General features: G+C 40.8%; 1 protein-coding gene across 2 annotated transcripts; it reads left to right on the top strand.

The window, feature by feature from the left end:
• The first annotated feature begins 45948 nt into the window (after positions 1-45948).
• Positions 45949-120968, top strand: adamts18 (ADAM metallopeptidase with thrombospondin type 1 motif, 18). 2 transcript variants are annotated; one of them, XM_032561434.1, is made up of 24 exons: positions 45949-46415; positions 46712-46793; positions 48225-48538; positions 66942-67203; positions 67975-68189; positions 69290-69373; positions 69491-69650; positions 71508-71613; positions 72502-72639; positions 72944-73097; positions 80231-80326; positions 81686-81834; positions 86991-87163; positions 87851-87981; positions 88954-89077; positions 89234-89478; positions 93375-93495; positions 94238-94364; positions 108491-108695; positions 111592-111786; positions 114495-114565; positions 114694-114859; positions 116218-116416; positions 117292-120968. In XM_032561434.1, exons 1-24 carry the CDS (start codon positions 46308-46310, stop codon positions 117405-117407), a joined length of 3741 nt encoding a protein of 1246 aa, XP_032417325.1. In that variant the 5' UTR covers positions 45949-46307; the 3' UTR covers positions 117408-120968. The 2 variants fall into 2 exon arrangements, with proteins under 2 accessions (XP_032417325.1, XP_032417326.1); XM_032561435.1 differs by lacking the exons at positions 45949-46415; positions 46712-46793 and having other exon boundaries at positions 48430-48538; positions 66942-67207.
• Positions 120969-144179: the final 23211 nt, after the last annotated feature.

Genomic DNA, 144179 nt, shown 5'->3' with positions numbered 1-144179 from the left:
TGTGTCTGTCTTGATGCCCATAGGTCCCCCTCTGCTCCACTGTCGTGTGGTGTCCCACAGGGCTCAGTTCTAGGCCCGCTTCTTTTCTTGTTGTACCTCCTTCCTCTTGGCTCTATTTTTAGAAAATATGGGATTGCTTTTCATTGTTATGCAGATGACACACAGATATATTTACCACTAAAGAACGCAGACTCCACCTCTCTTCGGTCTCTGTTTTTATGTCTGGAAGATTTGAAGGCCTGGGTGGCTCTAAATTTCTTGAAACTTAATGAAGATAAGACAGAGGTAGTGATTTTTGGCAGATCCACTGTCTTTGCCACCAATCTTTGCTCTTTGGCCCAGTATGTCAAGCCGGTTATTATAAATTTAGGGGTCAAGATGGATGCTGGTCTTAAGCTGGAAACACACATTAGAGCCGTGGTAAAATCCAGCTTTTTCAACTTAAGGCAGCTAGCCAAAGTAAAACCTATTCTTTCCAGACAGCACCTCGAAACAGTGATCCATGCATTTGTGACCACACTGCTGGATTACTGTAATGCACTTTATACATGAGTCAATGAATTATACATTTCCCAGCTTCAGAGGGTACAAAATGCTGCTTCACATCTTTTAACAGGTACACGAAAATTTGACCATATTTCCCCTATTTTAGCTTCCTTACACTGGTTACCAGTACATTTTAGGATTCATTTTAAAATCCTTCTAGTTGTATTTAAAGCTCTTAATGGCCTTGCCCCTCCCTATCTGCCGGTCCCTCCGGTCAGCTGATCAGCTGCTTCTAAAGGTACCAAAGACAAAGTGTAAGCTCAGAGGGGACAGAGCTTTTTCTGTGGCAGCTCCCAAGCTATGGAATAATCTTCCTTTGGGCATAAGACAGGCCTCTTCACTCGCTGTTTTTAAGTCCCTTCTCAAGACCCATCTTCTTTCTTTGGCTTTTGGCACAATCTGAGAGGTTTCACTATGTTTTATTGTGTCTGTATATTAATATGTATTTTTATTCGATCTTTTCTATTTTATAATTGCATTGTATTTTATGATTGTGTATAGCACTTTGGTCCTTTCTGTCATGTTAATGCTAATTTCTTTACCCACATGCAGAACGACCACAGGAGAGACTGAAATCAGTAAAATGATTTTTATTGCAAACAGTGAGATGTGAAATGGGTTCTGGAACGGGCTCACGGCAGTGTCTGGTTCACTGCGGAGCGATAGAGGAGGTGGTGAGTTTGAGGGCAGTCGGAGAGCGGAACTGCAAAGATAATAATAAACGCTCTTACTTGTTGGAGAAGCTTTGTCCGTCCGGGAGGGGTGATTTCACAGGTTCGGGGGCTTAGGTCACTTAGCGTGGGTCCTTACAGAAATCCAGCTCCTAAAGAGATGGTAGAGGAGCGACTCGAACCCAGGCGTGGATTCAGCGGTGGAGGCAGACAGGTAAGTTCGAGCGGAGTGGGAAAACATGGAGGAGCGATCCAACTACCAGCTGGAGATATCAGGAGTCTGCTAGGGGTCAGACGGAGAGGGTGACGATGGAGCTCGGGCAACCAGTGGGTATAATCCACGGCGTCATGAGGAAGGGATATCCAAGAAACCAGAACGGAGTCTTCTCAGGAAGTCATGGGAAAGCACCTGTAAACAGGAAAACAGCGAGGGATTACTGCGAGTTTTATCTCTCAGGGAAAGCACAGAGAAATAGCTTTGGAGGGCTCTGGGTACCATTACTGGCAAAATACTCAGGCGATGAAGTGCTGGCAGTCCGCTCCTTTTGAATCCTGGAGGTGATGAGCTGATGCAACACAGGTGCGCTGCAGTGTGGACACACCTAACCAAAGGCGATGGTCTCTGGCGCACTCTGGTGGGTAAACAGTACAGCAGCAGAAAAATAACCCACAAAGAAGACCCAAAAAACCCCAGCACCCAACAGTACTCCCCCCTCAATGGTCGCCACCCGGCGGCCGAGATGAACAGGAAGGGAGCGAAGAATGATAATCGTCAATAAGGGAAGGGTCAAGAACGAAAGAGCCCGGGACCCAGTAGCGTTGTTCTGGACCGTAGTCCTCCCAGTCGACGAGGTACTGCCAACCGCGACCTCGCCGACGGGAGTCCACGATCCGGCGGACGGTAAAGTCATGATGGCCCCCCACGATTCGGGCGGGAGGAGGGGGCTCGGAAGGAGGGCATAAAGTGCTGGTCTGAACAGGTTTAATCTGGGACACATGAAAAACGGGATGGATACGAAGGGAAGCAGGGAGACAAAGGCGGACAGCGGATGGACTGATGACAGATTCAATGTTGAAAGGACCGATGAATCTGGGGTAAAGTTTCCTGGAAATTGATTTCAGGGGAACATCACGAGAAGACAACCAAACTCTCTGACTGGGTAGGTGTAGGTTGGAGCAGGGACTCTTTTCCGATCGGCCATGCGCTTATTCTTTGCGGAGGTGTTAAGAGCATTTATCGTGTCCTTCCAAATTCTTTTACAGCGGCGGATGTGATGTTGGACTGATGTGACTGAAATGCTATCTTCGTCTGAGGAAAGTAGTGGTAGCTGGTAACCTATGGAGACTTCAAATGGAGGAAAACCAGTAGCAGCAGAAATGTGACTATTATGTGCATGCTCAACCCATGGGAGGAATTGAGACCAATCGGAGGGGTTGGTGGATGTGAAACAGCGAAGTGTAGATTCCAGTTCTTGATTCATTCTTTCGGTCTGTCCATTGGATCGTGGGTGATATCCTGAGGTTAACGATACTCTGGCATTGAGTGCTGAACAGAAAGATTTCCATACCTGAGAAATAAACTGTGGTCCACGGTCAGATAATATCTCCTGGGGGATACCATGGAGACGGAAAACATGCTTGATCAGGAGCTGGGCAGTCTGGAAGGCGGTGGGGAGCTTTCTGAGGGGAATGAGGTGATATGATTTGGAAAAATGATCAACGATTGTGAATATAGTAGTCATACCTTTAGACGGAGGCAAACCAGTGACAAAATCGATGGCTATGTGGGACCAGGGGCGTTTGGGTATGGGTAGCGGTCGTAACAGGCCAGATGGAGGTTTATGCGACGACTTGGTCCGAGAGCAGACAGAGCAGGCTAGGACATATTCCTTCACATCTTTATGACACAGTTACCTACAAAGGTGATGACTTCCCTAAAACAGGAAAACTGGACACCAAAATACACTTTAAACCAACAGATTCTCCATAAAGAAAGCTTTCACCCCAAACACACATTCAAAGGCATCCTCAGGTCACAACTCATTAGATACAAAAGAATCTGTTCTAATGTTGCAGACAGGGAGGAAGCTACACGTATACTCTTCCAAGCCTTGAGGAAGCGGAAATACCTGAGATCCCTTCTATATAAAGTTAAGAAAGAAATCTTCCATGAAAACAACAAAACAAGAACATAGACACAAGCATACATATAATCCCACCCACAGGCCCATACTCTCATTTCACTATTAAAAACCACAAAGGAATCAGAGACAATTTTAAACAACTTCAACAAGTATTACCACTAGCCCAAAACTGGAAAATTCTTTCGGCATGTCAAAAAAAAACAACCTCCAGGACCTCCTGGTCCGTTCAAAATTCAGCCGAAATCATAAACCTACCCAAATACACCACAAACCATATATCCGAAGCACGACTAACAGCAAACGCTGGCCCATCTCCCCAAGGATTACCAAAAAACACGAAAACCTGGTTTACGTAATTTGGTGTAAAAAATGCAAAAAACAGTTTGTTGGAGAAACAGGCAACTCACTAAACACACGCCTCCAAGCACACAGAACGAACATTAAAAACAACAGAAAAACAGAAACTAGTCTAGTTCAACACTTCCAAACACACGGACTGGACGCCCTTAGGGCCAGACCACTGGAACATAACCCCAATTGGTCTAAACGGGGGAGAAGGCTCCATGAACAACTATGGATAAAAAGACTTGACACACCTAAACCCAAAGGCCTAAATGATAGAGGTCCAGTTACTGGTTAATTAGGTTCAATTCTATTTTATTTTTGAATTTTCGTAACTTACAATTATTATAATTCATTATCTGAACCATTCCATTCTCCCAACTCTAAGTAACCCCTCACACACACAAAAAAATCCCCCTTACTCACACACACACCTTCTTCTCATTGTAACCATCACATACATCTAAGACCAATACTAAAAAACTCCTCCCATTGCACACCCCTCACACACACACACCCACACACACACAGGTGGTTTTCACACACATAGAGCCCATGTGCACAAAGCTAAGTTTGAACGAAATGACACGCTGGGAACGCCGTCTTTTTGGCGTAGCTTAGACAGCGGCCAACAAAAAAAAAAAGAAACTACTGTTAGGTTCCTCATCAAAAACCTCTTTTGATGAGGAAAACAGTGTTGAGCAGATTTAATGGAAAACCAGGTGATTGTGTTTTGCACATTGTTAAGCCTATTTAAATTACAGCCACATTGGCTGAAGCTGGTCTAAATTGTTGGGAAAAGTTTCATTTGTCTTAATATGAATGAATTTATTTGGAAATGTTTTGATGGTTTGAAACATCTCCTTTACTAGAAGGTGTGAATCACTTCAGAGCTTTTCCTGGTTGCCATAGCAATAGCAACTAATGTTACACTTCTGACTGATGATGTCACTAGGATCACTACTGTGTCATAGATCCTATGACATCAGCTCTGAAACCTCTTGAATAGTTTACTTGTGTTCTAAAGTCAGACCTGCAGAAGCCAGCGAATTTATAGTGAGTTGTAATCTTTTCATCGTGAGACAGAAACGAAAGATGGATTCCAGACGATTACTGAAGAGGATTATTCCTGTGTTTAGGACAAAGAAGACCGGACCAAGGAAAGATTTGAACCGACTACAAAAACAGGATGAACCTTTAGATACCTTCCTTTCAAATGTACCTAAATTTACACAAGATGTGGAAGTAATTGCTCGGGATTCAGAACTTCGACATGCACAGGAGGAGGAGGAGAGATATCAAGCCATCATTCGAAAATCACAGAAGAAGAGACCGAGCACAAGAAAACGAACTGCTTACGAAAGGGAGATGGTTAGTGAAAGCAATGATTCGGAATATGTGCATCAAGAGAGGGAGAAAAAAGTTCCTGGAAAGGATCAATTTGAAGACAGACGTAAGACGATGGCCTATGTAAATCTGGAGGAGATAAAGAGAAGAGAAGCTGCCAAAGACGCCTTAGAGGAGGAAAAGTTTCATAAAGAAATGGCCAAGAGGGAGTTTGCCCAAACATTACTTGACAAACAGGAGAAGGAAAAGAAAATTGAAATGCAAAAGTCTTTGACTGCAGCATGGGATGGTCAAGTTGAATATAAACAGCAGAAGATGGGAATGGATAAGGTTAGAAAGCAAGGGTCTTATTCCTTGAGCAAATCAGAAAGGTTACATCAAATGGAGGATTGTAAGAAGAATGTTTACGATAATCTGGACAATATAAAGAAAAAAGAAGCTGCCAGCTACATTGTTTTAGAGGAAAAGCGATGCAAAGAGAGGGCTAAGCAGCAGCTAGGGCAACAGATACGAGAGGAACAGGAGAGGAAAAAGAAAGATGATTTGAAAAAGTCTCTGGCTGACACATGGGATGCTCAGATTCAAGATAAACAACAGAAGAAGAAGGAAAAGGCTGAAATTGAAAGGCAACAAATGGCTGCCATAATGGAGTCAGACCGACGGCATCAAATTGAGGAAATTGAGATGAGGAGACGGAAGAAAGAGACATACAGGAAATGTATGGAAATGGAAATGTATGGGACTGAAAGGCAAGCGGTGCTTCCTGGATATAGAGCTGAGGAAGTTGCAGCCAGGAGAGAAAAGAAGGAGGCTCAGCATATCTTGAATACACAGGACAACATTAGTGAACAAAGAAGAGCTGTTCCATATAAATCGGTCGTTCATGATCATGACATTGACTGCAACGTTCCTAAGGACAGAATTCGTGAAATCCGTAAAAAAATAGTGTACGACCAAATGTCATTAAAAAAGAAGGAAGAAGATACCAAAAGGACTTTTATGGAAGATAAGTTATTGAAAGATATTAAACATCGGGAAGCTGCAGAGATAAAGCGTGAAAAACTGGAGAAAGAGAAAAAAGCTGCAGCTACCAAGTCTATGACTGATTCATGGGATTCTCAGATACAGCGCAAACAGCTGGAGAAAAAGAAACTTTGTGACTTTGAAAGGAAAGACATGCTTTCCTTAATCGAATTGGATAGAGTGTGTGGAGGTGAAAATAATAAAAGAATCCAGCTTGATATAAAACAGCCGATTTATCATGAAGTTTGGACGACTCTGCCAGCAGCAGAACCAGGGAGAAGAAGCTCCAAGTCCTGTGTGGAAACTGCCGACAAACATGATGCAAAACCTAGCAGTGCTTACAGACCTTTACTGAGTCGACAGAAAGTTAGCAATACCAAACCTGTCAAACTTCCCTCTCTGAACTCCGACTCAGCGCACCTCCCTGAGAATTGCCAACACAAAAATGTAAAACTCCCATCCATTCCCAGGCCCAAATGAAGAATTTGTTTCTCAGTTGGCCAAGGAATGTGATGGGATTCCCCTGGAGGATCTGAACCAAGTGGCTGAGGAGAGGGAAGTCTGGGCCTCCATACTTAGGCTGCTGCCCCCACGACCTGGATGGATGGATGGATGGATGGACGGCTGGATGGATGGATGGATGGATGGACGGCTCTTCAAACCAGTCTTTTCTTTTCTCTTCTGCCTGTCTGTGAAAACAGCAGCTTTCACTTATCGTTTACATAACATCTTTGTAAGATTGTCTGTTAGCTACGTCAGACATATGAGGCCTTAGCTTTGAAGGTAGCATACAGGGTATTAGTAAGTTTAAGTCATTGTAAGTCATTTGAACAAAAGGTTTTCTCTGGGTGCTCCAGTTTCCCTACAAAAATAGATAGATAGATAGATAGATAGATAGATAGATAGATAGATAGATAGATAGATAGATAGATAGATAGATAGATAGATAGATAGATAGATAGATAGATAGATAGATAGATAGATAGATAGATAGATAGATAGATAGATAGATAGATAGATATTGTCTGTAATTTTCTTTATTAGTAAAATTAAGTAATCCTACTTAATCAAATACAAGTTTTCTCTGGGTGCTCCAGTTTCTCTATAAACACAAGTGACAGACAGACATTGTAATTTGCTCTCTTAATAAAATCAACTAATCTTGCTTTAAACTAAAGTTTTCTCCGGGTGCTCCGGTTTCTCTACAAACACAAATGACAGACAGACAGACAGACAGATAGATATTGTCTGTAATTTTGTCTATTAGTTAAATAATTCTACTTTAAACATAAATTCTTTGCAGGTCTCTACAAACAGGATGGATGGAGAGATAAATATTTTCTGCAACCTTCTCTATTATTAAAATTAAGTAAACCTATGTTTTATATAAGTTCTATCCTGGTCTCTACAAACATGATACTACATAGGTTAGCTAGGTATAAATAGATAGGTCTATCAATAGGTAAGCAGGTAGATAGATAGAGCTATCAGTAACACTTTATAACATCATGAGATGACATCTCATGATGTTATGTCGTCATGAGATGTTATGTCATATCAAAACATCTCATGTTATGTCATCTCAAGTTATGACATCTCATGACATAACATGAGATGTTGTAATCTCATGATATGTCATAACATAACATCTCATAACATCTCATGACATAACATGAGATGTCCTTCATGTTCATAAAGAACATGTCTTTATGAGTCTTTATGAATGTTTACGACTGTTGTCATGAGGCGTCATTCAGTAAATAATGACACGTTTAATGCAAAGCTGCATTAAAAGTGCCAACTTTGCATTACTTTGAAAATAATGTCACTTTAATGCAAGGTAGGCACTTTTAATGGACTTTCACTGCAACTTTTAGAGCAATTTTGCATTAAAAGTGTCATTATTATGGAGGCGTTGAAAACGAAGGCCTCCATATGTGGGTTGTGCTTTACCGCTGTGCCACTACAATAACCCTCTGTGATTTTTCTTTGACTAAAGTTATGTCCTCATATTATGTGAAAACCCTCAGTTATGTGCTCAAACATACCTTAGAGGCACAAGGTATGTTTCTTTTGTAAATAAGGATGGTTCTAATTTTGATCGATTGAAATTGTGAATTTGTTGTATATATGCACTAGGGCGGCGGTTTTCAAAGTGTGAGGCGCGCCTCTCCTAGGGGGCGCCAGAGCACTTTAGGGGAGGTGCGGTGCGAGGGAAAAAATAAACCGGAAAAGAAGCTTAACCGGATTCGCGCATCAAAAGCACAAGCACATTGTTCCCACTAAAACTAAGGTGAGCTGAACAGTAATGTTGCCAATGTGTTGCCATGTTGCCAATGTAGTTAAAATCATAAATAAAATGAGTTACACGTGATTCAGGACCGTGATAGAAAAAGAAAGGGTGCGCATAGCGTGCGTAATCGTTTTTTCCTTTGTATGCCTCCGCTCTTTCATACAGCACGCTCTTTTAGCTCGAGATAAATTGTTTAGATGAGCCACAAAAAGAGCTCCACGATTTTGCAACTGTTTAGGTTTTTGATTTATTTTTTAATTTCAAGGAAATGTGCAACATTTACAGATGTGTCCCAAAGATCTGATCAAAATGTTTTTGTTAAGATGTGAAAACATTGTTGGTATCTCAAACATTAAACTCAGAATCTCAGATGTAACGTTTGTTTGAGAAAACGGTTGAAAAATGAGTTTGGGGTTGTTCTTATCATTAGAAAAATGAAAAAAGGGCGTATTTGCCATACAAAGGCCCTGATACAATAATTAAAATGGGAGGAAATGTTTTAAAATGTTCATGTGTTAAATTTCATTCAGATAAAGTGTCATTTTAAAAGATGAGATGGTTCTAAAATAAAAGCAATTAGAAGGTGTTTTGTAGTGGCATTTGTTTGTGTGTGGGTTGATTATTGGGGGGGGGGGGGGGGGGGCAGCAGGCATTGTGCTCCTTGGAGCGGGGCTCACCCTTTCATACTTTGAAAATCCCTGCACTAGGGCATTGTTTTGAATTAGAGTTGATATTTATAGTGATGAACATTATTTTTAGTTGAAACACTCTGGTTTTAAGAGTGTTTTTGTAGCTTACACTGTCCTTTGTGGGTGTGTGTTTGTGCATACAGCAACATGCAACAGTCCGCATACAGCATGCAAGTAGGTTACTTAAATTTTTTTCTACTAGTTTTAGATTACTGAAACGTCTCTCCCCACAAGCAACAGTGAAAAGCAATGTGCAAAATACACATAAAGCAATCCAGACTTCTCAAAAATGCTATGTAGTTGCATTTTATTCAAGCTGCAGTAGATAACTTTAATAAAAAATATGTTTTCTCCATATTTGTGTTGTGACGGTTTGTTACAAGACAGATAATCTGTGAAAACAATCAATCCCCTCCACCTCCTCCCTGAACTACTATTGCTAGCTTCAGTAATGCAACGTTCAGCCAAAACAACCAATCAGAACCAGGAGGAGGGTCTTAGTGCTGTCAATCAACCTCATTCACTCACTGCTAAATGTACTAATGGTGGAAAAACAACTTATCATTACAGGAAAAATGTTTATCTGCCGTCACTGGTAGCTATGCTAACTAGACTAAGCATTCACAACAGGCTATGCTAGCTGCAGCACAGCACAGAGCGAGGGGAAGGAAGGCTGAGCAGCACCACATGATATTGTGATTGACAGCACTAAACGTCTCCTGCCACTGACTGGTTGTTTCTAGCACTTTGAGAAAGCAGAGGAAATAGATTTTTCACAGATTATCTCTCATCCTATACCATCACAACATAATGACAGTTTTAACAAATATGTGGAAAAAATATATTTTTATAAAAGTTAGATACTGCAGCTTTAATTTCGCTCAGGAGAGGACGGGTCAGGGGGACGTGGGTTAGAGCTGCTGCTGACCGACTCATCTGTTGTTAAGTAGTAAAAGGTATAGGGGCACATTAAATAGAATAGAATAGGATAGAATTCAACTTTATTGTCATTGCACTGTCACAAGTACAAGCAACGAGATGTAGTTTGCATCTATCCAGAAGTGCTCTACGAGATATAAATATTTATATCTGTGAATGTAAATATTTACATTCACAGATGTACAAGTCTATGTATGTATGGACTATAAGGGGTTATAGCAAAGAGATATACTGTAGATATTGTGTATAAATATAAATATGGGAGCTATATGCACAGATTATACAGATTATACAAGAATGTTAGGGAATGGATTATATATGTATATGATATAATACAAGATAAATAATGGCAGATAAAATTTACAGGTTGTATGTGTGTGTGAAGAAAACAGTCCGTGATGTGTGTGTGAGGATAGTCCATGTGTTACTGTTGTATGAGAGGATAGGGGAGTACAGTCCTTATAGTTTATGTTTTATGTCGTGAGGCGTTAAAAAGCGTGACAGCTGTGGGAAAGAAGCTGTTCCGGTTCCTGGTGGTTCTGGTCCGTAGGCTTCTGTAACGCCTCCCAGAGGGCAGGAGGGAAAAGAGTGTGTGTGCTGGGTGAGTGGAGTCCTTTGTGATTTTCCCGGCCCTTTTCTAACACCGCTTCCTGTAGATGTCCTTGATGGCAGGGAGCGGTGCCCCGGCGATATACTGGGCAGTTTTCACCAACCTCTGCAGCGCCTGCCGGTCGGAGACAGAGCAGTTCCCGTACCAAGCTGTAATACAGTTGGTGAGGATGCTCTCAATGGTGCAGCGGTAGAAGTTCGTGAGGATCTCTGAGGACAGGTGGTTCTTCCTCAGGGTCCTCATGAAGAAGAGGCGCTGATGCGCCTTCTTAATGAGTTTGGAGCAGCTGGTCATCCAAGTCAGGTCCTCGGAGATGTGGACTCCCAGGAACTTAAAGGTGTCCACACGCTCCACCACTGACCCTTAATGTGGATGGGTGGATGTAGGTCAGCGTTCCTCCTGAAGTCCACGATAAGCTCCTTGGTCTTCTTGGTGTTCAGCTGCAGGTTGTTTTTGTCGCACCACTCAGCCAGACGGTCTACCTCCTCCCTGTAAGCGGCCTTACAGGGAGGCTGCTTACAGGGATACCAATATATTACCAATATACAGTATATTAATATATTGGTAATTTTTTTCCTTAATTAATTAAATGCTAGTGAAATAGAGGCAAACAGTAGTTTGTAGCTAAGCTAACTATGCTGAATGGTTGATAATCTCACAGTCTACCCACCTCTCGGAGAAAAACTGGGTTACAAATTGAAACTCTTGTCTTTTTCTCCCTCTCTCTATTTTTTTGAAAACCAAACTTTATTATTTTTATTAGCAGCATAGTAACAGCCACAGTCGTTCTTGTCTTCCACTGACTGCTGCTGAACATCGTCACCGTCAAGCTCCAACCAGGAACGAACCATTTCATGCAGATCCAGGGGGCTTGAGGGCAAATATGGATGTGTGCTTTTTGCTTTTTGGTCTGGGAGGGGCAACATTTGATTTTTACTGCTAAAAACTATTTTAGAAAAAACAATAGGATTAATTTTGTAATTAACAGGGCCCCAGTTTTTTATTTTTTTATTTCTATGAACAAAAAATAAATAAATAAATTGTGGAGGGCCCCCTGTTGGTCAGGGGCCCTTAGAATTGTCATAACTTCTCCCCCCCCCCCCCCCCCCCCCCCCCCCCCCCCCCCTATACGGCGCCCCTGGTTGCAAATAAATTGTGTTTAACACTGGGGTTTTATATTTATCAATGGACTGCTTAGTTACATGATGCACCACATGACAAATCAAAATGATGATTCACCAGGTATATTTTGTTGTCTTTAGGATTGCTTGGTTTCTTGCAGACAGGACTGTACCTGGAACCCACCATGAATGCAGTTCTGCAGTCTGTAGAATCAATCTTTTAATACAGATAATAAAATAACATCTATGTGCTAGCCTAATAAAGTTCACTGAGGTGTGCAAGATATAACCGACAGAAATACGTGACTTTATTTTGAATCAGTTGCTGGTTTAGACTAATGCAAATAAACTATCACCACCGTCCAGTCTGCACTATTCCCATATAAGTGTTGCTCTTCCTTGGAAAACTCAATAATGAGGAGTGAGCCAAAAAGAGAGCTTAATGCTTTCCGTGCACTGACAAAAGAAGAGTGAAGTATGTGAGAACGAACAAGGACAAGGAGAAGGAACTGTGAGAGAAAGTGGCTCAAAAGTCATATAACAAACAGCTGATTCACCCTGATGGAAACTCTTGAATGATTAGGAGCAGGAAATGAGAACAGAGAGCACAAAGGGAAGCAAAGGACATTCATGTGGGACCACATGTGGTGCATTTATCTTTGAGGCAAAAGTGACTTCAGACTAGGGATGATGGGGAAACCTGCGAGGAGACTGGGGGAAGCACCACGTCCCCCTGACCCTGTCAGAGAGAAGCTCCTCACAGTGGGAAGCTGACAGAAAAGAAAAGGGAGATGGAGAGACTGAGAGGCTGAATCCAAGCCAAGGAGCAGCCTGCATAGAAACCTGCTCTCCCTCTCTTTGAGGCTGCAGCAGTAAAGTACATTTTAAACACTAAAAGGATCTGGAAGAGGAGAAGGAGTTCCATTCAACTTCCTGTTTGATGTAGGCTGGCTCATTGATGAATCCAAGAGAGTTAGAATATATTTTCATCCTGCCTGGTCCATTGCTTTATGTTCTGTTTTAGGGTACAGAGGAGTTTGTTAGTTCATTGGATGATGGTGCAAGCAGTAGAAGTTTGCCTTACAATCGGTGAGTTGCCAGTTCAATCCACTGTTATTGTCTCCTTCCTTGTTGGTGTTGGTCAGTAGAGCCAATGCCGGAATATGCCAGTCCTGCTTCGATCAGACTTTCCCTGGGAGACTATGGTTACCATGTACACTTGCCATCATCAGTGTGTATGTGAATGGGAATGACTTATTTCATTGTAGAGGATCTTTGAAGGTAAATTTGTTAATCAATCAACAACTGTAAGGCGCTCAGAGCAAAACAACCACAAATATCCACGTCCCTGCTTCTGTGTAATAGTTGGGAAACAGCTATCATATGTGGCTTTTTGCTACATATGGAAAACTTGACACTTTACATCCTTCAGGAGTCATTTATTTTGTGGAGCTGCATATTTGCAAACTTAAGTCAACATCTTGTTTTTACAAAGAAAGGATCTCTTCTAGTCAGACCTTTTGACTCATTTTTTAAAAAATGTATTGTCGTAGATGACAAGTTTCTCCCTACCAGGGTTCTGGTTCTACCGTGGGCCTATTTGAAATCTCTCCAAGCGTTGCACAGCCAAACTTCAGGTGAATTCTCTGGGAATTTCACTCTAAGGAATTCCCTGATGACAAACTACTCCTGAAACTCCTCCTATTAATCAAGTGCCTGTTATCACCAGTACCAAGCTGATATTTTCTCCTTAATAAGTAATTTTAAATCAGGAAAAAACACTTTGGTTTTTGTCCTTCTGGTTTTTCTTTAATAAATAATGATAATATGGAAAATCAGACTGTTTTGAATATGTGCAGATTCTATAACACTAGACTTGATTGTTAAAGAAACACCAAATTTATCTTTATTTATTGTTTCTATATCGATGAGTTCATCTAACTTCACTTTCAAGGCTTCCCTCAAATCCAAAAGGAAATATCAGTAGCAGCAGTACCAAAAAACGCCACCAGATGGTGACAGACAACTACAAATACAGCCGAAGCAAAGCGCTAGTTTTTCCTTGCAGTTTTTTCTTTCTGTAATGCCGAACTACAGTAGAATGGTGCAGGTGATACCCATATTTCGGATATAATAACTAAAAGTGTGTATACGTTATGAAAACATGGATGACACAAATTTTTTCTAAGTGGCAAGTTTAGTCATTTGGGAAACAGTATAAGGGGCAGATATGATCCGTCTCAGTATTTCTGTTGTATTGATCTCTATTGACTGTCTTCCATTCTGTATCAGACCTTATAAACAACCTTTGGAAGGTAAATGTGCCTCTTTCTCTTCTTTCCACCTGTTCTACATATTTCCAACGTTCTCAGCCTGCTTTTTCCACATAATTGTACAACAATTCCAGTAAGACCGAGCTGAATGGCATTTGATTTGATATAAAATGTTTCTGACGCATCTCTCAAAGCTTACTGAGCAAAAATCATTGCCATATTTTTGGATTTTAGATATATTTTATTTTAAAACTCTGGTGGTGGGAAAAGGAGCCTCATTTGCATATGTTGCACACTTGAAAATTTGAAGTGCTTTAAGTCCCCTGCCCCATGCACACTTGGCATTGCACACTGCTAATTGTTTCTTTAGTCTGTCGAAAGCCTTGCTTCTGGATGCGCGTTCTCATAACAGCTTCATTATACACGGAGTCTTTGCAGTGCACTCCTTCTGCTCCACAGAGCTCTGTTTGCCAACCAAGGTCGCCTTCAGGCTGTAGGGAAAGCAATGAATAACTGAATAAAGGGTCATGTTTACATTCTGTATACACTTCCTGCAACAGCTACTGACTGAAACTGGGGGAGAAAAATTAGCATATTGCCAATTTGACCTCTTGAGTTTTCATAGTGACCTAAAGCAACTGAAAGCTGTTGTCCTGATGAACATTTATTTTGTCCTGATGAACATTTATTTTGTCCTTCACAAAGGACGCCATTCAAATGTGAAATCAGTGTTTATCATTGCATAAATGATGCCCTGAGCGTTACGAAATCTCAATTTACAAGAAAGTTTATAATATTTTTATATTTTTGACATTCTTTAATGTGCATATCGTACCCATGTCTCGTTGTCTGGTGATGGAAAAAAAGCAACTGATTCTGTTTTCTTTTCAGGGTTGTTTTGTTTGCTGTGTTCATCTAGAGGCTTCTGCTTCCTGCCCACCGCATGGCGCCCTGGATGGAGAGCCAGTTTGAAAATATTAAAAAGTGTCATTGAATACACTTTTCTAAAGTTTCAGGTCAGTGTGTCTTCATAATAATATGTTTTATTGCTTTATACATTGTGAAGTAAGAAGTGAAGTTGACCAATTTTATGGGGCCATAAAATGTATCCTGAAGAAAAATGTTGAAGTTGAAAATATGTTTAAAACTGAAAAAAAGAAAACTACCTTGAAAGTAGAAAGTGGTTTTGAAATTTTCTTTTCAATTTCAAACTTGTTTTCCAGTTTAAGACCCTTTTTTTTTTTCAATGAACTTTGTGGCCTTTACTTAGCGCCATACCAAAGTATTAACCTTTACAATTTCACGTTCCAGTTGGCAGTGGGAGAAACAGCAGGATTTTCTTAAAATCAGTTCAATCCATTTCTCTGTCCTGTTCCATCCTACAAGCAGTGAAGGTGAATTGTTGGGACACAAAGTGTTTAAACAAAATTGTTTAAACTGTTATAAAACTGTGTCTTACTGCAGCTATCAGAGTTTTTTTTTTAAAAAAACAACAAAAAACAAAACATCTAGCCGTATGGGATTTTGAGGTGGTTGGTGAGAAACCTTCAGTTCTAACATATCTGAACTTTTCTGCTCTTTTTTTTTTTGCCAACTTGGAGCTCTTTCTGACTTCTGAGCAAAGCGGTACCCTTTTACTAAACATGCAGTGCCAACGTTCGGCGCTTACTCTTTTCTCTTTTTTTGGACAAAACCCCGCTCCATTTACTTCACATCCTGTTCTGTTGGCAAGTTAAAATGTCAGCGTGTATGTTGTTATCCAATTAACATTTGAGAGCAACTCAATTGGATGTTTAGTTCCACAAACAAAAGACAGAGTTGACCTACTGATGTGAAACAGAACATATCAGACGTGTTTATGGGACACAGATTTACAAGGAGCGAATCCTTAGAATAAAAGAATAAGGACGTGAACTCCATGCTGTTCATGTCGACTTTCATGACTTTGTGACCAACGGATGAACCTCTCAGCTCCTCTGCACTTCTTGTGGTGAAGCAGTTAAACAAAAGCATCTGCTTGTAAAAATGTTAAAAAAAAACAAAACAAAACAAAACCAAAAAAAATCCGTTCTCAATCCGTTGTATCTTAATCAGCCAACAAAGTGCTGTAAACCGGGACTGAACTGCTTGATTGCTGTTTCGACACATGAATAATTTAGCGCTGATTAATGAGCTGGGACGTGCATTTTTCATTCACGCAGCAAACAAAACCGCCCGTACAGTTAACGTCTCTCAGCAACGTCGCTAATGCAACGTCTTATTGGATCCGTAGGCTGTCTATGCCACATCCAGCCAGATGAAAGCTATTTGTGGGATGGCGGAGGGGGGGGGGGGATAAAAACCAACCAAAACACCTCTATAAATCAAAATGTGGCACCATCATTAATAATTGTTGCTTCAAATCTAAATGTTTGTTCACATACACATGCTGACCTTTTGCGGCGTCGCAGACTAAATACTGAAAAGCGTACAAAAGCCCGTGTTTGTGTGCGTGTCCGTATGTGTTACAAGATCAAAATTACAAGCCAGAAAAGTTTGGTGGCTGTGAGCCCACGCGCTCCGTCTATCCACCTAACCTCTCACCGTGGCCCCCGCCTCCACCTTTGGCAGGGGGCTAACATGGCAGATCTGCTCCCATCCTTCTGAGGCCAACGGCTTCACACAGGCTCATTATCGCGTTCACTCGCTGCTGAAGGAAATTATAGAAAGAAGGCGCCCCGAGGCGAAGGATGGGAGTCTGGGCGTTAACACTCCCACTGAAGAGGCCGATCGCTAAAAAGTAGGGGTGGGGAAAAAAAAGAAAAGAAAAAATAAACGTGCCTGTAAATCAAAGTGTAAACAGTCATTACCTGGAGCGGTGATGGAGTCACCATTTTCACAGGGATTTTGAAGAGATATTAAGTGGAAGTCGGACACATTTAAAGTCGATCCCTGGTAACCGTGAAAACAAATCTGATTTAGAAAGTTCATGCAGCTTAAACACCCATCCACACCGCAGCATGTTCAGCGTCAAGACCCAGCATGCCGTGATGTATACAGTAATTTAATAAGCTAGCTGCAGGCAGCATCTTTAGTTGAAAGGAAAGATTTGATCTGAGGAGAGGGGGGGGAACTCCCAGTTCTGTTGGATGTTCTGTTGTTTCATCGGCTTTGTGGGAAAAAATTCAAAAACATAATATTTGCCTCATGCTGCAATTAAAGGTGCGTCTTGCACTTAATATTACAAGATTAAAGGTTTGGTTTACTATGTGTAGGCTGTAAACATTTGACTGATTAAACCCGACTCTTTATGGTCCAAAGGCATTTGTTTTGTTGTTTTTCACCAATGTGCTTTATTATTGGATCTATTCGCACTAATTCTAGCATTTTAACAGAAAACGACTTTTGTATTTTATTTTTGTTTTCTCATGTCAGCCAAAAACAAACAAAAAAGCAGGAAAAAAAGCAGTGAATTACCAACAACCATTCCCAACGTTTCATAAACGTTTCTTCATCAGGAGTTTGCAAAAGCAAAGAAAATAAATAAATAAACAAAAGAAAACATTGCAAGACAAAAAATACACACACACACACACATATATATATCCATATACAGTATATATATATATATAAATATATATATATATATATATATATATTGTATATATATATATACCTGTATGTAGGTTGGTTAATCTGTTCTGGTACCAAAAACAGTCGCTGTTGCTGTTGTTTGGTTTTAAGCTGCTGATGCAGTAAATATTCATAATTTATCTTGGAAGTTTTGAGTAATTTCTGTTTGTGACTCTTATTGCTAAAAAGTCCTGCTCAACTAAATTCTGTTGATGCTGATAATCACGAGAGGAAGTTGATTTAACCTACATCGACATTTAACCCCACAACTACTATCCAAGAGACTGCAGACTTATTGACTTCATGATTTGTTAAAGTCAAACAAAACAAGTTCAGAGAGAGGTTTTTTTTTTTCTGTGATTAATGCAACAGGAAGTCTAACGTTTGCTACGCAGAAGGTCCAGTGGCAACAAGTAAGCAAAAACCTCCAATCGTTTCTAAATGTTCTTGCAGTCTTTTGTTCCGACGCAGCGCCGAGCTCCTGGTGTACAAAAGAGGGCTAATTGTCTGCATTGTTGTGCATCCTTTTCATGCTCAGACATCAAGGCTGGGATGATGTCACGTCTCGAGCTGTGAGTGTGTCATTTTGCCTCCGCGACGTGCTCTCGGATACAAACGTGGAGAGGCAGGGAGGTGGAGGAACAGAGTAGCCGCTCATTCACTCCAATCAGGGCGGAAAATCGAGAGACAAGAGAGCCCCTCCCTGCTGGAGCCCCATCAAACACACACTTGCGCTCTGATCATGACTGGCTTCCTGCGGCCCTGGCGGCGGTAGAAGGTTGTCGGCGGGATCTGACGAACCGAGTTGAGCTGCTATTGTGGCCGATGTCTAGAGGAGCGTTGTCGTGGCTTTGGTGATCCCGGCCCGCCCCCTCCGCTGCAGCTTGGGCCGGGATAGTCAAAGTATGAGCTCATGTACACGATGGTCCGTTTGGTAGCATTGACGAAGCCACCAATGTCTCTGAAAGGATTGATATTAAATACGGCTGATTCAAATCACCTCTAAAACAGTTCATGTCTGTGGGACATATTCCTTTATTAGTCATTATTGAACTCCAACACTCCGTCTGCGTTGCCACATAAAGTTGCAGTACATTGCTGGAAGCTGGATCAGTCCGTTCAGGGCCAGTCCAAGGTCATACGTTGCCTTTAGCAGAACTTGATCTTCTGTTCGGAGCACTAATGTAAAATCTTTCCTACAAATGTGGTGGAAAGTGGGATGGGGGCGGAGCTTAACTCAATCAGTGTCAATGATTTGGTGAGATGTGTTTACGGATAAAACTAAACTCCATAACATAAAGAAAAGATTGAACTCGTGGCATCAGATTGTAACCACGGTAACATCAACACTTGTAAGACTTTTGTTTCATTTAAAAAAATTTTTTTTTACATTTTTACAAAGTAAACTTTGCAATTCCTGCAAATGTTAAATGTTTCAACTTATCGATGCAAAACAAACATTGAATTTGTGTTCAAATAAGAGTAACTCTGGGATTTACAGCCCACCTGATGCTCTGGGTTCCCCTCAGCACTGGCTTAGTTCGCTTATGCTTTGGGCCGGATCTGAGTCCATAGATCTGGAGATAACGACTTCGTCAGGATACTTTAAAAACAAACCAAGAAAAGCACATAGAATTACAAAGGCGTATTTTCTTATGTCAAAAAGAAAAATAATAAAAGAGTAAATTTCCTCCAAAAAACTCAGAAATTTTGAGAGTAATCTAGAAAAAAATTTCAGAAAAAAAAAAGAAGAAATTTCTACGCTTGAAAACATTTTCTGAGTCTAATCTCAAAATTTCTGAGTTTTTTGGCGGAAAGCTAATCGTTCTTTTTTTTCTGTCTACAACGGCCCTCAGACGCCGTCGCATAAAAAAAAAAAATCAACTTTGATGTTTTTGCACAAACTGCAGCCTCTGATGCAAGATGGATTAGTAAAGGATCTCAGTGATGACAACCTTTCAGAACCTCATTTAAAAATAAATTAATAATGAAATAATTAAAGCAGTCCGCTGGACTTATTCAAATTCAAAAGTATTTGATATGATCACCAAACACAAGGCAAGTAGAGTTTGAATGCATGGAATGTGAAATATTCCAGATAGAACGCATTGCTAGCAACGTCAATATTTCACATATTGACATTGCAATGATGATAACCGGTCAATATATTATGCAGTTCTGACCTTAAGGTATAAACAGTGTTGCACGTATTGATGATTTTGTGCTACTGCTGGAATTAAGAGACTTTAATGAAACAAATACCCAAAGAGCATAATCAGAATTCATGCAACCACACACTGGACTAAATAACAGTCCCAACGCACTAATAACGTCGACACTGTGAACTCTGGTTTTGGACCAAATGCAGTTTGTGCAAGCTGAAACGTTTCTGGTCCAAAACACGTTTACAAGCAGTTTTATAGACACTAGGTGCAAAACCTGCCAGTCCGACCTGCAGAATCCAAACTCTTCTCTCTTCTGACTCTTTAGTGTGTTTCTTTGTCCTCTTGTCTGTGTTTTACTGGAAGTGTGTCGACGTGTTTACTCAGGTGGCGTCATTGGTCACGTGGAGACGGTAATGGTTAATAAGTTATATTAGGACAAACCAAAAGGCACTGCAGGGGGGATTTAAAGAGCGAAAAAAAAGGACCTTAATGAAAGACGGAGAAAACCCTAACTGAGCAATCATGACATAATAAGCTAATAGAAAACGTCTTGCAGTTGGTCTGAAACCCTGATGTGAGACAAAGCAGCTGGAACTCATGGCTGAGTTTGGAACGTGAAACACAAACATTCTTAGAATATTGATTTTGAAGGTGTTGATCGTCTGGACAATAACTGAGGTCACAATTCAGGAGATGATCTTAAGAAACTGAGTCCAGATCAAATGAATATATTTGTAATTGTGTTGAAGCTGAAAAAGTACTCTGAGAAACTTGTTGGCACTTGTAGTAAGGATGAAGAGGACTGAAATAAATGATTCTCTAATTCCAGTAGCATAATCCCCTGCTGAAAACCACCACAGATAGAAAGCAGTAGAGTTTAGCTAAACTCTGGAACATTAACTGGAGCTGAAACGTATCAAGCCCACTGGCACTGAAAAACAAAAAGATTCTGTTTGTTGCTAAAAGTTATTTTGTGAAAATGGAAAAAAGTGTGAAAAGATATTACTACTCTCCCAATGTTAGCTTTGGTATTATTTTCATAAATATGTTAGTCCAAGCCTTTTTTTTTTTTGTTTTATAAAATTATTTTTTTCCTTTTGACTGTCACTACATGCATGCAAATTATAAGTAATTGCTGCTGTGAAGGTTCTCATGGTTCTATGGGGTGAAGTGTGTTGGTGTTGGACTTGGGCTGAACCGTTTGATAAGGAGATTGTACAAAGATCCCTGCAAGCACCAGCCAACAGCATGTCAGACAGCATTGCGCCAAAGTATTTTACCTTCCAAGCTGCTTTGTCTTTTCAAATTTTAGTCAACATGTACTTTTAGTCAACATGTACTTTTAGAATTTGCAGTCCGATTACATGGAAAAATCTATGAAAACTGAACGGCTAACAGGTTGGGGTTCCCTGCACTGTCCTACTGGAGACAGTGAGTTCTACAAAGTAATAATCAGTATATTGAGGCACTGCTGATTTTATTACAAACACGTTTGTTTTTTTACACGTCTTTATCAGAATACATCTGATAAAAACATGATCTGATGCAGATAAAAACAAAAAAACTTATATAGTTGTTCTGGCTGCGTAACATCTTCAAACCTTTTAATTATCGTAATTTTGAATCATTTATTTTTGTTTACAATTCCTGGAATTTGCTTAATATCACCATCAGACAGAAAAAAACAAACTACGGCACATTTTAAAGGGATTATGTCATGTTAGAGCAGCAGGTACATCCTCAGTAGGATTGGTCCTGCACATAAGAAGAGGGGTTGGATGTTTTCTGTTTTTTTTTTTTAAATCAAAAGGAAATCCTCTGAGCTCCAGAGATGACAACACAATACTGGATTACTGTTAGTTTTTAGGCAACCACGCAGCGTTTCCCTGTAGAGAAGCTCATGTGTCAGATTATAGCATCCTTTCTATAATTGCAAATGGAATAATGTGCCAGCGTCTAATTGATGATTTTATTCTGTTCATTAGCCGACCTTATAAAGCGATAGGAGAAAAACCTCTCTGCTGGATGGCAGCCCGTATGAATGAGACCCGGTTCTGTTTGATGCAGACATTAAATCACTCTCTGCAGATGTGAAACCTCCCACTTGTATTAAAACCGTAAATCCTCAACATTACAGTTCAGCAACGACTCAGTGGATATCCTCAGACTTTCCTTTAAATCTGAGTTGGATTCATGTTTTGGGACTTTAGGGACTAAGGCAGCAGGTTGGCAGCACTTTGGACAAGGGTCAGGATTTATCTGAGAACTTTGTTTTATATTCAGAATATCAGAGTTAACATGTAAGAGAATTTTAAGACCTTTTTTTTCCACACAAGGAGACAATGTAACTTAAAGGGATGAACAAATCCAAATACCGTCCTCTGCAAATTTTGCAGATTATTATACTTTTTTTTTTTACTGACTTTTCTTAGATTTTGTACAGAGTCACCATGGCCGTTTATATTCACTGTAAAGCACTTATTTAGCTGGTTTAAACAGTGTTGTTTTTTTTAAAATAATGGAAACATTTTTTGGTTTATTTTTACACGGGCACCACATAATCAATTAAGTTCATTTCAAGATGCCCCTATCATCTACACAAATGCATCGTTTGAAGAGTCTGTTTGACGTTATTCTCATCTTAGCGATAGTTAAGAGAAGGATGCTAAATGTAAAGCACCATGGCTATGCAACACAATTTACATGTAACAAACTTGCTGCAAAGAATTTTGCACCAAAATAAAAGATTTAGTTCAGCATCTTAGGGCTGTTGTAGATGGAAAGGAGTAAATTTCCCCCCAGAATCTCTGAGTGTTCCTGAGTGTGAGAAGTAAAATATTTTCAAATTGTGACAATTTTCTGTTTCAAAAGTTGAAAATCTTTTACTTTTGAAACTCAGAATTATTTTTTTTAGAGAAAACCTGGAAATGTCTGAGTTTCAAATGTCAAAAAACAATTTGACCCACCAGAAATGTTTGGCGGAATTTATTTATTTTTTCCTATCTACAATGGCCGTAGTTTGTAGTGAAGAGTTGTGACCAATAAAGATATCTAGTATCTCCCAGAAAGATGCATGGCAACCAGTGCATCTGTTCAAACAATGCGCCGCCTTGGTAGAAAAAGGGGTAACACACAGAGCGCTGCTGTGCATCAAAACTGAAAACGGCTGCAGAGTTATTTTCTCTCTCCACTCCTCGTCTCTTAATTGTTGGAGAAATCTGGAGAGTGATTTGTCTGGAGAGGACCAGGTGAGAGCTTCCATAAGTCCTGCGTCTGATCAACAGTGCAGCACGTAGCGCCGATTATTAGCTCTACTGTGCTGCTTTTGTAGCATTTTTCTTGAATATTTTATGGACATTGTGCTTGATGGCATTTTAAGTTATTTGTAGCCGCAGTAAATTTAAAGGCTTTTATTTTGAAGAATCACTGCGGTGTCAGCAACAAACTTCCTGTTGGGTAATTTCCTGGTTTTCCTTAAGCTGCCGCAAGCTTGGCTGAATGTTATTCTGTCTTCAGTATTTAATCCTTTGCCATCCACAAAGAAACGAAACCCGAGTCTTTAGGAACATCAAGCTTCTTCTGTTGCAGCACTTAACACCACATCCTTGTCTGGTTGGACTGTGTGTGAGCTGAAATATAAACGCTGACCCTGTGACCAGGAAAGTCCCCAAAACCTGTGAACGGCAATTAAAACCTGTGGTCATCTGCTCAAAAACTGGTCGACAAGCAGAGGCTAACGAGCTCTGGTCCACTCCGAGCAGTCGTAACCACAAATTGGGACAAATTAGAGTTCGGTCCAAACACCGATACCCAGCACATGAGCGGTGTAAATATCGCCCCTGGAACTGATGATGCTTTTTATTCTTCTGCAGCATTAGAAAGTTGAAAATAATTTGAAAATGTTCTGCCTTTTTATAAATTTTGGTACTGAAACAAAAATCAATCCAACCCCAACTGATTGGCAGCATCACTTGGGATGAGTTAGGTTTCCAAGTTGGGGAAGGGAACATTTTCTGCTTCCTGCTGGAAAAACATGAGATCGTTTGACTCTCTAGTCTAAGGCTCACGTTTTGAACAAGACCTTTGTGGCACAACCAGATGGTAAGTTAAAATTAGTTTCTTTTTACAAAAATACTCCCAATTCTCCCTGCTCATTTTACTGGAGTTTAGCAAGACTTAAAAAGTGTGCAACGTTTGAAAAGTCCTCATTTTCCTCTCTCCTGACTTTCCTGTCACCTGTTCTTTGAACATTAAGTATTATGAGAAGCGTAGTCCACCATCTTACCTTTCAATCTTATCTTAGAATTAATGCATTTTTTCACACCCTGTCTGCTTATTTTAAATCTTAGCATTACCATTTAGAAACCACCTCCATTGATCGAATCCATTGATAAACAAGGACCAGTTATCTGGACAATAAACACAGACTCATTAGGTTCTTCTCTTTTTTTTTTTTTTTTATAGTGCTATAAAGCTCTGCTTAGTGATTCCCCTGGCAGCGTTCCCTTATGCTCTCACCAGCAGATTGTGTTTCAACAGGCTGGGAAAACGCACAAGGATGACCTCATTAGTCGGTTATCAAAGAGTTGCCGAGAATAAAATGTTAGCCTTTGAGAACAAGCCGTTGAAGATGAAGTGTGCGACTAACAGTCGGTGACGTTGCCGACTTTAAAGCTTGTTCGAGTTTATTTAGAAATGACAGAAATTGTTTTTCCTTTGTAATAAGTTGCATTTCTCTCTTTCTCAATGATACAGCCATTCTCCCATTTGGATTCAGGGCATACAAAGCCCCGTAGAAAATATGAGTATTCATTGTTTGCTGTGGATTGTTTTCAACAAACGCCGCTTTCTTTTCCTGCCAATCCAGCCTTTGATTCTGGCCAATGGTTTGTAATTCTCACGTGCATCCGGCACAAGTCAGTGTTTTACGGCTGGGGTTTTGTTTGCAGTTGTGCCAACTTTCATCAGCAGACAAGCACCCACAGAAGCTTCATCATCAGCCAGCTTTTTGATGCCGTTCATTTCACTTAATTACTTCATTTTGTTTTTTCTTGGAAAGTGTACTACAAGCATCATGTAAAAGGATAATGTGATAAGAAATGTACAAGATCATCTAAGCATGTGTAACTATTGTGGTCGATCTTTTTTTTTTTTTTTCCATTCACAAAGACTTACCTCAAACCTCATTGGACAAAAATGTACAGAATGCTAATTTAATGTAAAAAAATTGTTATCTTCTAGCATGTTGCTAAAGCAAAGATGGACCCCGTCGGAACATGAACTTCCTCCAGCGAATGGTCAGTTTCAAAACCACGTGCGTTCACAGGCCGTTCGCAAAAATGTTTTCATCCTCCTCGTCATATGAGGAAGGACACAGCATATTGTCGCCAGGGAAACCTCTCTATTTAGCCACCAAACAGGGTAATAACATCAGCTGCTTCTTCTTGAACCAGTCTAATGTTTTAGCTCTCTGGTGCCACCCAGTGGTCATAAAAACAAACTTCAGTGGCTCTGGATACACAATAGAAACTAATCTCACAACCAGTGATATGAGTAACGAGTAATCTAATCAGATTAAAGTTACTTATCCCAAATCACTGTGCGGTCACTCATTTTCTCTACTAATTTAATTTTATGTCCTCTATGAGTCTCTGGGAGTGAGGTCCGGTCTATGCCACAATTCAGTCACCTTATCAGCAGCCGTGATGGTACGCCGTGACAGAAACGTAAACGATGGAGGGAGGAGACAGATATGCACTTAGTAGCTGGAAATACAGGAGCTATTTTGAGTTTCTGTCAGCGAAGGACGACAACATAAAGGTTCGCTGTACTCTGTGCTGGTCAGAAAGTCCAATTCACCTTCAAAAACACGAGCTTGAATGTGAAGAAACATTTGGAGTCGCAGCACAGGACAGTTAAGCTTATGAAAGTCCAGCCAGGTGGCTCGACACAGAGAGCTGCCACAGGAGGGCCCCCACCACTCAAACAACAGAAGCTCAACTTTGGTGCGAAACCAGTAAGTGAGCAAGAGCTAGAATGTAGTAGAAGAAATGATGCCACTGAGGACAGTTGACTCGCCTGCATTTTGCGGCATTATAAATCGAATCCCGACCACCGTAAATTCCAAACTGCCTCACAAGGAGCTTTTTCATCACATCCGGAGAAAGAATATGCAGAGGTGGAGAGAAATCTGAAGGCCGCGCTGAACGAGGTTGATTTTGTGTCAACCACTGCGGATATTTGGACCGCTAATGCAAATAACAGAAGCTATATGGGAATAATGCTCCACTGGATCCATAGATCTACATTAGAGTGCAACAAGGCTGCTTTAGTATGTAGGCAGACACACATACGATGTTATTGGTGCAGAAGTATTGGCAAACCTCAATGTCATTTTTATATCGAGGTGGCGGAGGGCTGTTGTCAGCAGCTGCTGAAAGTAACTAATAAAGTTACTTTTGATGTAACTTAGTTACTTTCCAAATCAAGTAATCAGTAATCTAACTGTTACTTTTTCAAGGAGTAATCAATAATCCGATTAAAGTTATTTTTCCAAAGTAACTATGCCATCACTGCTCGCAACACACTGGAAAACACAAAAAATTGTATATATATATATATATATATATATATATATATATATATATATATAATTTTTTTTTTACTTCCACACAAGCACGTAAAGCCTCCGCATAAGGCAGATGCAAGAAAACAAGAATGATGAAAAACAAAGTGTGTGTGGAGAGTTTTGTGTGAGGTGATGACGAAGTCAACCTTCTTCAGGTCATATTAGACTACAAATGAATTATGAGACAGCGAACATTACATCCGCCAATGTTTTTATGTATGACACACTTGAGATGATTGGTCAGTTTAATGGCTGGGCTAATACGTCAGCATGTTTAGAAAATAGGTATTTCCGCTGACTAGTCAAATATTGTGGTCCCCTAAAAAAATGATGAAGGTAATTCTTTAGAGGCAAAAAGCTACTACCCGGAGTGGTTTTTTGTTTTTGTTTTGGTTTTGTTTGGGTATTTTTGTTTCCCTTCTAAATTATCCTAAGTTTTGCGAATTCAAAGTTGATGCAAGCCAACTCTAAATTATCAGTTGGGTTTTTTTCTACAGAATTATTGTTTGTTCTTTTTACTTCACGGATCTGCTTTTGACCGCTGTTAGTTTGGGCTATCCTTCAGAAATCCTGCCAACATCTGTAAAACAGGAGCAGAACGACTGCAGAGCACACCCAGCAGGGTAAGACTCTGTCTGCTCATGAGTACGTAGCCTGTTACGATCCTTTTAGAACTGTCAGTGTTCATCGACCCTGCAAAAAGTTAACCCTAACAAGCCCGAGACCACATACTGAAAAGACTGCATGGTGTAGCAACACCCTGCCCTATATTATAGACTCCTAGGACAATGGATCTGGGGTGTGTGGATGTGTGGGGGGAGTAATCCTCTCTGAAATGATCTCACCTCTCTTCAGGTCACTTCATCACTGAGACTCCCCCCCAACTCTTTTGTCCTCTTCTTAGTCGTTGTACTTCCTTGTGTGTTTTTCTCCTGATTGAAAAAGTTAATCGCTTTACCCACCAACAAACACACACATCCACACACCGCTGCGAGTCATTAGTGTAGCCCCCTCTGGAGGATGGCGTATCTGGGGTTTCTCATTTCCTGTCGCCTAGACTTGGTGGTCGAATGTCCAACAGCATACAAGAAAAGTCATAAGTTTTTTTTATTATTCCAATTTCAAAACTCTCCCCCCCCCTTTTTGCAAAATACAGTACTGCAAGCTGCAGGGCTCAAATTCTTGCATTGGCAATGAGACATTACTTAACATAAAGTAAATGACCTCCCTGTGGTCCAAAGTTCTATGTACTTTGCTTCCCTACCCTACCGTTTCCCTTTTATTTTGTGGCCGGCTTTACAAACAAGAGATACATATTTATAACTATATCAAAGAGCGGCCCTTGGACCCTTGGTTTGTCCGAGAGGCCACTAATTGAGATTCATGTGCAATAGTCGAGGCTTGAGACCATCGAGAGCTTCTAAATACAGCAGACCGGCTTGCCTTCTCCCTGTCACACCCTGGTCGGTGAACCTGCTGGATTCTTATTTTTTTTCTACTGGCCACTTGGTGTATTTTTGCAAGGGATCTTTCCTAGGCTGAGCTGTAATTTTGGGACCAACATTCGTCTCGGTGTCTGTCTGTTGATCTCTGTGGGAGGAGGGAGGTCATGGCTGCTGGCGCGGGCGGCGCTCGGCGGCCCTTAGAGTTCCTCCTCTGTTTGATACTGTAACGCTGGTGTAACTAAAACCACCTCTGACGTAATGTGGCCACAGATTTTTTGCAGGAAGCCCTCAGATGAAAAGATCTGTTACTCCATGACTTTGTTTAAAATAGGACTTTGAAGGCATGGTTTCTTAAGTAAAATCTACAATACTTAAGGCATGGACCATTTGCTGTGTCCATGGTCCATGAGTAATTTGTAGAGAAGACCACCTGATATATAACGACTCAGATAACATATTGTCACTGTCCTAGAATAATGGCTTAAATAGTTTTTTGCCAGAAGTGATTTCCATCTCTCGGCAAAAAATGACTTTGGCCATTATTTTAGGAAGGTGTTTTGTTTTTGAGGGCATAAACTGGTCAGGACTTACAGCCAAGTCAGTGGGTTGTTTACAAGTGGTGCATCAGGTTTCGTCTACTCAGTTGCTCTGCTGAAGCACAACAGCCGGGTTTGAGGGATAAACCAGCACAAGACACAAATATCTATGAAGTGCAAAGACAATCCTGTATTATCTGAAATCAAATATCTGAAAAGTGTGTTATGTGTAATAAGCTCTCTTTTCATTCTTAAGAGGGGCGAAGTTAAAAATTTACAATGGAAAGTGTCAGGTAGAACCAGTGCAAACGTTTCTACAAAGCTCCTTCTCGGAGCTGCAGTCTCCAGTTCCGGTTTTGCCTCAGAGCGTTCCCCTACACCGCACATTCCCGTCAGACTAGTGGCATTAGCAATTAGCAAATACCTGGTGGAACTGCAAATCTGCTGAGCTCAACACATAAAAGCTCATCTCTTCTCAGTTCAGCGTTCCTACGAACGGCTGTACACAGCCTAATGGAGTACAGCTGACTGGTTGCCAGGGGAGATTAAGGGATTAAGGGTTTTGGTTTTGATGAAGGCAGAACATTATAACATGATGTAAAGGTCAAAAAAGTAAATTCCATGTAATACTGCGTCTTTAAAAAACCCTCTTGAAATACAGTGTCTAGACGTATTAATTAGTGGTATATTAAACAACCACTTCAGTTAAAATAGGCTCCTTTTAGGCAGTTATACTGTCATTGTGCAGAGGACTCACTGTCCAATAAAAGCTGAGCAACAGACCTGAGGTCTGTCACATCCCTTTTAGTACTTGAGTGGGCTTTATATGACCCCCCCACACAAACAAGGGGCCAAAGGAGGACAGCAGGACTAACCCAGAACCAGGCTAACGGACCTGTAGTGACTCTGAGCCAGCAGACAGTGGACCATGTGGTCAGAGAGATGTGCTTAGGATGGAGGAAGACGAGGAGTTGGCAGGTGGTGCTCCCCAGATGGAGAGATGAGGACTGTTAAATTGTCACGTTGTGTTTGTAGAGTCGTGAAAATCCAGAACTGTGAGGCCACCGCTCTCCGCCAGAACTCATTATCCCATCAGCTCTGAAGTGACTCACTGAGGCAGAGTTTTTCCCTCTGGTGGCTCGTTCACTCCTCACTCCTCCACTGCTCCAGATCAGAGTCCAGCTTGGACCGTAGCAGTGTACTACCTTTCACGTAAAATTATTGAGGGAAATAAAATGCAGTTGATCACCATGTTAGATCTACAGTCTGACTTTTTAAGTCCAAAAAAGGGAGATGTAAAGAAAGAAGATGAAAAGGAAAATGAACGCAAGAACACATTTTCTCATAAAATCCAATCCCCCCCAAAAAATTGTTCTGACACTTACCACATATTTCTGATTTGAAACGCTGCACACACAAAAAAAGTCCTAGTCCAAACCCAAAAAAATAATTTTAGGGTCAGGAAGTTGTAAGATTTTTGTGTTAACCTCTAATTTTGTTAATAAAAAATATTTTGCAGAGTGAAACCTGATCATTGTAAAGTGGAATATTAGTCCCCAAAGTTCCCTCATAGCACAGCTAAGAGGAACATTGTAACTTAAGATCTACAGTTCAGGTGGGAGAAACCATCGGCAGGACAAGTCGCAATTAGTGGAGTAAAATTAAAAACAGAGCAATCCTGGAAGAAAGAGACTGGCTTGCTCTAGTGTTTAAATGCTTAAAAAGACGATGCAGGAGGCTTATTCTCCTAAACCATCATAACCGTCTAACTAGCGTTATGTCATTTGTCAACTTCAGATCGTTAAAGTCTTGGTTTTGTTTAAGTCTTGACTATATTTTCTCTATCACAAGTCAAGACCACAGCCGCAAAATGTGATTTTCAGTATGAAACTCCTGGCTACATTCGGATGCAAGCAATCTTTTGACTTTGAAACCTCAGCAGCAACTACATTATAATGATTAAACCAATGGCGTGGAAACTGGTCTCGCATTGGTTTGAGCTTGGTCTCAGGTTGCTTTTTCTTCACTAAGCACCACTTTCACAGCCCCTTGTTCTATGCTTTGATTTGTACAGAAGATCTGTACGCTCAACTGTTGAGAAACGATTACTTCCTGGAGGGGTGGACTATGTCAAAGCTTTAATTGATTGGATCTGATTTTATCCAATTGATAATGGTTGGCCATGATACCATCCCCCACTGCGAAGAGACAAGTTCTGAGTCGAACAACAATCTTTGCCTACATTTGAACGTCTTAAACATTCCTCTTGGTTTGACTTTAATCACTCAATATTTGGATGTGTGGCCAACACGGACTTTCCTCTGCTGTCATTGATAAAACTACAACCTGATATAAGGAGTTTGCGATTCTAAAACGGGTCAGAAACTCAAGGCCATCATTCAGAGCTCCTTCTGTTTGCCGATTGGCCAAGATGAAAATCGTTCTGAGAAATCAAGCTCAATGGGAGAAATTCCACATGTAGCACTGAAAAGAGATAGAAATCAAGTGAGATACACAGTAGTGTGACGGAGATATTGTGACGGCCTAGTCAAAGTCCCGATCAAAATCCATTTGAAAATCAGTGACTAACTTAAAAATGAATCTTTAAAGATGGTCTTCCTCCAGTCTGACTGACTGTGTTACAAAGAATGCACCAATAATTCAGTTTCTAGAAGTGCAAACCTGGTAGATAAAGACTATACACCTGCTACGCTATACATTCTTTTCATATTTAAATAATAATAATAATTAAAAAAAAGAAAACGTATCTTTTTCCATCTACCTCAGGCCTGGGCCTTAGTTTGTTTAAACACAACTGAAAACAAGCATTTGAAACGAGCCTCCGGGTCCACTCTGTCAGCGGAAATTTGGATTCTTGTTTAAACACCGTTGGTCTGACGTGGCGCTCAGCAGGTGGAAAACTAAGTCGCTGTCGACAAGCAGTCATTTTGCATATCTCCCTCCTTCAAAGCGAGCTGAACAGCAAGGTCCCGGCAGAATGCTGTAATCCCTCTCCCCGCTGTCAGCCTCCCCGCTCGTCAAGGCGAGTGACGGCCGCTAAGAGTGAAAACTTTGCTCACTGAAAGACTAATAACAGCTCCAAGGCCAGACGGCTTTTTTAATTCCCCTTTGTTTGTTGTCGGCAGCTGTTTGATCGGTGTTGACTTTCCGCAGGCATAGCTCAGCCAGATCTTGTGTCTCACATTAACCTGAAGCTTTGTCAACCCTCCCCTTCACCTCTCCCATCAAACGATGTAGAAAAAAAAGAGAGAGAGAGAGAGGAAGCAACTGCTCCAGTGCTTCTCAAAAGACCTCGATGTGAATGAAATAGTGCTGACTGGAAGGTTTTGCCAAACATTAGCTCCTTTTATCGCCCGCCACCTGACGCCTGCTTCTTTTTGTCTGTCCAAGGCTATTAAGTAGGTATCTTAGGCCTTTCGGGCGAAAACAATTGCCTTTCTGTTCCCTGTACCTGCGGCTCTTTTGGGGAAATAAAATGAGGTAATGCCGCTCCGTTTACATGATACGTTAGCATGCAGATGCTATCATAACCCTTCACCGTCTGGTGGATAAAAAAAAAGCTGGGGGTCCTGCTACCTTCCCAGGGCTAAACCCGCGAAGGTTTTTTACAGCAGCTGCTTTTCCTGCAGCGCTACCGTCTTCCCCCGAGTTCAGGCTTGCCTTTGTCTTTGGCAGCATTAAGATATCAAAGGATTATCCCCATTGACAACATTGTAAATGTTTTAGTCCGGTGAGGGTTTATGGAGGACTTCCTTTAAGAGAGCAGATGAAGGGAGACCTGAGAGCCGCCTGGCGCAGTTTATACCTGTAGTTCAGCGCGTCATCCGTCTCACTGACCCAAATGCAGACCGAATGTGCTGTTGAGTCATCAATTGACGCGGCTTCCATGTGTGCCAGAGTTCCTATTTATGTGTGTCATTGCACAATCTGGTGCAGGCAACAGTAAACATGAGCTGCAAAAATGTTCTGATCTATTGGAAACACATTGGCAACGGCAAACACGTTTCATGTTTTTTTTTCTCTCACCCCAAAATGTAAAAAAAAAAAACAACAACATGGGATCAACGTTAACTCTTTCCATAAATATCAAGTAATAAATCAGACCCCCAAGACGCAATTTTATGCAGCGCATATTGTTTTAAAGTCAACAGTGGTGTAACTGAAGAGGATTAAAATGTTCTGCAAAAGCAGATGGGTTTCAGTCCCGATTGGGTGGGTCTCAGAGACTGATGCTGAAGTTTTTAAAGAAACCAAAACTGCCAAATAGTTGAAATTATGCTCTGTTAAAATTACGCTTGCACATTCTTCTCCTGCACTGCTCTGTCTTACTTAACGAGATTACACTGAGCTAGAGGAGAAGTTAAGCGAGAGAGTAAGTCTTCGGGTAAATGTGAACTTTAGAGCTTAAAGCCTGAGAAATCCAATGCAATGATAATCAAACACACCAACAAGTAAATGTGCAAACAGAAGACAGAGCTGCATGTGCGTAGGCCTTCCCCTGTTTCGTGGTGAATAATGGTTGTGACTAAGACAAAGCAGTAGCTGAGGATAACACTTTGCTGTAAAAGAGGCATTGTGGTAGTATTATCTAGCAATGAAATAAGAATTTTTTTAAAAATCAGCCTATTATTATGAATGCAGACCCATGTTAAGAAATATTTTTTGCCCACATTGGTCTCCTTATTAAACTCTAAAAAGGGTAACATTCAGAAAGCTGGATTGACATACTGAACCATTTCAATTGTCATCAAACAACTTAAAGGAACAGTACCATAGCTCAATCAAGTAACTATGATAACTTAAGTTGCTATAAAATTGCTGTGTATATTAAATTTGACTTAAAATAAACTTTGTAATTTAAAGGCCTTGTAATTGGGCCTCTGTCTCTTTAAGAAACTCTTGATTCAAAAAATCATCACAACATGGCTCCTCTATTAACCCTTTAACGTTTCTACCAGTGTTACATTGAGAAGTAGCTGGGTAGCTTCATCCAACCGTTTTGCGCAGCCAAATGGTTGCCACTGGAGATTAAAGGATTTCTCAAACATGCTTGGATCAAATCAACACTCTAGGTGTGTTTTAGTTGAGGGGACGACATTATAACCCAATGTACAGTTCAATAAACTCAATTTTACTTAATATTGCCCCTTTAAGCTGATTGTCAGGCTTAGGTAGGCCAGACAACCAAAAGACACGTCTGAACTCCTGCATGTCAGACACCTGCTTAAGGCATCATATAAAACCAACACTCAGTTCCACGTCAAAGAGAAAAACGTAGCTGTATAATAGAGGGAAGACGAGATGCACAAGTTATTCAAGCTGTTAAGCCTGCAATAGCAACACTGTCCTTCAGGGATGTTTTATTGTATCATTTTATTTTAAGACAGTTTGGGAAAAAAAACAAAACTTTTTTTATTATGTCTTCTTGTATGTCTCTCAGCTGTCTTTTATTCAAAAACATAAACGTTTCGTTCAGGAAAGCGGAAAATATGGATTGAACCCCAACAGACGCAGAATGCTATCTGCTTGATTTGTTTGTCGTTCTCCCCCAGCTGCCACTCCAGAATGCCAGTTCTTTTCATTATTTTTGCACTAACACCATTTGTCGCAGTCTTGACAAAGACCTCCGAGGTATTTTCAGTTCAGTGGCCGAAATGAAATGCCTGCATCTCAATTTACAGGCTTTAAAAACCTAGACGACACGCACACGTCGGGCCAGACAAAGAATTCCCAATGACAAGGGAGCATGCAACGCGATTGTGCGTGCATGTGTGGGAGGATTGCCACGGAAACCCAAACTCCCACGAGCCTTACTAGACCAGTTCATCAAGCAGTGCCGTCGTCTCTCTCCGTCCTGGCCGGCTTCATATTGCTTGGAAGCTCCGCGCGCGCGCGCTGCCGAGCGAGCTCGAGTCGTACGTCTCATTCGGAGATAGGTAGGTGTAAAATCTGAGAGGTGCACACCGTGTAACCGAGAGGAATGTAACAATCCTGGGGTGAGTTTTAGCTAGGGACTACTTAAAAGGTTGGATTCCGCGCACTTCTCGCAGTTCAAAAATACACTAAAGGAAGTGCTCGCCTGCTGTTTATAGACGACTGGCAAGAAAAGAACCGCGGTGGAGTGGAAAAGTGTAAGAACTCCTGTTCGCAGTTAGCGCGAGCCCAACAGGAGGCACAGAAGGTCAGATGTTCTGCTTAGACAACGTCGAATTTGAACTCTTTGGCCAAAACGTAGAGCGCCGTGTGTGGTTAAAAAAAAAGAAGAAAAAAAAAAGGGCTTTCTGTTGCTCGGAGTGATGGCGTCAAGTTGTGAACGCTGTGTCCATTTCAAAAATGGACGGAGATAAATACAGGGTGACAATACGTGGAGGAAAGATAGAGGCTTCAGATTTTAAAATGGGGGCAGAGATAAACCTTCTAGCATTTCCCAACAACAGTATATACAGCTGGAGCAAAACATATTCATGCTTTAGAACGGACCAGTCAAAAGTTCCCCCAAGAAATTCGCAGTAAAATGTACAACCGAGCAGCAGATCATTTACTGTCACGCTCGCTTTAGCCGTTTCCATTTCAAATGTTCACAAAGTTTTGTGGTACTCTGCTAAAGCACAATTTCACAATTGCCTTCCACAATTGTGAATTTTAATTTCTTTAGTAAGAAATTAAAATTCACAGGTGAATATGCAATAAGTCATTAAAAAAACATGTTGCAATGTATGGATGACACGACTAAAATATGTATCACAATATAAGCGTTTACTATCAGTCTATCAATAGTTGTCTATCAATACTGCATTAGTTATTTGTTGTAAATATTTTACATATCTGAAATACAGCCAAACTAGTGGTGTGACTTTTCCTGTTTTATCCACGCCGCTGTTTTTTAAAAATTTATTTTAAAGAGTTATGAGGCCCGGAGGCGAAACTTGAAACTGCTGCTGTGCAAGTTACTCAACAGATTGTTGCTAGGTAACCAAAGAGTGAGTTAGTTGATGTCACCAACCTTGCTTAGCAACCCTAACAAGGATGAACTGCTAAATCCATTCCTCTGCCTACATCCCCCAGAATGCAGTGCGGTTCTGAGTCAGAGTACAGTGAATATTCTGTATATTGAATATCACATATTCTATCAGATGTATTGTCTTTTGATATTTATCACATGTCTATCTCAATATATATTTTTATTGATTTATTGTTCAGGTCTATATGCAGCACCATCGTCCTCCTAGCCAATACTAACGTCCGGTTGTTGATCACATGACTTGTGTGATGCAAAAAAAAAATTTTCATTGCAGATTTGAGAGCTAAACCAACTTTGATACAGCCAAAAAAAAAACACTTCTAAAATTTCTATTCCAAAAACAAGTTTTTAAAAAAAATAAAAAAATTGTTTCCTTTAAGCAGATTTATATTTGTATTACCAATTTGCCCAATTATGCCGCCAATGGAAAGTCAGCGTCAATTGGCTTTTAATTTTACACAGTAACTTATACAAAGTACTAAATCTAAAGGGTAACTTAAGGGGAAGGACTTTCATTAAAAAAAATCATGATGAAAAACAGAGTATGCCTGAATATTTTTCTTCAAAGGTAACAAAATGCAGCAGGGTCACCTCCACAGGATTGTGTGTGCAGGGCAGAAATTTCAGGTGCTGATTGGAGAGGAAACGGTCTCTGGCTCTCTGCTTACTCATGGCACCTGGCTGTCACCTGATGACGTCTCCCTTTCATAATAATCCCCCTGGACTTCAAAGTGAAAGTGGGAAATCCCACCTGAGTGGATCTGCAAAGGTTAAAGAAATGTTTGTTTTTGTTCTACAGTCTGACTATAAAAGCAGTTAATTTTCTCTAAATGTCCTCTAGATGTCAAACCCTAAAATACGGCTTTTAAAGAAACATACGCTTCTCATACACCGAACAAAGAGACACATACACATTTTTTTTTCTCAGTGTCTGAAGTTAAATCAGGCCAACCTTCTCTTAGTTTTAAGTTACAATTACCAGAATTATTTCTATTTGTTTTCTGACTTTTAGCATTTTTTTTTTTTTGAAATTTTTCTGAGACTTTTTTCAAATTCAGAAGTTGACATAAATTTGGTCAGTATCAGGGATAATTGTCTTTTAAACTGTCTGACTTTGGTCAAACTTCTTTTGGCATATGCAAACTCCTGGTTTCATCTGGACATGTTTATGTATCTCATAAGAGAATCATAATCAAAATCAGCTTCATTGGCCAAGATTGTGATTGCCACAAACGAGGTATTTGATTTTGGTTTTCAATCATTCAAACATCAAGTATAGAACATAATCTATAGAAGAATAAACTAAAGAATCACAGGAGCATTTTGTACATAGTAATTTTTTATGAAACAAAAGCGAACAGTACCCTCTTGAATCAATGAAAAACTGCAAAAGGGACTTCTAATGGTGTTGTTTCAACAATCTCTGTCTTCTTGGTACTTTTGCCATTTGTGGAAGAAAAAAAAAACAGTGGTTGTCAACCCTGCTTTAAACTTCTTCATAAGTTAAAGTGGCATGAATAGCTTTGCAAGGCAGTTTGCTTGTTGGTTAAATGAATGAAAGTAAAAGTCAAAAAGTAAAAAAGCACATCAAAAAGACGAAGATCCCATCAAAAACCCAAGTTAAAAACACAAAAAGAACAAAATACCAGAGAGAAGAATAGAAGATTAGACATGTCAAAATTAGAATTATAACTTTTTACGGGGGGTTTTAAAATTGGTGATGTGAAAAACGGGACTTGTCTGATGCGCTGTAGACAACAACAAACATTTTCTTGGTGTTAAAAGCAGACGGAGGAAACAAATGACCCCCTTTCAACACGCATTTTGTGACGTCGCTGCTTCGGCGCCCACCGATTTGAATTTTGTCTGGCATGGTACAAAGAGAAAGGAAACGTCTCATCAAGATCCAAAATGCAGAAGGAGGAAAAAAAAAAAAAAAAAAGCTCCAATATTCTTCAGCGAGGAAACAACAAACCCAAACAGAACACAAACAACTAAATCCTAGAGGGCTCGTATAAATCTACGGCACAACACGCCAAGGCTGTCACCAAAAAGCTTATGGAGATGTTGTGCATGTGTGAAACAGAACGTTGAGAGTCAAAACAAGACCGTCAGTCTCGATAAGTAAGAAAAAAAAAAGTCTGCCTTTGAAGAGTGAAGGGATTTCAGTGGTGTTTATGCATCCAGTAATTATTATTTACAGATTTAATAATGAAGTTCAACTGTGGTTTGCCCTGGTCTAATACTGTCCACATGCACTTTATTCTCATCCGCTGATCCGTCCTTCTATACCTGCTTCAGCTTATTTAGGATTACAGGCATGGAGCCTTTAAGTTCGGAAGAGCTTTGTGTGCCGTTCCGTCTTTGTGCAATTAAACCCGGCATTTGAAAGTAATTGGTCATGCTTTGACATTTAAATGCTCCCGATTGGTTGGTTTTACAAAAACACACTGGTTTGAAAAAACAAAGCAAAAAAATTGTTTTTTTTATTTGCTTGCGGATAACAATGTAATGCAGACAAAAAAATGCAAGTCTGAAATTAAATATATTATGTTATTTCACATGTTTTTTTTAATTTTTTTATTTCATTAAAGGGGAAGTATTGTGTAAAAATGGACTTTTTGGAGCTTTACATCATTGTAGAATTTTATTCCTTCACCAAAAACCCTACCTGGAGTTTTGCTCTGATTCTTTCATGTTTGTTTGAGAAATCCTTCAATCTAGGGAGGGCTGAGCTGTGATGCGCAAGTCGTCCCCTTCAAGATGACTTCCTGAAGGCGGAGTTTCAGAAAGAGCAAGAACTTTTAAAAAGACAGAGAACCAATTTCAAGGGTTTAAATTACAAAGTCAAATTTCTTTAAAGTCATATTGAAGTTGTTATAAAATTAGTAGTTACTAGATTCTGCTATAAAATAGCTTTATGTACTTAGAAAATACCATACGCTGCCCCTTTAAGATCGATTTTCATGTAAAACCACAATATTTCACATGTTCAAGAATTCCCGTTTGAGCAAATATTTTGATAAAACTGCATTAAGCTTATTAGTTACACAATTATTGTTAGGTTCTTTTTCACGACACACCAACCGTTTTGTGGAAAATACAGGAAAAAATGAGAAAGAACTGAACCATCATGATAAATAGGCTGACATATAATTTTCTCACTCCCCTTATTAAATTTGCGCAGTAAAAAAATCCTTCCCTTATGTTATTAGTCATGTGGCATGTCTGCCTTCAAACTGAAACTACCCTCTTTCATAAGTCAGAGAGTGCGAGAAACCAAGATTTCCGTCAGCCACATTAAACAGCCAATATAACCTACAATCTTAGGAGACAGCAGTGTGTTTGTGCTTGAGCTTTAGACCACACCAAAAAGAGCCAAAACTGAAAGGGAAGCATAAGATGTACCCTTTTAAACAGATCATAAATCTTGGTGGGATGAAAAAAAAAAGAGCAATTCAAACTGATCCCTTTCTGGGACTCTTAAAATGAGACTAGGGGGGTCCAGTGGGTGGGGGCATCACTCAGGATAAAAGTTAAGCTAGAGTTGACCATTCTACTAATTAATTTGGTTCAGTTTATGTAAGTGGTACCCGCTCTTACACCAGAGTTATACATGGAAAAAGCTGAAAAGGTTAATTACGGTTCAGTTCATTTCTAATCCATTTCAGTTGAGTCAAGTCAAAGTTTATCCCCCTTTTAAAGGGGAATAAACTGCAAATAAAATGCATTTGCGGGTTGAGTCTGTGGGCTGAACCCATGAAAAGCTTGCCAGATCGTCTCTGCCAATGACAAACTGCTTGTTCTGCTATTGAGTCTTGCTTGGTGGTACGCAGTGACGGATACTTGAGGCTTAAAAACCAAGACATATTATCAGTTTAAAAATTTGCTCGATATCCTGTGGTATTCATTGCAATGATGAATGTTAATGACAAAGGTATTTCAAAATCCAGTGAAGTGTGTTTTATTTTTTATTGTTTGGCAGCAGCTTTTATGGCTGTGATTATGTGAAATGTATCAACAGCAAACACAGAAAGGCTGATGTTTCTAGGGAGGAACAAAGAAATAACAAAAATCAAACTTACCGATTTATTAATTTGGCCACTTTAGTACACAGGTTATTGCTAAAAAGCATACAGTAGTCTCATGTGATCATAGTGAATCTTTTAGATTATACCCAAAATGAAGAGGTCAATTAAAACAAATTAACTATTAGAGATGCACCGATCCGATATTAATGTTGGTAACAGTCCCGACATAGAAAATAAAATCTAGATTGAGGATCAGTGACAAAGAGATAACGTGCCAGATCCATAAGAGCAGATCTATTCAGTCTAATTCTACACTTCGTACTCTAATGTTTATTATCTATTTCACAATATATTTAGAATTCCTGACCGTAGTTTCTGAACCCATTGAAAAAAGGTTTGTTGCAGTTTATTTTTATGCTTTATCAACGCAGTCAACCTATTTTTATTGTTTTATTTACTTTTATTGTATTCTTTATTATTTATTTTTACATGGGCTGTTATACTCCTAACTGCACTGACTGAACAAAGTAAGGTTGTTTTTACATGTTTGACCAAGCTTGTAAAGCCATTGCTGTGTTTAAATGTGCTGTACTGGTGCAGAGTTATTAAATATGTTTGTAATTCAGTACATTTAAGTCTGTGTTCTGAAAAAAGAAATTCTTTAATCCAATTAAGCGCTGTTTTTGGATTGGTTTCAGCTGGTGCTAAACCTCAGATGTCTGTATTACTATCAGAAGGGGAAAAAAGGTGGATATAGTTTTGTCCAAATAATGTCACAATCTTGGATTGTTTGGTTTTGTTTTGGGTTTTGTTTGCTTCTGTGTTTCTTAGTTCCTCTTTTATTTAGATCAGCCATGTTTTGTTTTACTTTGGTTCAGCCTTTTCTTAGTTATTTTAGTTTCATCACTATTCTGTGTCATTTCTTATTTTGATTAGATTAATCTTGTTACAGTTTTACTTTAGTTCAGTCCTTCTTAGTGTTTCTAGTTATGCTGATTTCTTCCAGTTATTCTGAGTTACCCTAGATTAATCATTACTTGTGTCTATTATTCTTTAGTGTTAGATTTATTTTCTAGTCCCCTGTGCCTCTCTCTTCCTCTCCTCAGTCTGCTTTTCTCCTCTCTCCCCTTATACCTGTGATCAGTTTGCCAATCAGCCCAGTTCTTTGTTTCAGCAATCAACCTCCCAGTACTTAAGCTCCTCTTTTCCAGTCACTCCTTGCTGGTTTCTTCCATTCTTTCCCATGCGGCTCCATTCCTTCTTGTGTTTCTGCTTTTGGATTTAGTTGGATTCATGGTTTGTTTTCTGCCTCATTCTTTCTTGTTCCTCATTTTTTTCATTAAGCCTCTTTTCATCATCTATTCAACATCTCCATCAATCTGCATTTGGGTCCTCCATCAACCTACCTACACAACACAACAAGTACGTACTTGCTGTTTTTTTTGTTTGTTTTGTTTTTTTTATTTTAATAAATTTGCACAACACTCAAAATCTTTTTTTCCCACATTGTCCTAACGGGGTATTTGTGTGTAGACGTTTTATGAACAGTACAATGTAGTTCTATTTGGAATAAGGCTGTCGCATAACAAAATGTGGAAAAAGTGACGCGGGGTGAATACTCTACGAATGCGATGCATATGGTAACATTATCTGATTTTTTCTTATCAACACCTATTGCCATTTCAACACTAATTTGTTGTTTGCATGGCGATCTGCCTCTTTCAGAGTAGCTGAACTGAACCAGATTCTTGGTTCTGAGAACTCATCTCGCAAGGAGCATCTCCTGCTGAGATGTGCATGTTTGCATGAACAATATCAGAAACAGCAGACGCGCTGTTGTGTGAGAAAATATGTTTTGATGTACAATAACAATAAATCCAACAGACATTTTAACTTTTTCTTTTTTGCTTGTGGTTTTGGAGCAATCTGTTGAAATAAATGAACGCACCACCTTTTTGTGCACAGCTTTATTTGCGATGTTTTCTTCTCAGATGACTGATACCACAGATGTTGGTTCAGAATCCTAGACGGGACATCTGTGATCCAAACCATACCTCTCCAATGTGTTTGATGCCGGATCGGGGTGGAGATTTCCTCCAGAAGGTCAAAACTGCGAAGGTACTCAGTGACACCGGCAAATATGGACGTATTCAAAGCACCTTCAATCCACTTTTGTTATTTCAAGACGTTGACACTCATGCAAACATGCAAATCCTGTGCGTGGTTTGCCCAAAGTCTGTTTATTTCTATCCACATGGATGAGGTTACATGGGGCAACAAACAGCAAGACATGAGTGGCAGGCAAACAGATGCCCGCCATCGTAGCCACCATGGACGCAGCTGGAAATAACCACAACCACCGACACAGTTAAAAATAATCCAGAACAGATAAATAGTCGCGTATTGACCTCAAAAACTCCACCGATTCGAGCAGAAATGAAATTACTGGGTCTGAAAATGAAGAGAGGATGCAGGCCAAGAGGACAGCATGGGAGCACCGTGTGTCGGACGGGTACTTTTCTGGAACACGTGCTGGAAACAAGACGTGGCTCGTGACAGGCTAAACAAACAGAAAAGATCACAGACAGAAAAAAAAGAGAAAGAAATCATCAGCAATTACTGTAAAACACCATGAAATCTTGGATTCTTCTCATGGCTCCTTTCACCTTGATGCCACAGAACTCATGTTATCTCAAAATGGTTTCTCGAACGGCTATTTCACTGACTTTTCTCGAGGGGATACTTTTTACATTTACTTGAGTAAATAGATGTTGAAGTTGGGCTACTCTTACTTGAGTACAATTTCTGGGTATTTTTACCTGTATCTGATCAAATTAAGTCACAAGGAGATAAAACTTTGATTTAATTTCATCATTTTGATGGGCATGTCTCTAGATATTCTTTGTCTATCCTTCCATTTTTTGAGCCACTGTAAACACCTGACATGCAGCGCTCTTTAAATAAAGTATATAGACTGATTGATTTATGTTACCCTGTTTATGTTAAATAAAATCTGTTGTCTTTAGATACTATCAGTTTGTCGCAGTGGGGACTCTACCCTGTTCCCACCCTGCATTGTCTTGTTCCTAGGACTGGAGACTTGACGGGGGGTTGGGGGCTCTAAATCCTAAAGTCTGTTTCCATCCCTGGCCAGGAAAAGCCAGGTACTTATATTTCCAGCTGCAACTGGATATGTCGCATTTCTTCTGGGTAACAAACATCAGACAGGTCTGACAGGCGCTGGTAACTCAAAAACTCAACTTGGGCAAAGACATTATGGAAAAAGAAGAGACGGCTCAGGGCTTCAGACAGTTGGTTTAGTGTCCCATAAATAAGCACGTCGTCTATCAACACCGTGGCACGCTGCAATAAGCTACAGTGTGCCAATTTGTAACACTATTCAGATTTTGGATATAAAAACATCAGTAGCCACCGCTATGTGAGATATTTCTGCAGAGAGAGGGACAGATGAACGACAGAGCCACAACAGTTAAAGTAGATTCTGGGTCAGAAACCACATCAGCTGCACTTAAAAATGCCTCTTGCCCTAAACGTCTCCCCACTTCATTATGGACATCTGCACATGGAAAGAAAAACTTTGGGCAGGACAGAATATTACGGCGCACAGTCGGTGTGTCGAACATGGCCACTGAGTATTTTTTAGAGCCCATAAATTCCAAGCAGCTACTCAGACCTTGAGTTTGGTCAAACAATCTAGGACTTAGGATTAAAAAGAACAACTGGAAGTGAAAATCTCCAAAGTTGCTATGAATTTTAATGCAGTCATCGGTAAATATGATGAATAACGTCAATACCTGTCATAATACAGAGAGCATCTTTTCTACTTTGTGCAACCTCAGGAGGAAATAAATCAGTTCAAAAAAGACTTTATTATACCTGCAGTATATAACTTTTATAAAAAAGTTTTTAACTGATTTGTTAAAACTGTCTCCATTTTGTGATGGTATAATTTGCAACAAATGATCTGTGAAAAAAATCGAGCTCCTCTGCTTTCCCCCTGTCTGGAAACAACCAGTCAGAGGAGTGAGGCGGATCTTAGTGCTGTCAATCACAATCTCATGTGGCGGTGCCCATCCACTCCGTCCCTCCCCCTCTTGTTCCCTGTTACGCAGCCTGACATAAATGCGAAGGTTAATTAGCATGGCCACCAGTGACAGCAAATGAACAGCAGGTAAAGGTTAGCTGTTTCTCTGCCATCAGCAAAGTTTAGCAGCACGTACATGAGAATGAGTGGCAGTTTTAAGACCCTCCTCCCGGCTCTGACTGGTTGTTTTTGGTTGGCTGCGGTGCATTTTTTCAGATAGTAATAGTAGCCCAAGCAGAAGGTGGAGGAGATTAATCTTTTCAGAAATTATCTGTCTCATATTGAACATTATGACACTGTGACGGTTTTAACAAGTATGTAAAAAAAAAAAACATATATGTTTTATAAAAGTTACATACTGCACCTTTAATCCAAAACATATAAAACATTAAATATCCAAATTTCTTCTTTTCTCCTTCTTTTTCAGTTCTTCTCGCCGTTCTAGACAGAGTAAGTAAGCAAAGCTTTATTTCTAGAGCGCATGTTAGAAAGAAATACAAATTAGAGCCAACATAAAGTACAACTAATGAAACAATCAACGAATGCAGACAGAATCCAAAGTAGAGTCAAACATGGTCCAGTTCAACAAGAAGACATTTGGAGAAAAGCTTGTCTTCAAGGTCTGAACCCAGAGACGGAAAGAAAGAACAGTCCCATGGCTTTTCAATCTGGATTATGATATACTGTATGTCCTTTTGTTTTATTGCAGTCAGCAGCGGCTGACATAGTTTCGTCCAAGATTTTAAACAAAACTGGCAGCTACTGGGTCAGTAGTTCAATAGCAGCTAAAGGTGCAGAGGATGTTTTTAAAGAAGCGCTTTAACTTAGAGGGGTTTTTTTTGTTTGTTTTATTCGGTGCTAAGTGATTTATTTATTATGACCTGCAGTTGATTTCATTACTGGATTTTTAGGAACTCTTGAGGCCCGACTATAAAGTGCGCTCGGTCTATAAAGGGGCCAGCTCGCTTCGTAACAATCAATAAATTCTGAGTACGCTTTTTGATGCTCTTCTTCTTTCTACAATGAGTTTTCATCAGTCTGGATCTGATGTGTCATCGGGGGGTTCATGCAGTCTTCTACCATGTGGTGACGAAACATGGAGAATATCATCTGACATTTATACACGTCACAATACAGACAAGGTTTCTGTCTGAAACAGAGTCTTTGATCTTTATGGAGAAAAAGCTGATTTTCCAGTCACGTCTGTTGTTTTCTATGCTAACATTTAATTCTATTAAGGTATGTTTCACATTGATGCTTGGTTGGTGAAGAAGCCCTCCTTCTGTTCTCCATGGTTTCATTTTGGGGAAAGCTTTTTTTTTTTTAAAACCCTCCATTTTAAGCAGTTACAAACATTACGACACTAAAGTGTTTATCCATTTTTAATACTTTAAAATGAAAATGCTTTGATCTAATCCAACCCATTGTGGCTGGTATTACATGTTTGGGTTTGTTGTCCTCCTTGAAGATGAACACTCCGGTCTGAAGTCAGTTTTTCTTTCAGGGTTTCCTACTGTATATCTTCCCATTAACTCTGACAAGCTTCAGTGTTCCTGGTGAGAAAAGGTAACCCACTGATACTGCCACCACCATGTTTTACCATGAGGATGCCGCATTAAAGTGTAAGATTTTTACGACATATATTTATGTGCAATATTTAAATAAACAATAAGTCTAGTCCCATTTTTCACATATAACCTTGTACAAAAGAATGTACTATGTACGTATCTTGTAAGTTAAAAATTTCCTGGATATTCTGGTGTCTACTTAATCTTATTTTATCTTCCTTTTCACTATTATCTGGTTTATATTGTTTTTAGATATTGTTGTTTTCGGTTGGCTGTATGTTTTTACTGTGCTGCTGTGAATTTCACCACTGTGGGATTAAAAAAGACTATTATTTTCTTGGCAGCACTTTTATTTTATATATTATAGAATTAATAATACAGTTATGTACTTTCTGACTACTAGACTAAGTACAATATTATTTATTTATTTATTTTAGTAACATCCTGAACGAAAAAGCATAGGATAAATCCTTCTTGTTTACGCGGTGGGATGTCTGGACTTCCGTCCATCGCCTTCATGGTTCTAGTTTAATGTCTACTTCATGTTCCAGAAATACAAACGTCCGAATTAGTGAATTAGTTTTCGGAAAATGTCACAGTAACTTCCGTATTATTAGACGAGGTGAAACATTTACAATAACCTTATAACGAGAACGTAAATCACACGTATTTCCTCAACTTGATTCAGCGTCTAAAAAGTAGGGAAAAAGAGCCCTCTGAAGTAATTATCCTCTCATTTAGAGTTCGAAAGAGACATTTCCGAGCTGCCTCTGAACGCAGCGTTAAGAGTTTGTCGTTGCCATGAGGAGAATCTCTTTCCTTTTCATCTTCGCGAGGCAGAAGGATACTGCGAGCTGATTGGCTGCCTGCAGCTGACTTATGGCTCATCCAGCACACCGAACTGAGCGCAGCTCTCAGTTAGCGCCTCTCCCCTTGATAACCCGCGCTACTGCGGTCCGCTCCTCATCAAAACACACACACTCTCACTACCAACACACACACACGCCCTCATGAGCGCTCCAGACCGGCCGCTGCAGCCAGCTGACTTCACCTGAAAGCTCAGAGCGGAGCGAAGCCACCAAACAATGCGAGTTTACTGCATTATGCGCTGCCGCAGGTTGTTGTTGCTTTTGCGCTTTTTTCGGAGGTAACCTCGGAGGTGTCCGCTCTGCATGCCATGATCATGGACTGCCTGTTTCTACTGATATGGACTTTACCCGTCCCGCCGGTCGGCTGCAGCAGAGTCAAGTTTCTCTCCACCTTCTTGACTTGGAGCATCGTTAAGGCATGTCGGCAAGAGTTATTTTCCTCACCTTTATTCTCAGGACGTGCGAACTTGGAACGTAGACAAACATCATTACTATTATTATTTATTTTATTTTATTTCATTTTTCTGCAGCAGCTTCACACTGACTTTCATTCATTGTGTTGAAAAGTGATGCCAAATTAAACCCAAGTGTAAAACTCACATTGCAGCAGGGGAACTTCACTCATCACCTTTTTATGGTATCCAGTTTCCAGCTCTGGTCTCAACCTGTTGCTACCTGTCCACTGATGGCTTTTTCTCTCCTCTTTTTGCAGACTCTGCACATTTATTGCACACACGCCTCCCACTCTGCTACGGCCAGCTACTCTTCCAGCCATAGCCACGGATTAAATTATGGTGAGTGCTTGTCTTTTGACATCTCTGGATGTTGTGTCCCAGCTGGCACTGTTCCACAGTTGTAGAGCGAATGGGAATGAAGCGACGGGTACAGCTGGCTTCAGTGGTGGCAAAGAGAAAGTCTGAAGTGAAAACAAGCTTATTGTCTGGGTGACATCCCAGCTGCTTGTGCAATAAAAATTCAGCAACCCCCTGTTAAGAGACGTTATGTCTCCATTGCTCCATTCAGTCTGAGAGGCAGTTAGTGCAAAACCCATGTAAGGATTCTCTTTTCTGGGAATCCTTACATCTGCTTTGTAAAAACTGTGCAGACGATTTGCACACTCTGACTTAGTCCCAAGCACGCAGTGTTGAAGGATTTACCCCAAAGAGATAGAAAACAATAAAAAATGTGCTTGCGTATCTATGTGCTGCATGGACTGTGTGGTTTACAGGAGACATTCACACACCTTGAGTTTTGTCTAGTCAGAATGTGTTTGGGATTTTATGTGAACTGGAAGGAAAAGTAAAAATCAGGAAAGTGAAGTGAAAATTTGTGTCCCTCACCTCTCAGGCTTTACACAGGTGCAAGGGTTTTGGTGTGTGTCTCTATCACCTTCGCAGTTTCCAGTAGGGTTGCATTGGCTGATAACCAATCTTTTAAAAAAAACAACTCACCTCCTGATTGTGATTTTGTCCGATACTATTTTTGGTCTCAAAAGTTGCTAAATTTAGAGACCAAATTGCAAATTTGGCAACAATGGGGTGACTGTTGTTAACTGCGCATGCAACAAGGTGGGCGGGTCTGTCAGTCAATCCTCTCTCATGGCAGAGCAAAAGGGGAGAGTGGCTGATTTTCAGACCTTTGCGGATGTAGATAGGAACGGTGGATAAGATCGGTCTCTCATGTCAGTGTCAGCTGATCGCTGACCTCACCAAATTAAGGAAATTAGTGATTTGCACCTCTAGTCTCAAGTCTTTGTTGGCCTCCAGCATTTTTTTCTTTCCTTATCAACTCCAACCAGTTTTTCTTGCCAAAGACAGGCACCCTCACAACATGATATGGCCAGCATCATGTTTTCTCATGGAGATGATCGCAAAACACCTTATTCCAAGTTCGGTGTCTGCCCCTCATGGCTTGTGACAAACTGCAAACATCACCTCTTACTGGTTCAGATTTGTGGAATGGAGACTTATAGTTCACCAGTATACAGACTCTTCCACCTGAGCTCTTGAGGATCTCTGCAGCTCCTCAAGAGTTGTGTGATCATTGGCGATGGGTGCCAGGCAGCCCACCCTGCTTCCCTTCAAGGAAAAGCTGGTGTAGACGATGGATGGATGAAAAACTGTGTATAATTTTCATGCCATTTAGCAATTATGTACTACTTTGTGTTTGTTGCATGACTGCATACTCCTGTGGATCTCTTTGACTTGTCCATCCCTTTCCTTCAGACTACGTGTTTGTAACACCAGTGGAGGTGGACTCTGATGGCACATATCTGACGCACGATGTCACCAGGAGAGGCCGTCGCAGCAGGAGGTCCCTGTCTCTTTCCTTGCACTATCGGCTGTCTGCCTTTGGGCAGGACATGTACCTGGACCTGCTTCCGTCCTCTGTGGTCGGCCCGGGGTTCACCGTGCAGACGGTCGGATCGGACGGCATCTCCACGGTGATAGGCGATGAGGGGCTCCACCACTGTTTGTATCAGGGATTTATTCGCAACGTGTCAGCCTCCTCGGCCGCCATATCAACATGTTCCGGACTGGTAAGTGGACTCCTCTGAGCTGTGGTAAAAGTTGCTGAGATGAAAAACTCCATTGTGCGGTTCCCACTCCATTGTGGGAACCGCACAACCGCCCTCTCCCAAAAAAAGATGCAGTAGTACAGTATTTTATGTTAATGTTTATTTTAAGTTTTAATATTGTCACTTATGGTATTTAGGAATTAGAGAACAGCTGTTTGGGTTTTTTAAATACTTTGTGGACACTTTTCTCTAGGTCAAGATCATTGACTTGACTTCCTAAGACATACTGTCTTCTACTACTATTTGTACACATGTCACAGTACCAATCTTAAGTAATGTAAACGTAATGTAAACTGGAACGTTCATCGATGTATTGGTGAGAGGTCATTGAGCGAGAGGTACACCTTTTTGCTGCAAGGCAACAGTGCTAACAAGCAGGTGTGCACTGATCACTTATCAGTGCCAATTTCCTTAATTCTGGGAGATCAGTGATTGGCCGATAATTGCATTGCTATCCCCTGATAAAGGTCTAAAAATCAGCCTCTGTTCTCTTCTCCTCTCCTGTGGGAGAAGTTTGAGTGACGGACCGGCCGACCAGGTCGTGTTTGCACATTTGCAGTTAATAGTCACTCCAATATTGCCAACTCTTCAACTCTCTTGTTATATTTAGCAACATTTCAGACAAAAAAAAGTTGGTATCAACCAAAATTGGCCAGATCGGCCAGAAAACTGCAATCGGCGCACTCCTACTTCCAGCTGCTCCAAAGTGCACTCCAGGAATTTAAACATCATAAATCATTTTAACATGGTTTTTTTTTTTTTTTTACATAGTATGGCATTCAGCCAGTACAATTCAGCTGAAGACCAAACAGATGGAAACAGTGCAATAATCGAAGTGTGCACACCCTTAATTTAAAACTCTGTTGAAGCCCCTCTTGTTGGTTTCCCACATCACCATTCTTACTTGACAATATGTGACCACTTTACCTCGCAAGTTCTTTTGAGATCAATCCCGATTGTGCTGACATCTCTTGTCCAGAGCCCTTCCCAGGTCACTTTACAGGCTTACTATCTAATTTAGTTCTGGACTGTGGGTTTTGTGTGCTTTGTCGCAATGATGCTGAAAAATGAAACTCCTCTATATCTTCACTTTTTTTAGCTGACACCTGAAGGTTTTTGGGGATTTTAAAGAATATTTTTGCTCAAGTGGCCTTTATTTTGATTGTGAATCAAGACTAAAGTGGGTTTGTGGGAGAGGGGAAAGACGTGGAAAAGGTCAATGGGCCGAGAATCGAATGGTTGACGGCTGCAAAGAGTACTGAGGCCTCTGTATACGGGTCGCAGGCTTCAGCCTTGTACCACCTCTACTCTCAACCTGGGTCAGAACTTAATGGTGTTTGTAAAACAAACCAAAAACAGATAATGTTTTTGAGTCAGGTTTACATTTTTTGGAAGATTCTGGGAGATTTTAGCTAGACTTGGGTGTTTTCTATGAAAAAAAGACGCGTCTCTTACAACCCTACTTTTTAGCCGAGGCATGTGAAGAAATCCAGGAGACTGAAAATTTCTTCACCTCCTTCCAAGTCTGTCGACCTGTTAGTGTTTCTGATCACAGTCTAACCTCTGTTTTTATAATGTTATTCTGATGTCTCGTTTTTTTTCTCCAACTATTGTTGATATAAATAATGCTGGGGTTTTTTGTACTCTTCTCCTGACTGATACTTTTGTACAACATTGTTTTGATCCTTTGCAATCCATAGTTTTAGTTTTCCTACCTTTTGAAGGGTGAGTGTTTTTCAGTACATCATGTAAACTGGTTGATCATATTCTGATTTTATAGACGTTACCTAAGAATTAAGAGCATTCTACATCCTAGATTTTTGCTCTAAGTTGTTGCTTTACACACCAAGAGCCTCCTCCTTCTCTCTGATTTATTCAGACTCTTCGAAATCAAGACATCTACTTCCCCTTAAACCACAGAGACTCTGTAATTACAAGATCCTCTGCTTTCATTTGTGGTTTACGAGGTGCCGGCAGAGCTTCACACATTCCTTGACACATCCCACACCAGCCTCAACCAGATGGACCAGTCAGAGCGCCATAAAAGTTCTTCCTCCATTTTTCATCCAGCCTCCACAGATCCTCTCACCCCCTGCCTCTCTTCCTCCTCCTGCTCTGTTCTTTCTGTCCTCAGTTTGCCCTCCCTCTACGTCTCCCCTCGTTCGCAGCAATTAAAGCCGGGGTGACGTTTGAGTCGCCTGGTTGGCACTGCTAATCTTTGCATTGTCCCTTTCATTTGGTTTGCTTCCACTCACAGTAAAACACCACTGACCCGTTCTATTACGGCGATGCGAGGACACATCCAGACGGGGTTGTGATTGGGTTTGAATGGGCCGGAATGATTGTTTTGATCTGGGAGCCATCTGTATTAGTGGGCTGGTACAGGATCTTCAGCATATGCCAACGTAGGATAAACACTAGGCATGAACCAATCCACTTTTTTCACTTGTTTTTTCACATATCTGAGGTTTAGCACTGGCTGATACCGATCCAATAGAATAAAACGGCACTAAATTGACTTAAAATGTTTCTTTTTTTTAAAACACAGACATAAATTAAAAATTGATTTGATAACTCTGCACCAGTACAGCCTTTAAATACACCAATATCTTCACAGGTTTGGTCAAACATGTAAAGACAACAAAGCTTTAATTTGTTCATTCAGTGCAATTAGGAGTATAACGGCCAATGTAAAAAGAATAATAAAGAAAATGAAACTGACAGAAGCGACTAACTTGGTCAAACATGTAGGAATAAGCTGCAAAAAACTTTTCGAATGGTTCACAAAGTGCATTTAGGATTTCTACATACAATGTAAAATAAATGATAAAGCACGATGTTGCCAACAGCACAAAGCATAGAATTAGACTCAATAGATCTGCCCATATGGATTGGGCGTGGTCTAGAATTATTTTCAATATCAGGGCTAATACCGATACTTATATCGGATCGGTTTATCTGTAATTAAAATATCCACAATTTCTCTGTATCACAGTAAAAATGTATCTTCAAAACATAAAAACCAATAACAGTATGGAGGCTGCTAAAATAATTTAAAATGTTGATTATTACTAGGGGTGCACTGACAGGGTGGCCCTGATTTCTTTAATTTTAGGAAATCGGCAATTGACCGATACTTACATGAGACACTGATCTTGTCCTCCTCCTTAAAGGTCTTGAAATCAGCCACCGTCCCCTTTGGCTCTGCCATGAGAAAGGGCTGATTGACAGACCCGACATCCAGGTCCCGTCCTCGGTTAACAGCAGTCAACCCACTGCTGCCAGCTTAGTGACTTCGTCTGCACATTTACTTTTCAGACACAAAATTGGTATTGGTCAAAATCTAATTCAGCAGGTCAGGCTTTTTAAAGATCAGATTAGAAAGCTGCAATCAGTTCACTTCTAAGTATTACGGTTAAACATTTATTTAGTGTTTTTTTTTCATGCATATGCTAAACAAAATACCCAAATCATTGTGCTGGCCTTAATATATATGAATAGACCAAAAGGGTTCCTTGCTAGTGAGGGAATAGTTTTGTCAAATTCTTTCAGCCAGCTGACCAGCAGCATGAAGCAACATGTAAAGGACGGTCAACACTATTTCCTACTTTGTACTTCTAGTTCCTTCACAATGTCTCTGCTCTCCAATAAAAGGACTTTGAACTATAGAAATAAGAGCATGGAAACTTTGGGCAGTTTTGAACTATTAACGTTTTCAACCCACCTTTATAGTGAGTTACCCCATTTCTGCCAGCTTGGCAACTTTGTTGCTATATCTTGAAAAATTGTTATCGGACATGTTTGGAATCAGGCTTTTTAAAGATCGGTTAAATTAAACGTCAGTTTTTGTGCACCATTACTTGAGACTGTGGCGGAGGTTCTTTAAATCTGCAATAACGATAGAGACGTACCCCAAAAGCCTTATTTTGTTTTAAAAACAATTTTAACCAAATAGAACGAAATGCTTTCTCTGAACTCTCCATCTCTGTCTCTAGTGATAGGATTTGGACAACTGCAGCCGTTTAACCCCGTTACATCCAGTCTTCTGCTTGGGGTATTTTATTAAGTACAAATGAGGGAAGGAGACATATGAGCCTGCTCCGTTCACTGATGAGTTCAAATAAAAGATTAAGTTGGGATTAAGGCAACACACTGGAAGATAGGCGGTCAGAGAAAGGAGAGATTACCAGCAGAACCCAACAGAGAGAAAAGCAAAGAGTGTGAAGGAGTGAATGAGAGGTGATCCGAGCTGGGCTGTGGTGGGTGAAAGAGAGAGTGAAAGTATTGTGCGAGAAGAGCGAAGTTATTATCTGGGGTTGAAACTCCCTGGGAGCCTGGACGGTCTCTTTACAGAGAGCGATGAGTCCATCACTTTCTTTACTGAGAGCGGTCGACTCAGTCGGCGTCAAAGGGTAGTGGAGCAGAGGGGAAGGTGTCGAGAAAAGGAGAGTCTCTCTGATCTTCATTTTTATTGTCTTCTTTCAACAACGAAGAGGAAAGAGGGGCTGGAGCCTGTAATAGGGTTCCTGAACCCAGCCCACTTTGTAACAACGGAGGTGTCAGTTCCAGCGACCGCGCCAAGCCGCAGCCAGTGGTTTCATTTAAACAGATGGAAGCTGTTGAAATAAAGACTAGGGCAAGGTGGCATTAAGAGCTCAGCTAGATGGATTGATGACAACGTGGGATTTTCTACTGTAAATCCTCAACGATAGCCGACCGTGCTCCTTGTTTTTCACACGCCCCGTCTTTAGGGAGCACCGCACTCACGCCACTCCTCTCAATAAAGTTGTCTTCCTCGGTTTTGTGCGAGAGATAAAAGGATGTCATTGCAGGCGTAATGCTCGTGTGATTTGTAAGAGAAGCTCATGGGGGGTGCTGTCGGTGGGGGTCTCCTTTTTTTCCTTGGGGTCGCCACGCTGCTTGACCCCAATCCTCCCTGCTTGGTTGTTTTGGGGGTTGGTGGGTGTCAACCACACAGGTTCTTACTATGTAGAACAAGTTCAGAGCTGCTCAGCGCTGCAGTAAATGCAGAAAACTGAAGTGATTTACAGCTCCCCTCTGTGCTCCCGGCCCCCCTTGCTGGGGTAGGATTCTTCTGGGGAGACCAGAGCTGATCTGACTCCTGCACTGCCAGGCCCTTCATAAGATCAGAATATATATCTGAGGGACCTTGGCTATTCCTACAACACGCTTCTTGAACAAATTTAAAACTTCCTATAAGACGAACATGTCACATGTCAGTCTTCCAACTAAAAACATCCCAGGCTTGGAAACACCCAGCGTCTGACTGTCTGATTGTGGAAGAGCCCACCATGATTCTTAGCTGTGACCTTTTCCCAGGCCCTGACAAGTCAGAGACAGGTTGAGCAGTCAGATCCAGAGTGAGGAAAGCGCAAATGAAAGCATTTGTTTTCCACTTCCACCTCCTGAGCCCTGACATCGATACACCGTGCAAAATATCATCTAATGACTTTTCAATGCACGGCTTCCAGTTGTGAGTCACAGCAGAAAAGGTGGAAGGAACTGTCCAAGGTTGGCCAAGGGTTCCTATTAAACCATCTGTGTTTGAGAGAAATGTTCCTCATTGAACCTGTGTGGGGTTTTTTTAGACATACCCCTATTTACTAGAACCACAGAGCTTCAATTCTTCTGCAACATTCACAAAGCATCAAATGAACTAGCTAGGTCGTATAACTAGTCGTATATTCTTAGTAAGATTATACGACTTACCAAGAGGTGAAGTCGCATATTCACCTCCCTGGCAACCAGGAGGTGGGGATGCAACTGCATCATTCACAAGCCTCACAGTGCATTACTGAAATACCCAACTGTGGATATGTTTCTCCAACTCTGCCTATCTTTCTTTCAGCCCACGTGTAGCAGATTGTATTGCTCCTTTGTTCATGTCGGTCAGTATGAATTAACTTCAGTCAAAAAAATGCATCATGAAGGAGTGCTGTGGTGGTGCAGGGGCAAATCATAATGCATATCATAATCATAATCCTTGTCGAACACTAAGGAGGCCTTAGTGTTCGACAAGGCTGTCGCAAGTTCAACTCCCGGCCTGGTGACTTTTGCCACAAATGTCCCCTCTCTCATTGCCCACTGTCCTGTCTGACCACTTTTTAATAAAGGCCATTAGAGCCAATAAAACCTTTAACAACAACAAAAAACCTGACGATAAGTCGCCGGACCATCCAAATTGAAAAAAAGTGACTTATAGTCCCAAAAATACGGTAGGTGGCTTGTGAAGGTTGGTTCTTGGTTTTGCTCAATATTAGCTATAGATATCAAAGTAAGTTACATTTATTAGAAAACGGGGCATAAATACTTTTCAAAGGTAGGTAGGTTGGTAGGTAGAGTGTTAAGTGTCATACCCTTCTTATTCAAATACAAATGGCCCCATTTAAGCCCAGCTGTTTGCACATTGCATTAAAATGGATCCTTAGTGATGCGATCTGATTAGCGTCTCCTCATGCAAGTGAAAACACAGCAAGGTCACAGCAGGAGCTGTCAGCTGAGCAACAGTCAGTGGCAGACAAACAGTCTACTGACCTTTCTAAGTTGTTTCCTGCCAAAAAGTCTCAACCAACTTTATTATGTGGCCTCAAAGTTGGAGAAGGAAAAAAATTAAAGTTCTCTGTGACTTCACGGATCATAGTGTTAGTGTAAAGGCATGATTATCTTAACACATCAAAAGTCCATCGTGGTAAAACTTCACACGCCTGTTCTGTGTATAACTTTGCTGCAAACATAAGCAGTGTGTGTGGGTTGGTGTGCATGAAACACAGCTGGAAGCCTCAAATTCTGACACAGTAAGTTAGGGTGACCGCTGTGGTTAGCCTGCAATTGGCTCCACAAACAAGAGGAAGAACAAGAACAAGAACAAGAGCATCACACTGCAGAGAAAGTTCACAGAGCGACCTGGTAGCCCACAAGTCCAGTGGTGTTTAAAACACAGACTTTCCCTTTTTATCTCTGACTTATTCCGATAACCCATGAAGCGTTTCATGAATTATTTGTGTCAGCATTCTAATATGTAAAAAAAAATGCGGAATGTGGAAATATAAATGGTGTAAATGAGCTAATATATTCCTAGTAAGGCCTTTTTTCCTTTTTTTCTCAAAGATTGGGAGAACCCCATAAAGAGACGACCTCTGATGATGTAAGCTAGCATTTCTAGCTGCATGTCAGCTTCATTATTTTGGATCGAAACTTGAGATAAAAGTGTAATTTGATCCGATGCTGACTTGGTGTTTTCTATGTTTTTTAAATCCACTGTTGTATTGTTCAGTTAATTGTTCTAAGGGGCAGTAGGCTGAGAATCTGGTCAGGGATGAAAAGACTGGGATGCCATGAACTGATTGCGGCCCCTCCCCGTACCTCAATTTACTACTTCACTGAGTGCTTGCACACTTGCATGCAAGACAAAAAAAAAAAAAAAAAAAAGGCTGCCAAAATAGCCCTCCCTCCTCCATGTCAAGCACTGGGATCAAACTTGGAGTCTGACGGCCGTCGTTGACACGGTGCCGCGTGTTGTGGCAACCAGCGGTGACTGTTGTAAGAGGAGAGTTCTGAGGGGCTCCCTGTGGTGTGAAGAGAGCCTCTGCTCTTTTCCCAGGACTTGTAATTGATGCTTGATGAGGTTAGAGGCTGCAGAACACAATGCAAAGGGAGCAATCAAGAGCTGAAATCCAGTTGGAGAACTGCTGTTTTGATCACAGCATTTCAGTTTAATTAGGCATTTCAAAACCAGCTCAGGGAAAGGCAGAGAAATGATGATGTGGGCAGAAACAGTCACTCACAAGCTTTGTTTGCACTGCTTGGAGAAAGTATTTATACCCGCACGCGTGTTGTCATCTTACAACAACAAGATTCTGTGCTTTTCACTTGGGGTTTCTGTTTAAGTTTGGCAGTAAGTAATAGTTGAGTAAATAATAATAATTTTTGTTTATTTCACGTTATCAGGAAATAAACTAACTAACGTTGACGAGGTGTTCACTCGCTGCATCGGACCAGGACCGAGCAGAGGGAGTTCAGTGTCGTCCCTTTCCCTGGAGAGAGGGACGAAAGGTTCAACAGGGGAGTTGTGACAAGAAGGCTGCAGGACAAAGTGACGCCATTTTCGCCATGCAGCTGAGGCAATGAGAACTGATTTCAGTATTTCTCCCTTCCACCAGATTTGTAGAGTGGTAGTTTTCCTGATTTTGCCAGTTTAAGGTAGGGTAATTTTATTTATAGAGCACATTTTCAGCAACAAAGCAGTTCAAAGTGCTTTACTTGAGTTAGAGGAAATACTAACAAAATAAAAGCAAGAGAAAATAAAGTATAGAACTACATATTGGTTCCCCATGTTTATTACATTGTGTCAAACCGGCAACCTTCTGATTGCAGGACAGACGTCTACCACTGTCACCATCAGGTCCCACGTTGGTCAATCCTATAAAATCCCAGTAAAAACCTTTAAAGTTTGTGGTTGTAATGTGACAAAATGTCAAAAGATGATTCTAGTGTACATATAAGAGCACTTTGTATATTGAATATGTAGATATTGTTTTCTCATTAGATTTTTCAGCAGCGTATTGTGTTTGAAACAACGAAAGGCATTGGGCGAAAATCGTTGCTACTGGGGTAAAAACCTAACACATGGGATAGCAACGGCGGTTGTGGCAACAAGTTAAATACTTTTCAACTTTACTGTGTCATGCACAAAAATTCACGTACACAAATGTTGTCGTGTAAGCATACATTCGTGTTACACGACACATTCGCGTGTCAGTTGGCCAAAGAAATACAAGCAACTGTTACCTATAGGAAATTAACGGAGCGGGAGTGACGTCGCCTCCCGCTTGTCGTGTTCCTAAGACTGTAGATCTGAATATGCGTTACATTAAAACCTTAAGCATATTTCAAGGAATAGAAGCACAACTGGTGCTTCTTGTGTTTTGGCAACCGACTTCCGATCTTGCAGGTTGTTTCCAAAGGTAAAAAAAAAACAAAAAAACCCTCAAGTGACTGATTCCCAGAAAGCTCTCAGGCTATTTGTACCTGTCCACTTTCTCCAAAGGCCAACAAATTGGAATGTCTCCCCGCCTCCATTCACGTCTCCAGGTTGGCCATAATTCCATGACGTGGAGCTCGGGGCTCGGTGATACAGCAGCGGAGTGACCCGGAGCTTTTCCCTGGTGGTCTGGATGCTGACAGTGATGTAGTGACCACCGTAAGATGCCAGCAGGAGAGGAGAGTCAGGCTCTCAGCGTGGAAGGATATGGATGGTGTGTGCATGAAAGGAAGAGAAAAAACACAGTGTTTGTGTTGTGTGTGCGCGTGTGTGTGTGCGTGTACTTCTGTGTACTTTTTTCAGCATGTGCAAAGTCTTTCTCACACAAGATTAATGGCCACCGTTGAAGTGTTCAAGTGGATGCTGTAGCTTTAACAAACAGTCCTCATACATCAAATCTGACCCACTAGTGTCACTTTAACACTCAACAGAGTGTTGCTGTTGGAAGATAGTGAAATGGCAAAACTGACCAGAAGTTTGGTATATTTTTTAAAAACTTTATTAAAATAATTTCATATATGCCTTTTTTACAATAAAACATTGGGTATTTAATCTTAACTGTGATGGTTTCTTACTGGAGGCACTCCAAAGACCAAAACTCTTAATTCAGCTGTGAAGGGAATCCTCTGAAGAAGTAGTGCAAAAAATATTAACAATATTAGGAGAGTGCACATTATGAATTTTAGACATTGTAAATAGGTCTGTTGTAAACATTGTAAGTTCTGTTGTAAACAATTATTTTAGTAATCAAGTAACGTATCAATTATTCCGATGATTAATAGAGCAGAAAATTTCATAAAATATTGGTAAATCATCCCAGAACAGCAGTATATATAGTCTCTATAGATATTGGCCCAAATTTTCATATCTGCCCATCTCTAACAATTACACTTCTGTAGCCTAGAAAATTAACCTTTAAGAAAAGTAGCTCATTTTTTTGAACGCGATCAAAAATAACACAAAAATCTGAAATTGTATTAAATTGTAAAAATAGAAATAATAAAGCAGCAGGCTCACAAAAACACATAAAAATGTGTAGACGTTTTAGTTTACGTATTCATCTTCAGTGAATTGTAATGAATTCTCACTTTGTCCTGCCATTTATAGCTTTCTTGTCCATGTGAGTGATGGGATCTTTGGCACCTTTGTCATACACAGAAACACATATACCAGCTGCACACACCACGATGTGCTTCGTCACTCATTTGTTGCAACCAGGATGGTATGAAGTCTATTTTCTGGTTCGTCCTTAAAGCTACACTTGCTCTAACCACCTGCTACAGCGACTCACAGTTTTCATTGTGTCTACATGTGTTTCCGCTCTACCTGTATAAATAAACCCGTTGTGCTCTTCGCCACTGTTCGCTCCGAAGCACCCAGTAGGCAGCATCTGCAGAGTAGGTCCAATTATAGAAAGGCTGTCGTATTCTATGCATCACACCAGTCAATTTAAGGATGCTTGTTGGTCCCCCCAAAAAATTATGAAAAGAGGACATTTGATTATTCTGTGTTGTGCTAGTCTCACTTAGCAGTTTTCAACAACTCATTGTCGAAAATGAGCGCGTAGCTCAACACATGAATTGCTACAGCGTTAAATGTGCGAGAAAAACAATTTGCTTGCCAACTTAGCAGCATTAACAATACGTTCAGTGCAGAAATAAGACAGGCCAGCCCAAAAAAGAATAATTGTCAGTCAGCAGGCACGTGATTATCTAAATGTACCGTGAAAAGAAGACTAGAAGGGGAAACAAAAGATTGACCGCAAAGAGCAAAACCATCCATAAAGCCCGGGAATAGAAAGGACAGCATGGGATTCCAAAATGACACCCCAGCTCTTGTAAAGCTGCACATCCTGATTTAAGGCGCATTTCCGCTGGAGGAACCTTTTTCACGAACCAGAATGGTTTTTACCACCCAGGGTAGAAATTCGTTCCAGAAAATTGCCCTGGTTGGATTGTAGTATTTTTGGATGGCATCAGTTGGAGGAACGGTTCTAAACATTTTCAACTGTTTGAATTGATCCAGGTTTATCATTCATTCATTCATATTCATTTAAAACAGTTCACAGCTAACATTTTATTTTTATTTTAACTGTATTATAGTTTGGCTTCATTGTGTAATCGCTGTGAAATGTACACAAATTTATGGCTAAAACACTCAGTTTAATCTCCGACAGGGGTTAAAAAATGTTCTACATGACAAAGGTCTATTTTCCAGGAACTTCAAAATCCAAATATTTCCATGTTTACATGATGACCTACTGTTAGGCAGTTATCTTCTCCAGAAAAACGTCTCTGTTTTTTTGGCTTTGCCTTTCAAAACCTGTGATTTGTGACTCAGGGATGCACCCTTGGCAGAGGAACAGCATGTTACGGTCACACACACCTCTTTTGTGAATGTGTGTGTGTATTTTATCTGTTTTCGAATTTAATTACTTTGAATTAGGGCTCCAACTACTGGTTAATTCTGCAAGAGTAAGCGTGCAGGAGAAGAGAGGTGATCTCTGCTGGCTTGGAAATAGGAGGAATAGGAAGGTTTGCTAAACGCCTCGCGCAGAACATTCATATGTTGGAACACACGGCGAACTTGGACCAGTTACTTAAAGCAACTGGATTATTTGACTTAAACCAGAATTGAAGATGAGTTATTTCTATATACATAGATCTGTTTATTACCATTCAGGGATTTGGAGGTCATAGATGTCCAACTCCAAACCTTCATCTTCTGACCCTTCCTCCACAGGGACGTTGGAGTCATTGCTGCCTCCTGATCAATAAGGCTCAATAAAAAATAGGTTTGCAGTCCTTCAGTAGAACCAGCTCCCTGTTCATCATCATCACTCCACCCTAGCTTCTTCTTCCAAAAGTGCAGACAAATCGCTCAAATCTTCCCTGAAATTGCTCTCAACTTCCTCTGCTTCTGTGCACTCAGCCTTGGTCGTTTACGTTTTGACTTACCCTGATTACCTCACAAGATGGCGCTGGCATTTGACCCAATTACTTCATATAAAAACTGCAATACTCTGCGATGCCTCGGAACTGATATTTATTATCCAAAGATTTTTGTGTGCACAGAATGAAAGCACAGCAGTTCATCTTTTTAAATCACGCAAGTGGCTTTATCGTGTGAGTGACAATTTAAGTCGTTGTGATCTTGACAGGGGTTGTCTATAAATGTCTTTCTTTAATCAGGTGATTAGAAACTGTGCCGCTGAAGCTTAGCTGCCCAGCTATTTTAGCATGAATGCCACATTGTGTGCCGCATGGGAAAGTCTGTGTCCTGCCCTGTCATTTCAGCTTTGCTCTTGTCTCGTTCTGATCCAAGATCCAAAATTAACATCTCTTCTTTACCCGATTTCTACCCTGTTTTAAAGACACGTCACTGACATAAGCAAACTGTAATTACTCCGACTATGACTCCATTGAGTATGCTAGATGCCTGAGGGGCCTCCTTTGCTCCCGTATGATTTCCCCCCCGCCCCACCTCTCCCTCTCCCTCTTCTTCTTCTTCTTCTTCTTCACCACACACTGTGCTCATGTGGTCTCCGCTGAGCTGGAGTGCAGATGTGCTTCAGAGCTCGGTAATCACCAGCTTGGGGCTTCTCACTGCTCGGCCCCAGTCTTTAACAGCATGTAAGCACTTAGTCATTTGCCTCGTAATATTTTGGTAGGAAGCCCTTAGAAGAGACTAGTTTATACAGTTATACAGACACAAGCTCGGCTGAAATGGTTGCACTGCCAAGCAAAAGCGTTTAGGAGCTTGCAACAATTTTAGCGAAAAACAGAGAAAAAGCCGTTTTAAAAAAATAAATAAATAAAATTTCCAGAGAGCTTTTCCAAACAGGAAGTTTTCCTCTCTAACCTCTTATCTCACCATGTGCGATGGTGAATATGTGACAGGAAGTAAAAAGGTGTTCAGCTAACACAGTTAGCCCTTTAATTTCGCTAAGTCGTACCCAGTGTTAATGTCAGGAGATCACCAGAGGTCTTTTCTGGTGACATTACATTATAGTCTTTTAACGAGGGCACCTGGGAGACTCTATATGCAATCTACTCTTCTTGTAATTATCAAACATATAAACTGCCACCTTAAATGTGCATATCTATGATAATTCTGCAATGCTATCGCCTCCTGGTTGCTGACATTCTTAAAAGGTGGGATACATTTCTCAAATTAAATGGAAAATGTAATTTATTTCAGTAACTCAAGTAAAATTACATAGATTAATTACATACATGGATGTTTTCAAGGTTTTATTTCTGTCTACTATGATGGTTTTCCACTTACAGCTAATAAAAATATGACATTTAAGATTTGAATATTATGTCAGACCAATGAAAAGACATGTTTAATGCAGAAATGTGGGCTTATGTGGAATTATGTTTTGCACTGAAGTTCTTTTCTAAAGATACTTTTAATCTTAAAAACAAGCCTAATTTGGGATGCATATTCAAATTCATTAAATATTTCTGTGGATGTGGAAGAAGGCACTTTGATGAGGTAAGAGTTATCTCCATTTTCTGGATGGAAAACAAGCTCAAGACCCAGCAACACTGTCCAGTAATCTAGAGTCATGGTGGAAAAGTAAAGAAAAGAGTCTGGAAAATGTGTCTTAGTCCTAGTTGACGCCACTTCAATCATCAGCAACTGAATCCCGTTTTTCTAATCAGTCCCTCCAGGATTTTGTGATAGTTTTTGTGTTTTTTTTTAAAACAAAACTCAGATTTCTTGGTGCTGCACTAGGAATATTTGCAAGGGATTTTGCATGTTTTTTGTATGACGGTAAACGTGACTTTTTGTTATTCGCCAATGGATCACAGACTACTACATGTGGCTGAGGCAGCAGTGTAGTAGAAATAAGAAACATTGCCACCTGCAGGCGGGAGTTATCATCACTGTTTATGAAGTGATGTTGTGATCTGCTGATTTTGCATTCATTTCTATCGCCAAAAACTGGAGGGACTGATAAATGAGTGTGAGTGGCTGTATTTCTGTGCCTCATACCTGATGACTTGATGTCTGCTTTGGCGTTTTGTCGACATTTTTCAAGACTGAATCAAATGTAATTGTTTTGCATGAGTCTCAAAGGAATTCCCAGAAAGTTGTCAGTTTAATGTTTAGACGGCACCGCCAAGGCACTTTAAACCCAGTGTAGTTGTCATGCCAGGCCACTATATGGCGCTGTGATTTTAACAAGTCGTTGAAATGCTCATGTGCTTTTCACCTATAGCTCGCTCCTCACTAGCTTCAAGCTAATTTGGAAAACAGTAACCCATCTCCATGTGTATTCCTTATTAGAATTTGTGTTAAACTGAACCGATTAAGTTAGCTTGATGCTAGCCGCCAGTGTTTTGGTTGTTATCTGCAATCGTGGGTTCTGGACAAGTGCAGTTTCGCACCTGTGTAGTACTTCACACCTCTGTTAAAGAAAACCTACACTCTGAAACCTGGTTTCAAAAAGTGAAACTGTAACAAAAAAAAAAAAAATTCGAGTAATTGTGTAAACGGGGCCTAGAGCTCAGGAAAAGTTATGAGAGGACTTCACTATGATGGGAAAAATGTGAAGAAAATGTTGGTCTATCATAAAATCCACCTACATATATAACAAAAAAAAACTGTTAAAGGTTTAAAAAGCTCAATGACCAATATGGCATTATTTTATTACTTTTGCTGCTGTGGGAGTTGGACCCAGTTTGAACTCGTCCATGTGGCACGGCTGGGGAACTCCCGCTGAAGCGAAGGAGACGAAGAAGAAAAACCACGGATACACAAATCTGTTTTCAGTTTTTGAGCTTTCATTCAGAGCAAATCAGATGGATATTTATTGCCACGCAGGCCTGTGACGGGGAGCGCTCGGTGTTTTGCCGGAGCTGTTATCGAGTCGACGAACTATATCGCTGCATTTCAAACACGAGCGTCCAAACAAACAGACATCCGAAGATTAGGGATAAAACATGACGGGAAGCAGACCGCCCAGGCAAAGGGCAGAGCAAACCAGGTGACGACTGACCGAACGTGAGGTCGGTCAGTCACACCAACAGGTTACAGGTGTGCAGGGAAACAGAACAGAGGAGAATCCATGCATCTGGAATCTGCTCACCTAAATACCCACGACACAAAACACTCGCTTCGGTATTCACTGCAACACAAAAACAAATGCTGACAAAAGGACTTTTAATCCAGACACACACATGCTCACACGCTTTAACAAAGCTCCGTTCTAACTGTTTGCTGCAGATGGGATTGATTTCCTGTCATTATCATCACAGAGCTTTCCATCTGCTCGCTGCTGGGAAAGGAGAGCGGGGAGACGTGGTAGACGGGCAGACACGTTAGCGATGATGCTTTTAGTGCTGGATGGTTGTGCTTCAGGTGGGTCAATAATAAAACCTTTGAGTGATGGGAAATGAGAGGCAAGCGCCAAAGGAATATGTAATTACACCGTGGCCGCAAACGGAGTAAAAAGTCTCATCAGCCATTTATGTTAGTCTCTTAATGGATTCGCTGCTAAGGAAGAAAAAGAAGGAAAAAAAAAAAAAAAGTTCATTGTTTCCTTGTGGACTTCATGGACCTTACCAGAGGGGCCGCTTTTCATTGGCTGATGCCCATTCTACGTGGTCACGTGTCTGGCAGAAGGAACTGTTGGAGTGCAGTGCTGCAAAAAAAGTATTTACACCCGTGCAGAATACTGTAGGGGCGCGACTAATGGTTATTTTAGCAATCGATTATTCTGACAATTAATCGGACAAAAAAAAAGGCACATTCTGCAGAATTTCCTTAGACGATATTAGAAATACGTTAAAAGGAATGCAAATTAATCTATTCTTTTCTCTTTTTTTTTACATCAGAAAATAAACATTTCCTTAAATAAAATACAATAACACAGCATTCCTCTGGGGAACGCTTGATCATTTGTAAAACAAAAAAGATGCATCTGCAGCTAAAAAATAACTTATGAAAAGCTCAGCACTTCCTGCTTGATTTAACAGCAATATAATGTAGGGCTGATTTATTGATTCGTTTTTGATTAACAAGTTAATAATTAGATGTCAAAAACTGCTTAAAAGGAGATTTTCTTTTTTTTTTTTTTACAGAATTTGAACGAGGTGATGATAAAACTGTGCCACTTTAGGAGTTTTGGGTAAAACATATTTGCAGACAGGTTTTTAAATTTTCATCTTAAATGCAAAATGTATAATTTCTTTTGTACAGTTTTGTCTAAAGTACTTGTCTGAGTATGTTGTTCTTTAATCAAATGGTCTGTGCACTCCACTTAACAATTAATCAATTACTTAGTTGACAACTATTTCAATATTCGATTCATCACAATTAATATGATTAATTGTTTCAATTGTTAACTCAAAAAGAAGTTTTAAAAACACTATTTAATTTATTAAGAAAGTAAATCTGTCTGAATCAACCAGGCCCTATGTAGAGATATAATTAGTCCCTGTTTTAAATCAAGAATTTAGTCTGATTAACTCCTTTCTTGGTTCAGCTGCACCAGCCACACTCAGGCTTATTTACTGTCTGGCATGAATTAGGAAACCATGTAAAAAGTAAAAAGAAACACATTCTGCCCCAGTTTATAAAAATTCAGGAGAGAAAGTCCCTAACATCCATCAGTCTTGAAAAGGTTACAGAGGTTACTCCAAAGGTTCCTGAGATAAAACCAGAAATACCAAAAGAACCCCAAAGCACTGGAAAACTAGCACTTAGCATGGAAAAAAGTCAGAATGATTAAAAAAAAAAAGGTATTCATGGAGAAGCTCTAAGTCCCAAAAGGTCAATATCAAGTTCATGGGATTTCTTCTGTTGTAGGAAGCTCTAGTCATCTTTATTTGCCAATGACATTTCCTTACTTTGAGACCACACCTAATGGCTGAAGCTCAAGATTCTTTACATAAAGAGAGTTTGAATACAGCCAATCACTGACAGGACAGAAGACTTGACAACCAATGGACCTAGCAAGTAGCATCATGGAAAATCTTCATACTGAGTCATCAAGGATTGGTGCAATCAACAGATTTCTAAGGAATTGAATGAATGGATGGATGGATGGATGGATGGATGGATGGAAGGATGGATGGAGTGATGGCAGTCTGCCATATACCCAGGCAGTGTTTTGACAACAAGAGCCTCACCATGGCTTCCCTTTTGTCCTGCCTAAGTTTATTTTGTCACCTGCTAGTCTAAGGGGAATGGGGTCAGTTCAACTGGAGCATAGAGCTCTTTCACACAAACACACACATACATATACACAGTCCAGGACATGATACTCACACACACCACTCACAAATGGGTCAGTGGGTGCATGGCCAGGAGCCTGAATGTGTGTCGACTGCAGCGCTACATTGTGTACGTTTGTTGAGGTGAATTAGGTAGACGCCTGTGATCAGGTGGAATGTTTAAGATTCAGCTGGACATTCTCTTCAGAGGACAGGTTTGGGAGACCTGACTGGTTGCGTTTCTGTTACAGATGTGCGCAAAACTGTCAATATTCTACTGATGACAAAAAAAAACACACAATTTCTCAATTGTAGTATTTCCATTAAATAAGAAATCACACCTGAATGTACACAAGATTTATTCATAATTCAGCCATAGTGCCAGCGCTCATTATGAGCCATCAGAAAAGACGTCTGCGTCTTATTGAGGCGTTGGAATGTCAAGCTCCTGACACGTAAGTTGTGGCAACTTATGTATGCAGCGTTTTGGGAAAATTGTAGTGAGTAGTGGGTTCAACACTTTCGAATGACGATGCTGTGAGACTTCTGGTGGAGCCGGCTGTGTATTGTCCAAGGAGGCCAGTGGCTACAAATAATCGCGTTGCTGCTGTCTACAATCCGACATGATGTGACAAAACTGTTTCCATTGCAGCTTTGCGAAGTACACCGATTTTGGTAAGGCCGAAGAAACACCTCATCCTAGCTCAAAAACATTTGATCAAAAAACACGAGCTTTTCTTAAATTGGCATGTTTCCAATAAACAAATGTATTTTTAATTCCAATTAGCGCAATTTTATGCTCAATGGAAACGCAACTAGTGAGTCAACTAGCGGTGGCCTCAATATGCGGTGGATGGATTTTTTTTTTTTTTTCCCGCTCTACGTTTGAGCAGTCTGTAACAAAGCTGGGTTCCTGGAAAACAAACATTTGATTACAACCAACCAAGTAATCAAACTTTGCTTTTGATTATAACATTGTGTCAGAATCAAAGTTTATGCATTTGATTACAGCCAAACGTGCAAACTTTAAGATTGAGCTAGTTGTGAAATGTGTGCGTGCGTGTGTGTTTTCCAGGCAGGCCTGATCCGGGTCGCTAACGAGGAGTACTTGATCGCTCCGCTACCTCAACATCTGGCCGACCGGCACAACTACAGCGCCCCCTATGGTCATCACCCGCATGTGGTCTACAAGCGCTCCGCAGAGCACGTTGTTCACCGAAGATCGAGCAGCGATGAGAACCCCTACCGCTCCCATCATCAGCACCAAGCGCAGACACACCACGACTACCAACACGGAAAACCGCAGCGGCAACACTTCTGCGGGCGCCGCAAGCAATGTATGTAAGGGAACTTTGTATTCCTTCTGTCGTCAACTGTCCAGCGCGTTTTAGTCGGTGTAATTGCTGTTATTGTGGACAGAGGTCCGGGGTCTGGAAGAGCCTCTCTGGATGTCCCACAATCATCTTTAAATCATTTTCGGGGGGAAAAAATAAAGAAACAACAAATGTTTTTAAATATGGATATTATAGCTAATGCATGAATTATCTAATTCAAATTCACAACAGAAAATTCAAATTTTTGTTCGAATTTTCACAACAGAATGACACAAAGTACTCATGCTTTTTAGATTTATTGTTCCTGGTTGCTAGGTAAGAAACATGCTTTTCGTTTTCCACACCTACTCTGTATATATGGAACTAAAATCAATAAATTAAACAAAGCACACACAACAGAAACCATAAAGAAATTGGGTTATGATGTCTCTACAAACAAATTACTCAAAAAAATATATATATATGTATATACAGTATATATATACAGTATATATATATATATGATTTTCAGAATGGAAATGATCTAACTCATTTCACTGTTTTTTACAATATCTAAATTTACAGATTAAGTGACATCTAATGATAACTGCTCACACTGAGTTTCTGCAGGGGTGTCATATTAAAGGAGGCTGAACAGAATTCATATTTTTATTTGTAAAATAAATCGGCACCTCTTCTAATTCCCCTCTAATTAATTGACTCTTTGTGTATGCTTCCCTCTGTGCGTGGATCCTCTCCTCTCACTTTTATTCATGTTCATTTTTTACTTCTCAGATGCTCCCCAGCCTCCCGTTGGGGACCTCTTCATCTTGCCGGATGAGTTTGCTGCGCCCGAGGTGGAAGAGCCCGGGCGGGCGAGGAGATCGCCCATCAACTCCAACAGGGTGGGAGGTCTGAATGTGGAGACCCTGGTGGTGGCAGACAGGAAGATGCTGGAAAAACACGGCAGGGAGAACGTCACCACCTACGTCCTCACCATCATGAATATGGTGAGTACTGGAGAGGTGAAAGGATGGGAGGAGATAATAATAGTTAGGTAACACACACAAAAGTTTCCCACCTGCACCTGGCCTTTAACTGGAAGGAGCATTGGTAAGGAAAATGGCCACTAAACAGACAGAGCTTAACTCTATGAGAGCTGATGTTTCCTCAGTTCAATTCAATTCAGTAATACTTTGTTTAGCCCAAAGGGAAATTAAACGTGGTAGCTCTTTGGTCACTTGTCCAACATGAAAATTGAAAATGTAAAGTGCTGAAGGAAAAAAAATGAAACACAATTGTAACATGAAGATAATTTAAAGTTTATCAGCAAAAGTTCTGTATAGTTTGGGCCGTGTGTCCATATAATTGAGCCTCTCAGGAGACCAGAAATGATCATTTTTGAAACCGGGTTAAAATTTCTAAACACTGGTTTTGTGTTCCCATGTGGCCATGCGAGCCGCGCCTTTTTTTTAAACAATAATGTAGTAGCTTTGTCTTTCTCTGTCCATCCCGCATGCACTTCGCTCTCGCAAACGACAGAAATGGCTCCGTTCTGTGTTGTTCGTGTCATTTTACAGCAGTTATACAGTGCCACCTAATGGCCTGGCATGCCTACTACAACATTTTCTGTGGCGCCGTAACCTGCCATATTTTCTTAATCGTTTACAAAAATATACAGTGCTCATCTTAGTGTGTACAGAGCTTATATGTGCTCCCCCAGGCAATCATGAAGTACCAATTTATGTTCTTATGGGACAACAAACTCAAATGTCCAAGTTAAACTGTTCTATTCCAAAAATGTTTGTCGTAATGGTGTGCCGCAGAAAGCTCCAGATTACAAAAACAATACTTGTTATAGTTAAAGTTTGAAAGCCCAATATTAGTCTGAATCACACATTTTCAATACTGGGTGTTTTCTTTGCACTTTTTCCCTATTTCCATTGTCTACGGTCTTATGCTGTAATGCTCTAAAATGTAAAGCATTTCTTCATGTTTCTACTGTAAGAAGCAAATGAACTATGAATGAAAATGAACATAAAACATGAAAATGTGATGGAGTTGTCCATGGTTTGATTTTCTGCTGCTGACTATCTCAGTGTTGTTGTAGGTTTCCAGTCTTTTTAAAGATGGCACCATTGGATCTGACATCAACATCGTGGTGGTCAGCTTGCTCCTGCTGGAACACGACGCCGTAAGTGAACCAACGTTGGTTTAAATTTAAATTCCTCCATATTTCACTAGACACCACTAAAAAAACTTAGCTACACCCGCTCCCTCTTTTTCTCAACTTCCCGCTCTTCTTTTCCAGCTGGGCTTGAATATAAATCACCATGCTGACCAGTCCCTCAACAGTTTCTGTCAGTGGCAGTCGGGTCTGGTGGGGAAAGGAGGTAAACGGCACGACCATGCTGTTCTTCTCACCGGACTTGACATTTGCTCTTGGAAGAACGAGCCCTGTGACACCCTGGGTATGAAATGTTCAGCGTGGAGTATCTAAAATATGTTGTTGGTTTTTTTATTTGCTTTTGTTTTTTGGTGGCCAATAACAGTTGGAGTGACTTAAGGACAGACGTCTATCTTTCCAGAACTCTCTCTTGATACTTTGTAAAAATTAACTCGCTGGTTTTAAGTGCAGAAAAATAACAAATTAGTATTAATAGTTTTGTTTTATTGTCAATACTGATTGTGTCAAATTTAATGTGTTTTCCTCAACAGAAGCAGAAATGTTTGTCCCACCAGGACAAATGTCATGCTAGCATTTTACTCCTGCTAGCAATGTTTTATGAAACGCGCCATAAAAACATGAGTATGTTTACTTTCTCTCTCTCGTTACGCCACTGCTGAGCTTCACTCTGCAGTCGTCTTTCTTGATGGCCAAGCACATAGGTTGTAAAAAATCCCAATATAATGTTTGTTTTTTCTTTGAACATCGTTGTAGGGGTGAAACCTTTTTAGATAAATAGTTGGTGGTAGGAAGGGCTTCTTTGTGAACCTAAGTTGCAGCAAATTGTCACTGAAGGCGCTACATTCATCAGTTGGGAAACATTATTTGACATTTGAGATGTATCTCGTATGTCTTAAATTCATTAAAGAAAATGTACGTTGGCCTGAAAAACGTCAGTTACAGGTCTTAAATTCGGTCATGGCAGGCCTAATTTAGTCTCCTATATTTGTTGTAGCTTTTTTCTTTTCTATCAGGCAAAAGTTTGAATTGCTCCAGATATCTTCACTCACTGTCCTCTGTGACTCAAGGCTGTTAAGGCTACCTGTAACAAGCTGCTAACACTTACTAACTACCTAGCTAGCTAGAGAGCCATATTCCATGGGAGAAGCACAAAGCTGCTGCCAAGAGCCATAAAAGATCCCAGAAACTTCTCAGTTTTCGTCCCCCTGCATTATTTGTACACCTCTGTCGTGATGAAGGTTTTACAATTTTTCCCATTTAGGGTCTTAAAATGTCTTAAAAAGGCTTAAATTCATTTCTGTAAAACTAAGGCCTCAACAGTTTTGATTTAATTGAAAAACAAATGTAAGTTGGCCTTAAATACCTTAATCACAGGACTTATTTTTTTTTTCATAATGGTATCTAAAAGGTCTTAAAATGCCTTAAATTTGGGTTGGTGAAACCTGCAAAAACCCTGAATAGACCAACAGATAATCGGAGTTGACTTTAGTCAGGAAACAATTTATTGTAATGATGCCCTCATCTGGACACCCTTACTTTGGATTCCACAGGACGATCCACAACCATCAAGTTGGGTTTAATGCTCTACATGTTGTTTAATATTTTGGATCTTTGGAAGAAACTGTTCCTAGAAAAAGTAATAGATGAAAACAAAAGGGACCAATACCAAGTATCTGGGCTGGCCTGTTGAAAGTTAAACCCACAACTAGGATTTTTTTTCCCCTAAAGCTGTCAGTCCTACTTCTGCTCAGATTGTTCTCATCGTGGAACAGGATACAGCGAGATTCAGAAAACGGATGGGCTGATGTCGGATCCAAAAAGCAACCGTTGTTCTTTACTGATCGACGATCGCCGTCTAAAGAACAACGCTAAATAAATTGGTTCTGACTTGTGAGGCTGCACCTGGACGCTTGTGTTAAAATTCCCCTTCCTATAGGCAGCGCCGTACATATTTGACAAACGGTTTCTGCCTGCCAAACCTGTCCCAACAGAACGTGCCGAAAAAAACAATGCAGAGAAAGTTGAGAAATTCTCATGTTTCACAATGGAGACTTGATTTAGTGAAATATTTGGTTTTCAATCACCTGATGATACCAACAGTTGACCTTTGATAATTTTTTTTCCCTCTTCGTCTTGGAAGGTTTCGCCCCTATCAGCGGCATGTGCAGTAAGTACAGGAGCTGCACCATCAACGAGGATACAGGGCTGGGCCTGGCTTTCACTATCGCTCACGAGTCTGGACACAAGTATGTTTTTAAAAAAATGTCACAATGAATTTAATTAACGGTTTTGTTTTAGATGCAAGTCATTCTGCATTTGTGAGGCTGTTAAAAATACATTTTAAAGGGGCAGTATTATGTAAAATCAACTATTTTGAGCTTTACATCATGTTAGTCATCAAAATCATACCTGGAGTGTTGCCTTGATTGTTTGATGCATGTTTGAGAAATCCTTTCATTCCCATGGCAACCATTTACCAAAGCGCCTGAATGGACCTAGCTCCTCCTTCAAGGTCGGAGCTCCTCCTCAGAGCTGCAATTTCTAAGCTTTCAGCCCCGTGATCCCACCCACTCAGCTCCTTCAGACTAGCCAGCAGGAATTAGCAAACAGCTGGTCGTACTGCACATCTGCTGAGCTCATTATACGAGCTGCTTCTCAGTCCAACACTGGCAAAAACTTTACTTAAGGGTTAATAGAGGAGCCGGGTTGTGATGACTTCCTGAAGGCGGAGTTTCAGAAAGAGTGGGAGTTTCTTAAAGAGACAGAGGCCCAATTTCAAGTTGTTAAATTACAAAGTGAAATATATTTTAAGTCATATTTGATATATTCAGCATTTTTATAACAACTAAAGGTAACATGGTTACTTGATTGTGCTGTAAAATGGCACTATGTCGCTGGAAAACACGTAACACTGCTCCTTTAAGAGAGACAAAACTGGACTTGTGCTGGTAATGAATTGAGAGAATCAGTATTAAATGGCCATATTTGCAGAAGCAAATGTCCTCTAAAGGCATAACAGTACTTGGGAACAGATATTTAATTTTACTGTGTGGAGAAAATAAAATGTCAGAACGTTTATGTATTTAACTGTATTCTCCTAGTCAGAGCTCAACTTAATTTTTTTCTGTTTGTAGTTTTGGGATGATCCATGACGGGGAAGGGAACCCTTGTCGTAAGACAGAGGGCAACATCATGTCTCCCACTTTGGCTGGGAATAACGGGGTCTTCTCCTGGTCCACCTGCAGTCGGCAGTACCTGAGCCGCTTCCTTGGGTAGGCTCTACGACAGGAGTGTCAAAGTTCAGTCCTCAAGGGCCGCTTTTCTGCAGTTTTTAGATGTGCCACAGTTACAAAACACTGGAATGAAATGGCTTAATTACCTCCTCCTTAAATAATAGTCTTGCTAATGCCCTAATAATTCTATTCAGGTGGTGCAGCAGAGGCACATCTAAAAGTTGCAGGGCAGTGGCCCTCCAGGACTGGAGTTTGACACCTGTGCTCTACGACTTCAGTTTAACCTCGCCGCTGTTGCTTTCTTCATATTTTTGACGTTGCTCGTGTGCCGTCTGCTCACCAGAACAGCCCAGGCATCTTGCCTCGGAGACGAACCCAAGCAGATCGGTCAGTACAAGTATCCCGAGCAGCTTCCCGGCCAGCTGTATGACGCAGACACACAGTGCAAGTGGCAGTTCGGATCCCAGGCCAAGCTATGCGGCCTCGATTTTGTCAAGGTAGTGTCTCAGTGCTTTATTCTTTCTTCTTTTTTTTAACACCAGGGAGGGAAAAGGTAATTAGTTACAGTCATTTTCACTGCTTGCACACTTTTTTGTGAAAGCAAAGCTAAGGTGTGGTTGTCGTTCTGCAACCACAAATTTAACAAATATCATTAGGATTTAATGTGATAGATCTGCAAAAATTGTAAAGCTGAAGGAAAGTGACATGAAGTTTCCAACATGTTTGACTAAAAATCTGAAAAATAGGGATGCACCGATATGAACAATTGTTGCCGATACTAATATGCGATGCTAACATTACCGTTATGGTCAATAACTGATATTTACCAATATTGTATATATATTTTTACCCACAAGTTTGACACAAACTGGTAGGTTTGTGTCAAACTGGTAGGTAATGACATTACTTCTTTTCTGCAGTTAAATCACTGTCACATGATTGAACAAAAACCGCATTACCAACACACACCCTTTTCCCTCAAACAGCATCAAGATGGAAGTAAACATCGGTTGTTAATATCGGCCCAGTTTTATTTAGCAGACCAACATGTTAAAAAATTATGATGTGTATGTCAATAAGTATGTTAATGTCAATATGTCGTACATCCCTACTGAAAAGTGTGGCTTGAATTTGTATTCAGCCCTTCTGATTGAATAGTTGTTTTCATGCAGGAGCTGGTGAGGCTTTGCCCCAGATGGTTTATGTACTCATAGGTTTGGAGACTTGCTCTGTATATTTAATTATAAATGGAATTTACTTTCCACTTTATGAATATGCACTACCTTCTATAGGTCTGTCACAAAACTAGCTAATAAAATAAGTCCGTCAATCTCTCCAGTTTTTCGCAATTCCTCAATCATGGAGATTCCTGGAAAATCAACAGATCCCAGCTGTTTTTTTGCACTAATGCATAATTAAGAGTACATTGTGAATTTTCAGCAAAAATGGTCAAATATATTTGGTTTAAGTGACTGCTAACTCCCACCTGCAGGTGGCGGTATTTCTTCCATCTACTGCATCAGGTTTACTTGATGTCAAGCTATAGTCCGTGATTGATTTGGCAAGTAACCAAAAGTCACGTTTACTGTCGTACATTACAGGAAAAATGACAAAATTAGCTAAATTCGCAAAATTTTATGCAAATATTTCTAAAGTTGCTGCACAAAATCACTGAATTTTATTGCAACAAAAACATTTGCAAAAATCCTGGAAAAGTATGAGCACTTTTACTAGGGACCTTAACTCTAAACTTTTGCAATAATATCCAGATCTGTGATCCATATAATAATTCAAGGCCTCCTGACGTTTCATCCGTCATGTTTACAGCCTTAAGTCTTTGGAAGCCCTGATGTCAACTCTGAGCTTTAAACCATGGCTAATTAAAGTGGGCCCTCTGTGAGCTGTAGGGAAAATAACCTATAGAGGCGGATTAGTGCTGTTTTCATTCTGATTTCCTATTCATGTGTCTCTTTGTCTGACTCCGAGGTCCACTAGACCCTGCTGTAATGAGAAACAGCAACCTGTGATCATACAGGAGCTTAAACTGTCTGCTCTGCAGCTCCAAACTGGAACCCTATTATTTATCATGATCTGGAAACCTCCCACCTTTGAGCCCATGTTACAGACATTGCCCACTCATGCAACCCCCGCCCCTTCGCCCCTTCGCCCACGATCGTCGCTTTGACATAAGCCTTTACAATCAAAGTGCATTGAACATCGTTCATTCACATGCAAATTGGAAAACAAGCATTCCTCTTGCTGCGTTGCTGGGAAGTTGACTCCACTAAACTGTCCATCGGGAGATTAGCGCACGTTCATGTCGTCCCCCCGATCTTCGCCGCGTCCCCCGCCGTCGGCCTTTCCTGGACGCGTACGAGACGGTGGGTGGCAGAACCTTATTAACGCTGGATTTGGGGCGGCCCCTTCTCCTGTCCCATGTTGGCTTTGCCGTCACCCAGCTGCTCGATGTCAGCCGAGCCGAACTGCGTGAGGACAAAGAATCAAACAAGCAGGACTATTTTGGTCTCGTCGCTCCTTCCTTGATTGTTCCTCTGTTGCAGCCTGGCGAGCCGCCAGCGACTATCGCCTGTCTTTCAACCCCGGATCTTCCCCTGCGCTCAGCCTGCCTTTGTTTTGTCGGGTCAGATGACACATGCAATTATAGTCGCTCTTCATTAAAAACGTACATTGATTTGGTTTGACACCGAGTCTTTGTGGAGATGCCATGTGTAGGTGGTGGGGGCCCGTTGACTGGGTTTGATGTGCTTGTGGCCTGGTTGGGGAACAATAAAAGTAGGTGACATTAAACAGGGAAGCACCGATCCACGTTTTTCACTTCCGATACCAGTGTCTATATCTGAGGTTTAATATCGGCTGATTCTGATCCAATACAGAAAAACTGCACTGAGTTAATTTTTTTAAACAGAGACGTAAATGTCCTGACTTACAAATGTATCTGATAATTATGCACCAGTACAGCACTATTAATTACACCAATAGCTTATGAAGCTTGGTCAAACATGTAAAGACAGTTAAGGCGGCAGAACAGTCACTGTAAAAATAAATAATAAAGCAACTAAAACTTACAAAATCAATAGGTTGTAAAAAATAGACTGCAACAAACTTTCTTTCAAATGGTTCAGAAAGTGCAAAGGAAGTCTAGATATAATATTGAATAATTAATAAAGCCTGACATCACTCAGAGCACAAAGAATAAAACTAGAAAATTTCGGAAGAAATTTAGCCGGGGCCTGCCAAGGCGCGCCCGTCGGGCATGGGCCCGGCGTCGTCACGCTACAAATCGGCGTCGACGCTAAAGAACGCCGCGACGTAATCAGTGGCACGCGGAGAACCGCAAGAACGTTAAGCGAGGCGGACGTGCACCATTCGGTACGATTTAAAATGTTGTCAAGGCTTTTATTTTGGAAGTTTTGTTAAACTTCATTTCAAAGGGCCAAACTAATCCCAAGCGTAATAGTCCTTGGGTTAAAATAGTTATATAATGCTCAAAACACAAGTAGCTGATGTAAAAATATTCAAGGCTTTTATTTTGAAATTTTCAGTATGCTTCATTTTAAAGTTCTGAACTAATACCACGTGTAAGAGTGCTTTGGATGAAAAAGTCAAATAAAGCCAAAAAGAGCAATTACGTCATGTAAAAATATTCAAGGCTTTTATTTTGAAACTTTTGTTAAGCTTCATTTCAAAGGGCCAAACTAATACCATGTGTAACAGTGCTTTGGATGAAAAAGTCAAATAAAGCCAAAAAGAGCAATTACATGATGTAAAAATATTCAAGGCTTTTATTTTGAAATTTTCAGTATGCTTCATTTTAAAGTTCTGAACTAATACCACGTGTAACAGTGCTTTGGATGAAAAAGTCAAATAAAGCCAAAAAGAGCAATTACGTCATGTAAAAATATTCGAGGCTTTTATTTTGAAATTTTCAGTATGCTTCATTTCAAAGGGCCAAACTAATACCATGTGTAACAGTGCTTTGGATGAAAAAGTCATATACGGCCAAAAAGAGCAATTACATGATGTAAAAATATTCAAGGCTTTTATTTTGAAATTATTATTATGCTCCATTTTAAAGTTCCGACCTAATCCCATGTGTAACAGTGCTTTGGATGAAAAAGTCATATACGGCCAAAAAAAGCAATTACATGATGTAAAAATATTCAAGGCTTTTATTTTGAAATTTTCAGTATGCTTCATTTCAGAGGGCCAAACTAATACCACGTGTAACAGTGCTTTGGATGAAAAAGTCACATAAAGCCAAAAACAGCAATTACGTCATGTAAAAATATTCAGGGCTTTTATTTTGAAATTTTCAGTATGCTTCATTTTAAAGTTCTGAACTAATACCACGTGTAAGAGTGCTTTGGATGAAAAAGTCAAATAAAGCCAAAAAGAGCAATTACATGATGTAAAAATATTCAAGGCTTTTATTTTGAAACTTTTGTTAAGCTTCATTTCAAAGGGCCAAACTAATACCATGTGTAACAGTGCTTTGGATGAAAAAGTCAAATAAAGCCAAAAAGAGCAATTACATGATGTAAAAATATTCAAGGCTTTTATTTTGAAATTTTCAGTATGCTTCATTTTAAAGTTCTGAACTAATACCACGTGTAACAGTGCTTTGGATGAAAAAGTCAAATAAAGCCAAAAAGAGCAATTACGTCATGTAAAAATATTCAAGGCTTTTATTTTGAAATTTTCAGTATGCTTCATTTCAAAGGGCCAAACTAATACCATGTGTAACAGTGCTTTGGATGAAAAAGTCATATACGGCCAAAAAGAGCAATTACATGATGTAAAAATATTCAAGGCTTTTATTTTGAAATTATTATTATGCTCCATTTTAAAGTTCCGACCTAATCCCATGTGTAACAGTGCTTTGGATGAAAAAGTCATATACGGCCAAAAAGAGCAATTACATGATGTAAAAATATTCAAGGCTTTTATTTTGAAATTTTCAGTATGATTCACTTCAGAGGGCCAAACTATTCCATTGTGTAACAGTGCTTTGGATAAAAAAGTCACATAAAGCCAAAAAGCGCAATTACCTGATGTAAAAATATTCAAGGCTTTTATTTTGAAATTATTATTATGCTCCATTTTAAAGTTCCAAACTAATCCCATGTGTAACAGTGCTTTGGATGAAAAAGTCATATACGGCCAAAAAAAGCAATTACATGATGTAAAAATATTCAAGGCTTTTATTTTGAAATTTTCAGTATGCTTCATTTCAGAGGGCCAAACTAATACCATGTGTAACAGTGCTTTGGATGAAAAAGTCAAATAAAGCCAAAAAGAGCAATTACATGATGTAAAAATATTCAAGGCTTTTATTTTGAAATTTTCAGTATGCTTCATTTTAAAGTTCTGAACTAATACCACGTGTAACAGTGCTTTGGATGAAAAAGTCAAATAAAGCCAAAAAGAGCAATTACGTCATGTAAAAATATTCAAGGCTTTTATTTTGAAATTTTCAGTATGCTTCATTTCAAAGGGCCAAACTAATACCATGTGTAACAGTGCTTTGGATGAAAAAGTCATATACGGCCAAAAAGAGCAATTACATGATGTAAAAATATTCAAGGCTTTTATTTTGAAATTATTATTATGCTCCATTTTAAAGTTCCGACCTAATCCCATGTGTAACAGTGCTTTGGATGAAAAAGTCATATACGGCCAAAAAGAGCAATTACATGATGTAAAAATATTCAAGGCTTTTATTTTGAAATTTTCAGTATGATTCACTTCAGAGGGCCAAACTATTCCATTGTGTAACAGTGCTTTGGATAAAAAAGTCACATAAAGCCAAAAAGCGCAATTACCTGATGTAAAAATATTCAAGGCTTTTATTTTGAAATTATTATTATGCTCCATTTTAAAGTTCCAAACTAATCCCATGTGTAACAGTGCTTTGGATGAAAAAGTCATATACGGCCAAAAAAAGCAATTACATGATGTAAAAATATTCAAGGCTTTTATTTTGAAATTTTCAGTATGCTTCATTTCAGAGGGCCAAACTAATACCACGTGTAACAGTGCTTTGGATGAAAAAGTCATATACGGCCAAAAAGAGCAATTACGTCATGTAAAATATTCAAGGCTTTTATTTTGAAATTTTCAGTATGCTTAATTTTAAAGTTCCAAACTAATCCCATGTGTAACAGTGCTTTGGATGGAAAAGTCAGATAAAGCCAAAAAGAGCAATTACATGATGTAAAAATATTCAGGGCTTTTATTTTGAAATTATTATTATGCTCCATTTTAAAGTTCCAAACTAATCCCATGTGTAACAGTGCTTTGGATGAAAAAGTCATATACGGCCAAAAACAGCAATTACCTGATGTAAAAATATTCAAGGCTTTTATTTTGAAATTATTATTATGCTCCATTTTAAAGTTCCGAACTAATCCCATGTGTAACATTGCTTTGGATGAAAAAGTCATATACGGCCAAAAAGAGCAATTACGTCATGTAAAATATTCAAGGCTTTTATTTTGAAATTTTCAGTATGCTTCATTTTAAAGTTTAAAACTAATCCCATGTGTAACAGTTACTGAGTTAAATCAGTTATATACAGCCCATAGCAGCAGGTAGTTCTAAAGGCCAGTTCTCAGTCCTGATCTGTTTCAACTGAGGGTAGATAGAACTACAGTGATGCGTATTCGTAGTCCTAACCAGCAGCCAATAGCCTCTTGAGTTCCGTTGCTATGGTAAATAATGGTCTCAGCAGGTGTGAGCTGTGAGCTCTGAGCTCTCAAACACACAAGTGTGTTTGAGCAAACACACTTTACTGAAAAAAAGCATTGGAAACAAATCCTTCTTGTTCGGGAACCGTAATACATATTGGAAAAGCGTTTTAAGCGTATGACAGGTCAATGTGTCTTCTGCGATAGTCCCGAGATTCATATCTGTACCTCACTCAGAACATTTACAGCGATGAGAGAAAGAAATGTTGTGCCCAGATCTGAACCGAGATCGGCTGTCACTGTAATTTGAGCAAAAATGAGAAAGTTTGGGTCGCTTAGAGGCAAATTGTGGACAAACCGTAACTGGTATCGACGAGCCGTCTTCACTTTCGAAGAGATCACAGACGTATCTACAAAATGAAATTTGAATGGCATTTCTAGGTGAATTTGTGACGACACAGCAAATCCTCAAAAATAGGGTATTTCTAGGATTTTTCCCATTGAGTTATAATGGGGTTTTTTTCGTAGTTTTTTGCGAATTATGTCGCCACGTTAAGCCCAAATCCCACCAGAAGTAATAGCTCCAATGGCGTGAATTTTCTGCACGTTTTGATACCTCATTTGTAGGTGTGCACCCAGCGGTACGAGCCGCATTAACGGTTACGGAAGAAAAATAAAGATTAAAGAGACGCTTCTCTCCGACAATAGTAATAGGTTCCTGCCATTGCTTTGCATGGCAGGCCCCAATTAGACTGAATAGATTCATTCTTATGGTCTGGGCAGACTGTCACCAAGACCCAATTTAGAACTTTTTTTCCAATATTGGGACCGATACAGATATTAATATCAGATCTAAGATTAAAAACTGCAGCCAGCTACAAGTCTTATTTTGGGATAAATGTCTAATTGTTTTTGTTCAACAGGACATCTGCAAGTCTCTTTGGTGTCACAGAGTGGGACATCGGTGTGAGACCAAGTTCATGCCGGCTGCAGAGGGAACCACCTGTGGTCCGGACATGGTGAGCAAAAACATCCACTTGTGAAGGGTCACTTTTAGACATTTCTGACAAGAAGCTTCTAACATTTTTGTCAGAACTTTAGAAATTCTGACAGGTTGCAAGTAAGTGACATCTAACCTGTTAGATCATTACCAGTTGCAAGTAGGGCAAAAAGAGAACAAACAAGTTGTTAAAAATGGCACCTAAACTCGGCCTGTTCATCAAACTTAAGACCATAACCTTAAAAAGAAAAGAATGTTTTATTTTTTTGTCAGATGTTCACACTCTAATGAAAGAAACATCTTGAGTCAATTCAGCTCTGTTCTTCTGTATCAGATCGGTATCGGCCGATACTAAACCTCAGATATCAGTATCGGAAGTGAAAAAAGTGGATCGGTGCATTGTTACTTCTTTTTCTGTAACTTTCGTTTTTTTTAATTCTTTCTTGATTTGACTTAATTTTAATACAGAAGATAAACAACACATTCAACAACTTGCTTGGTAACAACATTTACATGAACTATTTTTCTATTTAAATGTCCTATTTTGCCCATTTTCTGTCCATTGTTGATTCTCAAAGTTTCAACCCGTCTGTCAGTTTCTCCATCCTAGATATTTCGACCACTCTTGTAGTCCATACGCTCCTCGTTGGGGTTTCCACTTTCCTTCAGATCTTCAGTATTACTTTCTTTGCTGCCATCAGCAATGTTTTTACTAAGTGTTCATCACTATCTTGAATAATTCCCTCCGGAAATACTTCTGGTCTTACTGGAACTTCAAAACATTACTCAAAATATCACTTTCCACATCTTCCCCAACAGTTCTGTTGTGTTTTTGAGCTGATTGCTTTTTAATTTTGGTGTTCTGAGGCTCTTCCAGGCAAACCCTCTTCATGTCCGTCAGAGTTTGCACTTGCGCTGCCATTTTATATCCTCGCTGCATCCCTACCTTACCGTATCACTTCCCATCTACTTTACAAGCATGCGCCGCTCGAGCACCAGACCGTACGCTGAAGACTGCGGTTATAACGTGACAACATGTGAAAAAGCACATGTAAAAGCGTTCAGGGTATTGTAAACACTAAGCCGGACCTTATTTCAAGTGTAGAAAGTCGATATTTTGACAGGTAGAAAGGTGGTGATGTGTGAGAGCGGCTCTTGGCTTCGATCAGCTGGGGAGTCATGCACAATGGATGTGTGTTGTGCATGTTTTGGCTGTTGCTGCAAAAAAAAAAAAGGAAAAAAGAGGGGTCTGGGCGTCCAGGTGTAGTGCCGGGCGTTTGTCCAACTCCCGAAACCCAGACGAGACACCCGAGCGCCGATAAGTTTGAGCTATTTCTGACCTCTTCTCCATTCTGTTCCTCCGGTCTTTTTCTTCCAGTGGTGTCGGAGGGGTCAGTGTGTGAAATACGGCGAGCATGGCCCCAGGGCCGTCCACGGCCAGTGGTCAGCCTGGTCCCAGTGGTCGGACTGCTCCAGAACCTGCGGAGGAGGCGTCATGTTCAGGGAGCGATCCTGCACCAACCCCAGGTTTGTACGCACACGCACTCAGACGGTCCCGTTTGATTATGAAGCAGTTAATCTCATCCACTTTCACTGCTCCGAAGCCGATTAGGTTGCCAAACAGATGAGGAAATAATTCATCCTGTCACACAGCTGACAGGAAAAATCTGACTTGCAGTTGTACCAGAAAGTTGTTGCTGAAGCCCCTTTTGTCACTAAAAAGCTTTCCTTTTATGAACACCTGAAAGAACTTTCAGCCAGGTAGCTGTCAGCATGGATATGTGCACACATTTGGCACACACACACACACACCTACACACCCCTACAAATACACACATATGCTTCTGTTTCTCTGTCTTTGCAGGAACTTTCCATTGACATCCACTCATTTCTACAGCCTAACTCTTACTTTTACCTTAAACCTAACCATTACCATTACATAGCCATACCCTTCAATGTAATATGTGTTGGGAAAATGGTCCCTGCAATGTATCAAATATATGGCAGGCATACATACACACAGGTAACGGCTTTCATCTGTACTACTTGACAGTCCAGACTAAAGATCTGTCTCTCAGAAAGTCTCCTGATAGAACTCTTCTCTTTTTCTGAAGTCAGCAAACGTCCGCTGAACTTGTTCACTCGCAAGTACAAGTCCAGGTCGGATCTGAGAAAGCATATCTCCCTACTAGCCAAGAGCTCTGTGGGCGTCTTTACAAGAACAAAGGGCATTGTTAGTTTTAATGTTGTGTTGCACAACAGATGTGCAGCACCTTGCTGGTACAGAGTATGCATCCAGATTTATGCGATGTTTCAGATCTTTGTCTCGGGGTCGAACAGAGCGACAGTCACGAACAAGTACTAGATAGATTGCGTTCCTAATGAGTTCTATTAGTGGGGATTTTATAACAAGTAAGTGTGCCAGACTCACATTAGTTAAAATACTTTATGCAATAAACCCCTGATGTACAGTATTTTGTTGGAATTTTATGGGGAAAGAGCAAGATAAATTAGCATAGCTTTGCTTAGCAGACGTAAGAAAGGATACACGGTTCCGATCTTTTTACAACTTATAACCTGAAACACATGGTGTGCATTTGTCAATACTTTGTAGAACCACCTTTTTGCTGCGATTACAGCTCCAGGTTTCTTGGCGTATAAGAAAATGTTGCCCATTCTCGTTTGCCCATTTTCGTCTGCAAAACATCTCAAACTCAGTCAGACTGAATGAAGATTAAGGTGAGATGTCTTTCCTATTGCAGACTACATGAAGATGATCCTGTCTTTCCAGTGCTAATGAGCTAGTAGCAGAGCTATTTTTTCCTTTAGCGCTTTAGCATTTTTGATAACTTCAAAAACGTTTAGCGCACTCTGTATCAACTAAGCAAATTTTTCCAGAGAGATTCTAAAGTGCAGTTTCCTGACTGTTTTGTAAACTCTCGGTTTAATAAAGTTTGACGTTTTGGTTATCGACTGTTAAGCATTCGTCATGTAGCCAGACGGCTTTTTTCATGTTATTCTCTTCTCCCTGTAGCTTCATTAAGAACAAGAGACATACAGACACACACACAAAAAACACATACTGTACAAGTTATAAACATAAATCCAATATCTAATGCCACTATAAAACTTATAAACTATAAAGCTAAAATTAAATTGTTTGAGAGTGTTAATCTTTCAAAGTCCGGCGGAATTTAAATTTAAGTTAAATTTAAATTTAAGTTAGCACTTTAGAATTAGCTTCTGGTTAATACATTCCTGGTGCAGTGATTTGCAGTGATTTAGTGTTAAACAAACTAATATTTATGATTAGTGCTTTAGGGTTAACTTTTTAGCAACTAACTTTTTAGTTAACTTTGCCTACCACTGTATTCTTCTACTTATTTTTATCTTATCAAGTGAGTGGCTTTTGTCACTTTTTAATATTTTCAATTTACCAAGATGATGTGAGCTTTTTCAACTCAGGTTCCCATAAATTCCTCAATAATATAATGTATTTTATGATATTCCGATTTTGTCCATTTAAACACAGTGCCTCGTAATGTACAGGCTTTCTACTACATCTTTCTCCTTGGTTCGGTTTACCGCTGGGGCCGACAGCCTGGTGGGGCTACTCTGTCCATCTCAGCCGACTCGTCTCCTAATCCCCGTGAAGGATCAAAGACGCTCTCCGAGGCTGGCTGCTTCTCATATGATACACATTATACACCGTGACTGGCAGACCGAAAAAGGGCCACAAAGCCTTCTAAACCGGGTTAGCTGTCAAGTCCATTTATCATTCCTGTGGCGTTAAACGGAACTCCGCAGGAGAGCCTGCCGACTGCAGCTGCTAAACTGTGAGTTCTGGGATCAGCAGGACAAGCGGGTGGACGGACGATGGTGAAGGGTAAACGTAAAATCCAATGAGGCCAAGTCATGATATCATTGTAAAAGCTCTGGTGCTTTAAAACCATGATAAAACAGTCATGGAAAACAACAGGACACCCCATTTAATACTAGGTTCCCTACTAGGATTTTTTTTAATCTGTGGGAAAGCAGATAATTAGCCTGCACAAAACAAAAATGAACATTGAATTCTTCACTAAACAAAAGATGTCAGCAAAAACGGGAACATGTTGGTAAAATGCTTCCTTTAACCATCTACCAGTCTTGACTTCGCTTTGGCGAAGGTTTTGTCTCATTTCTCACTTTGACAGCTGTGAGAAGTTTTAAGCGTTTCTTCAGTACAGATCTGGGCTCAGACTCCATTCCACGATCCATTTCTTTGTTTTCAGCCAATCGTTGGTCGATTTACTGGTATGTTTTGGCTCCAGCTCCCATGTAGAATCCATGGCAAATTCTGTATTGCTATCATCTACCAGCTCGATGTTTCACTCTTGATATGTGGTCCTGAAACTATGGAGTTGATTAATGTCAAAGTTGTCCTCTGTTCTGTTGTCCAGAAAATATTTTGTCCAAAGAAGATTGTTGTATAAGTTCTGATTGTTGTCCATGCTCTCTCTGGTCAGTCAGGTTCTCATCTTTTTCATAGAGAGGTTTCCACTTGTGTCTTTCTGATTATACCGGCATGTGATGTCATACCAACATAGCAGAACCCCACTATATGTTATGGGACGGCATTTTACAAATTTTAGACACTTCTTTTGGCATCCTGTCATTTGCTCTTAAGGTGCACTTTAGCAGATGTTTTAAAGGTCCTTCACTTGTAGACAGTGGCAGTTCACCACAAGACGTGTAAGGTGCACAGCAAACATCTGAAAGAAGGTTCTCTAGACAGATGAGACCGAGATTTAAACATTTTGACCGACACAGACCTATGACGAAGATAAGTTTGCACTGAAAGTTGGAAAACCGTTTACAATGCGTTCATCTTCACAAATGCCCACATTTTTGTATTGTCTATTACAGAAAATCCATATAAAATAAATTACAGAATGGATTTTTGTGCTTGATAAACTGACACTGTCACTGTAAAATACATCACTTCCTGAATTGCTGTATTTCTCTGCCCAAAGGCCACCTTCCAGGTCAATCACTGTCAATTTATCTCTCATAAACAAGCCTGGGAGATTAGCAGGTTCATGAATTTGACCCGGTTTTGTTGGGATCACATTTTGTCAACACCTCCTTTTATCAGGGGCACATGACGACCCTTACTTGGACCCTTCTTTAGTGGATCTTCCCAGTCGTCTTCTAAAGCTCTTTGCTGCTCTGGGGCCATGGAATGTGGATGCATTAGCATGTGTAAGAGGCGTGGTGGAAAATCCTGAGAGGGACCAGGAGGGAGCAGGTGAGTCACAGAGAGTGCAAGAGCAGACACGATGACCCCTGACCTGCAGGGGTTTCCGCTTCTGTCGCCGGGCAGATTTACCAGGCTATTGGGACATCTAAGCACCCTTTTGGGGTCATGAGGTTTGCACACTTAAAAACTTGTTGAAGGCAAAGAGGATAAGGAAGAGAGATCCAAGAAGTTTGGCAAAACAAGAGTTTAGAATCAGAAAGGAGGATCTAACTCTCCTTTCGGATCAATCGAGCGCTCTAATTAGGAGGACTTGACTGATGGCGTATACGGGGGAGTCCCCCCACTAGCCCGCTATAAGCACCTTACCATATGGTTTGTGTTTGTGTGCGGCTGAGTCTTAATAGGATCAGGACTATGAAAACTAGGGCCAAATCCCCCGTCTCACTAAAGGGAGGAAGATCAGCGCAGAGCAGGTATCGCCCATGCTTCCAAACCTTTCAGGATCTCCATCACCGTTGGCAGCAAAGCCCTTCTGTGATCGAGTCCAGATCTAAACGGATGCAACAAGCAGCTGAGTCGGAGGGGAAAAAAACAATTAAAACATATGCTGTCATCCTGAATGTGTGCTTCCCGTTGCTGTAGACACAGATATTTCAGAAAATTAAAAGGGCTTCTCTAAGTATTTTTTTACAAGCAGTTCTTTTTTATTGGACACAGTGCGGTTCCCCAGGCTGTGTGGGTATTTATGTGCATGTGCAATCCACTTTAGTAAACAACCCAACTCAATTTTCTCTGTTGGTGGTTGTTTGAGAATGCCTAGCAGGACTGACGAGAGCCTGGGAAGTCAGACATGGCATCCTGGTGTTGTCAGACAAAAGACTGCTGCCATTTGTCTAACAAGTGGTGATTTCTCAGATGAAAAGAGCTGATATGTGTTGCTACGGTACTTCAGATGAAAATTAGTCATTTTTGATCAAACACTGATAAATTAAATAAACCACTTCTTCTGAATTACTGCATTCACATGCTTGAGTCAGCGAAATGTTATGATTGAAACTCCAGAGGTTTAAATAAAAAATGTTAACCATTTCCTAACGTACTATACGACTGTGTAGATGTATACTGTATGTCCACACGTCTTTCTTGTGGACATTCTTAAGTGAGAATACTCAAGCAAATACTCCCAAGCATTGATTTTCTTAAAATTCTTGAAAATCACATTTTTATTCATTGTTATAAAACATATTTTCGTCGACTCTGGAAGCAATACCGAAACCTTTTTTTTTTTTTTTTTTAGCCTAGATTCCTGAGTTGTCAATAGCCTCCTCTCTTTTCTGTAATCCAATCATTTTGATTCAAGTTGAGTTAGCTCTTCATTAGTGGCCATTGTCAGACTACCAGAAATGCATTGTTAATGAAACTTGCTGTATCCCCAACCCAGGCCCCAGAACAATGGTAAATTCTGCCCAGGCTCGACTCGTCTCAACCAGCTGTGTAACACCAGACCCTGCCCTTCCAATGCCTTGGACTTCCGGGCCCAGCAGTGCGCCGAGTACAACAGCAAACCCTTCAGGGGCTGGTACTACAAGTGGAAACCTTACACCAAAGTGGACGGTAGGGTGGTCCGTTGAGGAACGACATGTACTTGTATTGTTCTTTTACCTTGAATGTACAGAGAGTTCTACAAAGCCCAGGGCCAACTCTTGTATGTTCTGTGTTCCTCTGTTGGTCCAAATCTCTTTTCTAAAGTGTTTACTCCATGTAATGCCAAACTCTATTTACTGTCGCAATGCTCAGAGCCTCAAAGCTGCAGGAAACTATGGCTGTGGGTAATGTGCATGGGAAACATGTAGCCACCTGTACACTCAAACAAGGGGAAGGATTTAAAAAAGGAAGCCTGCAGGCCAGCTTTGTTACTCAGAGAAAGGCGAGAGAGAGAAAGAGAGAGTGTGCGGTGAGGAAGAACAGCGTGTTGGCTGTCATCCCAGGCCGGTTTTAAACTGTTGATGAATGGAGGGGACCATGTGGAGAGGAACAGATTCTGAAATGCTTAATAGGACGCTGGGCCAAGTCACCTTCACCATCATTTGTTTTAATCAGAGGCGGCTGTAGAGGCCTGTCTCTGATAACTGATCTGAATTTTAAAAAAAATAAACCAATGAGCCCACCAGAGTTCCACAAAGTGTTTCTGTCATTTCCATTTTAGCCCCCTGCAAACGCTGTTCAGATTCTGAAACTGCAAAACTCACCAGGTCTTAGAAGAACTTTGGTGCATTCACACATTCTTTCTCTTCCCTACAGAAGAGGACATCTGTAAACTGTACTGCATTGCAGAAGACTTTGACTTTTTCTTTGCCATGTCCAGCAAGGTGAAAGATGGCACCTCCTGCTCTGACCATAGAGAAGGTGTCTGCATTGACGGAGTGTGTGAGGTAACTTGGTTTCATGTTTTTTTTTCTGCATAGGGACAGATACAGAGTGAACTGACCCCATTCACAGTTTTTGATATGGGCTACATAGGTGGTTGCCCAGGGCGGCATTAGAAAGGGGTAAGATTCTCAAGGACTAGAAAATATAACATATCTTATCTGTCATGTTGTGCCCTGAACAAGTTTGCTACTACTTGTATGCACATCTCCCTTGCTTTCTGCTGGATAAGAATAGTGATAATTGCTCGCATTTTGATTGGTTGAGGGCATGGCAGAAGGAGGGGCTTGTCCTTCCTTCAGGGAATCAGTGATGGTTCTCACAATTCCCATAAGAACAATCACTTATGACTGTGGAGTCATTTCAGGTTAGATTAAAAAAAAGTGTCTTTGTCTGCATGTTTGATATTATCCAAAATCATGTTTATATATAGTAGTTCTTAAAATACAGTATACAGAGGTATAAATTTCAAAATCTCTTGCACACGTCTCTGTGACATGTCCTGTTTAATACTCTAACCTTGACCATTTTAACCCCCAGGGCACAGAATTTGAACACCATTAAAGTAGAACTTCATATGAAATTGTGACCCAATTCCACATTAACATTTTATTCAGGTGGAACTAAAAGTTGAGCCCAAAGATCTCACTTTAAGAGAGATATGAACTTGCAATCTGAGTGATTTGTCTTAAGTTTGCAAAGCAGAGTGATCAATGTTGCCAAGTCAAGACGTGGTACGTTGACAGACTCCTACAGGGAGACTGAAGGCTGGAATTGAGTTAAAAGGGGCAAGCAACCAGTTTCCTGTTTGTTTTTTTAGTTCAATTGTACATAATATCTATCACACATTTTTGTGATTTAATTTTCTCTCCTTCACAAAACCTTTGGTTTTAGCAGCTGTTTGTACATTTTTGAGAGCTGCTTTAGTGAATGTTTGACCCAGAAGTCTGTATAATGGAGCGAAATGCCCTTTTCAGGCTGTGGGTTGTGACCGTCTCCTGGGCTCCAAGGCCTCCCTGGATGCCTGTGGGGTCTGTAAGGGCGACAACTCCACTTGCAAGTTTTTTAAGGGCCAGTACACCCTGCAGCACCGGGCTAACGGTAAGCTCCACTAAACTTGTAGTTTTTCTGTTGGTGCTGGTAGTCATACACCAAGTATTACTGAATAAGAGAGAAAGACTTGCATGGACTAAAAGTCAGTCTCTGATTTTATTTTTGCTATTGAACCTTAAGCGTTTTTCTTGTCTTCGTTCCCAGAGTATTACTCTATGGTGACAGTGCCGGCTGGAGCTAGGGGCATCCACATTCAGGAGATGGAGGTGTCCACCAGCTACCTGGCTGTACGTTCCCTCAAGAAAAAGTACTACCTGACTGGGGATTGGACCGTGGACTGGCCAGGGAGGTTTTACTTTGGTGGGACTGTGTTCGACTACCAGCGCTCTTTCAACAAACCGGAGAGCCTGTACGCTTTTGGTCCCACTAACGAGACTCTGGTGTTTGAAGTAAGTCGCCGCTGCTACTGTAGCTCTGTTTTAACTCTGGGCATGATGTGGCTTTGAGGTAGGAATAAGTTTGGCTTTAGCTTTGACTGATCTACCCCCTACCCCACCACCGCACCCAGTTATATAAGATTGATTGATTTACCAAGAAGTATTTTACAATAAAGAAATAATCAAATTCAAATTTCTCCACTTTTTGTGCTCAATTTAGAGGTTTTGCCAATAGTTCAGTGATATAAAGATTAACTTCTCAGGGCAGGGATTAATGTTTTTAATGCAGGATTGCTCCATAGTCCTGCCAGCTCCAGTGTTAAAACAATCACTACTTCAAGTTCATGTTCAAGTTCACACAAAACCATAGAGTTGTCCCCTCTGGCCACTGACCTCCTGTGCTTTGTTGAAGGCATGTGGCTAATAGAGCGAGTCAAGTCCTGAAGTCAACTGCTTTGTCTAAGCAGGGATGAAAAGTGTAAAATCAGATGATTGCCTGGAGTGAGGTGTTCTGCACAGCATACCGGCTGATTTATGAGCTTTTTATTTTTATTTTTCTTCATTCACATTTGGAGTCAGCGGTTTGTTACGAACCAGAGCTTGGTGAGGAGCACTTGTCTGTACCTGTCCTGAAACAGCATATTACAACACTGGACAGGCGCATTCCCTAGACGGCAAAACCGACGTTCCACAAGTGGCAGAGTCATGCAGAGGTTTGAGCGAACGGAGCGGGGATGTGAGGGAAGTTCCTCTGCATAACTTTGTCAGCAGAAGCATCTATTTTCTCTTGACCTCTGAGCCCTGGCCATAAAAACAGAAGTGGAAACCAGCTGAAGAGCAGACTGCGAAGTGATATTCATGTAAAAACTGGTCTCCACTTTGTCCCTTGGGCTACCGACACGGTGTGGTTAGAGCTGGAATGACTGGCCGCTGTGAGTTATATTTAATTCTAACATGCCTTGGCGGTCACTTGTTTGTCTGTCTTGAAACATCCTAGTGCTAATGTTGCTATTTTGATGAAGAGACTTTGGTCTGTGGCTTAGTGTGAGCTGCTGTTTGAAAAGTGCAGCATTGTCCTTGGTGACCCTTATTGAGATTTCAAACTCTTTACCCAAAGGTGGAGTTTATTTCCACCTCAACAGTGCCAGGTTTCATAGGCAACGTCAGCCATGCGGCTAATTATCATGGCTATAGTACAATATCCAACTGGAAGCAATAGTTGTTCAAAATCAGAAAACTAGAAGTATTATTCCACTAAAAATATTTGTCCTCTCAGATGTACGATTGCTATATGTGAGCACCATGGCTCTAAGCTGCTGGATTGTTTTATTATTGCCACTAGGCCTGTCATTATAGCAAATTTTGCTGGACAATAAATTGCCCCAGCAATTATTGCGATAAGCGATAATATTGTGGTATGTATGTATATTGTATATACATACTGTATATACTGTATATACCGTGACATCAAGTGAGGCTTAGGTAGCAGTGCAGTAGAAGTATGAAACATTGCCACCTGCAGGTGGGAGTTAGCACCACTTAAACTTGATGTTTTCTGCCATTTTGCGAAAAATTTGCAATAAACTCAAAATTGGTGTGAAAAAAACATGAGGATCTCTTGATTTAGTGTCAATTTCCATGATCCTGGATGTAAAGAAAAATGTAATTTGGCAGCATACGTTAAAAAAATACTTAGATTTTATTATATTACATGTCCCTCTGGTGACTTGAGGGCCACACAAGCTGTGGCGAGCCCGATTTGACGCATGGTTTTAGATCAAAACCTATTTATGTGTTACAATGTGTATATGTAGAAACTATTCATATACATTTGAAGTAAGGCAAAAATAAAAAAAGGAAATTGTTATAAATTTATCTGCCTTTCGTTACATTATTTTTTATTTGTGAGTCTCAATCGAGTATTTATCCCAGAGATCATGTAGATGATGTAAGCATAATCTGCATTAGTACATCCAGTAATTACAAAAAGGAGACAGAGGTTGGAACAGAGATAAGAACGGACAGACGGGATGGACAGAGGGACAGAGAGCAAGATTAAAAGATTAAGAACTCTGCAATTGAACTTTTTGGATGTGATGAGTGAAGGTCAGAGAACAAGGTCTTTAGCTGGGATGTTTGAGTTCTTCCTAATGCAAATCTTCATCTGCTTCACACATTCTTCCATAGTGATGCTGTGACTTAAAAAAAAAGAAAAAGAGGACGGTGAGAGAGGATGTAAGTGTGGATCACTCGCAGTTCCTCAGTGGAAACACTGAAGGGAAAAGCACATGTTGTGGAGTGTGAGCGTAAACTGTGACAAGGTGCTGCTCAGCTGGCGGAGGAGTGGGGGGTGAGGTGGTCGTTGGGGTTATTGGGGTGATTCATGAGAAAAGGGGGAGTTGGCCGCCGCCACCGCCGCGTAACATATGGCTGCTTCTGGATGTTTCGGTGGACACTAAGCGGGATTATTCCCTCGTGAAATTGAAATTCTTGTGGTCTGACAGGGCAAGGTCATGCCAGTCCAGAACACAACTTAGTCAGCCTGATGTCTGCACCCGGCAGATTGTAATTCGTCTTCATCTCGGGTGTCTCGGCGATGTGTGAGGTTGTCGGAGCTGTGAAAATCACGCCACTGTGATCTGCTGTTGCTATGCAGTCGGATTAACACCAGCCTTACATCCTCTCTGATTTTGCACAGGCAGTGCAATTTTTAACACATTAAAGACAATTTTTTATTTTTTTATTTTTTAGTTTCTTGATTGTTTTACATGTATTGTGCTGACATCTTAGCCATATAGTCATTTTGTAGGAATTGCCCCCTATGATCTATGTACTGTGTCCCAAGACGTTTTGTGGTGTTGTTTTATGCGACGCGTAAACCTAACCTGCTAACTCAACTTTGGATTAGAGCGGAGACTTTCTCTAGTGGCCATTCCAGACAACTTTATCTGTTCAATCTTTCTGAATTGTTGTGATATGACCATTTACATTTAATACACCAAGCAATGGTGGGTACAGTTTGAACTAACTAATCTGGACGTAGCTCTTTGAGTGCTCATGTGGAGACCATGTGAGCATCTTTAATATTTTCACACATTTTGTTCTTTGTGTTTGTTCACCTTGGCCTTTTCTCTCTTATTTGCCTCACATTTAAAAACTTAAATACTCAAACATGTTTTAGATATGAACTTGGTTCGCTGACCAAATGTGTGATACCAGTGCAGCAGGTAATGTGGAAATAGAAGCGCTGGTGAAGAATACCGTAAGCTAGCAAGTGTGTGTTTTCCTTGCAGAAACATGGAGCTGATATTAGAAAGCTTCTTGTTTCACAGGAGATAAACAATTCTCATTTGACCCTCTGCCTGGCTAGCTGCCAGACAGAGGGTCAAGATGGTTGACCGGAGTGGGTGGAAGCGCCTCAGGACTAGTTTCAGTGTACAGCTCCAGTGATTGTAAGTTAATTGGTTCTGCAGATATAGCTGAAAGCTGTCCCGATATTAAAGGTCTGGTACATACTGGTAGTCTTTTATTTATCACTTGAACGTAAGAGGAAGTTGACCTTGACAGTAAAAAGTATCACAAATAAATATCTCCATGTCCTTGGTTTAATGGTGGGTATATCTGCTTTCCTTCGTCTGTTAATATGTGCTGGAGTTGGAGGTGGAGTAAAGTTCTGCAATGTTTCCTGAGTCATGTTTTCAAGACACGCAACCCTTAGCAGCCGAAGCAGGATACCACATTTTCATTGGTCGTTAGTCTCTTCTAATGGGCTATCTGCTATCAGCTAGATTGGTGGATTTTGGGGTTCAAGGACCTGGTAAAGTTGTAAAAAGATGTGGGTTTTAGTTTATGGGAGAACTGTGTTTTATTTCTCCTGAACCCTTTGTGAGTGTTTTCCTGCCTGACAGATCCTTCTTCAGGGAAAGAACCCAGGGGTGGTTTGGGAGTACACTATGCCCCGCACTGAGAGGAAACCTGAGTACAGCTGGGGTGTGGTTCGCTCGGACTGCTCTGCTCCGTGTGCTGGAGGTAAGGCCGGTTCTATGTTACCCCATAACAGAGATGCAAATCTTTCAATGTCAAGCAATTTGATTGAATTCCGATTTTTAGTGTCACGATTTAATTCAGAAACGATTCTCGATTCAGGAACCAATTTTTCTATTCAAACGGTCTGGATTGAACATTTATTGAAAACAGTTCTGTAAGGTTCCATACTGTATCAAATTCCATCTAAACAGGTTTGCGCATGAAATCCTGCAACTTTCATGACCAGTATTAGGCTAGCTTACAGTTTTTAAGGTAGGAAAACATGTCAGTGGGTTTTGGACACGGACCACCAGGGATCAGACGGGAAATTTTACATCAAAGTATATCCATATGTTGGGATGGACCAGTCAAAGTGGAGATTTAAACCCGATTGAGACTTAGAAAAGTTTTTCATTTAATCCGACTGAAAAATACTTCAGTTTTTCCCAACATTTTGGTCTATCACAGAGAATCTCAATGAAATACATTAAAGTTTGTGATTGTCACAAAATGTAAAACAAATTTCATCATGCATATCTATCACTATTCACTGCATAACAATAGAAAATGTAATCATTTTCCTGATTAAATAGAAGATTAACAACTTTCTTATGTACATCTTTTTAGAAATATCCCATCAGTGAGTCACACTTTCTCTACAATTTTGCTAAATGCTTCCACTAAGCTACTCGACCTTCCTCACCAGAGGTCTGCTGTATCAAACCTTCCTCCTCATGTTTTTCAGGTCGCATCTCCAGCAAGGCCATCTGCCTGCAGGACCACCGCACCCAGGCCAACTCCAGCATGTGCAACCCCCACACCAGGCCCGCTCTAGGTTCCCATCTCTGCAACACGCAGCCCTGTCCAGCCTAGTAAGTGTTCAGACTGCGTGTGGGTCAGAGGCGCTCGTTGCGTCTCCTTGCTTGTGGCGGCGGCTCTAATGTCGCCAAATTTTCAGGAAGCCGTGGAACCGTTTTATTATAGGTGTGCACACAGACTCACGTATGCACTGCGGCCGCGCTGCTCTCTGCGGTGTGCCGCCACTCTGCACTCTCTGTGTTCGTCTCATTCCTCGGCCCACTCTGTAATTTTTCCTTTTTCTCCTGTTTTTTTCCCCCCATTAAAAAGAAAAGGAAACATTCTTCCCACGCAAAGACACATGCATGAGCTGTCTGCATTTGCTATGCCTACTTTTCTCTGTGTTAATGTGGAAGACAGTTGTTGCTGCTTGATGACTGGGATTTACAGTTCAAACCATAAGTTTATGTACAGGAAATAAAGACACACACACCTGCGCATAAATTTGTCATTATTTTTGCAAAATGTTGAAAAAACACAATTTTCTGTTGCGTTTTTTTTAATAAGAAACAAGAAACTCAGTTAAAAATCATATATGAATAAGTTTGTTGACGCAGCAGGTCATTGTGATTCTCCAACTACTTCCTGTCTTTGCGGTTTGCGCCAGCAGCAACATTTGGTTGTTGATCACGTGACTCATGTGATGTGAAAGAAGAGTTTCTGTCGCAGTTTTGCAAAATAATCCAAAACGTTTTATTGAAGAGCAAGTTTTTTTTCCCCCAAGGTCGGTGTATTAAGCAATTTTTTTTTAAAATGTCGAATTGTGCAATTATATAATCAAAGGAAGCGAAACTAACATCTTTTTACGCGGTCTTTGCAGACTTCTGGTTTCAGCTTAAATTTCAGCCTGAGTAAACAAAAGACAACACCTTTGATTCATGAGAAGATAAGAACTACGTAAATGAGAACATTTACATTTCAGTAAAAAACTCCTCTTATGTTTATAAGAGGAGTTACGTAACATTACGAAACGTTACGTAACATTACGAAACGTTACGTAACGTAGATCAAAACCAAATTTTTAAAATTTGGTTTTGAAACAATAAAAGGAGCTAAATCTTGTCCTTTCTGTGCACCATTTTGCATATATTTCTGGTAATTTGCTCCAAGTCTTTGAGGTTGGAAGGCCTTCTTTCCATCACCCTAATTAGGCCCGAGCAGCAAAGCGCTGCGAAGGCCTATTGTATCTGTACTGTTTTATTAGGCCCGAGCAGCAAAGCGCTGCGAAGGCCTATTGTATCTGTACTGTTTTATTAGGCCCGAGCAGCAAAGCGCTGCGAAGGCCTATTGTATCTGTGCTGTTTATTATTATTATTCTTATTATTCTTCCACCCAAATGAATTGCCTTTTTGGGGGCTTTATCATATTCAAAAACTCACCAAACTTGGCGGTCGCGACTAGAAAAATTCAAAATTTTGAATTTTAAGGTTGTCGCAAAAATCGCAAAAAAAATTGCTCAACGGCGGCAACTAGCAATTTTCTGTTGACACAATGGTATGAACGTACTTCATCGTAGAGACATGAAATTTGGTACACTTGTAGAGCTCACCAAAAGACTCAGAACTTACATTTAATGTTATTAGCCAACTATCACAGGAAGTCGGCCATTTTGTCTTGAACGTCCATTTTTTACCTCGATTTTGACGTTTACAGCCTTCGTATTTGATCGAACTCCTCCTAGGGATTTCGATTGATCGACTTCAAACTTGGTCAGTCTGATCATAAGGCATGTTTGATTTAAAGTTATCAAATTGGTGAGTTTTGGAGTATGTTGAAGGGGGGTTAGCAGGGGTCAAAGTTCACCTACTCGCCATGAAACACGAAACTCTTATATTTCCTATATAAAAACACATAGAGGGACCAAACTTTCATTGATTGATTGTCATCGGGTGTCCTAAAATACCCTGTGGTGAAATTATTTTTTTAAGTAGGCCACGCCCCCTGAGAACAGGAAGTGTCATGTTTTACTGTGAACGGTCGCTATCTTAGCCCTTTGACCTAATCAACATGAAACTGTGTCCAGAGACAGAAGACATGTTGGTGTGTTGTGGATTCCAACCCCGACCGGCTTTGACATAGCAGGTGGGCGTGGCGGCGTGGCGAAGTGACCTGTAACGCCGTTGCCATACGTTTGGCTCTGAATTCCACAATTTCGGGCCCAGCTGCTCCAAACTCACTAGGATGGATCCTTATCCACCCACCGACAGGAATTCATAACAAAATTTGGTGGGCGTGGCCTAATTTCTCTATAGCGACCCCTAGAGTATTTTAAATGAACAGCCCCAAGCCATGCTTAAACCTAGAATTACGAAACTTGGTACACATGTGTATCTTGTCGGGACGTACAAAAAAGTCTCTTAGAGCCATGCTCTAAACCCAACAGGAAGTCGGCCATTTTAGATTGAATTTCATTTGACCTCGATTTTGACGTTTACAGCATTCGTATTTGATCGAACTCCTCCTAGGGATTTCGATTGATCGGCTTCAAACTCGGTCAGTCTGATCATAAGGCATGTCTGATTTAAAGTTATCAAATTGGTGACTGTCTGAGATTGCTGAAGGGGGGTTACCAGGGGTCAAAGTTCACCTACTCGCCATGAAACACGAAACTCTTATATATCCTGCACAGAAACTCACAGAGACACCAAATTTTCAGTTATTGATCAACAATAGGTGTCCTAAAATACCCTGTGGTGAAATTATGACATCGCTTAGGCCACGCCCCCTGAGAACAGGAAGTGTCATGTTTTACTGTGAACGGTCGCTATCTTAGCCCTTTGACCTAATCAACATGAAACTGTGTCCAGAGACATAAGACATGTTGGTGTGTTGTGGATTCAAGCCCTGACCGGCTGCGATGAAGCAGCTGGGTGTGGCGGCGTGGCGAAGTGACCTGTAACGCCGATGCCATACGTTTGCTTCTAGATTCCACATGTTTCGACCGAGCTGCACCAAACTTGGCCTCAGTGATGCTGTTGTGATGCCTGACAATGCTATGTCATCATATTATGACGTCATCTAAGCCCCGCCCCCTCAGAATGAATTAGAGAGATCTTCTGTGTAATTACATAATAAACAGTACATGTTCGTCGTTTGTAGGGCAATGCTGCCCTCTGCTGGCCACTGAAATAGTTTCATTATTTCAGTAATTCGACACCAGAGGGCAGCATTGCCCTGCAGATGAAATTCTTCGATTTTGTAATACACAGGAAAAAATGAAAAATTGGTATTTCTAACACAAAAAGTCACAGAGACTCCAAACGTTCAGTGATTGATCGTCATCAGGTGGCCTACAATACCATATGGTCAAATGATGACATCACGTAGGCCACGCCCCCTGAGAACAGGAAGTGTCATGTTTTACTGTGAACGGTCGCTCTCTTAGCCCTTTGACCTAATCAACATGAACCTGTGTCCAGAGACAGAAGACATGTTGGTGTGTTGAGGTTTCCAACCCTGACCGGCTTTGAGATAGCAGCTGGGCGTGGCGGCGTGGCGAAGTGACCTGTAACGCCGATGCCATACTTTTGCTTCTAGATTCCACATGTTTCGATCGAGCTGCACCAAACTTGGCTTGAGTGATGCTGGTGTGATGTCTGAAAATTCTATGTCATCAGATTATGACGTCATCTAAGCCCCGCCCCCTCAGAACAGGAAGTGCTATTTTTTTCCTTGGAAACTTTCATCTATGGCTCTCTTGACCTAATCAAGGTGATTCTGTGTTGGATGACAGATAGGAAGTTGGTCTCGCTTGCTTTAAAGTGCCAAGAGTTTTCAATGGCGGCAACGCCGTTCGTATACGTTTGCCTCTACATTCCACATATTTTGACCGAGCTGCATCAAACTTGGCCTGAGTGATCCTGGAGGCTTGCCCGTCGATCCTACGTCATCACATTGTGACGTCATCTAAGCCCCGCCCCCTCGGAACCGGAAGTGCCTTTTTTTCCTTGGAAAGCTCTGTTTATGGCTCTCTTGACCTAATCAAGGTGATTCTGTGTTGGATGACAGATAGGAAGTTGGTCTCGCTTGCTTTAAAGTGCCAAGAGTTTTCAATGGCGGCAACGCCGTTCGTATACGTTTGCCTCTACATTCCACATATTTTGACCGAGCTGCATCAAACTTGGCCTGAGTGATCCTGGAGGCTTGCCCGTCGATCCTACGTCATCATATTATGACGTCATCTAAGCCCCGCCCCCTCGGAACAGGAAGTGCCGTTTTTTTCCTTGGAAAGCTCTGTTTATGGCTCTCTTGACCTAATCAAGATGATTCGGATGATAAACTCTGTCAATGCTCACTGCTGGCTGAACCGTGTGGGCGTGGCCAAATGGCGAATATCAGTCCCTCGCCATATACATACGTTTGGCTCTAATTCACACATGGATCATCCGATTGGCGCCAAACTGGATATGTATGACCTTTGTTCTGCTCTAAAGAGCCCAACGGGTTTGAGATGTAATTTGGGGAAAATGCGCGACAGCTTCTGCAGCGGCTAGCGGGCGGCAGTGCTGGAAACTGCGGCAGAGCTTCTGCGGTGGGGAGCGGGCTGCGGCTCTGGAAAACGCGCGAGAGCTTCTGCGGTGGCCGGAACCCCCGCGGTGGCCAATAGGCCGGAGCGGCGCTTGCTGCGAGGGCCGCCCGAGGCTGCTTGCAGCTTTAATTATTATTCTGCCCCCCTCTTCGTGTGCCTTTTTGGGGGCTTTATCATATTCAAAAACTCACCAAACTTGGCGGTCGCGACTAGAAAAATTAAAAATTTTGAATTTTAAGGTTGTCGCAAAAATCGCTAAAAAAATTGCTCAACGGCGGCAACTAGCAATTTTCTGTTGACACAATGGTATGAACGTACTTCATCGTAGAGACATGAAATTTGGCACACTTGTAGAGCTCACCAAAAGACTCAGAACTTACATTTAATGTTATAAGCCAACTATCACAGGAAGTCGGCCATTTTGTATTGAAAGTCCATTTTTTACCTCGATTTTGACGTTTACAGCCTTCGTATTTGATCGAACTCCTCCTAGGGATTTTGATTGATCGGCTTCAAACTTGGTCAGTCTGATCATAAGGCATGTTTGATTTAAAGTTATCAAATTGGTGAGTTTTGGAGCATGTTGAAGGGGGGTTAGCAGGGGTCAAAGTTCACCTACTCGCCATGAAACACGAAACTCTTATATTTCCTATATAAAAACACATAGAGGGATCAAACTTTCATTGATTGATCGTCATCGGGTGCCCTACAATAACCTATGGTCAAATGATGACATCACTTAGGCCACGCCCCCTGAGAACAGGAAGTGTCATGTTTTACTGTGAACGGTCGCTATCTTAGCCCTTTGACCTAATCAACATGAAACTGTGTCCAGAGACAGAAGACATGTTGGTGTGTTGAGTAATCCAACCCCGACCGGCTGCGATGAAGCAGGTGGGCGTGGCGGCGTTGCGAACGCCATCGAATTTCGTTTGGCTCTGAATTCCACAATTTCGGGCCCAGCTGCTCCAAACTCACTAGGATGGATCCTTATCCACCCACCGACAGGAATTCATAACAAAATTTGGTGGGCGTGGCCTAATTTCTCTATAGCGACCCCTAGAGTATTTTAAATGAACAGCCCCAAGCCATGCTTTAACCTAGAATTACGAAACTTGGTACACATGTGTATCTTGTCAGGACGTACAAAAAAGTCTCTTAGAGCCATGGTCGAAACCCAACAGGAAGTCGGCCATTTTGTATTGAAGGTCCATTTTGGACCTCGACTTTGACGTTTACAGCCTTTGCATTTGATCGAACTCCTCCTAGGGATTTCGATTGATCGGCTTCAAACTCGGTCAGTCTGATCATAAGGCATGTCTGATTTAAAGTTATCAAATTGGTGACTGTCTGAGATTGCTGAAGGGGGGTCACCAGGGGTCAAAGTTCACCTACTCGCCATGAAACACGAAACTCTTATATATCCTGCACAGAAACTCACAGAGACACCAAACTTTCAATTATTGATCATCAATAGGTGTCCTAAAATACCCTGTGGTGAAATTATGACATCGCTTAGGCCACGCCCCCTGAGAACAGGAAGTGTCATGTTTTACTGTGAACGGTCGCTATCTTAGCCCTTTGACCTCATCAACATGAAACTGTGTCCAGAGACAGAAGACATGTTGGTGTGTTGTGGATCCAAGCCCTGACCGGCTGCGATGAAGCAGCTGGGTGTGGCGGCGTGGCGAAGTGAAATGTAACGCCGATGCCATACGTTTGCTTCTAGATTCCACATGTTTCGACCGAGCTGCACCAAACTTGGCCTGACTCATCCTGGTGTGATACCTGACAATGCTATGTCATCATATTATGACATCATCTAAGCCCCGCCCCCTCAGAATGAATTAGAGAGATCTTCTGTGTAATTACATAATAAACAGTCCATGTTCGTTGTTTGTAGGGCAATGCTGCCCTCTGCTGCCCACTGAAATAGTTTCATTATTTCAGTAATTCGACACCAGAGGGCAGCATTGCCCTACGGAATGACAGTTCAATGTTGAATTAAAGAGGAAAAAATTAAATAATTTGTAATTCTAACACAAAAACTGACAGAGACACCAAACCTTCAGTTATTGATCATTATCTTGTGTCCAATAATATCCAATGGTTAAATGATGACATCACATAGGCCACGCCCCCTGACAACAGGAAGTCTTGTATTTTACTGTGAACGGTCGATAGCTTCTGCACCAAACTTTGCACGAGTGACCCTGGTGGGATCCCTGACGACCCTATGTCATCATATTATGACGTCATCTAAGCCCCGCCCCCTCAGAACAGGAAGTGTCTTTTTTTTCCTTGGAAAGCTCTGTTTATGGCTCTTTTGACCTAATCAAGGTAATTCGGATGATGAGCTCTGTCAATGCTCGCTTCTGGCTGAACCGTGTGGGCGTGGCCAAATGGCGAATATCAGTCCCTCGCCATATTCATACGTTTGGCTCTAATTCACACATAGATCATCCGATTGGCGCCAATCTGGATATGTATGACCTTTGTTCACCTCTAAAGAGCCCGACGAGTTTGAAATGTAATTTGGCTCCACTGCGCCCCCTAAGTTAATACATGGGCTGTATCTCCTCGACGCATCGACCGATCTGCACCAGATTTTTTGACAGTCGTCGGGGAGCGCTGCCGAACGCATTCACGCGTGTCGCCTGGTGGATGGGTGTGGAAAATGCGCGACAGCTTCTGCGGTGGCTAGCGGGCGGCGGTGCTGGAAACTGCGGCGGAGCTTCTGCGGTGGGGAGTTGGCTGCGGCTCTGGAAATCGTGCGAGAGCTTCTGCGGTGGCCGGAACCCCCGCGGTGGTCAATAGGCCGGAGCGGCGCTTGCTGCGAGGGCCGCCCGAGGCTGCTTGCAGCTTTAATTATTATTCTTCCACCCATTTCGTGGGCCCATTTGGGGGCTTTATCATATTCAAAAACTCACCAAACTTGGCGGAAGCGACTAGGCGGTTTAAAAATTTTGAATTTTAAGGTCGCCGCAAAAATCGCAAAAAAAATTGCTCAACGGCGGCAACTAGCAATTTTCAAAAGACCCATTGCTATTCACTTACTTCATCGTAGAGACTTGAAATTCGGTACAGTTGTAGAGCTCACTAAGACGCTCAGAATTTACAAGTAATGTCATAGTGCAAGTATCGCAGGAAGTCGGCCATTTTGTATTGAAGGTCCATTTTGGACCTCGATTTTGACGTTTACAGCCTTCGTATTTGATCGAACTCCTCCTAGGGATTTCGATTGATCGGCTTCAAACTCGGTCAGTCTGATCATAAGGCATGTCTGATTTAAAGTTATCAAATTGGTGAGTTTTGGAGCATGTTGAAGGGGGGTTAGCAGGGGTCAAAGTTCACCTACACGCCATGAAACAAAAACCTCTTATATTTCCTATACAAAAACACATAGAGGGACCAAACTTTCAGTGATTGATCGACATCAGGTGTCCTAAAATACCCTGCAGTGAAATTTTTTTTTTATGTAGGCCACGCCCCCTGAGAGCAGGAAGTGTAATGTTTTACTGTGAACGGTCGCTATCTTAGCCCTTTGACCTAATCAACATGAAACTGTGTCCAGAGACAGAAGACATGTTGGTGTGTTGTGGATTCCAACCCCGACCGGCTGCGATGAAGCAGGTGGGCGTGGCGGCGTTGCGAACGCCATCGAATTTCGTTTGGCTCTGAATTCCACAGTTTCGGGGTGAGCTGCTCCAAACTCACTAGGATGGATCCTTATCCATCCCCGAACAGGAATCCATAGCGATATTTGGTGGGCGTGGCCTAATTTTTCTATAGCGACCCCTAGAGTATTTTAAATGAACAGCCCCAAGCCATGCTTAAACCTAGAATTACGAAACTTGGTACACATGTGTATCTTGTCGGGACGTACAAAAAAGTCTCTTAGAGCCATGCTCTAAACCCAACAGGAAGTCGGCCATTTTAGATTGAAGTTCATTTGACCTCGATTTTGACGTTTACAGCCTTTGCATTTGATCGAACTCCTCCTAGGGTTTTCGATTGATCGGCTTCAAACTCGGTCAGTCTGATCATAAGGCATGTCTGATTTAAAGTTATCAAATTGGTGACTGTATGAGCTTGCTGAAGGGAGGTTACCAGGGGTCAAAGTTCACCTACTCGCCATGAAACACGAAACTCTTATATTTCCTATATAAAAACACATAGAGGGACCAAACTTTCTGTTATTGATCATCAATAGGTGTCCTAAAATACCCTGTGGTGAAATTATGACATCGCTTAGGCCACGCCCCCTGAGAACAGGAAGTGTCATGTTTTACTGTGAACGGTCGCTATCTTAGCCCTTTGACCTAATCAACATGAAACTGTGTCCAGAGACAGAAGACATGTTGGTGTGTTGTGGATCCAAGCCTTGACCAGCTGCGATGAAGCAGCTGGGTGTGGCGGCGTGGCGAAGTGACCTGTAACGCCGATGCCATACGTTTGCTTCTAGATTCCACATGTTTCGACCGAGCTGCACCAAACTTGGCCTGACTCATCCTGGTGTGATGCCTGACAATGCTATGTCATCATATTATGACGTCATCTAAGCCCCGCCCCCTCAGAATGAATTAGAGAGATCTTCTGTGTAATTACATAATAAACAGTCCATGTTCGTTGTTTGTAGGGCAATGCTGCCCTCTGCTGCCCACTGAAATAGTTTCATTATTTCAGTAATTCGACACCAGAGGGCAGCATTGCCCTACGGAATGACAGTTCAATGTTGAATTAAAGAGGAAAAAATTAAATAATTTGTAATTCTAACACAAAAACTGACAGAGACACCAAACCTTCATTTATTGATCATTATCTTGTGTCCAATAATATCCAATGGTTAAATGATGACATCACGTAGGCCACGCCCCCTGACAACAGGAAGTCTTGTATTTTACTGTGAACGGTCGATAGCTTCTGCACCAAACTTTGCACGAGTGACCCTGGTGGGATCCCTGACGACCCTGTGTCATCATATTATGACGTCATCTAAGCCCCGCCCCCTCAGAACAGGAAGTGTCTTTTTTTTCCTTGGAAAGCTCCGTTTATGGCTCTCTTGACCTAATCAAGGTAATTCGGATGATGAGCTCTGTCAATGCTCGCTTCTGGCTGAACCGTGTGGGCGTGGCCAAATGGCGAATATCAGTCCCTCGCCATATTCATACGTTTGGCTCTAATTCACACATAGATCATCCGATTGGCGCCAAACTGGATATGTATGACCTTTGTTCACCTCTAAAGAGCCCAACGAGTTTGAAATGTAATTTGGCTCCACTGCGCCCCCTAAGTTAATACATCGGCTGTGTCTCCTCGACGCATCGACCGATCTGCGCCAGATTTTTCGACAGTCGTCGGGCAGCGCCGCCGAACGCATTCACGCGTATCGCCCGGTGGACGGGCGGGGAAAATGCGCGACAGCTTCTGCGGCGGCTGGCGGGCGGCGGTGCTGGAAACTGCGGCGGAGCTTCTGCGGTGGGGAGCGGGCTGCGGCTCTGGAAATCGTGCGAGAGCTTCTGCGGTGGCTGGAACCCCCGCGGTGGCCAATAGGCCGGAGCGGCGCTTGCTGCGAGGGCCGCCCGAGGCTGCTTGCAGCTTTAATTTTTTTTATTTCTCCACAGATTCTCTGTCAAAAAACAAATACATAATCTTGAGCTTAAATTTAAACAGTGGTATTTAAAAAAAAAAAAAAGGCTTTAGCAAATAACTTAAAAATAGAATGAAGAGAACAGAAAATATAACTGGAACCAGCTTTGAAGAAATCATCTAAACCTTGTCAGACTGGTTGTTGCTCTCTGAGCATGAAATCATGCATAAAATCCAAGTTGCATCTAGGTAGTCTAGACAGAGCATTTCAAGGTATGCATTTTTAAAAGTCTGCATTAGGACCAAACACAGAATTCATAGAAGCAAAACGGGTGAAAGTGCATTAGAGTAAAGAGTTGAATAAAAGGCCTCTCTCTCTCTCTCTCTCTTCCTCTCTCTCTCTCTCTCTCTCTCTCTATCTCTGCTATAGCTTGTAGGGCTTTTGGCTGGGGAACTGGAGCTAGCTTGATTTATAGCACTGCCCCAAAAGAACAGGCAGGGGTCAGAGAGAGTACACACATAGACACAACTGCACTGCGCAAAATGAAACTTCATATGCACACTTTCTCTAAATGTTTGAGGCTTAAATAATAGATTTTGAGTTCAACCACAAGGTAAGTATGTAGCCTGGCATCCTAGGTGGAACTCTGTTCCCTGCTAGCCATGCTAGCAAGGAGTCCTGCTAACAGAGAGCCATGCGAGCAGGGAGTCATGCTAACAAGGAGTAATGCTAACAGGTAGCCATGCCAGGTGGGAGCCATGATAACCGGAACCCATGCTAACATGGAGCCATGCTAACAGGGCTGTGCTTAACTTGTTTATGGGCTAAACAAGTCAAGCTATCAGTTACACCTCCACCGGTTTATTACCACCTGAGAACAAACTGCTAATCTTTAGCATACAGTTTCTCTTGTCTCAGTGGAAGCTATCAGACGGCCTGGTTGTTGGTCCTGAGCTTCCCGACATTTTTTGGTGAAGAAAATAGCCTCGGTGTCAGAAGAATGATCCATTCAGCTAAAAGCAGCAGCTTGACACCCATGAATTATCTTATATATAGGAATAGACACCGTTTCTGAAGTGTTTTATGCGTGCTTCACCAGAAGAAAGTTGAGTTGAGTGAACAGCAGGAAAGCTCTAAAGACTGCATTAAGATCTCCAGGATGTATGGGCTCGCATTCAACAGCCCCAGCAGAAAAGAGAAGCTGACAATGAGATGGGATGCACTCGAACTGTGGGCGTGTGTGTGTCTGACAGGGGGAGACTGTAAGAATGCCTGTTTATATCTAAGGAGTGTATCACGAGTGCTGACAGCCCTCTCCATGTTTCATTGTGCAGAGACGGAGGGATTCCTGCGGGGCCCAGTCGGTCTGGTCATGGAGAAGTTAACCCCCCCAAACACAAGCCCCCGATTCCCTTCACTCCATTAGCTCTGTAGCCTCAGGCACACGTTTAGCTTCTTCTTGCACCAACACAGTGCTGACCTGTGGTGCAGCAGCATTTCTAACGTAAAGCAGGGATGCAGGGAGAATTTGTTTCTTTAGAGAAAGATCTCCATCATTCTGGCTAACTGCACTTAGATAGATGTTGTTAGTGATTTTCTTTCTTTGGTTTATTTGGCCAAAATAGAGACCAAATAAACCAAGCCTACATTTACTGCATTTTATTTTTCCTAAACGGATTAACGCTTGGCAAGAATCACGTGACTTGTCTAACTATTTTAGAAAAGTTAGAATTCTTACTTTAGATTTTCAAATAGTCAAATTTTCAGGGGAGTTATTTGTTTTAGTCAGAGCCGGGACTTTAATGTGTTAATTTCGATGAATTATTCACATAGATTATAGTGTGTTAAACTTTTTAACACAATTAATTGTGTATTTTTATTCTATTTGTGCAAACAAAGGTGGAACATTTCAATCATAATTTGATTAAAATGTGATTAATTAATTACAGCCATTTAAATTAATTCAGTAAAAAAAAAAAAAAACACAAAAGAAACAATAAACATTTCCCACAGATGTTGAATAATCTATTAAATGTTTCAGACCAATCCAAACTGCTCCACCCGTTTGTGCTACCAGTTCTTCAGATGTGCAATCAGCTGCTAACAAAAGTAGGAATTTGGCTCCACAGAACCGCACTTTCTGGTCCTACCTTAAAATATACATCAGCTTCGTGAGATATTGGAGATATACAAATTATGGCTACATCTGTATTGGTTTTGCAGCAAAGCGGAGTGGCACATCCGCCACTTTTCTCCAATGATATACTGTTATTTATAAGTCAGGGAAACAGATGGGGGAAAGAGAAACAAACAGCCCTCAGGCCAAAAGTCCCGAACCGATGCTTTCGGCTCCCAGTGGTCCACAGCCTCCTAGCGTCCAAAGTGCGGTTCAGTCCTGCTGCTTCATTTTTCTCTGCCATCTGAAGAGGAATGAAAGCGTTTTTTTCTTTCCTCTTCTTCTTCTTCTTCCCCTCGGAGCAGGTCAGCAGTGCGTAGGAACGGTCTCTTTGGTAGCTTGTCGTCTCCGAAGTGGACAGATCCGTCGGCTCATCTCCTCCCTCTGCCTCTCTTTAGCATCTTATTGTTAAGGTTCTCATTTGTGGAAATTTGCCCGTGTGTCAATGAGACACACAGGCAAAAACAATGCAGTTGGTTTTTGTTGTTTTAATGACAAAGCAGGAATTATAGTTATCCAAACCAAGTAATTTATTAGTCCAGTGTCACAAACCATTTCCTCATCATTTAGATAGTACCTGTATGAATAGAATACATGTTGTCCTTTATATCCTTAAAAAGTCTCAAATTCATGTATTTAAACTTGATGCCTTAAATGTCTAAAAAATAATAATATTTTTTTACAAATGTAATTTGACCCAGAATACAATAATCACAGTTCTTTTCTGTCAGGCAAAATTTTGAGTCGCATGCAGACATCTTCATTGCGTTCTGTTACGGCTATCGCTAATTAGCTACTGATTTATCTGTACTAGCTAGCTAGCTTCTTCGCGTCTATAATGGGCATCAAAAGGAACAGTACCAATGCCTTCAACTAAAATTATTAATTTGACAACATCTGTAGTAAATTTGGCAAGTCATATTATTTATATATATGCATATACAGTATATAGTATAACAAACTCTATAAAATATATGATTTTCCTTTGTACATTTGTTGCGATACAGCTGTTAAACTTAAATTAAATTGTTAAACTTATATTTCATTCATAATTGTCTTCAAATGGTCTCCAAAACTCTTAAGTGTGAATTGGTGAAACCTGCTGAGCCCTGGAATAGAACAGAAATATCCTTTATTGTCACACTGTGGGGAAACAGCAGCACAGTGACATTCTGTTACGGCATGTTGGTTAATATGAAATAGAAATATAAAAATATACTAAAAGAAGAAAATTATGAACAATATACTGTCCAGTAATGGCAAAATTACAACATAAAAATGCTGTTCAGTTATCAAAGATAGCATAATCTGATATTTAATGATGAAACATTTAAGTGCAACAAAAAAGCAAAACCTGTTGGGTGCAAATCCCCTTTTTCACAGGCTGAGCACTGCAGTCTGCTGAGGAAATCTGGGAAAACTTTCCTGCAGAGTTGTGTACAGTATGGTTTGTTTATGTTTAGTTTCATAGGAAACGAAAGTATAATGATGCATAGAACGGCTGGGTCATGGATATATGAATTAAGGTCAGCATTTCTGCTCCATAATGAATCATAAGATGCCAACCTGTTTGAAGTGTTTAACAGATGGATAATTGGACGTTTTAATGCGATTTGGAGTTTTTTTTTTTTTTTGATGGCAATCACTGATGGTTTACGTTGTAACGGTGTTCTTTAAGGATGAAAATAAGCAAAGCAGACCGAGGTCTAAACCTGTGGTTGGACTCTCTGATTGGGAGCTCAGTGATGTGGTCGACTTCCTGATAACAGAGCCCGAGTTCAGCGTTTAGACCCAACTCCTCCGGTCGTTGTTGCTTCACACCCCTGCTCTTCCTGTCCCTCTGCAGCTGGGCCCCAGGGGACTGGGGGCCCTGCAGCCGCTCCTGTGGGGGGGGCCAGCAGACCAGGGCGCTGCGCTGCATGAGGAAGGTGACCTACCAGCGGGACGAGGCGGCGGCGCACTCCCTCTGTCCCGTCATCTCTCCGGCCCAAATCCAGCCGTGCCACACCCAGGCCTGCCCGCCGGAGTGGAGCTCAGGGTCCTGGTCCCAGGTGGGTCCAAACCAGCATCGTTTGCTACATGTTTGTGTAGCAAAATGTTTTGTTTGTGCTGCTATCATTTTTAAGACGTTAAAAGTTCCCAAAGGTCATAGAAGGTCAACCGGCCCCTCCCACTTTTAATGAAGTCAAACAGATTCGATGTGAATTAATCGTGCTACGTTTGTGCTGCTAAATATTTCCTCCACAAGCACAGAACAAACATTTAACACTAATGTAGTTTGATTTGAGTAACGTGGAACGTCCGATTGAACCTTTTGACCTTTAGACTTTCAGTAATGTCTTCAAAACAAAAGCAGCACAAATGAACGTTTTAGCAGCGAAAGCCAGCACAAATTCACTTCGGAGACAAAATGACGTGCCTGAGAGTCTATCATGAACTGTCAATACAAAAAAATGTTAAGTATTTTAATTTAATTTTAATTAAGTGGTTTAATCATCACTGTAAAAGACTTTATCACCTGCACATGGAAAAATGATACAGCGCCCACGTAATGCAATATATACATCCTCTGACTGAACACAGCAGATCCATTAAGAGGAATGACTTGACCTGTCCTGTTGCGAGACATTTTAATGAAAAACATTGTGGCTCACCTTTATGTTTTATTGGCGCTGCAGCCATTTAGCTGGAGGTGGTAATATTAATTGAACCAGGAAGTAGAGAAACGCTCTCTGGATATTCTATTTAAAGAGTTTATTTCCTCCAGACATGAACGAGGATCTATTCTGTAACTGACCCTATTTTATCTTTATGTTTTCAATTTGGTTTGAGTTTTTCATAACCATGTAATTAAGGTTTCTATAGTTTTTATAGCAATGTGTAATTTTAACATTACATTTAGTAATTAACTACTCTTAAGCATGTAAGGTGACTTTCCCTTTAAAATTTTGTTTGTTCATTTAAGAGCCTATTTCTGTCCACTAATCATCATCCCCTTGAATACTGATTGGTCAGCCGGTTTATGTCCGAATGTCTGATTGGTTCATTTGGTTTTTGACGTGATTTATGCCTTATTTTTATTTAAACACAAACATACCAGCTCGAGAACAGTAAATGTTCCTGTAGCAAATGTCTTTGGTAATTAAATGATGTTCATTCGTTTGGTAAAAAACTTAATTAAAAAAAATCTGATTCTACACACACAACGATCAGATCAGACATGAGAAAAAACGTGTTTAAAACCACATTAAACTACACCAATGTGAAATTAAGGTATTATATTATATTATATAAAGTTGCCATAAGTCATGATGCTTGAAATGGGTTGTGATTCTAAACTGCCAGTGTGACTAAATATGATAGCATGAACTTTAAATTCATCTCAAAAGGAAATGAGAAGATTTGATTCCCACTGGTTAACAATGACTTATGGAAAAATAAGTTTTTAATGAGAAAAATGTTTTTTTCTTTTTGTCTAAGCTCTTTGTTGTATATTTATTTATCAAGATGAGATGAAACTAATCACCTCGGTTTAAGCTGCCAACCCGTACTGTAAAGCTAATGTAATCCTTTGCTGCCCCCTGCTGGACGTCTGGAAGACACCGATAATCTGAGACTTTAATGATTTGCCATACTGCAAAAAAAAGCTTTTTTCTTTTTAACTAAGAATAAAATTTAAACTTTTCCATTGTTAATTATTCTCTGCACTCTTTTAATATTGTGTTCCTTGTGCTGTTGGTTTAAAATGAATTCAGCATGTTTTAGTTGAAAACACTTTGTCTCCTTTATATTTAAACTCAGCAGAAACTGCCAGTCTCTACCTACATCCACTGTATGCAGTGTGTACAGCCAGGAGGTTCATCATGATTGGCTGCCGTTACTGGTCCAATAAGAGATGCACCAATTTCATATTAATGTCTGTATTGGTCACGATATTGAAAGAAATTCCAGATTGATTATTGGTGACAATATGCCCGATTCATAAGAGCAGATCTATTCAGTATAATTCTGTGCTTTGTGTCCTGAGCATCATCATGTTTTATTGTTTACTTTACATTCATAATGACACGTTCTGAACCATTTGAAATAAGGTTTGTTGCAGTTTATTCTTATGTTTGACGAACGTAGTCAGCCTATTGTTTTTATCAGTTTCATTTTCCTTCTTACTTATTTTACACCGGCTTTTATTGTCCTACTTGCATGATGGTGCAAAGTTATGAAATAAATTTTAAATTCGGTCCATAAATGTCTGTGTTTTTTTTTTAAAAGCGCTTTAAGGAAAATCAGTACTGTTATTTTGTATCGGACCGGTATCGATACCAGTATCAGTATCGGTATCCGTATCGGTATCAGAAGTGAAAAAAGTGGATTGGTGCTTCCTTAGGTTTGCAACACTAGTTCAGTTGGCGGTCTTCCAGAGGTGAAAGCAACCTTTGCAGAAAAACTGCAATACGCGCGTTGATCTACAAGTGTGTGTGTGTTATTTGATAAATGAATAGGTCGCTGTTGGATAAAAGCCTCTCTGGCCACGTCCCTCGGTCCCCGCGGAGCAGTTTGACTCTGTCGTCCGTCTCCTTGCGGTTCATGTGGAGTTTACCTCGGCTCGGTCTCCTGTTGGTGGACACGCTGATGGGGGTCACATTCGTCTCACAGCCATCGGTTTATCGTATTTCATAATGCGACGCCATCAAAGCGGTGACCTTCTGTTTGCTTGTCTACCCACACGGGGAATAACAAACTCACCCGTAATGTCTGTGCCAAGGATTTCACCTCTTAATGTGAAGGAAACTGAAGGACAAAACAAAGACAAAATGGTTGAAGTTACAAAGCCCGAGCATGAGTCTCTGACAGAAAAATGACTTGGTCATCAGATCGTTGCCTAAAGGCTCACCAACAGCGTCAGGATCTCTAGCTTGCCTGATTTACTTCCTCCTTCTCGTCCCTCAGTGCTCCAAATCGTGCGGCCGCGGCCTGAGGAAGCGGACCGTGTTCTGCCGCAGCACGGATCCCGGCGCCCACGCGGTGGTGGTGCCCGACAGCATGTGCAGGCAGCACCACAGGCCCAAAGCCCAGGAGACGTGCGTCCTGAGGCGCTGCCCCAGGAACGACAGGCTGCAGTGGATCCCGACGCCCTGGGGAGAGGTGAGACAAAAAGCTCAACGCCTGGCAAAACGAATCCCTTTGGATGTTTTTGTTTTTTTTTCACATTTATCATGACACAAAAAACTGATGGGGTCCGTTGGGATTTTATGTGACAGAGCAACAGAAAGTAGCACGGAAGAAAACAATACAGATTTCAGGTGCATTTACTCTCCAGTGGAGAACATTTTCTTCACAAGTTACATCAGTAGTAAACCTGTCAGTCCACTCTATGTTCAGTTTAGCCTCAGGAGAATATCTTTACCTGTTTTATACACATTTTCAGTAGGGGAGTGATAAATTTCGAACTGTGGAGCTAGCTTACAACGCTATCTATCAAGCTTTGAAAACTGTTCAATTCATATTCAGAAAGATGAAAAGAGCCACAAACACAGTTCAAATGATTAGCACTGAAACTCAGTGGTGGGCACGCTAATGCTAACCCGCTAGTAGCTGAGCTAATTTTTAGTTTTTGCTAACTTTGAAAATGTGTAGCATACTTAGCTTCCCCAAAACTAAGTTTTCTGAATAAGTTATAAAGTGCTAATTGACTTTACAGTTTCTTGCTTCAGTTGAATAGAGTTTAACATCTGTGACGTTTTGGTTATGAACTGTTAAGGATTGTTCAAGTAGTTTGACATCCATATTAGCGCTCTTATTTTGAAGTCTGTTTACGGAGCAGTTTTGTTTCCTCTTCTCATGTTACTTATTTTTTGAAAGTTTTATTGACCCAGTGGCAGGTGTACAACAATTAAGTGTTAATTAAGCAAATAAATTAGCTGTAAAATCTACTGGTTTCCTGCATTCTTTCTGATAAAAGCCCCAAATTAGACAAAATCATGGACAGAGTTAGCAATAGGCTACTTAAGAACTATAAAACTGAAACCATGAGCGCTTTAGCTTTAGCTATTGCTAATTTCTAATTTCTACTTTGGTGTAGCGTGCTAGCAGAACACACCAAAGCTCTTTATCATTAGAGCTTTGGAGTTAGCGCAACATTTTAGCTTGTGGTCTCCAGCACAGGTGGAAATATTAGTTATCCAGTCTTCACTTATTTCTCTTTATAAGTGAACCAACAGAACAGTTTTTCCCCGGGAGCAGCAGCTTGCATGCTACCCTTCAAATATAGCAGACATCTTAGATGTTTCTTGTTTTCTCGTTTTTCAAACTTATCAGTCATTTAAAGAGAGATTTCTTTCAGAGAAATGTGTCTCGCAGCTCCAACAGATTAGCATGCGAGGCGGCTCACTCCATTTGGAACTATCATTACTGCTCAGCTTTACCTCCCAGTTAGAAGCTTGTTGAAAATAATACAGGCAAAAAGAAAAAAAAAAACAAAAACCTGAGCAGAGAGAAAAAAAGCATGTTGCTCAGATGAAAGCAACTCGCAATTAGTGTTTTAGCTGACTGCAGTCTGATCACTCCCCATTAATTTATTCAATTTTATCAGGCAAACAGGATTTTCCTCTTTCTACTTTTTCGTATACAGTTGTTAATTGGTTTCCAGTTGGTTGCCTTTTCTGTCCTTCCAGCAGCACTTACACAGCTGTAATCATTTCACTGACTAGATGAGTAATTGTCTGATTGTGAAAAATAATGAGCATGATGATAATGAGCAATCAGTGATGGTGCCAGTTGTTGATTTCAGATTAAAAGCAGCCATCACAGCACAGCACTAAGGCATTAATGGTAAAATAGTAGCAAGTCTGTGCATCAAATATAGCAATTATTAATATTATAAAGTATTATATAATAATATTATATTATAAATTATGTCAAAAAGTTGCACTGCTTGAATTTTGTGTAGTGGAATGAATTTTGAAACTTTTTTTCTTTGTTTTGCGAAGCCAGGAGCGACCTGTATATGGCTCATTTTTTGGACGGATGCACTGTAAATTCAATACCAAGTATTTTCGCTCTACCTTTTAGTGGAAATATCTTGGTACGCTTGAAAGACGACAAAACTAACATACAAGTAACTTTCCAGCAAGATAAAGGAGCTTGTTTCAAGTCAATAAGTCTTTAATATTGAAAAACGTTCCACTGTCAGATTATTTCACTCGTGACAATATTTTTTTTGATAAATAATCTGCCAGTAGGATTGGTACTTTTTCATCAATATTAAGCTGAAAAGCTACTTCTGAGTGAAACCTTTGTCTTAATTCTGGTGCACTACGACATTTGCACTGGAAACTAGACCAGAAATACTTGGCAAGATTTTGTGGTTTTGCAGTGAACACTGTGGGGCGACTTATAGTCTGGAGAATATAATAGTTTTCCAGACTAAGACTGTTTCATGTTCACCCTTTTAGTGTGATAATGCTAAAAAAAAGTTCTACCAGTTCCTTTTAGAAGTCATCTAATTAGTATATATTATACATATATATCATATATAATATCATATATAATAGTTTTATGTCCCATAAATTTGCTCTATGTGGAAAACGTGCAAGAAAGACGCTAATGTTGAAAGACAGCCTGGCCTGTCAGGGTGACACATTTTACTGGACTATAAATTGTCCCACATATTGCGATAAACGATAATATTGTCATTCTGAGATCATGTTCTTGGGTAGAATTCCAATTTACCAAAAAGATTTAAAAAGTGCAAATGTTCAGCTCATCACATAGAACGACTACAAAGTGTCAGAATGAAGTAGCTTGTGGTGTCCAGGAACCCTGCTGGTTCTAAGGTTCTCCCTCTGTCTCAGTGCTCCAGGTCCTGTGGCTCAGGCGTCCAGAGAAGAGAGCTTCGCTGTGGGGAGAGAGACCCACAGGGAGGGTATGTTGGCTCCGGCTACACACTGCCACTTTCATCACACTTTAGCGGAGCGCCGCAGACACCGGAGGCCCCGCCGCGTCGTCTGGGTTCAGACGTTCTGAGTGGACGGTGTGGCTCTTTCTGCCCAGGTATGTGGAGTATCCCGTGCGGCGGTGCAGAAATACGGCCAAACCTTCACTGGATCTCCAGCAGGTCTGCAGTGGAGCGCCGTGCCCAGAGCGCCCCCGGGTGGTCCCTGGCAGAACAGCGTCCGGCGCCTCCGTGTCAGGCTGGTTCCCGTCTCCCTGGCAGCAGGTGCAGCAGCTCACACTTCAACTGCAAACGGTGTACAGTAAAGACTTTCAGAATTATGAGGGAATCCCAGTAAAACATTCGAATTAGGGCAGAAACAACTAATCGGATTAATCGTGATTAATCGTTATCTACAGCACACGGACTCAAGAAAAGGCTGTTTGCTGAAAGAATAACACAAAACTGCTAAAATAAAACCAAACATTTTTAAAATGAAGATATAAAAAAAAACTTTTTCTGTAAATATGTTCTGCGTAGAACTCCTGGTTCCAGTTCTGCTGTTAAGCACCTTTTGCTATCCAGTTATTAATCAGTTAATTCAGTCAACAGTTTATCCCTACACCATACTGATGTTAAATCAAGCAGATTATTACAATTATTGCTTTAGCTCTAGATACATAATTTACTATAATCAGAAGTGCTGTTATTTTTAGGTAATAATTTATCTAAAAAAGAAATTCATTTGCTCATTTTCACCTCTTAATGTATTTCCAATTTTGTATAAAAACAGATTTAAAAGGCTAAATGAAAAATCTGCCAGTTTTGTCACCCGATTAATCGTCAGAATGATCTCTAGAATAATCAATGACCAAAATAATCTCCAGTTGCAGCCCTCGTATGAATAGTTTGATCTCAACACAAATCTGTGAGAATGAACAGAATCTGTCCTCCCCCTCAGTAAAAGCGATAATGTATTAATAAAAAAAATAAGTATAACTCCTGAAAGTGAAATTGATGAAACGTATTTTCCACCCGACTTCTCCTGTGTGATTGATTTCGGCTGATCAGGCTGCTCTTCTCTGGAAAGCTGCGGCATAAATAGGTTCGTTTTAAAATGGCGCTGCGGTTCAACACGTTGGACCCTGTGAACCGTGTCCTCCGTCTTCTCACCTCAGAGACGGACTGCGCAATGTAGGCGGTGTGTTGCTCTGCACATGTAGCCAGCAGGATAATAACGGCCACGGGGAACGGGCCTCGGATAAAATCCTCAAGCTGCGCTCTCTTACCGAGCGTTTTGGAGCAGAGGGTGTGTGTGGCCTAACTGTTGCGTCATGTCATCTATTATGCAAAACGTCTTCCGGGCGCAGAGTCTCATCCTGCTTGATCCCAGGCCTGGGGATGCTTGTACGTTTGTCTCCTGACAGCTTTGCTAGAGGGTGAGAACATGCTGCCCGGGATGTTTGTATCCCTCTGTTCTTTGTCTCTGCAAAGACCTTTCCACCGTCCAACCCCTCTGCCTCCCTCCTGCGTCTGCTTTCATCGCAAATGTTTTCACTGCAGCGCTGCAGAATGTCTCGTGTTTGCACACGTCTCCTGGCGATTTCCTCTTGGAGATGCATGTTGGTTTGTTTTTGCCGTAGTGCTCTGTGTCCTGCGGAGGAGGGGTTCAGACTCGAACCGTCCAGTGTCTCCAGCAAGGTCGCCCCCAGGCCGGCTGCCCGGCCCACCAGAGGCCTGTCGCTTCCAGGGCGTGCAACACAAACTTTTGCCCCGCGGCTCCCCCAGGACCGGCACCTCGCCTCGGTAACCGGGTCCCGGCCACTGGACCCGGTCTGAAAGGTAAGGCCCTTGAAGGGGACTAACACCGCCTGGAAGAGATTTTGTTTTTAAAGTATGGCTACATCTCAGAGCAGAAAGCAAAATGTAAGTGGACTTAGGGTGCATTCACACCAGCCCTGCTCAGTCCACTTTAATTGACGTTGATCTAGAAAGTCTGGTTCGTTTGGGGACGTGTGAACGCATAATTGATGTGGACCAAAAAAGCGAACCCTGGAAAGCCTAAACACTTGAGTCTCAGTTTGGTTGAAGTGTATTCTGGTGTGGCTTGATTGAATATACGTGAATACCAAGTGGAACAGAGACTGCTCTAAGAATGAAAAGTGCGCTGTAGCGCAAGGCATTCTGGGTAAATACAACCAAGACAAACGTGTGAGTGTGACGCCAGCGGGAGTAACGGCTCGTTGTCTTTTGCCAAAGACAAAAGACAAATCCTACAACTGCTAGAATCTGACACTGCTTCATTTTTGTTTATATGTCATGAAGTCAACTTATTGTTTTTGTCAGTTTTAATTTCTTTATTATTTATTTTACATTGGCTGTTCAACTAATAACTGCACTGACTCAATAAATTAAAGTTGGTTTTACATGTTTGACTAAACCTGTGAAGCTATTAGTGTATTTAATGTTCTGTTCTGGTGCAGTTACAAAATAAATTTGTAATTTAGTACATTTTTGTCTGTGTATTAAAAAAAAGAAACGTTTTTAGTCAATTCGGCATTGTTTTTTGGTTTTGGATCGGTATCGGGCGATATTAAACCTCAAATATCGGTATTTTCACTTCCGATATCGGTGTCGTAAATGAAAAAAGTGGGTCGATGCAGCAATCCCGTGTAGAAACCCTGCGCTCTCCTCAACCTCTTCTCTTCTGTCGACAGATGAGCGCTGCGTCGATCACTTCAACTGGTGCCACTTGGTCCCGCAGCACGGCGTCTGTAGCCACAGGTTCTACGGACAGCAGTGCTGCAAGTCCTGCTCCAGCAAGAAGCCGTAGATCCGTCTGCGCTCTCGGTTTTGTGCCGTCGCCTTCGCTCGCGACACACACAGAAACTCTGCCCCAAAGTCGTGTGTTTTCCTCCTGGAGTTCTTGACTGACGCAAAGCAGTGGAGAAGCACAAGAGACGTTGCACCGACTCAAGTCACGGTCTCCGTTACAGAGGGGAAAGCAGCTGCTGGCGCTCCTCTGCCAAAGCAATGACTTCATATGTATGTACATATATGTACCTGGTCACAAATCTTCTAGCTTTTGAGATCTCTGAAAATAGAGAGCCATCGAAGGAACAGAGCTTTCTCACATGTTGTATATTTAAAGGCAAATGGTGACATGTGTCTTTTTTTTTTTTTAAGTTATTATGTTATATCATTTTCTATTTTGTCCATCCATGCAGCGTGTCCAGCTGTACGGCAGGCCTGTGCTAGCCATCAGGTTTTAGTAATCGGAGATGATCAGTTCTCCTTCACACATCATCTGCATCTGGATCACAATAGGACTTTTTTTTTTTTTTCCACCCGTGTGTCAATGCAATGAAAACCTGACTCTTCTGCTCACCTAAACATTTCCTTCAGCTGTGCTGCAACGGTCACCTTTTTCCTTCCCCGCATATATCTGTGGTTTAAAAAAAAAAAACACCAAACAACTTGGACATCTATGCGTCGTTTCTTTTTCCTTCCCGGCGTTCTATCGATTGCCGGCAGAATGAGGTGCATAATGAGCGAGGCGATCTGCGGGCCTCAGGGAGGGGAGAGAGGAGGAGGAGGGTGAAGAGCGAGAGAAGAGGATGATTGCCTGACGAGCGTGGGTGCAGTCTAGATAGCAAGTGCTTGTTAAGAGAGGGGGAAAAAAAACAATGTAGGTGTGTTCTCCAACAGGAGTCTGGTCAAAATGTTGGGATGACGCACGTTCAGTTCGATGGCCGGAAAACATGAAAGGCGACGATCTGAATGCTTCTCTTTACTCCTGGACGGAGGCATGCCTCCCGTTAACCGCTCGCAAAAACAAACGGACACGAGGTTTAGAACAGAGTATACGCCTCATGGTGAATAATGAGCGTCTCTTCCGCCAATAACGGCGCCTGCCAGCCGTTTGCCTGAATGGATTTCAGCATGACACTGACAAAAACTGAGTCTTACTGTTGAGACGCCACTGGAGGAAGTTAACCTTTTTGTTTTAAAAACAGAGAAACCAATTAGGTTTTTTAGTATGTTTCTCATTCATTTATGCAGTCGAAGAGCCAGAATCCGAGAGTGAATTGTGTACGGTGGCCCAGAGGGGTCAGCAAAATGTGAAAGCTGCAATGGAACAACAGAAGCCACAGTGAAAGTTAAAACAGGAGTTATGCTAATATGAAATTTATGCTAAAACATAGCTATGCTAAAACAAATTTTAATACAATGTAGCTATGCTAAGACAGAAGTTGTGCTAAAACACATGTAATGCTAAAGTGGAATATATGCTAGACCAGAAGTTACGCTAAACCAAGGGTATATGCTGAAACAGAACATACGCTAAAAACAGAAGTTACGCTAAAACACAAGTGATGCTAAAATGGAATTTATATTAAACCAGAATATATGCTAACATAGAGTAGAAGCTAAAATTAGAAGTTATGCTAAGGCACAAGTAATGCTAAAATGGAATTTACCAATCCAGAGTATATGCTAAAACAGAAGTCATGCAAAATGCATGCTAAAAGCAGAAGCTATAAACTTACTAACATAACAACAATTTTAGCATATCTTTCATGCCAGCATAAATTCTGTTTTAGCGAAACCTCTGTTAAGGTATAAATACTGTTGTGGCTTTCGATGTGTTACAACGTTAACATTTTGTTGACCCTTCTGGGCCACCATACAGTGTTCAAAATGTGCACACATTCATTCATTTTGTGTCAATTTACTGTTTTTTTTACAGAGCTTGAGTGGCTACAGATGCATTTTTGAAAAGTTTGTTTTCATCAGATAATATTCAGGTGGTTTGTGACACAGAGACTAAAAACGCAGATGTCTTCACAAAAAAAAGGTTTGTTGCAGGTACAAAATAAATAAAATTAGAAATATATCAATATAAAAATAAGGATACAATATGTGTGATATTTTTTTTGGAAAGTTAATTACTGGCCTTTTATGACCTTGAAATGATTGTGTGTGGCTCGAAGCAGATAGATTTAGTTTTTTTTGCTACATTTTAAGAGGTTCGGGGGATTTTCCAGTTAACAATGTCCACTTCTTGTTACTGAGAAAAAAATATTTATTGACAAAGCAATTCAAAGTCCATAGTGCTTACATTATAAAAACAAAACACATGAAACAAGCAACAATTATTACATTTTGTCAATTGCCATCATCAAAATCACGGAGATTTTTAATCAAAGGCAGCTCTAAACAGGGCAGCTTTTAGACTTAATTTAGCCTAAAAGCCAGTGGTTCAGCAGTTTTGCAGTTTTCTGGAAGTTTGTTCCAGATTTGCGGTGCATAAAAACTGAATGCTGCCTAATGTTCATCCTTGTTGATTGATCTTTATTGAACCTGGATAGTGATATTGTCTTGTTTTTTGTGCGTATTTGACCGCTTAATACGGAAAACTGCCTGCCAACCTGACACATGAGATAAAGTTTTAATTCAAGAAGCCAGTCAAGATTTATGCTAACCAAACATTGTTTGTCCTGTGGTGATTACGGCACCCCTGCTTGCTCTATGGGCGCCGCGATTGCTCTTTAATCAGATGCGTCTGCATGAGTCAGTGAGCTCGAGAGCTTTTTCAACATTGGTGTGACTGCATATTTGAACTGCTTTCCTCAATGCTGAATTACAAGAGTCTGTTTTAAAGGCGCTGAGGGGATGTTTGTGCAGTGTGCACTGCAAAAACACCAAATCTTATCTAGTATTTTCTGTTTTATATGACTTGGAAAAAATGTTTTGTTATATGTGAAATAGCCTGCCAGTGGAACTAGTACTTCTTAAAACCAATATCAAAGAATGAATTACTTGGTAGTCAGTTTTGTCTTATTTCAAACACTAACATACTTGCACTTATACTTACTAACATATTTGCACTAAAAACTAGACCAAAAATACAAAGATTTAGTGTGTTTTTTCCAGTGTGTGTAGCATTTTTAACAGCTCACCTGATGGGAGAGTTTCTCTTACCTTACATCTTATTGCAGATGTTTGTCAATTTCTTTCATCCATATTGGTTCATAATGACATATTTTTAATTATCCTAATGTAGGAACCTACATAAAAGTTAAATGTTGATTCAGAATTTTTATTAGAACAATCACATGTTAGCAAGGAAATGTTTCTGCAGCCAAACATATTAAAAAGGCCAATCTACTGTGAAAACCCTGAGGATGAACACATGGAACACAATTAAACTAAGAGGTTTCGCAAATGATGGCGCTATTTACACATTTATTTATCTCTATTTTATTGTATGTATTTTAGACTCAAATATTTGTTCTTCTGTACCAGAACCAAACACAGAGAGAAGTGACATTCAGCTTCTATGCTGCACAAATCTGGAAGAAAAAAGAAACTTCTAGAAAACTGTAAAACTGCTGAAACACTGAATTCCTTTAAATAAAGGTCTGCCTGTTTGAACCCAACTGTTCATAGCTGAAACATTGATCAGCATATGTTTGACGTGTATTGATGATTTTGATGGTGGCATTTGGAAAAAAAAAAAAAATTATTATTGCATTGTTGATTCTATGATGTTTTTATGACATAAAGCACTTTGAACTGCCTTGAAGTTGCTGCACAAATCAATTTGACTCAACTATATGGCCATGTTTACGCTGTATAGTTTCATTTTAAATTTATAGGATATTCATATAAATCCAATTACATAACGCTAATGTTATTTCAAAATGGATGGTTAGCCTATGTTCATTTTCATGGATGTTTTCACATCCACTTCATTGAGGCAGTATTATGTTCAAATGGACTTTTTTGAGCTTTACGCCATGTTGAAATGTTTTTCCCTCATGAAATGTATGTTTGAGAAATCGCTTAGTCTCCCATGGCAACCGTCCAGTTTAGCAAAGCACCTGGTTGAACCTCGCACCGCCTTCAAGGACGAAGCTCCTCCTCCCAGCTTCTTCAGACTAACTTTTAAAGCGACAGAGGTATTAAATTGCGTTGTGAAATTTCTTTTATGTCATATTTGATACATAAAGCATTTTAATGACTTAATTCTGCTACAAAATGATGCTACGAGGCTGGAGAAGGCATAATACTACTCCATTAATATCTGTGTTTACTAGAAATTTCAGCAAAACCTAAAAAGGCTCACAGTTGCTCACATTTATTTTCGTTTAGGAGAAACTGGGACACACCACGCCAAGCCAAAGTAGATACCTTGGTCTGTCAACTCCAAAATAGGGCTGTCTCCCTTAATCCCTTCTCTAGCCAGGCTGATCGATGCAGGTATTTCTTTCCTGTTTTCAACACGCTCTCAAGCTTCGTCCTTTTTTTTTTTTTCCAGCTGGCAGGGCCCCATTCGTTGACCGTCCGGCTGTAAGTCAGGGCTGGTTGTTATTTCCCGCCCTGACATCTCTCCACTAGCGGTCTGTCAAGCTGGCTGGATAGGAACGTGGTTTGTGTGCTCTTGGCGTGCAGTGAACCTTGATAGGACCCTTTACTACTGACAGTCAGCCTAATCACATCTTAACAGAGTACCATCTTAGTGTCTCTGCTTCCATGTGCCGGCATGGGTGTGTGTGTGTGTGTGGGTGTGCAGAGACAGAAAGTGAAAGTGATCTCTTTATTCCTTGCAGGGCTTACTCCAAGGACAGACATCACAAGTGAGAGCTGTCATATCTCAGTGCCACCTCTCCCATCAGCACTTGTGTATCAGACAGAGTTCACCAGACATGTGTCCACACCCCCTAACCTTCCTTTCTTTTCACACACACACACACACATGCGGTCGCAGGCTGCACAGAGGATCACGGAGGTATTGGCGAGGCTTTAGAGGTATGCGGTGTGGGTGGGAGGCTCGTTCGTTGCTGCCAGGCGTCTCAGCCGACGTTAAGAGATCTGCACCTCACAGATCTCCCCGATTAAGAGATCAAAAGACGACTGGCAGCTCTGCGTCGAGGCAAGGCCACTCTTTTTGTGTCTCTGTCACACTGGATGATTTAGGAGTGGAGCAAAGCCTCTTGGATCGCTGTCTCCCACCTCGATAAACCTCCTCAGGGCTGCCGAACGCTCACCTGCGATCTTTCCCCATCTTCACCCGGCTTCTTGTTAGCTTTTCCTGCTATCCGTCTTAGTCTTGTTTCTGTTTCTACATCCACCGCCTCCTATCACGCATTCTTCCAGTCACCTGAGACTGTAACTCGGTTAGCACGTCTTACATCTGTTTACTTTGCTTCTTTCTGTAAACTCCAAAGAAAATATAGTACAGTTTGGGTTTATGATGCTCTTCTCCACCAGGGTTCCAGTCTGCAGTGGGTGTTAGCCACTGCTGTGGTCTAGCCTGGTTTAAGGGAAACTTCTTTTTTCTTAATATGTTTAATACTTAACTGTTGTACAACCTGAAGCTGAGCTGACCTTTCTAATTCATCTAAACATCAGACTGTAGGTTCATAAAAGACTTCCACAGGTCTGTAGAGCTAATCGGCTTTCTAGCTAGCAGTTGCCACAGCTAGCATAACGGCTCACCGGCAACTTTCAAATTTTTCGTCTCAGAATACCTTCAAATGACATTTGTACTTTTCCCTTTTCAAATGCAGGTTCACGAAAAACTATGAGGGGCCGTTTAGGACAAAATTTACGTTTTGTCTCTCACACACTACCAAAAAGTCTCGCATACTCCAAAAAAGTAGCCACGCACACTCCAAAAAATTACGTTTTGTCTCTCACACACTACCAAAAACTCTCGCATACTCCAAAAAAATAGCCTCGCACACTCCAAAAAATTACGTTTTGTCTCTCACACACTACCAAAAACTCTCGCATACTCCAAAAAAATAGCCTCGCACACTCCAAAAAATTACGTTTTGTCCCTCACACACTACCAAAAACTCACGCATACTCCAAAAAAATAGCCTCGCATACTCAAAAAAATTACGTTTTGTCTCTCACACACTACCAAAAACTCTCGCATACTCCAAAAAATTACATTTTGTCTCTCACACACTACCAAAAACTCACGCATACTCAAAAAAATAGCCACGCACACTCAAAAATTACTCACGCACATTCAAAAAATACTCAAATTGCGTATACACACACTACTAAAATGTCACACACACACACACAAACGTTAACTTTCTCGCTCACATACACTACTATCAGCTCGCTCACATACACTGTACTAACAGCTCGCACATTCACAAACGTTAACTTTCTCGCTCACATACACTACTATCAGCTCGCGCACATACACACAAACGTTAACTTTCTCGCTCACATACACTGCTAACAGCTCGCACACACACAGATGTTTATCTCTCACATACACAAGACTAAAGTTGAACACACACACAGTACTAAGACTCGTTTTATGTATGTGTGAGAGCGAGACTCTTTATGAATGTGTGAGAGCGACACTCTTTATGAATGTGTGAGAGCGACACTCTTTTTGAATGTGTGAGAGCCAGACTCTTTTTGAATGTGTGAGAGCCAGACTCTTTTTGAATGTGTGAGAGTTGTCACGGAAGAGGCGGGGCATAATTTTTGGATCAAACTGCGCATGCGTAGATCCTAAACTATAAGTTTCGATTGTTGACTCACTGTATGTTCTATTACTTAGTATATTTGTGCTTTTAAATATATATAGAACGTTTAACTTTCTTGTAGATTAAATGTGCTATAGAAATAAATGAATCTGATTGATTGATTAAAAATAGCAAAATTGCTGTAGTACAATCTGTCCACTGGGTGCCAGATTGTAGCACTGCGGGCAGTCGTTGAATCGTTTAATGCGCCTGTCAAAGTGCTGGTTGCCTCCGGAGAAGATAGAATGGTGTTTAAAATGGCAGCTGCCTGACCAATTCTCTCTCGTTTCGAATTAGAGTTAGCCATGTTCGGTATAGCAAACTCTTTCTTCTTCGGCACTAGTTGGCGCCGGTTAATAATTCCTGTAATACTGGCACCCAGTGGACAGATTGTACTACAGCAATTTTGCTATTTTTAATCAATCAATCAGATTCATTTATTTCTATAGCACATTTAATCTACAAGAAAGTTAAACGTTCTATATATATTTAAAAGCACAAATATACTAAGTAATAGAACATACAGTGAGTCAACAATCGAAACTTATAGTTTAGGATCTACGCATGCGCAGTTTGATCCAAAAATTATGCCCCGCCTCTTCCGTGACAACTCTCACACATTCAAAAAGAGTCTCGCTCTCACACATTCAAAAAGAGTCTCGCTCTCACACATTCATAAAAAGTCTCGCTCTCACACATACATAAAACGAGTCTTAGTACTGTGTGTGTGTTCAACTTTAGTCTTGTGTATGTGAGAGATAAACGTCTGTGTGTGTGCGAGCTGTTAGCAGTGTATGTGAGCAAGAAAGTTAACGTTTGTGTGTATGTGCGCGAGCTGTTAGCAGTGTATGTGAGCGAGCTGATAGTAGTGTATGTGAGCGAGCTGATAGTAGTGTATGTGAGCGAGAAAGTTAACGTTTGTGAATGTGCGAGCTGTTAGTACAGTGTATGTGAGCGAGAAAGTTAACGTTTGTGAATGTGCGAGCTGTTAGTACAGTGTATGTGAGCGAGCTGATAGTAGTGTATGTGAGCGAGAAAGTTAACGTTTGTGTGTGTGTGTGTGACATTTTAGTAGTGTGTGTATACGCAATTTGAGTATTTTTTGAATGTGCGTGAGTAATTTTTGAGTGTGCGTGGCTATTTTTTTGAGTATGCGTGAGTTTTTGGTAGTGTGTGAGAGACAAAATGTAATTTTTTGGAGTATGCGAGAGTTTTTGGTAGTGTGTGAGAGACAAAACGTAATTTTTTTGAGTATGCGAGGCTATTTTTTTGGAGTATGCGTGAGTTTTTGGTAGTGTGTGAGGGACAAAACGTAATTTTTTGGAGTGTGCGAGGCTATTTTTTTGGAGTATGCGAGAGTTTTTGGTAGTGTGTGAGAGACAAAACGTAATTTTTTGGAGTGTGCGAGGCTATTTTTTTGGAGTATGCGAGAGTTTTTGGTAGTGTGTGAGAGACAAAACGTAATTTTTTGGAGTGTGCGTGGCTACTTTTTTGGAGTATGCGAGACTTTTTGGTAGTGTGTGAGAGACAAAACGTAAATTTTGTCCTAAACGGCCCCTCATAAAAAACTCTCCTCTTACAAACTTGTCACCTTTCAAGAGTTTTGAACTTACGGTGAAACACATTGGTGGGCCATCAGGACTTGCCAGGCCTTCTCTGCAGACCTAAACACTGATCAACATCTACAACCTTATTCAAAATGTTTGCTTCGTTATTTACAAGGAGTTGAACTGTGGAACTTTTTGCCTTGGCTAGAAAAAAAACACACTGTATAGTGCTTTCAGACCTCAAATAATGCAACAATGCTAATGTTTGAACTCAGGAAGAGTTCAGAAATCAATATTTGGTGGAATAACCATCAGGGTTTCAATGGGGTTGAGTGCAGTGGGTTCTTCATTTTTTCCAGAGCTGTATGTGTGTTACATATGTCTGCACTGATGAAGATCTACTTGTCATGCTGTTTACTGGATGAACTCTGAAAAATGTACACTGAGCTAGGCTACATTTGCATTCATTTAGTTGGTAATTATACAACCTGGAGAGACTGTGTAGAGCAATGGTGTCAAACTCCAGTCCTCAAGGGCCGGTGCAACTTTTAGATGAGCCTCTGCTGCACCACCTGAATAGAATAATTAGGTCATTAAGGCTCTGAAGAACTGAGCTACACAAGGAGGAGGTAATTAAGACATTTCATTCCAGAGTTTTGTACCTGTGGCACATCTAAAATCTGCAGGACAGCGGCCCTTGAGGACTGGAGTTTGACACCTGTTGTGTAGAGCATCGACTGTTCATCTCATTATTAAAGCTCCAGTATGTAACATATATATATATATATATATATATAAAACACAACAAAAACATTTTTTGACTAAACTGTCACCATATCAGGTCAGTATAGTACAACACAAATGAAATATGAAAAAGGTTGATCTCTGACTTTTTCCAGTTCTTCCAACAACCAATCAAAGCCAGGAGGAGGGTTTTAGCGCTGTCAATCATGCCCATGTGCGTGCAAGGTGACAGTTTTAACAAATATGTAAAGTTTATATATATATATATATATATATATATATATATATATATATATATATATATATATACAGTATATATAAAGCTTTTTTTTTCTTTTTTCACAAAAGTTAAATATTATGATTTTATGTATAAACAAAAAGCAAGATGGTAAATGCAGAACATCACTGAGTTTCACACCCTTCAAAACACCCTCCAACATTTGTCTCCAGGAAAACACTGTGGACATGAAAGGACTCGACATCCATCTTTTCAGCTCCAGACCCACATCATATGTATTGTTAGACGCAGCAGTATACACACCAGTGCTCTGCCTCACCACTCCTGTGAAATATAGTCCACCTGCCATTTTTCGCCCATCTCCTCAGAGTATCCGCTTCTCTTCTTCTTCTCTCTTTCTGCTAATGAAAGTACAGACCATCTCTTTCTCCCTCTCAGGACCTTTAAAGATGCTTTTTTTCCCTTCTTCTTCTTTCTGAGCATCCCTCAGATCCTCTAAGTAAAAAGCTTTTACTTGACGCATTTTCTCCTCAGAGCTATGAATACTATTGATCTGTGTGTTTACAGTGACTCTCTCCCATCCATCTTCCTCCGAGTGTTGGATTCTCATCATCCCCTCCTCCCCCCTCTGCCTTGAAATGGAAGAATTGATCATGGATGGTGTGTGCAGGCAGCAGCTGCCGCCTCGTCGGCCTGCCTGTGAACCCCCGTGACCTTGGGGGATGAAACGGCAACGATGTGACCCCAAATGCCTTGTTTGTTTCTCCTGCTCACATTTGCTTCCATTGTGTCTGAATGTGAATTAATCAACTTCGGGCTCATCCGTTTTGTTCAGAGCCGCTGACACCTCTTGTTCTCAGTCTCTCTTTCTCTCTCTCCGATCCCAAGAGATGTATCGCTTTGCATTCCATCGACTAAAAATCGCAGCCCTCTGAGCAGCAAACATCCACACATTTATGAACACCGGCTGCCTTTGAATTGTGTTTTTTTTTTTGCTATTTTTTTTTAAAGCAGAGCATTCTTTTAAACCTGACCACTAGAGGGCAATGCTCCCTCACTTATGCCATCGCCTTCTTTCCCTCATATTGTTGTTGGATGGATGCAAATCTGCCTCCAGTAACGTCCTCCTGCTTCCCAGCATCAATCCAGGTGTCGACCTCTTTGACCTCCGTGTCGCACGGCTTCATTCGGACCAAAGTCCAGCCAACATTTCTTCTTCGAGCCGTCATATTTTATTCACAATGCAACGCAGGAAGCAATTCTACAATAGATATGTAAATTCTGCAAACCCATCAATTTTTCAGACATCTTAGTCCAGAGCACCGGTTGAATCTCCGAGGCCATCCTTCATTTATATATTTATTTTGTTTGCCCCTTACGCATAAAAAGATGATTAGGCAAATACGCGTCAGGCCTGATTGTCAGGGCCACCGGTGATTTCCTGCAGTAAATAAACTGCTCCGCGGTAATCTGAGGCAAATGTCAGTTAATGGGAGGAAACGTCACCGTCAGCCACCAAACAACAGAAACAAAGGACAGGACTCTTTACCGATTAGCAAGGACTTTTTTTTTTGTGCAAGGCAAGCAACAAAGGTAAAAAGAAGCTGAAATGTTCCCCTACAGTTTGGGGGAGGAGAAAAAGCCCCAATAGAAAACGAAAGGCGGTGGGGGGTTTTTTTGCAGGTAATTGGCCAAGGTTACAAACCTTGATAAATCAAAGCCATGTTAGCACTTCAAACAAGGACGCAGCAGTGGTATATAACGACTACACGCATTTCAGACTCGCCTTACCCTCATACATAATCATATCACTAATCACTATACTTTCCCCCCGGTCTTCGCCTGACCTCTCGCTGTACACTGTGTTGTATGAAGTGGTGCATGAAGAGACTCACCATCAGCAGGACGTTTATCTAACCAGAGCCTTCGTGACGCTGAACAGATTCAAGCCCGTCTGCTTGAACGGAACGTCTCAGTCAAGTGACAGTTTCTCTTTTTATTTGCATCTGTTTCAACCGAAGCGAGGGTAAACTTTCCCTGTAGACGCTGTGAAACAATCTGCCATGACAAATGTGGGATACAGTTGAACCTTTGGCTTTAATAGTGGCTCGGAAAAGTATTCGTACCCCTCGAACTTTTTCCATATTTTGAAAAACACAACATAGATGCATGTCATTGGGATTTTGTGTGCGCAGGTGGACTCTGTCTGGTCATTAGAAGTCATCAGAGAAAAGTTGGCTGAATACTTTTGCACGCTGCGCTCTTCAGTCATTTTATTTGTAAAAACTGTTTCGAATTTTCTTTCCACGTCACAGTTGTCCACCACTTTGTGTTAGTCTCTCACGTCAAATTCCAACGACATTCATTTACGTTTGTGGTTGTAATGTGACAAAATAAGGAAAGGTTCAAGAGGTGTGAATACTTTTGCCAGCCACTGTAGATCAGAATAACCTTACAGAATGAACACCTCAAGTACTATTCATCAAACAAACACAAGGATTCAGCTGCTTCTGTTTGAGAGCAAATCGAGAAATTGCCGTTTAAGTTATTCTAGTGTAAACTTACATGTTTAAGTCTGATAGAGATTGTTATGATTGCTAAAGAAATATGAGTGCTTCATGTAACATCTTCCATCTTCCTAAATCTAAGCTGACCCTTACATTTATGTTCAAAGTGGCAGGAATTTGAGCAAAGATTCATGGGGGAAAAGTAAAACGGCGGTATATATTGCATATATATTTGACAAAATTGCTTGCAGTTTTCAATAGTATTTACAGTTCTTGGACTTTTTTGATTTTACGTGACACACCAACGTCAAGCAGTGCATAATTGTAAAATGAAATGAAAATTCTACACCTTTTATGATTTCCATCAAATTAAAAATTAAGAGTAGCATTCAGGTTCTTTTAATTGTATACACCTCAATAAAAATCCACTGCAAACTGCTTTCAGTTAGTCACTTAATTTTTTATAAAGTGATTAATAGTAGCAAGTTAATAGTAAGTAATCAGGCTGTTTTGAAATTGATAAAGAGGGTTTTCAGATCAGCGTTTGTTCAAAGTGCAGGCCACCAGGGGGCAGTATGGAGGCCTCAGAAAGTTGGAGGGAAGACGGCAAAAAATAAAACATTAAATCCCATTTAATTTTGAATATTAAATTTTAAATTTTTTTTTTCCATTTTTTTCTTCGAAGAGTTTTTGCGGCGCTAGTGGCTCGTATTTTTTCGACAGTAGGCAGACAGGAAGGAGGGTGAGGAGAGAAGACATGCGGCAAAGGTCGTCGGGACTGGGAGTCGAACCTGCGACGTCCGCGTCGAGGACTAAGGCCTCCAAGCGTGGGGCGTGCTAACCCCCTGCACCACCGCAGCACGCCCCTTAAATATTTTTTTAAAAGTAAAATGTAATCTATTATTCAGTCATTATTCTAAAATATAACTTAAAATAACATTGAAATGTTATTTGCCATGTTCATTTTACCAGTCACATTTGTCAAACTGCTGAGATTGATGAGCCTAACAACCGCGAAATAAGAGATATAAGTTTCTATATGTGATGAAAAATATTATTATTGCATAAACATCAGATTGCTAGTCATAATATAGTACCTGATAATGAAATTTTCAATTATTTGTACGGCACATTCATTTCAGCAACCAAGCAGTTCAAAGTGCTTTACATCATATAGACATGACATAAGCAAATATCATCAAAGTCATCAATACATATTAAATAAGTTGATCAATGTTCAACATAATACTAATCAAAGGCAACTCTAAACAGCTGGGGGGGTTAGCCTTGATTTAAAGGAACTCAGTGTTTCAGCCGTTTTGCAGTTTTCTGCAGTGCATAGAAACTGAATGCTGCTTCTCCATGTTTGGTTGTTTCCACCACAGAACTCCTGGCCAACTAAAATCAGGAGGTATGAGACAGAATTTAGGTTAAACGAAGCTAAACGATGTTTGGGGGGCCATGGCATGTAAAGGTTTAAGGACCAAGGAGCTCAGCAGACAAGTCCGGGAGAAAATAAAGCAGAGTGGGGTTATAAAATGACATCCCCAAGCAAAAGAGTACAGCACAACTGTGAACTCTACCAAAACACAGCCGCCCGTCTAAATGGAAAGGTCAGACGAGAAGCTGACCTCTGGGTTATCTGCAGAGATCCATAACTCTGCAGATCCCCCAATTGTTGAAGGACGTGCCCTTAAAGACTTCCAGCTGTCATTGCGATGTTAGGGTGTTCTACAAGGTATTCACTTGGGGAGTGAATTCAAATGTGAGCCAAATCTTTCAGTTATTTTTTTCCCCCCAAAAAATGTCAAAAATCACAAATCAATGTTCTTTCACTTTCACTAAGTCTCTCACATAAAATCCCTGAAAAATATCCTGAAGTTTGCAGTCGTAGTATGAGAAAAACGTGAAGGTGTATGAAAACTTCTGCGACACACTGTTAATCTCAATCCGAATGAAGCTAATACGGGTAATCCTTTCTCTGTATGCTAATGTATACATATACATATATAAACGTTCGTCGGGATGCGCGTGTGAGTGTTGACAGTGAAACACAGTGAGTGAGACAGACTGAGACGGAGTTTGAGAGAGGAGTCTGACAGATTTCGGTGACAATGTGCCTCAGAGACACTTCCAGAGTGCTTTATACCCGTTGCCTCTGGTGAAGTACACACATAAAAGAGAAGCAGGCATCGCACGGAGCCGAAGCTGCGAACAGCCATATTACAAAAACAACTGTCATCCAAAGCCGCAGCCTGTGCTTCTGACGTCTCCCCTCACTTTACCTTCAGCTCTTTGTTTATAGTCATTTTAAATAGAGACAAAGTGGCAAGGAAGGCGAACCGACCGCAAAGGCCCTCTGACACCAGAAAGACGACCACTTGTAAATGTCACGACCACCCCACATATTTCATCGATTGTTTTTTTTGCTTCTCTTGTCACATTTATGTTTCAAACTCATTTCATTAACCGACAAAGATAACCAGAATGAATTAAAAAGAAAAAAAAACGGGCAGTTTTCAGACAGTTATTTCATCTTCTAAGGGAAAAAAGCTATCCAAACCAATCTGGCCCTGTGTGAAAGTAATAGCCACTTAAAAGTAATAGCTGTTGTTCCTCCCTTGGCGCCAACAACTGCCATCAAGCTGCTGTGATAACTGGCAATGAGTCTTTTGCACCTTTGTGGGGTAATTCTGGTTCTCTTTTTGGTGTAGAGCTGTTTGCATATAGCCAAAAGTCATCCAGGTCCTGAAGCAGCATCACACTACCTCCACCGTGTTTTAGTGTTTCACGCCAGAGACACAGTTCCACTTTCGACCCGTCATTCATCAGCACGTTTACCTCATACTCTTGGTGGTTATTAATTTTGAAATTAGCTTCTGAGTTCTTTTTGGTTGGCTGTAGTTTATGTCTTTGAACTCTGCCACGGATGCTGTTTTGCCAAGACCTGTTGAATCTTGAACGCTGACCTCTGAAGGACCATAGATGTTGTTCTTGGAGAAAGTTTTGTAGGCTGACCCCTCCTGAGAAAGTTCACCACTGTTCCATGTTTTCTCTATTTGTGGCTAACGTCTCTCCAGGTTTTTCTCTGTAGCTCCACAGCCCTAGGAATGTTTTTAACATTTCTAGACTGATAATTGTGAGTGACTGTTTTTTACCTTTATTTAGATTTTGCTATGCAGTGGACTCCCAGGATTTGTAGGGGTTATGGACAACAATCATCTGCAAGTGCCCAAAATGTGCAAATACTTCAGGGCATTCTGGGTAAATACAACCCTAACAAACACAAGGGTCTAGTACTAGTGGGAGAAATGGCTTATGGTCTTTTGCCAAAGACAAGAGAGAAATCCTACAACCGCTAAAATCTGACGCTACTCCATTTTTGTTTACATCTTGTGAAGAAAGAAGTTTCACTCATGCCTTCTTCTGGGATTTTCCTGCTATTTCCTTTGTCGGTGCAGCACCACCACAGGTGAGGTGTGTAAGCACCTGATTGTTCAGTAAACACCAAATATGCCTTAATATACATTATCAAACACAGTCGTAACTCTTACATCACTACTGCAGAAGGCAATACAGTCTGCAGGATGACGCTCCTGGATTGGCTGACTGCGCCAAGATATTTCAGCTTCCCAATCTGGGATGAAAATGGGCAAATTGTTCACATATAATTTTGAGTCACATTTCATAGGAAAATCTGTAAATAGTTGAATCCACAAATACTGAACCGCGACTCGGTGGGGCTCCGCTGTTGAGTTGCTTTCTGGAGATCTGTTAGCCTGCTTCATGCTGCCATGAAGTAGGATGAAACTTTATGGCAACATGAAGTTTTAGACGACTAAAACTTCATGTTTTAGCAGGCTGTGACTTTTTGATTCCACACGTCTGGCAATATAGGTTTCCAATTTTCACATAGAGCCAGGTTGGTTGGGTTACCCTGTTCTCCTTCATGAATCATTTGAGATCTGATTTTTGTATTTACCTGTCTTTTTTTGTCCGATATTGTAAGAGGAAAATCCTTTTCTTTGTACGAAACTGTAGCATTGTTGTCCCATTGACAGCAAGTCAAAGGCAAGTGAAGCTAATCAGTCAACCAGCCTGACTGCAACCCTGCCTCGCATTAGAGGGGAAAACTGCTCCGTAAGAGTGGATTTCCAGTTGAAAAGTTTGCTTCATTGTAGATTGGGTTTCCTTCCCGCAGCTTTGGGAGGCGAGCGAAGTAGCAGAGAGAGGTGGGCAGGTGTGTCTGGCTGTGCTGGTGAGATTCAGTTTTCTTGCAACGTTTTCTACACCTCAGCTAATCATCTAACTCAGTGGTCGGTCCACCCGGCAGGGGACTCCTATACGTCACCCCTCCCTCTGCCTTTCCCACATTGGCCTTAATTAGTGAGGAATTAAAGTCCTGTTTCATGAATAGGATTCATGGGGGACACATCTTCTTAATTACAACAGCTCTCCATGTGCTGCCGGGGACTGATTGCGAGGCAAGACATCTTCCAACTCAGCATCCTCCGCCGCCCCCACGGCCCTGTTTGGGGGGTGTCTGGAACACAGTGTTGTCGAAATCAGCAGGCAGATGCAGATTAGCTATTCAGATGATACAATGGTGCAGTGCTACAAGTGTCACTGTCATTTTTTTTTTCACTTTCTTATCACGCTGCCTACAACAAGTCCAGGGAGGGAGAGGAGTCTTTTTCTCCCTCATAAAACTGAAAACAAACGACAGCAGAGCTGTGAAAAAGTTTTGTTGACGGAGCTCGTGTTTTGTCAGAGTTTATACAATCCAAGCGGGGGGGAAATAAAGGTTGAGGAATAAGGCCAAGATTCCATTCAGCTGTACAGAAGATTCATTTAGAAATGATAGATTTTCAAACTGTTTTATCAGCAAGTTATGGTATTTAGTTTAGAAACTAAATATGCGGCTCGCTAGTAACATATTTGGCTTCAAACCTTATGTTTAGATTGCTAACTAAATATTTAGTTGGAGCAAAACATTTAGCTCCATATATACTTAGTAAGCAAGCTTACTATTACTATTACTATTACAAAGCAAGCGTATTATTTAGCTCCAAAATACATATTCACATAGTTTGACCTAGCTAAATCTGAGCTAGTTAAATATTTAGTTACTTCTGAGATAACTAACTCTATCTCAGAAGTAACTAGCTAAAACTTTAGTTAGGTCAGTGATAGCTAAATCTGAGATAGCTCCTTCTTTGTTAGCTCTGAGATAGCTAAAGCTTAATTTTCTGTTAGCTCTGAAATAGCAAAGTCTGGGCTAGCTACATTTTTAGTTTGCGCTGAGCTGAAAACGTTAGTTTACAAACTAAACACTTAGTTGAGTCAGAGCCAGAAGTTTAGCTAAACAAGCAGTGCAATGATTCTAAATATACAAGTAAAAGCTTCAAAAAGCTTTGCTTTGCTGGAGACAAAAAGTGTTACTGAGCATTTCTATCAAGAGAAAGTAACGGTCACTTCCAATGCAAAGTAGAGGAGTTGCAGCAACTTTATTGCCCAGACCAAGTAACTTCAACACCACTCTTCTGTGTGCATGCTGTTACTGAGGGAAGAAGTATCCAAGTTGGCTCTTTTCTTGATCAAGTGGGTGTTTAACTCAAGTCATAATAAGGAAACCAAAAAAAGCACAGAGATTTGGAAAGCTATTTCAAAGGAAGTAACATTTTTGTATATGCCTACAGTTCATGGGAAAGATAAAATGAGAGTCTTTGAACTTTATAGAAAGGTAGAGCTGAGAAAGTTTTGTTTTTTTCTACCCTTTTGGACATATACAAACAAATTGCTGCTTTAGAAATGGTGCTCCTGCTAGTAGCGCTAATGGCTAAAGTAAGATGTGAAAGCCAACTTAAAAAGTCTTTTCTTAGACATGTGAAGTCACCCCTGCTTTGAAAATAATTAATGACCACGCGTAGAATGAAAAGTAGAAAAACTCCAAGGACAGATAATATGAATAACCTGGCTTTCCATTTTACAGGATCAACTGACCGCTGATAAAAGTGCAATGCAAACTATAAGTGGTCAGAGAAATATTAGCTGAATAAACTAAAGTATAGCTAACAGTCAGTATGTATAGACTGAAGGAGATTTGAATCCGTAAGACTTTCACAAGAAAGAAAATTACACCTCCTGTTTCCACAGCCCACATCTCAGCATGGCATTTTGTGAAAAGACTGGAATAATTGCTTTATGTCTCCGCACCTTTATTACACTGAAAAACCAAAAACCCTTCTTGAATTTTTATGAAAAAAATTTAAAAAGCCAGTGAGAGGTGCTTGTGCCACGGGAACATAAAGTGGTTGCAATAAGCTGGAATTAGCAGTGATAGCTAAATGCTCAGGGAGGTAAGTGGGTACGCATCATTATTTTTAAATTTCATGTTTGAAAGAACAAACGGAGGAGAGTGAGGGGGAGGCAGTATTTATTTATTTTTTGTCCTGGAAGTGTTACATCAAGTAAGTGATTAACAAAAAAGAAAAATGCTGGACATAAAGATAAATCCCTTTCCACTTGTGTGAGTATTTAATAGCTGCATTGTTCTTTCAAACTTCTCTTTGAACCTTTGATAAATAAATGATTTCAAAAGAAAGGGCTTCGTCTCAGCCTCCCAAACTGCAAAGATGATCTATTTTTCTTACTGGAAAAACCCAAATGAAGGAAGGCTACATTCACTGCAAGACAAATGTCACCAGGCCACCTTCCGCATTGGATTTAGCATTTAGTATCAATAGTTAAGGAGGTTCCATAAATCAGCTGAGACAAGTTTTTTTTTTTCCAGTCTTGTCAGGAGTTAAGATTTACAGTGGTGTCACTGATGCCATGAGGGATGAGCGCTATTGTCATTTTTGCAGAAAAAGGAAGAAAAAAAAAAAATCAAAGATAGATGGATAGATGCTGGGAAAGACAGAGGGAGCCAGACAGAAGCATTTATGCCAAAAAGAGAGGAGTGTCTTTGCAATATGGCATCAATTGAAACGCTGTTTTTATTTATTTTATTTATTTTTTTAGCTTTTCTTACCTCTCTGAACTTTCCAGGTGTACAATTCAGACTGAAGTAGATTAAAAGCATCTGCATGATTTATACAAGGCCTTTGATCCTGTTCCCGAATGCATGTGTGTGTACATTCGAATATCAATTACGCCCTTTGCAGATTAAGGGCACATTTCAAAAAACCCCTTCAGCCCATGAACGATGCCAGCTGCTACATTAACACGGAACTTCACCCTCATACATTAGCACTAGCTACACTAATCCATCACTTTTTGGTTTTTCATCTTTCGTATGTTTGTCACTTGGCAGCACAAACAGAATGGTGTGGTAAGAGCGTCTGCACCACACCAAGGCGGTCTGGGTTTCTAACATTGCCTGGAGCCCAGTGTTGTAACCCAGCATATTGTAAAGGCCACATAGGTGGTTACCCAGAGCGCCATCTGCTAAGGGGGGCGCTGCTGCAAGAGATACAAAAACAAAAAAACAACAAAAAAAAATAAAAAATACAGAAATTCTGAAAAAAAATATGCAACCTTGACTGGCACCAATTAATTAACTTCTGTATTGACAGTAAAAATTCTGAATATAAGAACAACACCTGCTCCCTTTTTTTCTATCTATCTAGCAGACTTTCTGCCTTAGATGCTCTATATTAATTTCACAGGCTATGCTAATGTTTTCCTTAAAGCTGCAGTATAAAAAATTATTTTGTAGGTATTTGTTGAAACTGTCACTATGCCATGGTATGGCATATGGTATGGTATGAGGCAGATTCTGTGGAGAAAAAAAATGGAGCTCCTCTGCCTTCTCCCTGTGCTATCTAGAAATAACCAATCAGAGCCAGGAGGAGGGTCTTAGTGCTGTCAATCACTCTCTGTGTGTTTAACAGCGCTAGCAGAGAGCAAGCTGCAACCAGCACAGCCTGTTGTGAATCTAGCTTGAGGATTCACCGATGATGGCGAGTGAACAGTTTTTCCATAACAGTAAGTTGTTTCTCTCCTATTAGCAAGTTGAGCAGCGGCACCTGAGGATGACTGACAGCGCTAAGACCCTCCTCCTGGCTCTGATTGGTTGTTTTTTTGGTCGGGAGTGATGCATTTCTTCAGAGAGCAACAGTAGCTCTGGGAGGAGGTGGAGAAGATTAGTGTTTCACAAATTATCTGTCTCATAGCACACTGTCAACGTTTGGTGACCATATTTTAACATATATGTAAAAAGAATATGTTTCATAAAAGTCACATAGTGTGGTTTTATTTAGCTAGCTAGTGCTGGCAGCCGGGTTCAGCTTGTAGCTTTTTAATGAGCTGTTTCACTTATTTCCCTGCTGAACTGGAAACCATGAATTGGGAGCTAAATTCAGTGTCATGTTTTCCATCTTTTCAAATTCTGATGAACCTAGTTTAATACTTGCCAATTTTACTCTATTTCATGTGCAGAAAGAAAAATGAAACTGACTAAAAGGAAACACGGGAAATGCCCTCAGCATGTTACAGTCCCCTTAATGTTAATGTTTAATTCAGCCTTTAAGTCCCTTACCAGAGGTTATTAATCCTCTAAAAACTCATTTGCGTTCCTTCAAATTTTGTATTCTAAAAACTTACCCATGGGAGAATCTCTAATTGCCATAAAATCTCCTTTTTGCTGCTTGGTGCATGAAAACCCCACTACTGTTATGCGTAGTATGTGAAAGTTTGCAGTTATTATAATCATAGTATTAGAGGTTCAACATAAGGGCAGCAGCCAGTTTCAGTCAACCACATCCTCAGGTTTAAATTGTACACGGCTAATGGCTAACTCACAACTTGTATATGCTAAGGAGAAGAGGGAAGAGAGAAAACAAACCAAAGAATAAAAACCCGAAAGAATGCACTTAGAGTTAACTAACTTGTTGAATATAGACAGTTTGCAACATCACGTCACATGCACAAGATACCGGACTCCAGGTCCCTGCTGGAGTTCAAAAAACTGTTCGCTGACAATAACTACTCTTGGTTTTAGTGTTCAAATTGTCCACATAACTCACTAAATCTTAAATGTACACGTGATATATTAAAGAAAAATGAACTCACTGCTTTGCTACTAATTGTCAACACTATGACAACAAGATAGCAAGGTGCAAAGGCCTCACATTTCACAGGTCAGTGAAAAGTAGATCAGCTATGCTAGTTTGACTTTGACAAACTTAACATCTAGATGTGCTGTGGAATTCCGTGTGTTTTGGTTCTGTAAAAAAAAAAAAAGCGACCCACACACCACCTCTCTGACAGATCATCGGTAGAGCAGGTCTTTAAATTAGCTAATCAGCCACTGCTGTGTTCAATCACTTTTTAATAAAGGCAAAACAAACACCAAGTCTGAAAGCATAATACTGTAACGGACTGAACGTTCTGTTCTTTGTGTGGGAAATGTTTGCACGAGTTTTGGTATTGAGTTCTGTTACACTTATGGCGCTGTTGTCAGCCAGTTGCTATGGCGACGGGTCTGCGTTACACAGAAAATGTGAAAAAGGAAGAATACGAGTGGTTTGAGTTGTTGGTCAATGGTTTTTCTGTGTTATTTTTCCCTCTGCTGTGGCGCACTGCACTACATTAATAATACCAACATCTCCAGGTTTCATTTAGTTAATGGATCCGTTCTACCGCAGCACCACGGCTATGGATGGCAAATAAAGGAATAGTCTGTTTGCCCTCCACTGATGTGCGCATGCGTAAAACTCACAGATGTAAACAGTAACATTCAACATGTCTATATTAAATAAATGCTTAAAATGCCATGACTCTTTCCTGGCAGGTAAAATATGTCAGAATTCACAGGTGCTTGCATTGTGTACATTTCTGGGTTAGACAACAGACTGACTAGGGTCAGTTAAAGAGCACTTCAGAGAATCAGACAGGATAAAGCCTTTCTTTCCCATCATTTTAAAATGTGTATTTTTTTAAACCCACAAACAAATATGTCAGCACCTGCACACAACGCTGCAGCATCAGCAGATTTAACGTGAAAGTCCCTATTCCACTGATTGTATCTGACATCCACAGAGAGAAGGAAGAAACAGCAGCAGTTTGAATTCAGAGCCAATTTTTTTTTTTTTTTTTTGTGATCCAGGCAAAAACAGCTTAGAAATCAGTTTTCATTTAGAGCCCTTTACCATTATTGGTACAGTAACTGTCTGCACATCACCTCGCCACTTGTTGCAGCCCATAAAGCTCTCAAAACATGCTAGCATAGCAAAATTAGAAGTCCAGCAATACAGTTTAAATACACAAATAAGCTCTCGGTTGGTCCTAAACGTGGGATTGAGTTAGGCTTTTTAACCTGTCTGATCGACGACGCAGCGTTTTCCTGCAGGCTGTGATGATGAACTGATTAACAGGATGTGGCTGCAGTCGAGAAAAACAATAACTTGTATTTGTTTGGCAACTCAAGAGCATATCAAGTTGTGAACACAGCATTAACATACTCTGAGCAAACACTTCACGAGGAACAAGCGCAAATTCACAAAATCAAGTGACAATTCCCAAAGCCAGATACATTGTTATGGAACAAAACAACTACATTATCTATCTTAAATAGTGCCTTTTGTTCAGTTTAACTGTTTTACACTTTAGCTTGCACTTGTAACACTCACTATCACTTCAATTAAGGGGAAATAGTTTTTGGTTTTTGTTAAGTTACTGCGATTTAATGTCACTGCTGTTGGTCTCGGTTTGCAGCAGAAAACACATTTTAAGACTGATCCTTTAAAATGTCAGATCATGCCGCTTGAATTTTTTTCTTGCCCCTGTGGTTTTTATTGGGTTTCTTATGGCAGACCAAGAAAAAGTCCAAAAAGTGGAGGATAAAGGAATTTTCCCCCCCTTACAAATCAGTATCTAGAGACATAGAAGGCAGCCCAATTTAAGTAATTGTTATTGCTTGTTGATGTAATAGTACGTTTTGAATTATGTGGTATTTAATTTCTGAAATCTGTGCTTTTATCACTGGTTGGAAGAAAGACTCTGTTGGATTGTAACAGAGTCCAGTTACATTTCCAGCTGGTGCAGTTTGCTTTCACACTGCACTGTGTCAAACCCGTTCACCTCCCTGCCTGTGGTGGCGCTGCGCCAAGAACTACTAAAGGAAATGACACAAAACCCGCCAAACAACACATGGACACAATTTCCTTCTTCATGAAATGTGCCATGAGATATTAGCGGCTGTAGGATTTTTGTTTTGTTTTAGCGAAAGACTACAAGACATTTCTTCTCCCTCTAGAGCTAGACTCACGTTTGTTTTGGTTGTATTTACCCAGAATGCCATGAGCTATAGTTTACTTCCTGTTTTTGAAGTGCTACTCAGCGTTCACATATGAATTCAAACTGCATCCAAGTTCACTCCAACCAAACCGAGCCAGAGGTCTTTAAGAGGACCAGAGTTCGCTTTTTTGGTCCACATCGGAGTTCGATTGCTCATTCAAAAACCAGAGACCAAACAAACTAGTGTTCGATTAAAGCGGCTGGTGAACGCACGCTGAAACACATCACACTGGACTTTTTAGAATCAGTCTCTTTACAGACAGATTCAATGTCAGGAAACAACTAAAACAGCTGCTTCTGTTTGACGGATAAAAGATCAACCGAGAAAGAGACAAATTCAGCTCTGCTCTCCCACCATGATTAAACCCTGACAAAAATCTTCTCGAGTATCATCAAGACAATCAAAAGGTGGCCTTTGTCACTGAGAATAATGCCACTCTCTCTTCCTCCTGCTTGACACTCACTGCCTCCCTCTGAAGGAAGACATGCTGAAGGTTTGACACTTGAGACAAAAACGAGGGGAAGGGAACGCAGCCGATTTGTTAGCAGCACAAAATTAAAATGTCATTATGTACGTCTATTCTTAGCCGAGCCTGCTGCGGGGATCTCCCCGCAACTCTGCCTTTTGTTCCTGGAAGTGGCGTGTGGTTGCACAAAAGTTCACAGTTTTGACTGACTCCCCCGAGGACTAATGTGCTATTGTCTAACAGGAATTTAATAACGTGTTCACAAAATGTAGCACACATGGATGCACAGGCAGCAGCCGCTAATAATAGTTACAGCTGTGAAACGGATTATCTTCGACGAGATAACAGCAAGTTATCGAAATGTCAGCCTAAACTTTAATAACCTAAAAGTGATGTTTTTATTGAACTTCTGAAACGCTTTGGTGACAGCAGATGGGGGAGATTTTATCAACACCATAAACAAACTTGCTGATAAAGAGTGCCTTGTTGTTTCTTTTTAGTTTGTCGAGTATTTTTCTCGGCTGAAAAAAGTATTTATTCTTTTGTTGTTAATGAATCTTATCCTGCTTGGAAACCTGTTTTTTACCCTTTAAATAAGGTTGGCGCCTTTCAGAAACGAAAACAAGGGTCGGAGCAGCTGTATTTTAACATAATAAGCATAAAATAAAAAGTAGTCGTCCAAGAAATCACTCAAACGAGAGTAAAAAGGTATTTAGCAAAAACGCTATGCAGGCTCTGAGTAGCAGATCAGAAAGTATGATTTAATATTTAATAATGTTACTAGTGAATTCTGGTATTTTAAAGACTAAAATGAGATTATTAATACAAACATAAAAAATATGACATAATACCAAATTCCAGCAGAAGACAAACTTGACCAAATCAAGTATTTTTTTCATTACAGCAAATTGTTCAGTGCCAGCATGTGTTTCGTTAAACGTCCATCACCAGTGAACAGCACAACACAATATTGAGAACCAGAATGAGCTAAGCTGGTAAAAACCAGCTTCGCTTTGCTTCGTCCAGGTCGCTGAAGGGAGATGAGAATCGACAGGAATTACGTAGGTAGACAATGACCAGGCCAAGAATGAGGAGAGGATTTGCATGATTTAAAAAGAAATTAACAGACTTTTACAAAAAACAGGGTTAGAAATGTTAGCAGGGATGAGCCACTCTTTTTAATAATTTCCCTTAGACCTTATTAACCCACTCCACTCAGGGTTACACACAGAATATACAGAGTGTTGAGCTTTGGGGCCTAAACCTAATCATTAAAAGCCTGAAACTCACCACTCGTGCTACACTTTGTTTCGTATTACATTAACATTCACGACAACATTAGTATACGAACACTGTGTTTTAGATAAGATTCAAAAATGTAAATCATCCCTCAGATCTTTCAGCCCATTTATGTGTTAATGAACCTGTTTTATGCTAGTTTCATGTGTTTTCAGTGGAGTTTTACCTCCTAGCTTTCACTAGTGGAGCTTCCTTCAACTTAACCACCATTTCAAACATTCACTGTGTGTCATTCGCTCCCCATAATGTACAGAGAACTCACAAAGCCTGTTCATTTTTTTTTTTTTGCTATTTTTTCCCCCCCATCAGTATTACCATAAATACAGACTGTCAGCTCCGTCCTTGTATTTTCCAGCAAGAGTTGAATCCTCCTCCCTTCTTCCTTTTTGTCCCATAGGCAGTGTCGTGGGTGTAAAAAGCAGCCTGTTGAGCAGCCATCAGTCTGCTGGCATTTGATCAATGCCCAGGCCCCTTTGTGCTGCTAAGCGACAGATAAAAGAGACTGTTATCAGCTCCGCGGCATCGTCTGCTGATAGCTCCGCCGCCATGGCAGAGGGTTGCCTACTGACGGAGGCGAGGAGGAGGGGTGAGGGCGTCGTTCAACACGGGGCTGAAAAGGAGAGTCGCGGGGGGGGAAAAAAAAAACGGATGAAGGGGAGGAGAGGTGGATGAAAAGTGCAAGGGTTTGCGGGCCGACACCTTGATATGAGGTTTTACAGCTGTCACAAACCCTCCGCAGAGACACGCAGGTGTGGGAGGGGACGGGGGAGATTGATAGAGAATGAAAGTGAGGCAAAGATTGAGCGGAGAAACGAAATGGAAGCCACACGGGGAGTGAATTGGATGTCGCAGTTTTCTCTGGCTTGGAGCAAAGGCCGAAGCAAAGGGCCGATCAGAGTCAAAGTCATATGGAACGCAGAGCAATAAAAATACGTGCACACACACACATTTACAAAATATCACAGTTGCAGGCTAATTGATGCCTGCCTCCGTATTATCACCAAAAAATTACAACCAAAGTTGGCTTTTTCTGATCACATCTATTTCTGCCGACATCCGCCGTCTGCGGCGCCATCAAACGCTGCCCCCTTCCCTCTTTGGAGAGTCGATGAGGAGCATTGATTAGCATCTTCACACAGTTTCTCTCCACAAAGATTTCTAGTTGACAATTTTGTAAACACCATCTACCGTTTGATGGAGACAAATATATTCAATTTATGGCAGCCCCTTGACTAAAAGCAAACAGAAACTTTTGTACTCGCAAAACAGCCTAATGGATTGAAGTGTCCGATTGCGCGGGGCGATGAAGGCAACAAATGAGCGACGCCGAGGAATAAAACGGATTCTGAAGCAACGCGTGACAAGCGGAGTAATGACACAGCGCGTGGAGGGCTTTCTTGTTTGAAGTGGATTACTAGGAGCGACAAAGGAAACAATGTTATGACAAAAAGCTGACAAGACGGCAGGAAGAAGCTGCTAGACCTCAGACAGAAATAGATTTTGTCTCATTTTGGGAACACGGAAGAGCGGATGTTAGCTTATTTACTTAACTTAGCAAGCTGAGGTCAGAAATTGCAATAGTCTCGATTCAAGGATTTTGCAGTGCGGGGAGAAGGAAAGCTGCTATAGGGCTCGACAAACATTTTCAGCTGCATTTGCTTTCACCGTTAACTTCAAAGTAAAATACAATAACTCTGGAAAAAGTTAAAACTCTCAGAAGTCTTAAGCTGTATTTACACGGAATTAGGTTTACCTAGCAACCACACGCTACTTGAAATAATGGCAGAGATTGTCTGTGTTGTTAATCCCAGGGAATCGACTGTCAGTCATTTGTAGAGTAAAAATTCCCCCACAAATTACTTACTATAATTTGCTGAACTCTGTTGTCATGTGATAATGCTAATCCAAAGCGAACAGGTATCTCTAACTCCATGTGACC

This window comes from Xiphophorus hellerii, chromosome 4, assembly GCF_003331165.1.
Source record: "Xiphophorus hellerii strain 12219 chromosome 4, Xiphophorus_hellerii-4.1, whole genome shotgun sequence".
NCBI classification, from domain to species: Eukaryota; Metazoa; Chordata; class Actinopteri; order Cyprinodontiformes; family Poeciliidae; genus Xiphophorus; species Xiphophorus hellerii.
The sequence above is the reverse complement of the archived record's forward strand: the minus strand, read 5'-3'. Positions and strand labels throughout refer to the sequence as shown.

What these genes read in the sequence shown, in the direction of transcription:
- adamts18 (XM_032561434.1), top strand. Translation starts at nt 46,308, where the DNA reads ATGATCATGGACTGCCTGTTTCTACTGATATGGACTTTACCCGTCCCG. An exon ending in ACGCAGCCCTGTCCAGCCTA is followed by an intron (nt 94,365 to 108,490) that starts GTAAGTGTTCAG and finishes GTCCCTCTGCAG; the next exon opens with CTGGGCCCCAGGGGACTGGG. An exon ending in GCTCAGGGTCCTGGTCCCAG is followed by an intron (nt 108,696 to 111,591) that starts GTGGGTCCAAAC and finishes CTCGTCCCTCAG; the next exon opens with TGCTCCAAATCGTGCGGCCG.